At 42.9% G+C, this 123,893-nt stretch overlaps 7 protein-coding genes across 11 annotated transcripts; 6 read left to right on the top strand and 1 right to left on the bottom strand.

Moving 5' to 3' along the window:
- The first annotated feature begins 3,015 nt into the window (after positions 1–3,015).
- Positions 3,016–89,629, top strand: LOC308397153 (butyrophilin-like protein 2). Of its 2 annotated transcripts, none has more exons than XM_080882927.1 (6): positions 3,016–3,183; positions 85,354–85,698; positions 86,109–86,441; positions 86,546–86,662; positions 86,950–87,273; positions 87,680–89,629. In XM_080882927.1, the coding sequence occupies exons 1-6, from the start codon at positions 3,147–3,149 to the stop codon at positions 88,024–88,026; spliced, it is 1,503 nt and encodes a 500-aa protein (XP_080739053.1). In that variant the 5' UTR covers positions 3,016–3,146; the 3' UTR covers positions 88,027–89,629. The 2 variants fall into 2 exon arrangements, with proteins under 2 accessions (XP_080739053.1, XP_080739052.1); XM_080882926.1 differs by lacking the exon at positions 3,016–3,183 and adding an exon at positions 83,200–83,406.
- LOC308412654 (V-set domain-containing T-cell activation inhibitor 1-like) lies at positions 16,487–27,259 on the top strand. Its single transcript, XM_080907170.1, has 5 exons — positions 16,487–16,580; positions 24,156–24,323; positions 25,546–25,882; positions 26,037–26,135; positions 26,813–27,259. The coding sequence occupies exons 2-3, from the start codon at positions 24,284–24,286 to the stop codon at positions 25,851–25,853; spliced, it is 348 nt and encodes a 115-aa protein (XP_080763296.1). The 5' UTR covers positions 16,487–16,580; positions 24,156–24,283; the 3' UTR covers positions 25,854–25,882; positions 26,037–26,135; positions 26,813–27,259.
- LOC308398330 (uncharacterized protein) lies at positions 32,565–38,754 on the bottom strand. 4 transcript variants are annotated; one of them, XM_080884902.1, is made up of 6 exons: positions 38,655–38,754; positions 37,329–37,679; positions 34,897–35,223; positions 34,706–34,807; positions 33,545–33,858; positions 32,565–33,471 (listed from the first exon to the last, which is right to left on the bottom strand). In XM_080884902.1, the coding sequence occupies exons 1-6, from the start codon at positions 38,689–38,691 to the stop codon at positions 33,286–33,288; spliced, it is 1,317 nt and encodes a 438-aa protein (XP_080741028.1). In that variant the 5' UTR covers positions 38,692–38,754; the 3' UTR covers positions 32,565–33,285. The 4 variants fall into 4 exon arrangements, with proteins under 4 accessions (XP_080741028.1, XP_080741027.1, XP_080741030.1 ...); XM_080884901.1 differs by having other exon boundaries at positions 38,607–38,737; XM_080884904.1 differs by lacking the exon at positions 38,655–38,754 and adding an exon at positions 37,834–37,981.
- On the top strand, positions 56,164–58,216 carry LOC308405576 (butyrophilin-like protein 2). Its single transcript, XM_080896249.1, has 5 exons — positions 56,164–56,443; positions 56,546–56,872; positions 56,975–57,301; positions 57,404–57,667; positions 57,737–58,216. Exons 1-5 carry the CDS (start codon positions 56,302–56,304, stop codon positions 57,790–57,792), a joined length of 1,116 nt encoding a protein of 371 aa, XP_080752375.1. The 5' UTR covers positions 56,164–56,301; the 3' UTR covers positions 57,793–58,216.
- LOC308402567 (butyrophilin-like protein 2) lies at positions 60,642–67,241 on the top strand. Its single transcript, XM_080891508.1, has 6 exons — positions 60,642–60,765; positions 61,768–62,115; positions 63,755–64,087; positions 64,174–64,275; positions 65,916–66,248; positions 66,315–67,241. The coding sequence occupies exons 1-6, from the start codon at positions 60,735–60,737 to the stop codon at positions 66,359–66,361; spliced, it is 1,194 nt and encodes a 397-aa protein (XP_080747634.1). The 5' UTR covers positions 60,642–60,734; the 3' UTR covers positions 66,362–67,241.
- LOC308404052 (CD276 antigen-like) lies at positions 68,436–75,507 on the top strand. Its single transcript, XM_080893891.1, has 6 exons — positions 68,436–68,520; positions 72,010–72,357; positions 72,818–73,141; positions 73,228–73,329; positions 74,129–74,461; positions 74,528–75,507. Exons 1-6 carry the CDS (start codon positions 68,487–68,489, stop codon positions 74,572–74,574), a joined length of 1,188 nt encoding a protein of 395 aa, XP_080750017.1. The 5' UTR covers positions 68,436–68,486; the 3' UTR covers positions 74,575–75,507.
- A 271-nt stretch (positions 89,630–89,900) lies between the features above and the next one.
- On the top strand, positions 89,901–91,333 carry LOC308409927 (uncharacterized protein; the record flags this gene model as incomplete). Its single annotated transcript, XM_080902922.1, has 3 exons — positions 89,901–90,207; positions 90,849–91,172; positions 91,242–91,333. Exons 1-3 carry the CDS (start codon positions 89,973–89,975, stop codon positions 91,331–91,333), a joined length of 651 nt encoding a protein of 216 aa, XP_080759048.1. The 5' UTR covers positions 89,901–89,972.
- Between the last annotated feature and the right edge of the window lie 32,560 nt (positions 91,334–123,893).

Here is a 123,893-nt window from a genome sequence, read left to right as displayed (position 1 = left end):
AAAATAAAATAATAATAATAATAATAAAATATATAAAATATACAGAGTTGAATATGTGCAAAACAAGTGGCATTTATATACAGTGTGGAGTGCATAATGTTGAAAAAATCTCTTGTCCTTATAAATAAGTTACCTGCACTCCTGCAAACAACCTCAAAATATGAAGCTAATTTGTGTTTTTCTATGTGCTCACAGTTTCCCAGGCTGTGGTGGTGGAGGTGAATGAGGGGAAAATGTTTGTCCTATTACCCTGCCAGTACTCAAGAGTCATATTTAAGAACCCCACAGTGATGTGGACTCGCAATGATCTTAATCCCAAAACTGTCCACCGACAACGAGAAGGAGGAGATGATCTTAGAGAACAAAACCAGCGTTACAGCGAGCGCACATCGATGAGACCTGATGCTCTGGACTCTGGAGACTTCAGCCTCACTCTGAGAAAACCAGCAGAGTCTCACAGTGGAAAATACACCTGCTCCATCACTGATGGAGAAGAACTGATAGTGAGACACATATGGCTGCAAGTGAAAGGTAATAAATAAATGACAGCTGCTGTAACCACAGATCAAAGACTAATGCCAGACTCAGGCCCAGGTTAAAATATGTTGGATGATATTAATTTTCTGTTGTTTTTTCCCAGCAGGATCTGTGTTCGTGGAGAGGTTTATGACAACTTTATTCTGTGTTGTGGTCATCCTTGTTTGCATAGCGTATGTCTACGGTGCTCTCAGGAGTGAAGCATTACAGCACAGAGCAGAGAAGTAATGTGAGTCTGTGTCTTGCTGTGTTGTTCTTTTGTATGACTGCATTCATGTTTAGGGGTTTAGCCGAACAGACACATGTTCTGCTGCTTTCCTCTCCGTTCTTTAGGAAATGTAAGAGGAGAAGCTTGCTCTGCTCCACAGCTGACCTGCCTCAGGAAACTACAGTGGACTGGAGGTGCTCAAACTACAAACATGGCTGTCCACATCTGATGGTTTAACTGGCATGCTAAAAACAGCCAAAGTGAAAATGATTCAGATCTGTTAACCTAAATATATAACTGCTGTTTAGATTGAGGTCAGAGGTCCTTAATACTGGATATTACACTCTGGACAGGACACACACACCAAACTGTCTGTTTTCTGTGTTGTACTGATGTTAAGCTGTTTTCTAGCAGGGCAGTTTTTCCTTTTTGACTCTGCTGGTGACCATCGGGGGCACGCTTTAAAAACTCAAAATCTTACCAAGTATGTTTGTCTTATTTCTTGTGAAAAAAAAGTCATGACACTTAAAATAAGACAAAAGCAGCTAAAGAGTAATATTTCAGTAAGATATGTGAACTTATTAGCCAGTGAATCTTGAATTTCCACTTGTTCTATTGGCAGATTTTTCATTATTTCAAGTAAAAATATCTTGTATCAAGTGAGACAAAAAGTAAATCACTCACTCAGACAGTGTTTCTACATAAATGCTTTCTATCTAACATTCACATCAACAAGCTGCCCAAACAGATTTTATTTGCAAAGGGGAAGCAAACCATCAACCTTCTGATTTGTCGATGACCTGCTCATCCCCCTGAGTCACAGCAGCCTCGTGTGTTTTAGACGTCAGTGAAGCACATTTGTTCCATCAGTATGTTTTCAATCACACGTGAGAGTAACAGTCTAACTGGGGAGCATGAAAATGTTTCATTAATCCACTTGTGTGATCTTAAAGCTTTCCCACACCCCTGAACTGTTTCATAAACCTAAACGCAACAGAAAATAAAGTTTATTTAAACTTTATATTTTCTTCAAACAGTTTTAAAATAAACCCGAGACCAGTGAACATCATGAGTGTGGATGTGGAAGCTGCTGCTCTGTGAGCGTGGGAAAGTTTCAAATAAATACAGGGTCATGAGTGGCCACATGGGGGCGCTGCTGGGCGCTTTTTGATCTATTCAAAAATGCATTGATCCTTCAGTCTGCTGGGTCTGAGCAAACACCGTAAAATCACAGCATTGTAAATATAATGAATCTGAATATTGAAGAAAAAGAAGAAGCTTTATTTCCACAGATGAAGGAGAGATGTTATTACCTCCTGTTTTACAGTTTATTTACAGACACACTTAATTTACAATAAATCTGAATTTATGGTTGTTATTCATTCATATCAGCATGTGTGCTGTTAGAGCAGCTTCTTTCTGTCACACCCAGAAAAGACTGAAGTCCATTCTGAGCCTGTAAAACGTCTCTGTCGTTAACACGGTTTTTGAAACAAAGCCCAGAGTCCTTCTGTCCTGAACTGTAGAAGTTAATCATTGATTTTACCCTCTGCCAGGATCAGAGCTTTACTCCACCTGTCTGACTTCTTCATGTGTCTGTGTCACATTCACTGACTGCCTCTTCTTCTTTGTTTCTCTTTGAGAAGCTTTACATTTAAAACGAGGCATCGAAGCTTCAGTAAAGCCTTTATTTAGATCCTGTGTGCAGCTGCACGACCAACATGTGACTTTCAGCTTTGATTCAAAGTGTTACATTAACAGCATCACATTAACTGATCTGGAATGAAAGACATGTTTACACAGGGTGAGGCTGTTCACTTATTTAATGACACTAAATGAATGAAACACATCAAACCTGCAGCTGGTTTAAAGTGTTTTATGGTTTTTGACTGTAATTTTAAATAAATGTGCTGAAAAGCTGAAGTTAAACCATCAGAGAGTAAAAACTAAGATCTTACAGGAAGTCCTGACCTGCTCGGCTGCAGGTTCAGTTTAACAGAGTTTGAGTTTCTGTTCTTCTCTACATACAGACTGTAACACCGACCTGAAACTGTAAACTCGTCATTCAAGAACCAAATTTAAACATTAACAAGTTTGTTTTGTTTCTTTTCAAAGTTCACATCTTATTGCTGCTTTACTGAAGTTTGGTCGAGTCGGGCTGTAAATGATCTGTGACACAGACACACCTTAATGAGCCGTCTGCTCACACTTCTCCTCACAGACTTTGATTTAACTCTGTGGATCAGCTGTGACATGGTCACAGTGGGTACTGTAGCCGTCAGCCTCATGTCCCGTCTGAAGCAGTGTGAGAGTGTCAGTAGATGATCAGCAGAGGAAAGTGAAGCTGCTGTGAGCTGATGTCCTGAAGGGCTTTTAAAGAGTCTCTGAGTTTGACAGGAACATGAAGATGTTTGTGGTGTTTGTGATCCTCCTGCACGGTAAGTACACCTTCCTCTCTCTGCTCTCATCATCAGCTTTTCTTTCATCTCTCTCTCTTTAATGTGTTGAAGTGCAGCAGGAGGAGATTTCCATCAAACACTGGATTCTGATTCAGATCAAACTAACAATCCAAAGCAGCAACTTTCAAATCTCTGGATTCTTCTTGGTGGCTTTCAGATGAGCTCATGTTACAATCAGCTGCTGTGTGTGTTGTTGTGTAGCTGAAGCTCGGACTCACATTTCATATGTGACCAAAGGAAACTTGGTGCTGTGTGTGTGTGTGTGTACGCAGTGGCGGTCCTAGCCTGTTTGGCGCCTCGGGCGAACACTCCCTCTGGCGCGCCGCCCCCCAACCACCACACGCACATATGAAGAGAGAGAGAGTATGCATAGTATGCAAACGGCTACCAAACAGCCATCATAATTCGTCACACAATGAGAACAGGACAAATCAACAACTGACACTGACTAATTAATATTAAAATCTGTAACATAATGTATTGTTTGGAGTTTAGTCTGTTACTGTTGCTATTTTTACCATTTCTTCTTGGAGCAACTGTAACCCACATTATTACCTTAGCGATTAATAAAGTATTCTGATTCTGATTGGTTCAGGATGACCTGCCATGATCCAATCACACATCTGCTTACCTGCATCTGTTGCTCGTTTCTCCTCCTCTTCTTTTCTATTTTTTCTAAACTGAGGACCTGATGGCTTTGAACTTTTCTTGTCCATCTTGGTTTTAATTTTGCACTCCAGTATGAACACCCATCCCCCAACCCAAGGATCACCACAACATGATCTAACACACCTACACCTTAGTTCACAGATTCACTTTGTCGAGGGTGCATTTCTGAGATTTCACACAACCCAGGATTCAAATCATGAATAGATAATGGTCTTGGATTTACAACATGAATGAAATGTGCTCTATTTGGAAGCAGCTGGCCCCTCCCCTTTCGACGGGTTGTGTGTGAGACTTTAAATCATCAAACTGTAAATTTTAAATTGTTATTGAGCCCTTTACCCCGAGTCCTAAAGTGTATGTTTATTTTCTTACTCTTCTTATATTTATTGTTTGTTTACTTGCACTGCTGTAACTGGAGCCTCGTCGTCTCGTCTCTCTATATGCTGGACTGTAGCGGAGATGACAATAAAGTTTACTTTGACTTCAGCAGCGAGCAGGTGCACCGAGGGCTCTCGCGCTCACTTTATAGAATTTCGAAAAAACATCGGTGCAAATTATAAGTCTGTATCATGATGTCTGTTGTTTTCATGTTTGTTGGTTTGTTTTTATTTTGTTTTATTTTGCGAGTTGGTTATTAGATGCTGCTCCAGCCAGTCAGAGACTCCCCCACCGCCCCGCCCTCTCCTCCCTGTGCTGCAGGCGCACCTCGCAAACGAAGGGCGCCCTTACTCCCAGCAAAAGGGTGATAGAAAACCAATCGGTGCCTGTGCCATTCCCAATATGCGCTGGCTGATGTCGGGGCAGCATGAGTACGAGCAACTTTTATTTATTTTTTGCCGATGCCCGTGATGCCGCCCCAGGCAACCGCCCGTGTCGCCCGTATCTAAAACCGCTACTGTGTGTGTCTGTGTGTGTAAGTGAGGCTGGATGCTTGTTGATGGTTTTGAGTCTGCAGGACTGTCAGCAAAAACAATGTTGTGGTTTAGCAGAAGCTCTGCACTGTGTTTGCACGCAGCACTACAGGAAGCAGCACAGAAGCAGTCACTTCTACACCTCTCAAGTTTAATGTAACTTTCCCGGTGAAATGGTCAGACTGTAGCTGAACGGAGAAAACGCAGCGTCACACTGTGCGCCACGTTATTGTTTCACTGAAACGCATTTCTACAATACTGTTACTGTTACTTGTACTCTCTGCAGTGTTTAAATGCTTACATATACACACACAGTTACTGTCCCTCCACACATACGACTCGGTTCTGCTTCTATGCCCCAGCTTTGTTTACTTTTTCCCACCGAGGCTTCTAGACTTCTGATTGGCCAACATTTCTGCACGGTTAGGAATCTAGCTCCACCTGCTGCTTTGGCATGTTCATAGCAGCGTTTTCCTTCATTTCTGCCTTTATGTGTGGACGGGATTATTTTTTAAAACGAAAACAGAAAATCTCCATTTTCAAAAATACCCATGTACGTGTGGACGTAGCCTGAATGACATGGTACTCTCCACCTAAGAACTGAGGGTGGTGGGAAGAGAGAGGCCTGGGTCTGTCTGCCCCAGTGACTCATATCTGGATAAGCAGAAGATGGATGGATGAAACCTGCTGCCCAGCTGTCGTACAGTAGTGTTGGGTGCAGGCAGCGTGGAAAGCAGCCTGTATTGTGCCAGTGCCAAAAATAAGGTGTCCGGCTATATGTTTTTTTCTTTCATTTTTCTAATGTTTTCAATACATCCAACCCAACATACTCAAAGACAAGCTCACAGCAGACTGAAAATGCAACTGTGAGTCCTACCATAACCAGGAATACTTGGGTGATGGTGCCATCATGTTGTGTACAAGATTCAGCGACTGGACTGGATAAAATCTTCCTCACACTGAACACCTCAAAGACAAAGGAAATGATAGCAGATCTATGAAGATTCAGGCCTCCTCTCTAGCCTTTGAAAGCTCGTGTCACACAGAGGTGGTAACAAAGATAAATATCTACGTTTACGCCCTGATAACAAACTAGACTGTAACTTGAACACAGACGAACTATAAAAAAAGGGGCGAGAGCCTCGTTTTGTTAATAAAACTAAGATCTCTCTGCAGTTAAATACTGAAGGTGTTCAGTCTGTGGTGGAAAGTGTGCTGCTCTACGCTGCAGTCTGCTGGAGAGGCAGCATCAGGAACAGTGATGCAAGGAGACTGGACAAACTGGTGAGGAGAGCTGTCTCTGTGAGCCAGACTGGGCACAGTGGGGGGAGTGGTGGAAAGATGCACAACTCTGATCGACCACTTCATAACATCTTTATGGAAGCAGAAACCATCAGTACTGACTCATCAGGCTTTTAATTCTCATACAAATGGCTGATGAGTTATGTCAGACAGATGAATTTCCCTCTGAGATCAATAACATTTTTCTTGGCACCAATTAGACAGTTCATGTTTCAAGGATCTAGTTTTATAGAAAAAACCCAGAGATTATTTTTTAGCAAAATTTGAATCAGTGTTACACGATCTTCCCCTGCAATGCACTCAACTAAAGCAATGCAATTTTTTCATAATGCACATTTCAATGTGCCTACACAGCAGACAGAAACAAACATTTTTGATACAGTGGGGCAAAAAAGTATTTAGTCAGCCACCGATTGTGCAAGTTCCCCCACCTAAAATGATGACAGAGGTCAGTAATTTGCACCAGAGGTACACTTCAACTGTGAGAGACAGAATGTGAAAAAAAAATCCATGAATCCACATGGTAGGATTTGTAAAGAATTTATTGGTAAATCAGGGTGGAAAATAAGTATTTGGTCAATAACAAAAATACAACTCAATACTTTGTAACATAACCTTTGTTGGCAATAACAGAGGTCAAACGTTTACTATAGGTCTTTACCAGGTTTGCACACACAGTAGCTGGTATTTTGGCCCATTCCTCCATGCAGATCTTCTCGAGAGCAGTGATGTTTTGGGGCTGTCGCCGAGCAACACGGACTTTCAACTCCCGCCACAGATTTTCTATGGGGTTGAGGTCTGGAGACTGGCTAGGCCACTCCAGGACTTTCAAATGCTTCTTACGGAGCCACTCCTTTGTTGCCCGGGCGGTGTGTTTTGGATCATTGTCATGTTGGAAGACCCAGCCTCGTTTCATCTTCAAAGTTCTCACTGATGGAAGGAGGTTTTGGCTCAAAATCTCACGATACATGGCCCCATTCATTCTGTCCTTAACACGGATCAGTCGTCCTGTCCCCTTGGCAGAAAAACAGCCCCATAGCATGATGTTTCCACCCCCATGCTTCACAGTAGGTATGGTGTTCTTGGGATGCAACTCAGTATTCTTCTTCCTCCAAACACGACGAGTTGAGTTTATACCAAAAAGTTCTACTTTGGTTTCATCTGACCACATGACATTGTCCCAATCCTCTGCTGTATCATCCATGTGCTCTCTGGCAAACTTCAGACGGGCCTGGACATGCACTGGCTTCAGCAGCGGAACACGTCTGGCACTGCGGGATTTGATTCCCTGCCGTTGTAGTGTGTTACTGATGGTGACCTTTGTTACTTTGGTCCCAGCTCTCTGCAGGTCATTCACCAGGTCCCCCCGTGTGGTTCTGGGATCTTTGCTCACCGTTCTCATGATCATTTTGACCCCACGGGATGAGATCTTGCGTGGAGCCCCAGATCGAGGGAGCTTATCAGTGGTCTTGTATGTCTTCCATTTTCTGATGATTGCTCCCACAGTTTATTTTTTTCACACCAAGCTGCTTGCCTATTGTAGATTCACTCTTCCCAGTCTGGTGCAGGTCTACAATACTTTTCCTGGTGTCCTTCGAAAGCTCTTTGGTCTTGGCCATGGCGGAGTTTGGAGTCTGACTGTTTGAGGCTGTGGACAGGTGTCTTTTATACAGATGATGAGTTCAAACAGGTGCCATTCATACAGGTAACGAGTGGGGGACAGAAAAGCTTCTTACAGAAGACGTTACAGGTCTGTGAGAGCCAGAGATTTTCCTTGTTTGAGGTGACCAAATACTTATTTTCCACCCTAATTTACGAATAAATTCTTTACAAATCCTACCATGTGGATTCATGGATTTTTTTTTTCACATTCTGTCTCTCACAGTTGAAGTGTACCTCTGGTGCAAATTACTGACCTCTGTCATCATTTTAAGTGGGGGAACTTGCACAATCGGTGGCTGACTAAATACTTTTTTGCCCCACTGTATATTAACTTATTTAAGCAGACCATTTAGTATCAGCAACATTTATACTATAGTTTAGACCCCTAAGAAACTCCTGATGGTATTTTTAGTTGTAAAAATTGAAAACTGCTGATTGAAATTGAATTTTTACTCATTTGAAATGACGAGCGGCAGTCAGGTGCCTGACCTGTTAGACCTTTGTATTAGAATTTCATGGTCAACAGAGTCGAACGCAGCAGTGAGACTGAACAGAACAGAAACTGCAGTTTCATGGATATGTGCTCGACTAAAGAGGTGCAAGACTTTAACTTTGTCAACTACAGCTGAAAACCCTTGATGATTAAAATAAACTACAGTTAATGTGATTGGCTGACTACTCTGCTCCCTGCAGATAAATGTGGTCTCTGAGACAAACTCACAGCGTGCAGCTAATCTGCGTTTATGTGTCCTCAGTTTCCCAGCATGCCCTGGCTGTGCTGGTGCAGGTGTATGAGGAAGCAAAGGTTGCTCTGCTGCCCTGCCGGTTCTCAGGCTTCATTCCTGATCAACCCACAGTGATGTGGACTCGCAGTGATCTGGATCCCAAAACTGTCTACATGACACAAGAAGGAGGAGATGACCTTACAGGACAAAACCAGCATTACAGCGGGCGCACATCAATGATGGTCGATGCTCTGAACACTGGAGATTTCAGCCTCACTCTGAGAAAACCACAACGGACCGACGTCGGCAACTACACCTGCACCATGAGTGATGGGACAGGAGAATGGAGACTGACAGATTTACAGCTGCAGGTCAAAGGTCAGCAACAAACCCCAGATGAAAATACAGGTGAAAAAATCTGTCCTGTAGACAAAGGTCAGAGGTCAAATGGAGAGGTAGTATATCCTTAAAAAAACTGGAAGGAAGGACAAAAGAGGTTGAGGGAGATGAAAGCGGCAGGAACTGAACCATCTACAGCCACTTTTTATGCAAATCAGATGGATGAGCAGGAAATGCTCTAAAAATGTGCTGATGCGAGATGGAACGACTCCTCTGTAACTCTAAGATGAATGTGTCTGCTTTTGCCACTGCAAATGATGTTGTGAATCTGAGTTTTTAGCCATTGCATTATAAAGTATTTGCTTATAATACTTATACATAGGAGATTTTTCTTTGGTGGACTGGCTAAGCTGGAGACAGAACCTGTGAATGTTTAATGAAGGCACCCAGAATAAAGGGCACAGTCTCAGTTCAGGAGACAGAGAACCTCTCTGCTTTTAAGATCAGACATCAACCTTTCACCACCCTTGCTGCTGTACACTCAAAGTGCTGGGAGGACTTCCCATGATACACTGAGCACTTCTCGTCCACTCCCCTCTTTTCACCCCACTTTTCAGTGGTTTCCCTGTTGGTGAGTAATGCCCGGTAAACCAAATAATACCATCAGACATCTTCACCAGTAAAAAGCCAGAGTCAGAGCTCAGGAATGCAGATGTTCATCAGGTTTCAGTTACCACTAATGTTTTTCTGCTCCTGCTCTTGTGGTTGATAATGTTGCTCTTGTCCTCATAGATGACCCAATGAAGGTGACAGTGGGGGAAGGGTCAGAGTCTGTCCTCTTACCCTGCAAAACAAAACCTGGGCTGCCAAAGGACATCGCACTGGAGTGGACTTGTGCTGACATAGTGATCTATGTGTATCCACACAAAAGCGACCACCTTAAGAAACAGGATGGACTTTACAGAGACCGAACGAAGATGAATGAAGACCTGCTGAGAACTGGAGACCTCAGTCTGACCCTGAAATACCCCACAGAGAGAGACAGTGGAGGATACATCTGCACCATCTACAGGGACAAAGACATCCTGAGACAGAAAGTAGTGCTGCAGGTCAAAGGTAAGTGATGCTGACACAGGTCAGAGGTCAATGCTAACAATCAAAGTCACGATTCAGAGATCTTGCTTTTTTTGTGTGTTTCTCCACAGAACAATTTCCACCCTGGGCCACAGCTCTCCTGGTTCTCCTGGGTCTTCTTGTGGTTTCTGGAGGTCTTTTATTTCATTTCCGGCACTATTTCATGCCAGGTAAGTGTCTCCTACTACACTCCCACAATGCTGATGGTTAGCAGGTGTCCTCTGGTGGCTACGTTATAGTCAGTTTTCCTTCAGAAAGTTCATAATCACCATCCAGATGAACATTATCTCTGGCTGGGCCTTTATGTTTGGTTAAGCCATAAAGCAAGTATGGACATGTTGAAATTTCATCATATCCCTCAGCTAACAGGGTTAGAATGACGTTTGTGGTTAGAGTGACTTTTGTTGCCATGATGCCAGGTGTCTCTTGGAAATGAGATTTTTAATCTCAATGAGATTTTTTACCTGGATAAATAAAGGACTAATAAAAAAAATAGAATATTTCATACTGGAACCAGTCAAACATGTTTGAACTGCAAATATTTGACTTCATCCAGTCAAATAAACTGTGCTCATGTTGTGCTTTTTTGTCCTCTCAGACCCCAAGGTGGAGGTGGATTCAGAGGTGGAGTCTGTCCAGCTGCCCTTCAAAACCAAAGTTCACCTGCCTGAAGATGCTAAAGTCGTCTGGAGTAACTCTTACAACAAAAATGTCCACGTGTATGAGAACGGCTCTGACCAGCCTGGAGAACAGGAAGTGGTTTACAGGGATCGAACAAAGATGAATGAAGACCTGCTGAAAACTGGAGACCTCAGTCTGACCCTGAAACACCCCACAGATGGAAACACAGGAGCCTACACCTGCACCGTCTACAGCAGGGAGGGAAACATCTTGCTGAAGAGAAAGGTGGAGCTGAAAGTCAGAGGTTAGTGTTGTACATGCAGGTCAAAGGTCAGAGGTCAATGTTGTAACTAGATGACCCGTGCTTGTTCCTACCATTATTGGCTGACCAACAATCTTTTATCTTTTTCTGATGAAAGAAGCTTAACCCTTTAAGACTGGGTTAAGACACGCTCCATTTTGCGTCACTGTATTTAAATCCCTGTAGAACTGCAACCACATAAGCTAGCGTAATAATTGTTTTTGCATATGAAACCAGTTGCACTTACATCTTATTCCATCAGCTCATCCTAAGTCAGGGTTTCCTTCCACATGCAAAAATGCATGAAAAGCAGTTGCAGCAACAATAACATAATATTCCAGAAACACGCTTAAAAATTGGCGTATCCCATAAATTAAACTAAGAAGACACTCAAAATAAATCTCCTGAGGTGGGAAACTATTTTGTGCAACTTTTTTGTATTTACAGTTTTGAGGGATAAACCTCTTAAATTTCCCTAACTAGAAATATAAGTTAAAAAAACAAACAAACAAAAAACAACCCTAAGATGATTTCAATTTTTTTGCTTCATTGCACTTTTTTGCAATTTATGTAGTTACTGTGGACTTAATGCATACATATTATTAAAATCTGAGCTATAACAGTTGTATTGATGTATAGCAACTTGAAATGCTCTCTAGAATGGCACTACAGCATGTAAAAATATAAAGATAAGCTCTAGCGGACTTGGTTCTATGGTCGGTCCTAAAGGCAAAATAAAAACTACAATACTTCAGGACAAAATCTATATTGAAATGACTCTTTCATCAATTTATACAAACAAGATGAAAATATTTTGGAGACACAGGAGCCAATCAGATGTTGACTTGCTCTTAGGCTGCATTGCATTTGTCTGTTTCTGTGTCTGCATGCTGGTCATTAAGAGTCAGTTCTCCAATACTGAAGACAGAAACTTCAGTCATTCATTGTTTTATCTCCTTTGGGTGAAAGGAGAGGTGAAATTGCCATCCCATAGTGACAGATCATACAGTGGTTAGCACTGTTGTCAAGTGCAGGTTGCACAGTCTCCCTGTGACTGTGTGGGTTCTCTGCAGCTTCTCAGAAAAGGATCTAATTTGCATGAAAATGAGACATGATCAGGACTTGTGTGCTGATTGTTAGAAATAAGAACTGGTACTGGTGCATTTTGTTTTTGACGGCATGTTACAGAGAGAGGAAGTCCAGTTTTGGACAGTTGCAGCTAATGTCTATGATGTGTCTGCTCGTGAGTCTGTAAGTTCAGTCGGTGTGTTTTCTGTTTTACTTTGAAGGTCCGTGTCGGATGTCAGTGTTTCCTGTCCCATCCCTTGCCACGTTAGCCTGATTTTGTTCCAGCTGTGTCCTATCTCTCGTTTCCTGATAGCTCCCTCTGTGTATTTAAGCCCCATGTTTTCCTTGGTCTGTGTCGCTATATCCCTCACTTTAAGCTGTGTGTACGTTTGACTGCTTTGCGTGTCCCGTTAAGTTCAGACCAGAGTAAAAGAACCATTGGTGTGAAAATGCTCTTAGAGCCACAAACATGCTGCTGACGGCTGCATGTTTGATCTGATCTGCTTCCTTCAGCGTTCTCTACAACTCTGAACACCTGCTGCTGTCTGTACAGCTCATGTTGTGTCTGTTGTCCTCTCAGTCTGTCAGGTGGAGGTGGAGGAGGGGGCGGAGTCTGTCCAGCTGCCCTTCAAAACCACACAAAACCTGCCTGAAGACGCCACAGTAGAGTGGGAATACTGTGAACCTGAATGTAGGAAGGTCCATTTGTATCATAGTGGATCTGACCATCTTGAAGAACAGGACCAGGATTACAGAGGGCGAACCACGATGAATGAAGACCCTCTAAAAACTGGAGACCTCAGTCTGACGCTGAAACAGCCCACAGAGAGAGACAGTGGGAGATACAGATGTGAAGTCAAAACGGGTGTTGTACTCCTCAGAAGGAAAAGACTGCTTCTCAAAGGTTGGTTGGATGGTTGGTTGGTGGTTTTTGTGTGTGTGTCTGACTGTGTTGTGTCTCCTCTGCAGGGAGAGTTCAGGTCCAGGATCAAACAGGGGACATCAGGAACAGAAGCAGCTCCATTGATCCGACTCCTCTGATGGCTGATCAATCAGTTTGATCTGTGTGTTCTTTGATTATTGATCAGTGATGTCAGAGTGGAGTCAGTGTGTTGTTGTTGTTTGTGACTCAAATCTCCAGAAGCCGAACAAAAACAGACTCACAGGTCTCATGCAGAGAAAGAGACGGTCCTTTAAAGTGATACAGTACAAATGCTCAACCTGCCTCTATGAAATAAAACAATAAAAAAATCTCAGCTGTTTCAGAACTGCTTCTGGACAGAGCTCTCAGATGTTGGTCCTGGAATCTGCTGGAGCCACTCGCCTAGCACGGGAGTCACCACACCGAGTGCTCCCACTACCACTGAGACCACTGTTACCTTCACCCTCCACATCTACTCGAGCTCTTCACTGAGGCCTGGGTATTTCTCCAGCTTCTCATGTTCCTTTTTCCTGATGTTGCTGTCATTTGGTACATCTATCACTACGGCCGTCATTCTCTATTTGTCTGACACTCCTATGTCAGGTTGGTTATTCCAATCTGTAATACACAGATTAGAAGTTGTTGATCAAAGCAATTTCTTATAAAATTGCAAATCTGGTTTTCTTTATGAAAGTTATTCTAAAGAAAATGAAATTGGTCACAAACCTGATAGTTAACAAACACAGATGTACAAGATGTTTTAAGGAGATACCAAACCAGGAAGGAGATGCTGTGAACCAGCTGTGGTCAATAGTTTGCATGTCTTGATGATTTTGGAGTTTTTAAATATTTATTTCAATTTTTTTTCAGGTTCGATTAATTGTACAGGTTATCTCTTTATTGCCTTTAAAAAAATCTAAATCAAATATATGCATACTCAACCATCACCAGGGCTGGACTGGGACAAAAAATCGTCCCGGGCATTTTGACTAGAGACCGGCCCAGCAGGTATTATAGGAAAAACCATAAAGCCTTTGAATGAAAACAAACGCTGTTGTCACAGGTACAGTGTCTTGTTGGTACATATGTGTCAGTCTAATAAACTTAAACCTACACCATCCCTATTCTGGTATTCTAAACAGTACCTGACAGTAGACTGTTGGTCGAGTTAACCTCCTGAACTATCTACAACACATGGTGAAAACCTGAAATTAAGACAGAGAAGACTAGAGGTGAGACATGATCATTACTGATTACTGATGACAGATTTAGATATACTTTCATAAACCATTCATTTGCCACATCAATAAACAGCATGACAGGGCTGTTTTTTCTAACATGGCAACCTTTAAAAAGTGAAAGGAGACAGAAAGACAGGTGAGAAAGAATAAAACTTAATTGACTTTTTGATGGAATTTTACACACAGTAGTGGTACAGAATCTAGAAAATGTGGGAAAATGCTGGCATCATATACAGTACTTAGCTACTTCTGAAGAAATTATGATGGGGCCCTAAAAAAATTACTATGTACAATAATGGATTTCTATACATTTGACATCAGATGAAAACGTTTGTTGTAAGATTCAGAGCAATAAACAAACAAGAGAGAAAAGCCGATCAGCTGATCATTGAGTTTCATGATTGAAGTAGAAACAGGAGAGGGAGGGGGGAATGAGATAAGAGGCAGCTGTGCAGCAAAGACACAGAATAACTCCAGCTTTGTGTCTTTTTCATTGTAGCTGGAGTCCGGGACAAACTGCGTTCCTTCTCACCTCAATACGAAACGCGTAATAATTTCTCTGAATACCAGACGATTCCGTTTTTTACGGGACGGTTGGAAACTCTAATAACTAACCATATAAATAAGATAAAACAAGCTCAACATCAATCAGAATCAGAATCAGAATACTTTATTGATCCCTGGGGGAAATTATTTTTTTGTTACAGTGCTCCATTTTAAACCAACATTAAGACAAGACAGACAATACGCTAACTAAGAATAGTACAATATATATATATATATATATATATATATATATATATATATATATATATATATATATATATATATATATATATATATACATACATACATAAGTCACTTATAAATAAATAGTTGGAAAAGAAACATATAACAATAAAGAACCAATAACATCATAACACCTGCCCAGCAGTATAGAAACGAGTTATTGTAACTGACTGTAAAAAGTCAGCACAACAAAAACAAACTCCACCTAAACTTGGTTTATATCTGACCCAGATAGACTGCAGGTCATAACTTCTTACCTGAAGTTCAGTTCACCGCCTCGGGTCTCTGCTCCTCCTGCCTTTCCGTCATCCACCTGCCAGCGTGTTGCATCTGCTGGCCTCCACCACTTGCTAATGTTACTGAATCTGTAGAAGCTCTGCAATAGCCACCACTAAACAACTGCGTTATTTTTACACATCTCCCTTCATCTGGCCATCCACCACCTTTCAGTGTTTATACCGTTAGGGGGAAAAAACGAGAAAAAAACCCCCATCGGCCGGCATTTGCCTGGTGGGCCGATGGCCAGTCCAGCTATGACCATCACTAATATTCTGTTAAATCTTTGTTAATAATCACACAAATTATGGAAGAAATGGATGTATTCAATTTATAATTTTTATGAGTTTATGAAGGATTACAAAGATAACAACCTAAACTGTTTAAATTATGAAAAATTATTTCTATAAAAACATGAATATAGAAATACATCACAGGGTCACATGTGAAGCTCCACAAAGGAAACATGAGCTTCTTCATGTCAGAGCTCCGATACTCTGCACGCTGTTCTGTGACAGGTGGAAAAAAACACGCCTTTATTTATCAATTTAATATATTTACAGCAATTTAAAAAAAAAACCAATGTGCCCACAAACCACATTATAACGCTGTTGTTGTTTTTTAAGTCGGAAAATGCTGATTTTACCGCAAAAATAATTAAAATCTAGGAAAATAAAAACAGGTTTAGGCCGCAGGAAGAAAACAGGTTTAGGCCGCAGGAAGCCGCGATATAGGTGACCGCGCATTCGCCGCTGTTGCACCCTAACCTCTGGAATAACCTCCCTCTAGCTATTCGGGCGTCTGATTCAATTCAATCTTTTTAATCTCGATTAAAAACTCATCTGTTTAGCCTTGCTTTCCCCGCCTCCTAGAGCCCGCATTTTTGTTGTACTGTAAGTTATCTTTTTCGCTTTATTAATATTTATAATGTTTTAACCTTCAGCCTTTCGGGGTGTGCCTACTATGCTGTTTATTATTGCTTAGTTTTGTCACCCGCCTGTTAGTATATTTTATTTGTATTTTGTGTTTTGTATTTGTACCTATTATTGCTCTGACTCGTTCTGTGAAGCACTTTGGCATACCTGTGGTTTTTAAATGTGCTATATAAATAAAATTGTATTGTATATAAATTTACAGATAAACCCGCGAAGCGAGTCAGTGGGAGGTAGGAATACTGTGATAACATTAAAAACACAACGTGTGAACACTAACACGGTGTTAACGGTGTGAAACTTTGACGTTATGCTTCGTGTTTGTTGCCATGGAAACGACCGTGTCACAGCCCCACAGTGGCTTATTATGACATCCACGCATCATTACAGGCAGCCCACTAACACAGCTCAAGATGGTTCAAGGATGTGTGTGAAGAAAATAAATCTCAGGCTTTCAAAGACTCTAAACTCTGGAGAAATGAAGGTAAGAGCCCACGCGGGTCAGGAAAATCTTTTTAATATCAGCGAATAAACATGAATAATTATTATTTTTGTTGTTTGTTGGATATAAAGCGGCTCATTTTTAATATTTAATGTTTTATGCTTCGCTTACTTCGTGCGAAGGATAAAGTCAGGCCGACGCGTCCTTGGTGCCCGCTGATATCATCATCATCATCATTAGAAGTATTACTCCGAACAAGCAGACATTTTCTATGCACATCAAACTCTCGGGTGTTTAATGAACCTTCACATTGAAGTAAAGTCAGAGCGCTGCTGTGGCTTTATTACATGAATTTATACCGGACACCAGCTGGAGCTGGCTGCTCCGGTCTCTGCACATGTGTGTGTTTGAGCTCTGACTCCAGGATCCAAGTGATGCTGCTCCGTCTGCTTTCTGCTGGGCTGTTTCTCCTCCTCCAGCTTCTATCTTCTCCTATGTGCAGTCTGTGGCCTCTCACGGCAGATTACGGAGATCTAACCGGCGTGGCAGCACTACCAGAAGACAACACGCACATCCTGTCACAGCTCCAGCTGTAAATAAAACTGTACACTGATGCAGAGCCTGAACTACGCAGCAGGTTCGTCATATGCAGGATTTCTCCCTGGCTTCTAACACACATAGTCAGTGGTGGTTTTTGATATGGGCGACAAACACAAAAATAGCAGACACCATGATACAGGCTTCTAATTTGTACCGATTTTCTTTTTTCGAAATTCGCGAGAGCCCTCGGTGCGCCTGCTTGCTGCTGTGCTGAAGTCACTTTATTGTCGTCTCCGCTACAAACAGTCCAGCATATAGAGAGACGAGACGACGAGGCTCCAGTTACAGCAGTGCAAGCAAACAAACAATAAATATAAGAGTAAGAAAATAAATATACGCTTTAGGACTCGTGGTAAATGGATCAATAACTGTTTATAATTTGTAATTTACAGTTTGATGATTTCGTGTTAGTGTTACGGTTGAACTGTGTTCGTGGGCTGCACAACATTACTGGTGCAAGGACAAGAAAGACAAAACAAGACACCCCTGCCATAATCTTTTAGTTACAATATTATATTTTTTTATGTTCTGATTGTTCAAATATGTCATTTTCTTTGGTTGTTGTAAAATAATCAATCAGGGTAGTTATTGCTCCGTTGTACCACAAGAGGGAGTATCCCCTAAAACGAGCAGCTCTAGCTGAGTAAATCAGTCCAGCCACTAACCATAAAGCAGTGCGCCTAAAAGAGCTGTGAGATTGTACAAATGTGTAACGATGCACTGTGTCTATACATTTGCAGGTAAGCAGATACAATATAGGAAAATAACTTGAGATGTATCTAAAGATAAGTCCACAGGGTTGATGTGGATGTGGGAAACTTGGCCACTGATCCCCACTATGTGTCATTAGTATATAAGTTATTGGTAGAGATGTGAATTAGCCATGAAGCTAATGATTAGCATCTGGAGCTAATAATTAGTTTGTGTGGAAACCTCGTGGCGCTTAGGGTTGCCAACTCCCTGAAAAATAAATAAGGGACACCTCGTGGCCAGGGCCGGGCAACCTAGTTGTCTTCACCCTTCCCAGTGTGGTAGCTCTTTTTTTTGTGTGTGAAATTATTTTTTAACCATTTGACTTGAATTTGATTTAAGCAGATGGATATTCTTTGTGATATGACCATATGGGAAACAAATGATAATTTAGCCATTTATTTTTAGCTCAAAATGACAACATTAACACAGTAAAACAGGTCTCTTTCTTAAACAGAAGCCTGTCATGCTTAACTTTTGAGAATATAAGTAAATCTTTCTTTAAAAGAACTCTGTCCTGCTTAACTTAAAATTATATAAATTAATAGAAAGCAATAGAACGAAAAACATTCTTGTAACAGTGCACATATAGTGCATTTAGTACAGTTGGCTTCAGTTGAGGTATTATTTCAGCTTTTCTAATGCTAATCAGCTGCTCCTGTTTGTAAACCCGCTTGTTCCCATGATTACGCATCTTAACTCATCATCATTATTCATCTATGTATTACTTTTATGTATTAGTCATCTATTTGTTGTAATCATCTATCCTTGCAGTCGTTTATTACACAAAATAAGTTATATTATCACACTTCTGGCCACATAGCGCTGATATTCACTGCACATGCCCATATTAACCTTAACCAGAGGGTTTAAAAAAGCAAACCAATGTTTACATACCATATGTGCTTCTGCCGTGGCCTGGTGGACAAGAAATTGGTTAAGGGTTCCCCGAGCTTTCACGCCCCTCATGTTCTTCATGTGCCCACCACTAGAAGCATGCCTATGGAAAAAGTGCGCCGGTGTTGTGCCAAAAAGTGATTGTCTGCCAAAAACTGATTGCTCGTATTTAAACTGCTATAAGTAACTTGTTGGGCTATACTATGTGAAACATATGTCAAATGCATCCCTTATGGATGACATAAAGTCATCTTGAGCCACAAACAACATTAGTGTAACAAGGTAGAAGCCGCAATCAGTTTTTGGCAGTGACTTTTATATAACCTTTATTTATGCAGTTAAAAAAAATCTCATTAACATTAAAATGTCTTTTGTAAGAGTAAGTTGGCCACGAGGAAATGGCAGCAATCTTGATATGGTATCACTGTGGGGTTGTATACTGTTGATCTAAAGGGGAATTTGCCTGTGGAAACAGCAATTTTCATTTTTAGAGCATTGTCAAATATTTAAAAGAGTAGGTCGTATCTTGGCAATTTGACAAGTCTTTTATTTTGGAAGGCATAATCAGAATGACTTGATATTGACGTGGTATCACTGTGTGGTTGTATACTGTTGCTCTAAAGTGGAATTAGCCTTTGGAAACAGCAATTTCCGTTTTTAGAGCATTGTGAAATCTTTAAAAGAGTAGGTCGTATCTTGGCAATTTGAAAAGGCTTTTATTTTGGAAGGCATAATCAGAATAACTTGATATTGACGTGGTATCACTGTGGGGTTGTATACTGTTGCTCTAAAGTGGAATTAGCCTGTGGAAACAGCAATTTTCGTTTTTAGAGCATTGTGAAATCTTTAAAAGAGTAGGTCGTATCTTGGCAATTTGAAAAGTCTTTTATTTTGGAAGTCAAAGGAGCTTGCAAAGAAAAGCGTCTGAACTTCTTTAAGTTACTTGAAGACGTTTCACCTCTCATCCGAGAAGCTTCTTCAGTTCTAAGGTCAAATGGTGGAGAGTCCCAGATATAAACCTAGTGGGAGTTTCCCCCCACAGAGGGACAAAAGGACCCCCTGATGATCCTCTAATCACCTGAGCCAAGGTGTGAAATTGGGTGTGGGCCCCAATCAGCCAGAGTTTCGGGTGGGTTTATTGTGAAACCTGGCCCCACCTTATCATGCGAATTCCTGAGATCAGATGGCCCAGGATGTGAGTGGGCGTTAAGGCGTCTGGGAAGGGATCTCAAAACTGGATTATAGATGGCAGACAGTTGGTGTCGTAAACCCCGGCCTCTGTTCAAAGATGGTCGCTCACAGTGGACTTTATTTTGGAAGACATAATCAGAATGACTTGATATTGATGTGGTATCACTGTGTGGTTGTATACTGTTGATCTAAGGTGGAATTACCCTGTGGAAACACGAATTTTCCATTTTAGAGCATTTTGAAATCACTGAAAGTTAGGTCAATTATGGACAATTTGAAAAGGCTTTTATTTTTGAAAAGCAAAATCAGACTGACTTGATATTGATATGGTATCACTGTGGGTCTGTATACTGTTGATCTAAAGTGGAATTACCCTGTGGAAACAAGAATTTTTCATTTTAGAGCATTTTGAATCGTTAGAAGATTAAGTCAAATATCAGCAATTTCAAAGGGCCATTACTATGAAAGGCAAAGTCAGACTGACTTGATATTGATATGGTATCACTGTGAAAAAGACTGTGGTTGGAAAGTGTTGATATAAAGTTCGAATAGTATTTGGAAATACAACTTTTGCTTTTAAGAGCATTATGAAGTCATTGAAAGAGTAGTTCAAAAATGAAGATTCACAGGGCTTTTACTTTGAAATCCAAAATAAGATGGCCTTGATAGTGACAGGGCACAATTAGGGTACAAGGCTGTGTCATATAGATCTAACATTAGAGTTTGTAAAAAAAAAAAAAAAGCCTAAATTATATGTTATTATGTTCTTAACATATCTGTTAATTCACTCGAAGTTGGCTTTTATTTTGAAATCCGGTTTCCACATCCATTCCCGTAATACTTTGAATACACAGGGAACGTAAAACAAACTGGAGGCTGGCTTGACTGCAAGTCTCGAATTGGAGGCTGGCTTGACACAAGTCAATTAACGGAGGCACAGTGTGAGCTCTCAGGTCGCATCAGAGCATCGGGCCGTATAGTGTGAGACCCTGCATCGTGACCTATGAACTTCTAACCCCTGCGAGTCAATCGTGCAGTTTGAAAATCGCACAGTGTTTGCCCAGCTTTAGGTGTACTGTCATCCGAGACTTGCACCGCAGTGTCTGCGTTTGTTCCCCTGTTGGCCATGCTTGTTGTTGTGGTCATCTGTTGTCTTCCGGTATTTTCTCCGTAAGCGACCTTTCCTCGACCAATGAGATGAGCGGTAATCTGACTTGTCATACTCGAATTGTCATAAGTGTGCTGTCAGCTCATTGGTCACAAAGCAGGAGAGGGGCTGGGAGTTATGTTTTCAAACAAAGCGTTAATTCCATTAAAAGTTATAGACTACTTTTGATTCTCACTGTATTACGGGACAAAGTGCGTCCCTTATTAGCTCAATACGGGACGTGTACTTTTGTTTCGAAATACGGGACGATTCCGTTTTTTAAGGGACGGTTGGCAACCCTAGTGGCGCTGTTGTGGATCTATACCAGTACCAGCGAATGAAGACTGGTGAATCACACTATCCTTTGTTTATGTTTATTTCCTGTAAGGAGCATTAGCCTTTGAGTTTAAAAACTAAGTCACAAAGCTACACTGGTTTCAATTCATCTTAATCCAAGTGTGCAACACTGGCCTTGTGGATCAGTTTATTTAGTCTGTTGGCATCTGTGACCCCCAACCTGCTGCCCCACCATGCAACAGCATGGAGGATAGCACTGACCACAACAGAGGCCAGAGGGAGTGTTCGCCCAGGGCACCAAACAGGGTAGAACAGCCACCGGATGTCAGAATGGAGTCGGTGTGAGGTTGTTGTTTCTGACTCAAATCAAAGGAAGCCAGAGAAAAACAGACTCACAGATCTCATACAGAGAAGGAGACAGTCCTTTAAAGTGATGCAGTACAAATGCTCAACTTACCTTTATGAAATAAAACAATATAATGCCCCTCTCGTCCCACATCCTCTCCAGCTCTTCTCTGAGCCCTTGGTACTTCTCCAGCTTCTCATGTTCCTTCTTCCTGCTTTTGCTGTCATTCGGTACATCTATCACTACGGCCGTCATCCTCTGTTTGTCCGACACTATATCAGGTTGGCTAGCCATCACCATTTTGTCCGCCTGTATCCTGAATACTCAGAGCATATCCACCAAATACTCAGTCTGGAAGTTGTTGACCAGAGAGATTTCTTATGAAGTCACAGAGCTATTTTTCTTTATGCAACATATTCTAAAGAAAATGAAAATGTCACCTCCTATGCGCTCATAAACCACATTATAACTCTATTATTATTTTTTAGGTTGGAAAATTATGATTTTACCACTAAAATAATTAAAATTGAGGAAAATAAAAAAACCTTTAGGCCACAAAAATATGTGTATTTATGTGTAATATAAATTTACAGATAAACCTGAGATCTAGCGAGTCAGTGAAAGGTGCACCGCGACGTGTCCGTGGGAATACTGTGATTACATTAAAAACACAACGTGTGAACACGAACACGCTGTGAGGCGATAACAGGGAAGCTTTGACGTTTTTCTGTATTTGTTGCCATGGAAACGTGTGTGCCACAGTCCCACAGCCGCTTATTATCATTACAGACAGGATCCTGTCAAAGCCCACGAACACAGCTCCAGATTGTTCCAGGATGTGTGTGAAGAAAACAAATCCAAGATTAATCTCAGGTTTTCCACATCATGAAAGAATCTAAAAATAAAGTCAGAGCGCTGCTGTGGCTTTATTACATGAATTGGACACCTGCTGGAGCTGGCTGCTCCGGTCTCTGCACATGTCCGTGTCTGAGCTCTGACTCCAGCTCGGAGGATCCAACTGATGCTGCTCCGTCTGCACTCTGCTGGGCTGTTTCTCCTGCTGCAGCTCCCATCTTCTCCTATATGTGCAGTCTGTGTCCGCTCACGGCAGCTCGCTGTGACTCCACCTGCGTGACAGCAGCTACCAGCAGACAACACGCACATCCTCTCACATCTCCAGCAGAGCTGCATTAAAATGTTGCGCTCAGTGTGCATGTCAGTGACAGCTGCAATCAGCTGAGTTATGATCTGAGATTAAAAACACAACAACTCATATTATTATTGACATGTGTAATTATAATCTGCACCATTATGATAATAATGATTTCATAAATAAAGGTTTAACTGGGTCTCCTGTAGGCTACGCTGTCAGCTCCACACAGCACACGGTGGTCACATGACACCTCATCACTCAGCTGATAATAAATAAATAAAAACAAATAAGTAAATAAAACTGTAGCTGATCCAGAACCTGAACTATGGAGCAGGTTCATCATATCCAGGATTTCTCTCTGGTTTCTAACACACATCAAGGTTCAGCATGAATGTAGCGTCGGTGCATCGGTGGGTCCCGTTAACTGCTGTGGTTTTAGCTTTCAGGCTAAACACACAATTTGTGACCTTCATTCTCTAAAAGCTCTCTGGGCTCTGCAGGTCCTTTGACCTTCAGTCCACTGTGTGCTCTGTGGAAGAAATCCACAGCATGCTGCTGTTTGTGTGTCTTCACGGTTTCCCAGCATGCCCTGGTTGTGGTGGTGGAGGTGAGTGAAAGTTTAAAGTCTGTCACTGCACTGATGTGGACTCACAACGAGGCCGATCCCAAAACTGTCCACAGGATAAATTCAAAGTGCAACAGCAGCATCAGGCTGAGCTGCTACTTACTGCATAATGAACACAGACCTCGTTGATCCAGGAACTGAGGTCAGTTTGTACATTTTGTCTTCACTCCTCTCGAGGATCGCTGACCCGCATAGATGCAAGATTACATTCACCTCCAGTGTGAGTCACTGGTTTCAACTGTGTGCTGAAGATGCTTCACAGCGCTGATGTCTGAGTCACTCATGGACTCTATTTTTCTAAAATACAAATAGATGTAGCTCCTGCGGTGGAAAGACTCAGACTGAAGTTTAACAAACACAGTAAAATTTTACATCTGCATGAAGAGAACCTGTGTCAGACCAAAGCTTTGCTGCTGGGAGCTGAGATAAGCTGATGAAGTTAAAATGAAAATAAAAAATGAAACTTGAAGGCTAAAACATGTGCTGCATATAAATATGCATAAAGATGAAACGATTAAAACATAGATGAGAGTTCAGGAGAATCACCACAGCAGCTCAGACTGATGAAGAGCAGCGAACACTGAAACTGGTGCTTCTTTATCTCATATCAGCTCTCGGTGGTTTCCTGCCACAGACAGACAGCAGAGGCCGAGAGGAACGTTTGATTTGTGCGTCAGCAGCTGCAGAGGAGCGTCCGAGTGTTTAACGGCATCTGTGCTGGTGTCGACTTCACAGGAGGATGAAGATGCTGCTGCTGTTCCTGCTTCTCCTCATCGACGGTAAGAAACTCTCTGAAGTCTGAATGCAGGTTGTTTGCACTCACTGCAGGTTGATCATCGTCACAGACATGATCAGCACCTGAACAGAGGTTTAAAGAGCCATGAGTCAGCCTGAAGTCTGGTTAGAGCTCAATCTGAGCTCTGTTTGTTGCTCCAACCAGAAACTTTCATTGAAATCTGTCAAACATCAACGCAGCGACTGACTTGAGGCAACACAAGATTTCAGGCTAAATCAACTGTCTCCTGTTTTAAAGCTGTAATAGATTACTTTTTAACTTCATGAAAATTGTCATGTTTGCACTTTGCAACAGTGAAAGAAAAAACAGAATTTAGATGCAAATGAATCTGAAAGTGGTTAGCACGAGTCTTCATAGGTACTGGTGGATATGCTCTGTTAGCTGGCACGGTGGTTGCATGAACAGCATCAGACTGTATCAGGTCACAGTCAGTGGTGAGGTTGTTACTCCAAAAAGTAATCTATTACTTACATTACTTACATTATTCCTTAGTGTTCATAAAAGTGTTGCATTATGCTAATTACTGAAAGTAATTCATAATTACTATACTGAAAATATGTTCTGTTTCCTGGCGCTTGCTTGTCCTCCTGTTTCCGCGATCCTGCGTGAAACAACAAATGCAGCCGTAAGAAACCTCACACAAGCTGCAGACCACACACTTCACAACGGCTTTGTGTACTGATTGAGCCGACGGTTTGTCACGGAACGATGGGTGCTCAGCGACTCTCCTAATTAGCTCCCCCAGACGAGGCTGATCAGCAGCATGCGTGTGTCATCATCCATCACCCTCATTAGTGAGGGTGGCGGGACACCCTCACTAGGCCTGACGGTGCCTGTAAACCAGCCTACAAGATACCCCCCGCCCCGATTCCTTTGTTTAGCATTTTAGCATTTTCACTTTTAATCCTGTATCACTCTGCTTGTGCTTGTAAATGGTTTCCTTTTATCCTCTGGCCCTTTTACACTTTACTTCCTGTTTTACTTTGAAGATTTCTGTTCCTTTCCTGTGCTTTCCTGTTTGATGTGCTTTGTGTTTAGCATCTTTGGATGATGGGCTTCCTCTCCAGTTTAATTCATGTTGCATGAATGAAAATGAATTCAACATTTGTAATCATCATTCTGTCTGCTCTGACGTCTGTAAGCAGGTCTGACCGTGATTATTACCTCAAACATGACACACGGTGTCTCTCTATATGTCCTCACAGTTTCCCAGCATGCCTCTGGTGTGGAGCTGTATGAGGGGGACTCGTTCATCCTGCTCTGTCAGTTTGACACTTTCGATCTGACTGACCCCTCAGTGGTGTGGAGTCGCTCCGACCTCAGTCCTCCCACCGTCCACCAGCGTCAGCTTCAAGGAGACGAACTGAAAGATCAAAACCAGCGTTACAGCGGCCGAACATCCATGAAGACTGACGCTCTGGAAACTGGAGAGCTCAGCCTGAACCTGACCAACCTCCAACTGTCTGACAGCGCCACCTACACCTGCTCCATCAGAGATGATAGGACAAATTAGACTGACAGATGTGCAGCTGCAGGTCAAAGGTCAGCAAGAAGCTTCAGCGACTGCTGTTGATAAAGATTACATCACTGAAAGTAGTCTTTACTTTACAATCAAAGGACTTTGTTGGCTCAATACAGCTTAGATTACATGGACTCAGAGGTCAAAGGTCACACTGTTTGTTGTCTGTCTTTACAGAGCAGTGGTCATACTGGGAGCCTCTCGTGTTTCTCCTGGTTCTGGTCCTTATAGTTTCCGGGGTTCTTTTATTTCATTTCTGTCACTATTTCATGTCAGGTGAGTGTCTCCTACTATACTACCCATAATGCCGATGGTTAGCAGGTGTCCTTTGGTGGCTCCTTGACTGTGACTCACACAAATTTGTTCCAGAAGCTGAAAGAGTTGAGAGTTATGAAGTGAACAGGCAAATATCCCTGAGCTTTCTCCTGAGTGTCAGAATCCGATTTCCTCATTCCGACTACGAAGCGTCAGATTCAGGGTTTGACCTACGATAAGAGCGCTGCTGAAAGAGGCGTGGTCCAGATCTGCTTCTAAACAAACTCCAGATATAAAAAAACTTCCTTGATGGTGTGTAAGTGTGATCAGCTACCACATCTATGCTGTAAGTCTGAGGTAGCTAACAGCATAGACGTGCACAGTCAGTACCAGCTGCAAACTAAGCGCGACATTCATGTAAATCCTCTTTGTGGCGCTGAAGTTGGTCACATGGTTTGTAGTTCACTTGGAACAAACCAACCCATGAAAACACGTTTACAAAGCTGTCAGCTGATCCAGGGCAGAGTGAAGCAGCTACAGGTGTCCCACAGTGATCCAGAGGACACAGTCTGGTCCTCTCTGTCATCACTGAAGTCAGAGGACTCAGTGGAAACAGGAGTGAAGAGCTGCTCACACAGCAGAGTGGACTCACTGACATCTGTGTGTGTGACCTCTCTGTTTTCCTCTCACTTCTTCAGGCTGTGAACGTGAAGACGGGGATGCTGACGTCCTGTAAAGCACAGCTGACCTTCATCAGGACGTCACAGAGGAGACGCTCTACAAACACACAAGGATCCACACACAGACACACCTGCCTGACAAACTGCTCTTAGTGCATCATCACGCACACGGGATGTGATTTGCAGCGTCAAGAAGTCTTCAAGCGACCAATGAGAGCACAGGATACGACTGACTGACCTCTGGTAGGAACCACAGGCGTGGACACAGGTACACACCTCACAGCAGCTGAAGCTTTCTGCCTCTCTGTAGACGGAGTGTGTTTACTTTTGACAGCAACAATCAGATACTACAGCAGTCAGGTGAATTTAGAGGTTTTTCTGTGAGTAAACTGACTACAGCGGCTACAACGCCGTCCTTTGTTAACGTTGTTGGTCCAGAAACTTCCTGTTCACTCAGAACCTGAAATAAAGGCGTCCACATGAACATCAGAGCCTCTGGTTTTTATCCCCACTGACATCAAACAGACACAAACACTGAGTCACTAAGACGGAGCGTGTTCAGATCAGATGTGTAGGCAATGATATGATGGTCCCGTCTCCTCTCAGGTGGAGGTTGTTCCCACTGCTGTCCTCTCCTGCATTTCTACCTCTGTAAAGATTACGAGCTCTACGATAAACGTGCCCTCATGCTTCTCAGTTAACAATTAACTCAAATGCAGCATCAACCGTATTTTTTACCCTCGTAACAAAAAGGAATAAAGTGTTTTTTCTTTGCTTAATAATCACAGCTTTACTGTGTTATGATGTAAAATAAAACTAAAGTCTAAATACAAGAACGTCATTTTAGAATAACTCTCTCTTCATTGATGATGCTGAGCTTTTATACTCATTACCAAAAACCTCAGAGAAATAAAAACACATAAGCCTGGAGCTTCAGTGGTTAAACAACATTTAGTATGTGTGAGTCTGATGAGCAGCTCTGACATGAACCATCACTCCTCCACGTCCAGCACTGTGGTGAAAGCTGTGGACTGTGGACTTTCAGTCACGTATCAGCTTCCTGTCACACACGAGGACTTCCTGTTAAGGTCAAAAGTTCCTCTATCAGCAGTTTGTGCATCGCGAGCCTCCACCCGAGTGTTTCAGATGGTGATGCTTCTGGGTACCGAACATAACACAGGAGATTGAATAAAGACGCTGACGTCCCACCTGTGCAGGCGTCCTTTGACTTTTTTCATTTACACAATTTTAATCACTTTGTGACTGTTTGTCTTGAAATTTCTCTTATGAGGTGATCGAGCTTGATTACACTTAATAAGAACATGTGAAGAGTGAAAGGATGGAGGAACAGAGCCAAGTGTCGCAGTCTGTTTACATGTTTAGGGATAAAATTGTTCCAATGACAGAATATGTTTCTATACGTTTAATGGAAGAAATCACTTTATTAATAATAGATGACTGGAGATGGTGCACGCCTGTTATACTGTTACAATCCCTGTTTACATGGATGAATATGGATATATTAATAATGTTATTTTATAATAATAAAAAAAGAAATAAAAAATCATGGCACAGTCTTGTGCTTGCTGCAAAAGATAAAATAAAATAAAATTCTGCACAGATAAATTTGAATTAAACCTTTTTGTTTTTTACACTTGTTCTATTTTTCACAGCTGGTACAAATTAGAATTACAGGCGACCGCTTCTGGCCCCCAGGCCATATGTTTGACACCATCATTTATACACAGGTGATGTTTCTACTCTGATATAAATGCTGCGTCCTGTTATTTATTGCTCTTCCTGTTGGAGCCCAGTCACTCTGACATGTGTGACTGTACATGCTGGCTGTGTGTTGGCCAGCTGTCGCTGTCTCACAGCAGGACTCCAGCTCGGAGGATCCAAGTGATGCTGCTCCGCCTGCACTCTGCTGGTCTGTCTCTGCCCCTCCCCCTTCCATATGTCGCAGTGAAGCCTGTAGCTCCACCTACGTGACAGCAGCTACCAGCAGACCACACGTCACTCAGCTGAGTTACCTTCAATTTTTCAAACGGTTTCCTGCACGAATCGAAACCTGTTTGTATTTACTGATTAATGTATTAACTGAATTATTTATGTTTTTTCCCATAAGTAATAATTTCCCATAAATAATTCCCAGAGTGAGTCAGCGGTGTTTATCATATTTATTATCATCACTATGACTACGAGTCCTTACAAACGTTATTGGACAGCTGAAAGCAGCATGGCTGTAGTGCTCATTATTTTAATGATAACATAATTATAATAATTATTAATATTAAATATTAATAATCAGATGAACACTGACCCTGTTGGCATCCGTGTTGTCCAGAATAAATAGCACAGAGAGGACAGATGGCTGTGTCTCCTCTAATACCCGCACTGGTCACCGATGTTTCTGGCCTCATGCTTGTGTTTAACAGCCTCAGAGTTTGGACGTGTTTGTCTGATTTTGTATGGTTAAAATTTAGCACCTTTTTATTGGTTAATTCTGACCAATCCCGAGAGCTCATTTCATACATCTTTAAATCTTTTGTGAGATATTCACAACAGAAGCTTCGGTGGGAATAAAGAAAGAAAAGGCTCCTCTTTCATAAACGTTATTAATGAATAAATGTCTTTTTCTTGTTTTTCTTTTTCGGTATGAATATTTTCTTCATGTGAGTAACGGAGTGAGGATGACGTCACTTAGCGCTGTAAATGACATTTTCTGTTAAAAGTAGAAGAAAGTAGAGCCCGTGGGGGTCAGAGCTGAAGCCTCTTCCTGTTTTCTCTCCTCCCTGACAGCAGAGACGAGCTCGCTCTCTTTCTCTGCTGGTGGGCGTGAACGAGGCTCACCCACCAGTCTGCATGGAGTAATTCTTCCAGTAAGATGTTCATATATTATTTATAAATATACATAATGTTAATGTGATTAAAGTCTCCACGATCCACAGCAGGAATAATCACGAGAGGATGTTATTTTCTTTTACATAGGCGCGTGTAATGAAAAGAAGCGGTAACATCAAAAACAGCCACGCGGTGTTTTAAAGCAGTGTTTCCAAGGCCGTGACGTGAAATAATAATTCCACATAAACGAAATAAGTCCACAGTAACGAGCCTGTTGTAAGGAGCAGAAAGGTCGGGCCTGTGGGAGGCCGCTCGCATGCTGTCAGGCACAAGCCACGCCCCCACACCTTCCTAGCTGTTGAGTAATGAGGTGTCACGTGACAACAAGCTGCCACGGGTTATGTGGAACTCCCCCTTCTGTGTAGAGCTCACAGTACAGCCTACAGGCACACTGTGATTATTATTAATTAAAGTATTATTATTGCATCATGATTTAAATAATGAGGATGCCTCGTTCTGTTTCCTCTGAGGCTGCTGTGCCATGTGGAGCAAACATGAACATAAAGTTTACAGCATATCTTGTCACTGGAAATTGTTTGCACTGTTTATATATTTATATTATTTACTGTCGGTATTGGTGAGAAAAGCTTTATGTTGTGAAAAACTGAAATTAGAATAGTTGTGCCTTATTTTGTTGATGTTTTAACATGTATTCCTGTTGAAAATGGTAAAATTTGTATATTTATTTATTTTTGTTTGTCTGATAACATTTATTTAAAAAATAAATCGGACATTTCAAACAGTTACTCGCTACTTGAGTAGTCTTTTTGCCAAGTACTTTTTTACTCTTACTCGAGTAACTTTTCACTTTTACTCGAGTAATAATATTTCAAAGTAATGCTACTCTTACTTGAGTACAAGTACAAGGCCTCTGATTATATCATGATTTAAATAATGAGAACTACAGCCATGTTATTATCTGCTGTCTAACAACGAGTAACGACTCGTAGTCATGGTGACAATGTTACATACGATAAACAGGCTGTTAAATGAGCTGTTGACTCTGGAGGGCAAAATCAATCAGTACATGAATCAATAAATACGAAGATAAATTCGATTTGTTCAGGAAACAGTTTTAAGTATGAGCGGTGTTTTTTCATGTCTGATCATAGCTCAGCTGATCGCAGCTGTGACTGAGATGCGCACTGAGCGCAACATTTGATCGCAGCTCTGCTGTTTTAATGAGGTCTCTTCACGTGGACGTGGGCTCGTGTTCAGACATCCTGGAGATGTGACAGGAGGTGCATGTTGTCTGCTGGTAGCTGCTGTCAGGCAGGTGGAGCTACAGGCTTCACTGAACCATATGGAAGGAGGAGGAGGAGGAGAGACTGAAGGAGGAGGAGGAGACAGGCCAGCAGAATGCAGATGGAGCAGCATCGCTTGGATCCTCCGAGCTGGAGTGAGACGCGACAGCTGGCCAGCACACAGCCAAGATCTACAGTCACACATGTCAGAGTGACTGGACTCCAACAGCTAATATAAATGCTGTGTTCCAGGATTTATGCAGTATTCATATTTGTGATGTTTTTGTAACAAAACAAAGCCCCACAGAGGATTCACACAGTTTCTATTAGAACAGATTTCAGGCTCTACTTAATTTTATTTTTGTAGGAGATCAAACCGTCGACTGCCTCTCAGTGTTGTTTATTGACTTTCAAACATACGGCCTGGGGACCAGAAGCGGTCGCCTGTAAGTCTAATTTGTACCAGCTGTGATGACATGACAGAATAAAGTTACGTTGAAACCAAGCACACCCTTGTTTGTCTTGTGACATTTCAATAAGTCTGATGTGTCACATGGCCCTCTGCCTATTGAAAAAGCAAATGTTGTTTTCCAAGATGGCCGACTTCTAAATGGCCACCATGGTCACCACCCATCTTGAGGAGTTTGCCCCTCACATATACTAATGTGCCACAAACAGGACTTTCATATCACCAACCATTCCCATGTTATTACGCTGTATCCATATAAATGGCCCACCCTGTACTTATTGTGTCATCATGTGCTGTAAAAAACAAGAACAAGAGGATTTTAACAAGTTTTAGAGGGGAAAACCTCCCACTGTGCACCGGAAAAACAAGAACAGGTGAAAAGTGTTTTGAGAATACAGAAGTTGTGGTGGTGGGGGGCGGGCTCTACAGGAGGGACACAGTTGCCCCCCCTTGTCCCCATAGATCCACCCCTGTTTGAATAATCCAACAGTTGTTAAAAAAAAAGGTCAATTGACTTTTAATTATATGTTTTTTTGCAACAAACAGATATTTTTTAAAGAAAGGATAAAATAACTTTAAGAATATTTGCATAGTTATAGATATTCATACGTGTAAACAGTGATTGTAACAGTCAGTGAAACAGGCGTGCACCAGCTCCAATTCTTCTATTATTAATAAAGACATTTCTTCCATAATTAGAAACATATTCTGTCATTGGCACGATAGTTATCCCTAAATATTAGGGGTGCAACGATATTCGTATCGATATTGAACCGTTCGATACAGTGCTTTCGGTTCGGTACGCATATGTATCGAACAATACAACATTTGTAATTTATTTTATCAACTTTCCTTCTGACGATGCTGTCTGTGTTGAGCGCTCAGTGGATCTGCGCTCGACAGTGCAGCCTAGGCGGAGCAGTCGAACGCAGATTCACTGAGCGCAGGGCAAGCTAGCAGACAGAAGCTAAGCTCGACTTAGCTTAGCGAGACAGAAGTTAAGCTCTCCTTGCAACATGGCAAATTGAACCTCCCCCACCCTCATTCAGATCTGGCGTTTGGAACTATTTTGGTTTTATTTATTGGCTTTTATTTTGGAAAGAGCCATTTCTCTGTAATAAACTCTCTTTTCAAAAGATGAGTGATTCCTCAATCAGATATATTTATTTTCTTTATTACTTTGTTGTTTCAGCAACATTACATTTAAAAACTACTTTTGAGTTAAAATATATATTTATCATTTTAATAAATGACAAATTAAAAAAGCATGAACATTCTTTTGTATGGAAAAAATATCGAACCGAACCGAACCGTGAATTTTGTGTATCGTTGCAGCCCTACTGAATATGTAAACAGACTGCACTTCAGCAGTTCTGTTCCTCCATCCTTTCACTCTTCACATGATTTTATTAAATGTAATGAAGCTCGATCACTTTATAATGAATAGAAAGCCAACAAGCACTGATCAGCTGACCTCAGAGAGCCAGACGTTACGTATGGTTGCAGTAACTCACTGATATATGCAGGGCTCTGACTGTGAGCACCAACATGTTCAAATTACTGCAAAAGACTGATTCAAGTTTAAATAGAGAGCTCAGCGACAGGCTCTGCTAATAAAGCTCAAATGCAACTGCTGATTTGTGCATCTGATGAAGCCGCATCCTCTCTGGAAGTGCACACATGGAGCTTATTCTCATGCTGCTGCTCGTTCCTTCCTTTAAAGTACACACATGATGAATAACCAGCACCGCTGATACTGCAGTGGCGCTGCTGTCCATCATTGTGGGTCATATCTGGGATTTTATGCCCAAACACTGAGCTCTGAAAAGACCACCATCGAGAATCATCATCCTCTGAAACACTCGGGTGGAGTTTTACGATGCATAAGCTGCTGATAGATGAACTTTTGACCTTAACAGGAAGTCCTCGTGTGTGACAGGAAGCTGATACGTGACTGAAAGTTTACAATCCACAGCTTTCCCCACAGTGCTGGACGTGGAGGAGTGATGGTTCATGTCAGAGCTGCTCACCAGCAGTTTGATCCTGGACCTGAACTCTTCCTGCAGAGGAGACACAAGACAGTCAAAGACACACACACACACACACACACACACCTTTGACTCTGATCCTCACGGTTTTCTTTCTGATGAAGTCTCCCCTCCTCCACACCAAACACTTGTACTCCCCACCGTCTCCCTCCGTGGGCCGTTCCACAGTCAGGCTCAGGTCTCCAGTCCTCAGTGGGTCTCCCCTCATCCTCGTCCGGCCTCTGTAAACCTCGCTCTGTTCTTCAGGCAGGTCGGAGCCGTTGTGATACACGTGGGCCTTCATTCTGGGATCATAGCGTTCCCACAACACTTTAACATCTTCAGGCAGGTTTTTTGTGGTTTTGAAGGGCAGCTGGACAGACTCCGCCCCCTCCACCACCTCCACCTCCACCGGAATGACTGAGAAGACAATGAACACAACATGAGCTGTACAGACGGTAACAGCAGGTTTTTAGAGGTTAGTTCTAAACATAAAACAAATAAAAGCACAGGTACATGAATGAGTTCGTCCTGTAAAGAGGCTCATGCACCTCCCACATGGCTGAAGTCATGACAGAGCTTCTTCAGCAGGTTATCAGCAGCTGGGAACAAAGATAAGCGTGAGCCTCACTCCAGAGCACGTCCACTGCTGTCGTGAATTTATAAAATGACTCATCTGTAAAAGTTGGAAACTTTATTTTGGACGGGAAAATAAAATCGCTTTGATTTCATTTGAATCTTTATTGAACTTGTGGACAGAAAATATATTTAGTTTCCTATTTGCACATCATTTGTTGTTTAAAAAAGACTAATATTTAAAAAGAGCTAATACATTAGCTCTTTTTAAATATGTGTTTCATTTTAGATTTGATTATTTTCAATTTCTTGTGTTTCCTGGATCTTTAGTTTGCTGTGTGACGAGACAACAGGGTGATGCTCACAGGCTTGAGCAGGAGAGGTTCTAGGAAGCCGAGATAAGACTTCATGAAATAATCGGTGACTCCACAGTCGGCCATGTCTCACACACATCAGCACAGAAACCATGAAGATCTCGTGTGTCTGAACATCTGAAGCTCTCCACCACATGACTGAGCACAACTCAAGGAGGAACATTTACTGTCAGCATTTTTCCATGTCAGCTGCTGTTTACCACCACAGAAGAAGAACAGCTTGTCCACATGCAGCCTCTGTGTCAGATCAATGCAGCACACACTGTTTAGTAAAGTCATGCTGTGGCATTATGGGTAGTGTAGTAGGAGACACTCACATGACATGATGTGATGCCAGAAATTAAATAAAAGAACCGCAGAAACAACCAGAACAAGAAGCAGGAAAACCAGGAGAGCTGTGGCCCAGGATGGAAACGGTTCTGTGGAGAAACATTAAACAAACACATGACCTCTGAACTCTGACCTTAACCTCCTGCATTGACCTTTGGTCTTAATCTGCAGCTCTGACCTTTGACCTGCAGCACTACTTTCTGTCTCAGGATGTCTTTGTCCCTGTAGATGGTGCAGATGTATCCTCCACCGTCTCTCTCTGTGGGCTGTTTCAGGGTCAGGCTGAGGTCTCCAGTTCTCAGCAGGTCTTCGTTCATCTTTGTTCGGTCTCTGTAAAGTCCGTCCTGTTTCGTCAGGTCGTCACTTCTGTTTGAATACACATGGACCAGTTCTTGGTCAGAGCGAGTCCACTCCACTGTGGTGTCCTCAGGCAGGTCAGGTTTGATTTGGCACGGCAGGATGACGGAGTCTGAGCCTCCAACAACCTTCACCTCCACCTGCTGGTCTGAGAGGACGAGAAACCACAATATCAACTGTAGAAGAAGAATCAGCAGACACACTTTAAGTAATAGCATAGCCGTGACCTACTAGATCTGGGTATCAATGTTACTGAGTCACAAGTAACAAAGTACAAATACTTTGTTACGTAAGTAAATTTTTCAGGTATCAGAACTTTCTACTTCTTACATTTTCAAAACAGGCTGGTTACTTTAGGTTTAGTGTTTCTACTCAGGGATGAAGTGGGAGTGCACGTGTCCGTAAGTCATGTCTACAGAATCTAGCTTGCACTGGAGAAGTGAGCGGACACCGCGTGATGTTTAAGTGTCAGCTAATTTCAAATGCAGTGTTAACAAACATCAGCAAACACACAAACTGTTTGTGTGCAGTTTGTCTCACAGTGTGTCGCAGCTAAAGGTCCAGCTGCTGTAATTCAGACAGAGAGGAAAGAAGATGGACAAAGATAAGAAAGAGGACAGGAGAAGAAGAGACGTTAGACTTAATGCTTACATGTAATGTCATAGTTTTAATCACATATTAGTTTTGTATATGATGTGTTTGATAAATTACATATATTTATATTGTGAAACATCCTGCAAAAGAAACTAGGCTCTTAAAAACTGAGCTTTAAAATGAACAGTTGTAATGAAACCTGAGAGATGCCGACAGACTGACTTTAATGGGCTGGGACAAAAACATCGTCCCTGGCATTTCTGTTCTAGGTGGTCCACCACCATCGCTCAGTAGTCCTGACTATATATGATGCAAACACATACAGTGTGTATTAACATGGGTTTTAATCAGGCTGGAAGAGCTATTGTTGGATTATTCCTTACTTGCACTTAGGGCTGCACGATTAATCGTTAGAAAATCGCGATCTCGATTCATACTTATGTGCGATCTCATTTCCAAATGACAACGATTTAAAAAAAAAAAAAAAAAAGACGACGATTGTACCGCATTTTGATCCGGGACGTACTCTGCATGAAAACAAGCGCTCTCTCTTCCTGCTCAACAAATGACGAGGGCGGAGCCTTATACCACGTGATACAGAAGCTGTGCCGTGTGATGCTAACATTAGCAGGAAAAAACCACGGAGAGCACGTCAGGGATGACGAGAAAGTGACAGGAGAAAATCCGTCCCGGTCAACCACCCAAACATCAATAACGGGAACCTTATACAGCGCTTCCCTATACCCGTCGAACTCCCGCAGGCACAAAGAAATTACGGAGGCTATCACTTATCACCTGACCAAAGATATGGCTCCATCAACACTGTGCAAAACGAGGGATTTAGGAAAATGATCAACACCCTAGACAAACGCTACACAGTGCCGTCCCGCAACTATTTTTCTATTGTTGCACTACCTGCTCTGTACACGCAGCGTCGAGCAACGGTGGAGACGGAATTTCAAGCAGTACAACACTTTGTTGTTTTTATGTTTATTTATTGTTTTTATGTTCAGTCTCACCTGTTACGAAGTTGATGTGCAGTAAATAAGTGCAATAAATATTTATACTGGAAAAGAAAATCGTGAGAGAATCGTGACCTCAATTCTAAGCCAAAAAATCGTGATTCTCATTTTATGCAAAATCGTGCAGCCCTACTTGCACTGAAACATGTAAAAGCTACACTTTAGCTGTTAGCAATGACTGATAGTCACAGCAGCTTGTTGACCTGAATCCTTGAATCTCTCCCTTTCTAATTAGGTTCCTCCAACTATTTTCTTACCACGTTGATTTCACCTTCATCCATCTGTGAGAGCACTCGAGTTTGGAGTGTTTTACACAGAAAAGAATTCAAAGATCTATGAGCATGACTTGGTGATGGGGAAGAACGAGGAGAAAGAGGAGCTCAGACAGACCATAAACCAGGCAGCCTCAGCCTGTAGCAGCAGCACTAAGATCCAGATCACAGGGAGCTTTATCAAAATGAAAGTCTGATGTCTAATCTTAAAAGCAGAGATGTTTGGATCACACACTGGGATCTTCAGGTTCTTTTCCTGACTGACTTCATTAAAGCTTCTCTCAGCACCACCAGTCCACTAACAGACGTCTTACTTTAAGAGATCCCAAAACGTTCATTCTGTTCAGGTCAGGTTAATTACCGACCTTTGACCTGCAGCTGGATGTCTCTCAGTCTCTGATCTTCTGTCCCATCACTGATGGAGCAGGTGTAGATGCTGCTGTCAGTCTTTGTTGGGTTTCTCAGAGTGAGGCTGAAGTCTAGAGAGTCCAAAGCATCAGGCCTCATCGACGTGCGCCCGCTGTAACGCTGGTTTTGCCCTCTGAGATCATCTGCTTCTTCTCGTCTCACATGGACAGATTTAGGATTGAGATCACTACGAGTCCACAGCACTGTGGGGTCATCCTCAGGGATAAAACCTGAGTGCTTGCAGGGCAACAGGACAGACATTACGCCCTCATACACCTCCACCACTGCAGTCAGGGCATGCTGGGAAACTGGCAGGAGACACAAACAAGAACACAAACTGAGTGTTTCAGTTGGCTTCAGAAAGTTACAAACATACAACGTCCATCACAGCCACACAATGAGTAATTACACAAAACCAACGGATGTTTCAAAGGCATCAGAGGTTAGTGACGACTTCCTTACACTGAGGTGAAAAACATCTTCTGAGCTTGTTGAAAAGAGAAGGAAGAGATTTTTTGAGCTTTCAGCACTTTGCAAATTCCTGCTCGACGTCTTGACAGCCTCACATTTAAACCCTGACATTTAGACGCTGCTTAGACGTCTAATCAACACAACATTGTTGACTCAGCACACATGAAGCAGAAAACAGAAGAAAAGCTGCTTTTTACTTTTTATCCTCATCTTAAGTCAGATCTCTGTGGACACCTGCTGCTTTTACACAACAGCAGCTAACTGTGCAAAATATGTGCAGCCATCCACTGAAGCATGTGTGGACATGGATATACAAACAGTGCATGAGGTGACTGTCAACAATGGCTTCCACTATACTGCTTCATATTGTTTTGTGCTGCTTGTTTGTTTTAACAGTTGGTTGTTTTCAGTGTTGCTGGAAAAAGAGGATTTATAGAGAAGATGAACTGTATCCTATGTTTAAATGATCTACAGCTTCACTCGCTACCAGTTAAAAACACAACATGACACAAACTCTGCAGCAGCAACAGCCCAGCTAAGAGTCCAGCTCCGCATCATTACTGTCCGACAAACAGGGCGGTGCCCTCAGCCGGGTGACGTGAGGGTTAAATATTTGCTCCAGTGCGTCATGAAGAGCGGATACAGAGGAACAGCGCCCCCACCAGGCCGCAGACACACACGGTTCATCACATGGTGAAGTTCAGGACAGCGCGCGGATTCACAGTAAACTCACGTTACACTTCTTATTGTTGGAAGGCACACACCTGAGTGAGCGCGTGCGCCTTCAAACAGGGTCAGAGCGACTTTCCTACCGAGCACGAGGAGCAGTGACGTCAGCAACGTCTTCATTCTCCGGGAGAAAATTCCGTTATTGCTCGATGCCACCACAGCCTGCAGCTGCTGCTGCTTCTTCTATCCTTGTGTAGCGGTTGGCAAACAGCTTCAGGTGCATTACCGCCACCTTCTGGACATCGTTACACCTTTGTTTTCATATAAACAGCTGTTGCTCTTAAAAACACAAATATCGCTCTATAAACTCCATGACCGGCACTCATTTGAAATATTTATGTTACCCTTAATTGAACTCTATTTTTCTGTGATTCAGATTTCTGTATTTGCCTTTCCCACCTATATTTACCACATTCTAACATTACATGATCAAATGTCTCCTGTCTCGTGCTTATTCATCTTTTTAAGTGTGCTATTTAACCCTGTGTGACCAAATCTTACTCTCGAAATTATATCCTCGTTTTTTTTTTTTACTTCTCTGACTTCTTCTACTGTCCCACTATCTACCTTTACCTTCTCTGTCCCATCATGCCTGCCACTTTTCCATTAACTTCACCTTAATTATACTTTTAAGGTGGCGATCGTGGCTCAGGAGTTGGGAGTTCGCCTTGTAATCGGAAGGTTGCCGGTTTGAGCCCCGGCTCGGACAGTCTCAGTTGTTGTGTCCTTGGGCAAGACACTTCACCCGCTGCCTACTGGTGGCGCCAGTGTCCAGCAGCCTCACCTCTGTCTGTGGCTACAATGTAGCTGCCATCACCAGTGTGTGAATGGGTGGATGACTGGTTGTGTAAAGTGCTTAGGGACTATTATAAAGGACTATATAAATACAGGCCATTTTTAACCTCATCTTTACTGTGTTTATATTCATATCTACATGATTATTTCTTATTGCACCTTTAACAAACGTATCAGCCTGTTCATTTCCATCTACACAGATATGTGCAGGAATCCATAAGAATGTATTTCTATCCCTCGATGTTTGAGTCTATAGATTAAATGAATTATATCAAAAACAATATCTTGTCTAGAATCTGAAAACATATGACATGTACTCACTAGTGTGCTAGTAGAGTCAAACCAAAAACCTGTGGTATACTGGTGCCTTCTCCAGTTTAAAGCCATTAAAATTGGCTCAGTAAAAACTGTTAAATCATCAGTAATATAAAATGTTACCAGATTTGTGTGGGTGTGTCAGACTGCAGCCTCAGGTTTATATTGTTATGTGATAACTCTAAGACAACCAGGTTGTATTACACAGTAACGTAAATGTGATGTAACAAGTAGTGTAACAAAGTACTTTCTACACCGAGTTATTAAATTGGTGCATTGTTTTTAAGACAATCAGTAAAATTCTCCCTCTGTTAACATTCGTGTTGATCCCAATAAATCATTTTCTAAAGTCAAAGAGAGAACAGACTGCTGTGCTTCCTGTAATAATCACACAGGATTACAGCTGTTCTTGGCCTCAGTGCTTCGTGTTTTGCTCACAGCCTCAGAGTTTGGATGTGTTTGATTTTAAGAGTCTGTACCATCAGGTTTGCTGGACACACTCTCAAGCAAAGCCAGAAACTGGCACAGCGTTTGATTTTTAATTAATTACAAATATGTACATTTAAAAGATAAGACTGTGCTCATTTCCCTCCAGCCCAGGGTGGAAAATCATTATCTGACTAAACTTTCAGATGAGTCTCAAGTGTTTTTTACAGTAGGAGGAGATTTCCAGATCTGTATGTGAGGCTTCCTAACATCAGACTTCCTAACGGCTCCCCATCCACTCCCTCTTGGGAGTAAACAGCAATGGTTGCTGTTCTGCAGAGCTGCAGTTTCATGTTACATGTGTTAATAGAATAGAATAGAATAGAATAGAATTCAACTTTATTGTCATTGCACATGCACAGGTACAAGGCAACGAAATGCAGTTTGCATCCATCCAGAAGTGCTTTAGTGATATAGATATATTACAATATATATTAGCAATAATATAGATATGTGAGTATATTACAGAAATGGGTCTATTATGGTATGTTATAATGTACACGGTATGAAGTATGTTGTGAATATTCTATAACTAAGTATGTACAGGCTGTAGTGAGTACAGGCTATGTACAGGATATGAACAGGATATAAATATGAAAAACTATACAGAATATGAAATAAATAACTTTACAGAAATCTGAGATATACAGCTATACAGAAATGGGAACTATGCAAGTTGTAAACAGTTGTAGGATTAAAGATTATCGAATGTACAGAATGATTATTTACACAGAGCTATACAGTAGTGCAGTTAAGATAAGTGAGGGTGTAGATAGTTTCTACAGAGGCTATATAAAGTGCTAGTGGTTGTGAGTGGTGGTTCAGTCCATGTTATTATTGTGTTTGAGGGTACAGTTGTCCATTGTGGGTGTGTGTATGTTCAGTCCATGAGTTTAACGTGGGTCAGATGTCAGGAGGCAGAGTTCAGGAGTCTGACAGCTGTGGGGAAGAAGCTGTTCCGGTACCTGGTGGTCTTAGTCCGGAGGCTCCTGTGGCGCCTCCCAGAGGGCAGGAGGGTGAAGAGTCCATGTGATGGGTGACTGGGGTCTTTGATGATTTTCCCAGCCCTTTTCAGACACCGCTTCCTGTAGATGTCTTTTATGGCAGGAAGTGGTGCTCCGGCGATGCGCTGGGCAGTTTTCACGACCCTCTGCAACGCCTTCCGGTCCGAGGCAGAGCAGTTCCCGTACCAGACTGTTATACAGTTGGTCAGGATGCTCTCGATGGTGCAGCGATAGAAGTTCACCAGGATGTCTGAGGACAGGTGGTTCTTCCTCAGAGTCCTCAAGAAGAAGAGGCGCTGGTGAGCCTTCTTGACCAGCTTGGAGCAGTTGGTCGTCCAGGTGAGATCCTCGGAGATGTGGACTCCCAGGAACTTGAAGCTGCTCACACGCTCCACAGCCGTCCCCTTAATGTGGATGGGTGGATGTGGGTCAGCATTCCTCCTGTAGTCCACGGTGAGCTCCTTGGTCTTCTCGGTGTTAAGCAGCAGGTTGTTTGTGTCGCACCACTCAGCCAGACGATCCACCTCCTCCCTGTAGGCGGCCTCATCGTTGTCACTGATGAGGCCAATCACCGTGGTGTCATCTGCAAACTTAATGATGGTGTTGGAACCATCAGCAGGTCTGCAGTCGTGGGTGAAGAGGGAGTAGAGGAAAGGGCTCATCACACAGCCTTGTGGTACACCGGTGTTCATTGTGATGGTAGATGAGCAGCGGTTATCCAGCCGGACATGTTGGGGGCGGTTGGTGTTAATATCATGTTTTACATATTCATTTCAGAACCTTTAAAGATTGTTGATAAAAACTATTGTAGAGTTTTCCACTTTCCCACAAATTTTAGGCAAAAAGACTTCCAAACAGCCTGTGTGTTGTTACAAATACATGACACGCAGATCTGGATGATCTCTGAGCTGCTGTGTTTTGAAGGAAGGAAGCAATGACAGCGCTGAGTGTAAGATAAAGTGATATAAAGCAAAGCTTTACTGATCTTAACCTCCTAGGACCTGCCGTCCACATATGTGGACATCACATTTTGGGTTATTTAGACTAAAATACATTATACTGCTACTGAAATTTTAAATGAATATCCTCATGTTTATGTTGATGAGAGTGTGGGGAGTGAGTTGGAGGGTGGGGTGGGCTGCTTTTAACCATGTAAAGCACTTTGTGCTACATCTTTGTATGAAAAGTGCTTTATAAATAAAGATTGATTGATATTTGGCTCTCATTTTTTTAGAAAGAAAAATCAGGTAAAACAAATTTGGTAATTCTTTGTTTTTATATTCATTGGGTCCCAATCAGCCCAAATATCAAAGAGAAATTAAAAATATATGCTGTGGAAGAGTTCAGGTCTTAGGAGGTTAAAGTTCCAGTAAAATAAAGTGATAATTGTATTCTAATTTTTGCTGTATTCTAATTTTTGCCTCATAACTTTTGCACTGTCCACTTCCTGCTGTGACAAAACAAATTTCCCACGTGTGGGACTAATAAAGGTTATCTTATCTTATCTTATCTTAATAAATCATGTAAATGACCCTCATAAAGCTTCAGCTTTGGCTTCCTGTAAACCATCTGATTTCTTGCTTTTAAGGCTCTGATGTCTATTCTGTGTGACTTAAAGCAGTTATGACATGGTCTGATTTTCTCACCCAATAAAGGAATATTTTGTTTATCAGTCTACTCTTCATTCTATCAGAAACAGTTATCACAGCTTGTACATTTTCTTTTTATAAATATATGTACGCAATGAGCCAAATTTAGTAATGCCAACATACTGAAGGAACAACATTTGTCTCTTATATATGATACACCTATATATACACTGTCAAAGATACTTGTCTTTGAGTGAAGATTTAAGGTGATAAGACATATAAATAACTGCAACTTGAATCTTTACTGAAGCTCAGTGTTTGACACAGAGTTCATGTTCACTGCTGCAATAACTAATAATGACTATTATAATAACTATAATATTGGCCATATTATATTTTCATTACCAAAGTGAGATGACTTTGAACTCATGAACAACATTAGCTAATTGTTATTTACTAACTGATCTTAAAATGCCTGTTCAGCACAGAAATGAAGCCCAACAATCATGTTTTAGAATCAGAATCAGAATCAGAATCAGTTTATTGCCAAATGTTGAGCAGGTTTACAACATTAGGAAATTGCTGCGGTGCTTCAGTGCAAACATAGTGTCATAAATAGCACTTAAATAGACATGAAAAAAAAATAAAAGTAAGAATAAGAATTAAAAGTGCTACGTGGAAAGATATGTGCATGAGATATACATGAGATATATACATGAGAATAAGAATTAAAAGTGCTGCGTAGAAAGATATATACATGAGTGCAGGTGGTGATCAGTGCCAAACATGGAATGATGCAGTGACACAGCGTAGGGTCATGTGTTAGTGGTGGGAACAGTCATACGGTTATTGTTCATGTGTCCAACAGCAGAGGGGAAGAAACTGTTCTTATGGCGAGAGGTTCTGGTGCGAATGGACCGGAGCCTCCTGCCTGAGGGGAGCAGGTCAAACAGACTGTGTCCAGGGTGAGAAGGGTCAGCTGAGATCCGAGCTGCACGCCCCAGTGTCCTGGAGGTGTGCAGGTCCTGCAGAGATGGGAGTCTGCAGCCAATCACCTTCTCAGCAGAGCGCACAACACGCTGCAGTCTCTGTTTGTCCCTGATAGAGGCTCCAGCGTACCACACGGTGATGGAGGAGGTGAGGATGGACTCGATGATTGCAGTGTAGAACTGCATCATCGTCCGTGTTGGCAGGTTGAATTTCTTCAGCTGCCTCAGGAAGTACATCCTCTGCTGGGCTTTCTTGATGACGGAGGTGATGGTGGGCTCCCACTTCAGGTCCTGGGTGATGGTGGTACCCAGGAAGCGGAATGAGTCCACAGAGGTGATGGGGGTGTCAGTCAGGATGATGGGGGGGAGTGGAGCTGTGTGCTTCCTGAAGTCCACAATAATCTCCACTGTCTTCTGGGCATTCAGCACCAGGTTGTTGTGGCTGCACCAGGACACCAGACGTTCAACCTCCCTCCTGTAGGCAGACTCGTCCCCGTCCGAGATGAGCCCAATAATGGTGGTGTCATCTGCAAACTTGATTAGCTTGACAGACTGGTGGGTGGAGGTGCAGCAGTTGGTGTACAGGGAGAAGAGCAGAGGAGAAAGAACACAGCCCTGAGGGGAGCCGGTGCTGATGGTCCGGGAGTCCGAGACATTCTTTCCCAGCCTCACATGCTGCTTCCTGTCCGTCAGGAAGTCAGTGATCCACCGGCAGATGGGATCAGGCACATTCATCCCATTCATCCCATTACAGTCCTGTGGTCTCAGCCTCAGATACTCAGCTAATCACACAAAGCTCATGTTGAAACAAACAAATGAACAAGATATGTTCTCCTTCATTTCTGTCAAACAAAGCTGTATGAAACGTTTCCAGCTGTTAGTATAATGGTTGCTAGGCAACCTGGGCAGCGCGATGGAGGCTAGACCGTCCCATTTCACAAGCCTCTCACTCCCAGCCTTAGGGGTCTTTGAGTACACAGCCCTTGTGGACCGTTAAAGCTGCGTACTTTAACCCTTTAAGTATGGGCTCAAAATGTGGTCATAAATATTTTCTACACTAAATCAGGATGTATGTGTAAAAAAGATTTGTGTGTGGACTTAGCCAAAAAAAAAAAAAAAAAACCCTGCAAGTTACAAGTACGAATTTTGACCCTATTTTTCTTCCTTTCATCTGATGTCATGTCAATCACAAATGTAATAATCCAATCGAGAACAGATGTGTTTGGCCGTTGGAGGGGCGCTTGTGAGGATTGTTTGAGGATTGTGAGTGATTGCTGAAAATGTTGAAATGTACTCACTCACTTTTTATTATTATTTGTAAATATGTGTACAAATGGTTGGTTTTTTGTACTGTTTTTATCAATAAATGTCAGCAACAAAGGACATACACCCATGTGTGTTGATTTCTCCCTAAGATGGCAAACTGAAACACTCCAAGTTGGTGACTTTTGGAGATTTATTTCCCTGGATGATTGAGAATGCATCAAGACGAACACAAAAGGAAGTTCACAGCTTTTAGCAGCTCCCCCACCCCCTCATTCACACCCCCCACTCCCCTCCCTCCAGAATTCCCAGGTAACAACCTAATTTACATATGAATGACTAGCCAATTTAGCTTCCACTTGGCTGAAGCTAAAGCCTAGCTAAAAGCCATTTGGCTGGTAGGAGGGTTTTAATGGTAGAAAAGCCAACTGGCTGCTCTCCGGGGCTCTAAGTGTTATGAGAGGTGAAAACAACAAAAGCGAGGGTGTCGAGTACAGAACTAAAACATAACCTAAACTGGGAAAACTAGAGAACAAACCTGAAACCATAATATCCCAGGACGAACATGGGATGGAGAATAGAGAAGGCAGAGTTACACAGACAACGCGACAAGGAACATAGGCAGGCACGCTATAAATACACATGAGATAACGAGGGAATGACACACCAGAGGGAAACACAGCTGAACCTAATTAGGCAAGACAAGGAAGTAAAACAGAATACGCTAACATGACACGGGACCTTCAAAGGAAAATAGGAAATTCACAAACACAAACTCAGGGACACGAAGAGAGCACAAGGGGAGGACACAGGAAACCAAAACCAGAATTAAGTAGGACATGAGATAATAATATTAAACACAAAATGCTGGGTCAAACGACCCAGGACCATGACACATTTAGCCTGGAGAAAAAGTTTGTTGTTGTATAAGAAAGCCCTCTGCAAAGCCAGAACATCCCACTATTCATCATTGATTGAAGAAAATAAGAACCATCCTAGATTTCTCTTCAGCACTGTAGCCAGGCTGACAAAAAGTCAGAGCTCTTTTGTGAGAAATCTCACAGATGTAATATTATCTCCAATTTCCCACAAAACTGCTCAAAGAAGTCCTGCCATTAATTAATTCTTCGATCTTAAATATGATCAACCTATCTCTAATGATCGGCTATGTACCACAGGCCTTCAAGCTAGCTGTAGTTAAACCTTTACTCAAAAAGCCATCTCTAGACCCAGCAGTCTTAGCTAATTATAGGCCAATCTCCAACCTTCCTTTCATATCAAACATCCTTGAAAGAGTAGTTGTCAAACAGCTAACAGATCATCTGCAGAGGAATGGTTTATTTGAAGAGTTTCAGTCAGGTTTCAGAGCTCATCACAGCACAGAAACAGCCTGCTAGACCTTAGTGCTGCATTTGATACTGTTGACCATAATATCCTATTAGAGTGATTAAAACATGCTGTAGGTATTACAGGTACTGCACTGCAGTGGTCAATTAGTTCCACAGTGTTCAGTGCTAGGACCAATTCTGTTTACATTATACATGCTTCCCTTAGGCAGCATCAGAAGACAAAAGCATACATTTTCACAGCTATGCAGATGACACCCAGCTCTATCTGTCCATGAAGCCAGATGACACACACTAATTAGTTAAACTGCAGGAATGTCTTAAAGACATAAAGACCTGGATGGCCGCTAACTTTCTGCTTCTTAATTCAGATAAAATTGAGGTCATTTTACTCGGCCCTGAAAATCTTAGAAATATTGTATCTAACCAGATTCTTACTCTGGATGGCATTACCTTGGCCTCCGGTAACACTGTGAGGAACCTTGGAGTCATTTTTGACCAGGACATGTCCTTCAATGCACATATTAAACAAATATGTAAGACTGCGTTCTTCCATTTGCGCAACATCTCTAAAATTAGAAATATCCTGTCTCAGAGTGATGCTGAAAAACTAGTTCATGCATTTATTACTTCCAGGCTGGACGACTGTAATTCATTATTATCAGGAAGTCCTAAAAATTCCCTGAAAAGAATAGAATAGAATAGAAAAATCCTTTAATTGTCTCACAGGGGGAAATTTGGGTGTAACAGCAGCAAGAAAAACACATATACAAACAAACAGTACACAAGACACAGAACAGAAACATACACAATTTTTTACATATTTACATGAAGGAAAGTCTTCAGTTAATCCAAAATGCTGCAGCAAGAGTACTGACAGGCCCTCATTGGCTTCCCGTTAAATCCAGAATTGAATTCAAAATCCTGCTCATCACATACAAGGTCGTAAATAATCAGGCCCCATCTTATCTTAATGACCATATCACCCCATTAGAGCACAGGATGATCCACGGCTTCCACCTCAGCTCTTTTTCCAAAAAGAAGAGTGCTGTCTGCTGCCGCTCATACAAGTCGACGTCAACTAGGTCCAGTTCGTGTCTTTGCAGCAGGTGTTGTTCTTCTGTCAGTGTACTGTGTGGAAACTGGAGAAAGAGGAACCAAATGCAGGACTTGCAGGCTGGTTAAGAATGAGCACGGTGCTTATAATAAAGACTGGATAAACTTAACTACAAGTCTAAGCTTTGTTTTATATTTTAATACTGTCATTTGTTTTACTTTGGTTGTTGTAAAGTTTTTCCCACATCATAACTGGAAAACTGTTCAATCGTACAGTCTGTTCCTGAAAACCTGGGCCTTCTTTGAAAGGCTGTTCCGTTTGAGCTCCATAACCAGTTTCTATAATACCTCGAAAGTATACTTTTCCAGTGGGTAGGTGAGGTTCAAAGTGTACATTAATCCAAACAGCATTGCAGCTGCTAGGGTATAGTTATCCAAATCCTGCAAGACTCTCTGGCCTTCAAGGACTATCCCAATGTCCTCAGGGCTGCCGCTGGCATCTCTTGATTTTATGATGTAAATTCCCATGGTTGTTTCCTTATTAGATCATTGGATAATGGCTTCATCTGTGGCCTAGAAAATGCAGAATTCCAAAATTTAATTCAACAGAACACTGGTCAAAGAACATTATACCAAATTTTATTTTAATCTGTGGGGAAGGAGCCTGAGTTGGTGCGTGAGGTTGAGAAGTACCGGCTAGATATAGTCAGGCTCACCTCTACACATGGCTTGGGCTCTGGAACCAGTCTCCTGGAGAGGGGCTGGACTCTGTCTCAGTCTGGAGTTGCCCCTGGTGAGAGGCGGCGGGCTGGAGTGGGTATTCTAATATCCCCTCGGCTTGCTGCCGGTACGTTGGGGTTTTTCCCGGTGGATGAGAGGGTTTGTTCCCTGCGCCTTAGGGTCGGGGAACGGGTCCTGACTGTCATCTGCGCTTATGCGCCGAGTGGTAGTTCAGAGTACCCAGCCTTCTTAGAGCCCCTGGTGTTGATGAGGTCCGCTCCGAGTTCCTGAAGGATCTGGACGTTGTAGGGCTGTCCTGGTTGACACGCCTCTACAATGTTGCGTGGAGATCAGGGCAGTACCCCTGGACTAGCAGACCGGAGGGTGTGTTCCAACTACAGGGGGATCACACTCCTCAGCCTCCCTGGGAAAGTCTATGCCAGGGTGCTGGAAAGGAGAGTTTGTCTGCTAGTCGAACCTCGGATACAGGAGGAACAATGCGGTTTTCGTCCCGGTCGCGGAACACTGGACCAGCTCTTTATCCTCTCGAGGATACTTGAGGGTGCATGGGAGTTTGCCCAACCAGTCTACATGTGTTTTGTGGACTTGGAGAAGGCATTTGACCGTGTCCCTCGGGGTGTCCTGTGGGAGGTGCTGCGGGAGTATGGGGTGTCTGGCCCATTGCTACAGACCATTTGATCCCTATACAACCGTTGTAAGAGCTTGGTTCGCATTGCTGGGAATAAATCGGACTCGTTCCTGGTGGGTGATGGGCTCCGCCAGGGCTGCCCTTTGTCACCGATTCTGTTGATAATTTTTATGGACAGGATTTCTAGGCGCAACCAAGTGGTGAAGGGTTTTCGCTTTGGTGACCTCAGAATCTCATCTCTGCTTTTCGCGGATGATGTGGTTCTGTTGGCTTCATCGGGTGAGGGCCTCCAGCTCGCACTGGAACGGTTCGTAGCCGAGTGTGAAGCAGCGGGAATGAGGATCAGCACCTCCAAATCTGAGGCCATGGTTCTCAGCCGGAAAAGGGTGGAGTGCCTACTCCGGGTCGGGGATGAGTTCCTGCCCCAAGTGGAGGAGTTCAAGTATCTCGGGGTCTTGTTCGCGAGTGATGGGAGAAGGGAGCCGGAGATTGACAGACGGATTGGTGCGGCGGCGGGAGTGATGCGGACGCTGCACCGGTCTGTCGTGGTGAAAAGGGAGCTGAGTGTAAAAGCGACGATTTCAATTTACCGGTCGATCTATGTCCCTACCCTCACCTATGGCCACGAGCTGTGGGTAGTGACCGAAAGAACGAGATCGCGGATACAAGCGGCAGAAATGAGCTTCCTCAGAAGGGTGGCTGGCCTCTCCCTTAGAGATAGGGTGAGAAGTTCGGCCATCCGGGAGGGGCTCAGAGTAGAGCAGCTGCTGCTCCACATTGAAAGGAGCCAGCTGAGGTGGTTCGGGCATCTGACAAGGATGCCTCCTGGGCGCCTCCTGGGGTTGGTGTTCCGGGCATATTCCACCTGGAGGAGGCCCCTGGGCAGACCCAGGACACCCTAGAGAGATTACATCTCTCGGCTGGCCTGGGAACGCCTTTGTATTCCCCGGATAAGCTGGAGGAGGTGGCTGTGGGAGAGGGAGGTCTGGGCTTCTCTGCTTAGGCTGCTGCCCCCGCGACCTGGCCCCGGATAAAGCGGATGAAGATGGATGGATGGATGGATCTTTTATAAACATTTTAAGCTTCTTCAGTTTTCTGTCTTAAGACATTTCTGTTTGGTGCATTTTGCTTTTTACATGCATTTATTATGTATGGACACTCTATATATTTATGTTTTCTAATATATTGCTTTATTGGGCAGTTTGTGTTATATCATAATGTAAATATTCTAAGGAATTCATCATACACACTGACATCTTGTTTCTGATATATTTCACCCAGTTTTGATTTATTTAATCATTTTAAAAGCATTTATTGTTTCCTCTGTCCTTACTCGTCTGTGATCTTTATTTCTGTCCAAAATATTAATCTTGTAATTACCTTCACAGACTTTAAAAACTGGAAGATGGTCACTGATGTCACTACTGAGAAGTCCACTTAGTGCCTCATTTATAAACGTGTCTATGAGAGCTGCAGGATGTGATGTGGCTCTGCTACTTTTAGAGATCAGGTTCACACAGTATGTTGCTTTAATACCTGAAGATTAGGTTTCAACTGTTATACATTCAACACGTCATCAATCACTGTTTAGTTTAATTCATATTTTACAGTTGGTCATCCAAGTACTTCAAATTTTTCCCAGTTTCTAATGGTACAGTACTTTTTTTTGGCTATCAGTTGTTTAAAAGTCTTTAGACATGAGATTTTTTTTAGTTTTTAAGAATAAGGGCGATCGTGGCTCAAGATTTGGCAGTTCGTCTTGTAATCGGAAGGTTGCCGGTTCGAGCCCCAGCTTGGACAGTTTCGGTCGTTGTGTCCTTGGGCAAGACACTTCACCTACCGCCTACTGGTGTTGGCCAGAGGGGCCGATGGCACGATATGGCAGCCTCGTTTCTGTCAGTCTGCCCCAGGGCAGCTGTGGCTACAACTGTAGCTGCCTCCACCAGTGTGTGAATGTGAGAGTGAATGAATAGTGGAATTGTACAGCGCTTTGAGGTTCTCGAAAAGTGCTATATGCAATCCATTATTATTATTAATAAATTTAGCAGCAATCCAAAATACATACATGTATTTATTAGAATTAAATATAAAGATTGTCGTTATTCACTTTTCTTTTTCCTTTTTCTTTCTTTTTTTTGTTTACTTTTACAAAAGTAAAGAAGTAACAAACAAAGTTATGTCTTTGGAATATGACAAGTGAGTCAAACAGTGCTGCACATCCTCGCTGCAGGTGTGAAGAAGGAAACCTCAAAAAACGATGTAAATGTATGAAAATGTTTTGACAAAGCTTAAAATCCTACTGTCGGTTTTGTAAAATTTTAAGTTTAATTTCTACATTTAAATTCTAAATGACAGCAGAAAATTAATTCCTCAGGGCAGCAAACACATGTTACTAGAAGGAGTAACGCTTCTAATAACATGTTGTTTCTCCTCTGAGTTTAATTGTGAAAGTAAAAAAAAAGAACAAAAAAGAGTTTTATTTTGAAGAATCTGCAGGAAATTATCAGTGTTCCTCTGTTTAACTTAAGAGGATCAAACTTTTAGTGCAGCAGCAGCTGCGTGTTGTTGTTATCAGGACTTTAACTGGAGATGAAGATGTTGCTGCCACTCCTGCTCCTCGTACTCGGTAAGAGCGCTCTTTGAACGCAAACACAACGACACAACTGTTTGTGCTTTTAGACAACATAAAGTCTAACATGAATTTACTGAATGTAAACTGACTCTACTTGACTTTATTCCTTATAACCCCCTCTGGGACTTCATGCAGGGCGCTCACAGGGTTACAGCTGACTTCATATCTGTTTAAGACGAACTGTCTGTGTGTTCCAGACGTCTGTTTCTTACTGATAGAACCACAAACCTGCCAGAGTGTAGTGACGTTTGACAAGATTAACGACTGTGGCAAAAAAAAAGAAGAAAAAAAACTGTCCAATGATACAGATGAAAATTGGTTGTGTCACCAGTTGTGTGTAACATTGTCAGTGGTGACACTTTCATGTGTTGTAACACTGAGATGTCTATTTGCTAATAAACTGTTTTGTGTGTGTGTGTGTGTGTGTGTGTGTGTGTGTGTGTGTGTGTGTGTGTGAGTGACTGTGTTTCTGCCTCATTTGATGTTGTTGCATGGTGAGGTTATTTGTTAAAAATGAATGGACTGCGGTGTCGTTCTTAGCCCTGCAGGGCTAAGATCTTCTTGTATCTGTGTTCATTTTCAACCAAATGTAGATATAAATAAGAGATGGTTTCCTCCTTTAACCTCAGTGTTGTTCAGTCATCCATCAGTTTTCTTTAACATCTTTGATGTCCTTTCAGTCAGTGTTTGTTGGATAGGAAGAATCCATGTTTGAATACTTTTCATAAAACAAGGCTGAGAGTGACGTTACATATTCTGCAACTTTCTGAAACCACTTTATATTCGACTTTATAACAACCCAAGGAAAAAATCCACTGCATACACATAAGAAGTGTTTTTGTTGTGTGTGCTTGTGTCTCCTTCCAGTTTCCCAGCATGCCCTTGCTCCGGTAGTGGAGGTGTATGAGGGGGAAAAATCTGTCCTGTTGCCTTGCAAGTACTCAGGTTTTATACCTGAGGAAAATCCCACAGTGCTGTGGACTCGCAATGATCTCAACCCCAAATCTGTCCACCTACGACGAGAGGAAACAGATGATCTGAAAGGGCAAAACCAGCGTTACAGCGGGCGCACATCAATGAGGCCTGATGCTCTGGACACTTTAGACTTCAGCCTCACGCTGAGAAAACCCCAAATGACTGATAGTGGCAACTACACCTGCTCCATCGGAAATGAAAGGGCAGAACTGAAACTGACCGACGTACAGCTGCATGTCAAAGGTAAGAAACCCAAACAAACAAAAGAAAAACCACACCTTCTTTAATCACAAGTCAAAGATCACATGTCAAACTAAAGGTTGATAGAAAAGGAATTTCTTTTGTTGAAAACTGGAAAATGGCATTAACATTTTCCAGATGTAACCAGTCTGCAAACATCAAAATCTCACAGGTAGATTTTTTGGTGTTTCTACTAAATCTGGATGATTTGATTCAGGTTTTACATCCTGTATACGCAGGAAAACCTGCAGCTCACAGGCCTAATAGAGACCGATGTACAACATGTAACAGAGGATGTCATTTTAAGAAGATAAACTTGACCTCTGGAACTATGAATGACAGGATGATAAAGTGCTGCCAGCTGTTCTTTATTCCAGAAGAATCCACTTCCAATCAAGTAGCTTTCATTGATTCATTTATTGAACAGGAAGCAGGGTTATGCATTCATAATGTGAGTGTGGAGGTAGTGTGGTAAGGGGGTGTTATACAAGGGCCAACATGAGAAATTAGTGACGCTCCCTTAATGGCCTCAAGCTGCCACTTGTGGCACGTCTGGAGGAAAGGCAGATCATTTTGAATGTTGTGGATCCAAAACTTGGCACCGCCTCCATCTATGATGGCCCAGGAGCTCCGTTTCTGGGTAGATGACCTGAACGTACCTGCATCAGGCCGCTGCATCAACAACATGTTGGGAGGGACTGAATCAAAATCAGCTACGTTTGAGGGGACATAAACATAACCAGGGAATTGGAGTTGACGATGCCCTCTACTTTTCTGAGTATGGTCCTAAAGACTTCTTCAGTGACATGCTCCGAGATGGTGTAGAGCTGACTTGATGGAACAAATCGAACCACCGTGTGGAGCGTATGGAGGGTTGAAATGGAGATGCTGGCTGGCCAACTGTTTTCAGAGCAGGGCCGAGATGCGATCCTCGACATGACGATGAACACCAGGTGCTGCCATCTGTACTGTGTATGTACCACATGTAGTGAAATGTATATAAAATTTGAATAGACACTGAGGAGTGGAGGCCTAGTGTAGGAGAGCTTTGGCTGGACCCTGCAGAATCCAAGTCGGTACAGTACAGCTGGTGCTCTTCATGGATCCAGATGTGCAGGCTCCACTGGAGTCAGGAAATATGACCAATCATGATCGTGTATGTCTCTATCTTTATTTACACACGTTCTGTTGCTTGTCAAGACTATTTGTATGGATTTTATAGTGTCCAGTTTAGTTACCATTTTAAACAAAAAGAGAGAGAATCATGATATTTATATATTATTAATATGTATTTTTACTGGTAGCAGAGATCAGAGCACATCAATTCTCTCTTTACCATGAGTATAACTGCTGCTGCTTCTGATATTATGGTTCATTTTCCTCGTAGATCAGCAGGTGGAGGTGAAGGTGGAGGAAGGATCAGACTCTGTCATCCTGCCCTGCAAAACAAAACAAAACATACCCGAGGCCACCAGAGTGGAGTGGACTCGCTCTGACCTCGGTCTCATGGTGGTCCGTGAGTATTCAAACCAAAGTGGCCAACTTATGACTCAGGATGAAGTTTATAGGGACCAAACAAAGATGAATGAAGACCTGCTGAGAACTGGAGACCTCAGTCTGACCCTGAAAAACCCCACAGAGAGAGACAGTGGAGGATACATCTGCACCATCTACAGGGACAAAGACATCCTGAGACACAAAGTAGTGCTGCAGGTCAAAGGTAAGTGCTGTACTTACAGGTCAGAGGTCAATGTTGTGGACACAGGTCAGAAAACTTTTCGTTTTCTTTTCATCACAGAACCATTTCCATCCTGGGCCAAAGCTCTCCTGGTTCTCCTGGTTCTTCTTCTAGTAGTATCTGTGGGTCTTATATTTCATTTCCGGCACTATTTCATGTCAGGTGAGTGTCTCCTCCTACACTACCCATAATGCCGATGGTCAGCAGGTGTCCTCTGGTGGCTCCTTGACTGCGGCTCACACAAACTTGTTCCAGAAGCTGAAAGAGTTGAGAGTTACAAACAGCTGATACAGAGAGCTGAAGAGAAACTTCCAGGTTTGTTCCAGAAGTCAGAAAACCTCCTTCAGACTCAGTCATTGATCAGTGAAACAGCTCCACAACATGACTTTACTAAACAGTGTGTGTGCTTCACTGCATTGATCTGACACAGAGGCTGCATGTGGACAAGCTGTTCTTCTTCTGTGGTGGTAAACAGCAGCTGACATGGAAACATGTGCTGACAGTAAATGTTGCAGCAGCTTCAGTAAATGTTCCTCCTTGAGTTGTGCTCAGTCATGTGGTGGAGAGCTTCAGATGTTCAGACACATGAGATCTTCATGGTTTCTGTGCTGATGTGTGTGAGACATGGCCGACTGTGGAGGCTCAGTCTGTCTGTTCTTCTTCATCCAACATGTCTGCAGCATTAGTAAGGTAGTGAGTGCTTAATTAATCATTTATAAAGTAATACTCATCCTTAGTGTTTAGTTTATAAATAGATAGATATAAATTGATATCAATATAAATATAGAATCTTGATTAATAAGTCTGTTTTATACGTCTGATGAAAAAAGTATTTAAAAGCACATTTGTTTGCTTTAATACATGTTTTGTTAATACTTATTTCATATTTCATATCATGGTTATTTCAGACAGTTAATAGTTAATGTCTTTTGTTCTAGATGATCTAAAGTGAGAACTACTTTGGCTTTATAAAGAATTGCTTAATGAAAATGAAAGTGTTTCAAGACTCCAACAAGTCTTTACAACAGAAAAGCACAAAGACAAACAGAACATCCAAATATTAACTGCCAGGTGCAAACATCACCCACCTGAGGTTCACAGAATATTCAGCTTGTGCGAGTGGATTAAACTAAGAAGATCAGCTGAGCAGTTGGAGCCTCAGGACAGCTTAACTTAAATATACTGAAGCCTCTTCATTTAAAATAAACACAGTTTTCACAAATCCATAGTGTTTATTTGACATAACTTCACAAACACCACCAACAGATACCATGTATCCATCGTGTTAAACTCATAATGCAGGGAAATGTCTCTGGGAGGTTTCAGAGTTTGGGATTTCTTTAGTTTAGTCCTGAGGTTCAGCTGTCCTCTGGTTTGTGCTCTGTTAGCTTTAGTCAGACATGTCAACATCCAGCCTGCTTCAGTTCCAAAGCGCTGCTGAATTAAAAGAAATCGTGCTTTCACACAGGGGAACTCAGCTGAAATGAAGGAAGTAGTACATAGTGTCCTCTTCATACACGATGACAACTCTGAGCAGCTTCTTGGGGTCGAGGTGATCAAGAGGAGAGATGGTTCTCCATCATCAAGGAGAATCCCAAATCAATGTGCATTTCCATGATATCTTAAAACCCCATCCTGTAAACAGGGATGTTACTGTTCCTCCTGCTCTGATGTGCTTCTGTCCTTCAGCTTTATCTAAACCTCTGAAAACCTGCTGCTGTCTGTATTTGTTGTTCTTTCAGTTATTCCAGTGAAGGTGAAGGTGGAGGAGGGGGTGGAGTCTGTCCAGCTGCCCTTTAAAACAACAAAAAACCTGTCGGGGGAAATTCAAGTGATATGGGAACGCTACGAGCCGTTCCAGAAGGCTCACGTGTTTACAAACGGCCCAAACCAATTTGAAGAACAGCACGAGGTTTACAAAGACCGAACTGTGATGAACAAAGACCTGCTGGAAACTGGAGACCTCAGTCTGACCCTGAAACAGCCCACAGAGAGAGACAGTGGAGAGTACAAGTGTTTGGTGTGGAGGAAGGGAACCTTCATCAGAAAGAAAACTGTGCTGCTCAAAGTCAAAGGTTGGTTTGTCTGTAGAAGTAGAAGAAGCTCTGATTTTGGTGCCAAAATAAATCTATGAAGTTATGAATTCACAGCTCATGTTGTGTTTGTTGTCTTCTTAGTCTGTCAGGTGCAGTTTAAGGTGGGGGCGGAGTCTGTCCGGCTGCCCTTCATAACCACAGAAAACCTGCCTGAAGATACTAAAGTGGAGTGGGAACGCTATGAACCATACAGGAAGGTCCACGTGTATGAGAACGGCTCTGACCAGCATGAAGAACAGCACGAGGTTTACAAAGGCCGAACTGTGATGAATAAAGAACCGCTGGAAACTGGAGACCTCAGTCTGACCCTGAAATACCCCACAGATGCTGACAGTGGAGAGTACAAGTGTTTGGTCTGGAGGCAGGGAACCTTCATCAGAAAGAAAACTGTGCTGCTCAAAGTCAAAGGTTGGTTTGTCTGTAGAAGTAGAAGAAGCTCTGATTTTGGTGCCAAAATAAATCTATGAAGTTATGAATTCACAGCTCATGTTGTGTTTGTTGTCTTCTTAGTCTGTCAGGTGCAGTTTAAGGTGGGGGCGGAGTCTGTCCGGCTGCCCTTCATAACCACAGAAAACCTGCCTGAAGATACTAAAGTGGAGTGGGAACGCTATGAACCATACAGGAAGGTCCACGTGTATGAGAACGGCTCTGACCAGCATGAAGAACAGCACGAGGTTTACAAAGGCCGAACTGTGATGAATAAAGAACCGCTGGAAACTGGAGACCTCAGTCTGACCCTGAAATACCCCACAGATGCTGACAGTGGAGAGTACAAGTGTTTGGTCTGGAGGCAGGGAACCTTCATCAGAAAGAAAACTGTGCTGCTCAAAGTCAAAGGTTGGTTTGTCTGTAGAAGTAGAAGAAGCTCTGATTTTGGTGCCAAAATAAATCTATGAAGTTATGAATTCACAGCTCATGTTGTGTTTGTTGTCTTCTTAGTCTGTCAGGTGCAGTTCTTGATGCGGGTGGAGTCTGTCCATGTCCAGCTGCCCTTCATAACCACACAAAACCTGCCTGAAGATGCTGAGGTGAGGTGGATACGTGAAGAATCAGGTCCATCAGTGATGGTCCACGTGTATAAGAAACCCTCAGACCAGCCTGAAGAAGAGGACCAGGTTTACAAAGACCAAACAGAGATGAAAGAAGACCCTCTGAAAACTGGAGAGACAGTGGGAGGAAGGGAAACTTCATCAGACAAAAATGGTAGGTTTGTTTATTTGTTGTTTATTGGCTTGTGCTATTGTGTCTGACTGTCTTGTGTCTCCTCTGCAGGGAGAGTTCAGGTCCAGGATCAAACGGGACATCAGGAACAGAAGCAGCTCCATTGATCCGACTCCTCTGATGGCTGATCAATCAGTTTGATCTGTGTGTGACCAGTGCTGTGAGTCAAACAGCATGATCACAGGACCATAGTAATGCTTTTTGTTCTCATTTAATTTGCCTTTTTTTAAATTGTAAATTTGGTTTTAATGTAAAATATTATAATAATTATTATTCTATGAGTTCAACCTCCGTCACTCTGACCTTTGAACTTTTACTGCATTTTGTGGTTTGGCTGTTTCAGCGTTGTAACACAGAAACGCAGATTCTATTTTAAGTCCAGTTTCCTGTTGTTGGTGTTCAGATGTGGTGCAGCCCCCTCCACCCATCCTGTTTCCTTATCAGGACCCCCCTCCCCCCTTCACTTTAGTGCTCCAGTCAAAACTGATCGGTCAGTTTTAACAGCTCTTAAATTAGCATAACAAACATTTTTCACCACCAAATACAGTTCAGTGGGTCGTCAGTGGGTCGTTCAGGCAATGGGGGGGGGGGGGGGGGGGGCATTTCCTATGGTTTGACCAGGAACACCGCAGATGTAACATGGTTGATTAAAACACTCAAAATTCAGTGAAATAGGTGCTCATCACTTTTATATGTTCAAGTGCATAGTGGGGAGGATGTCATAAGGCCTCGAGCCAATCGGATGGAAAACACAATATTTATGAGTGTTTTAAGTTGTAAATTGGATTCGACCTGAACATGACAGGAAGGTTACTCATCTTTCTTCTCTGGACTGTTGGATAGAGTCATGTGACCTGCACAGGGACTACACATGGAAATGAGCAGCAGAGCTCAAATCTGTCAGCTTTCCATCTGCTTTTTTAGATCGGTTATTATCTGTTAACACACAAAATAAAAACAGCTGGCTGACCTTTAATCTAATCCTTGTTGTTCTTCTTCTGTGGTGTTTGTGATGGAGCAGGTGGTCCTGATGTGTTAGATGAAGCCAGGGTTCCTGCTGCTTCAGCAAAGTTTCAGTTTTGTAACAATTTAACAACAGCAAAATACACAGGATTCAAAACTGGTGATGCAAAGAGCTGAATTTCTTTTATTTAACATGTAAAATTTTAGAAAGCTGAATTTAAGCTTGCTTACTTAGGAAGAAATAAACTGAAATAGTCCACAAATTAGTCTCTACTGTTTATGATAATTATATTTTAATGAGAGATACAGAACATCACATAAAACTATAAGTTGGTTTTTGTAAAGGAAGATTTTGTGTGTGTGTGTGTGTGTGTGTGTGTGTGTGTGTGTGTGTGTGTGTGTGTGTGTGTGTTAGTTATTGTCATTTAAAGTGTTTATGTGCTCAGTTGTGACACTGAACAGTCAACAACTAGCTGAACTTACTTTGACCTCGACATTTGAAGAAAACAACTGCTTTTTCTACGTTATGAGTTTCTTAAAGTCATTTGAAACGGCGACATCTGTTTTGAACATGCTGGGGTGAAGACCGCAGAGCCTGAGAAGAGGAAGTAAGTAGCTGATGTTATGGGAGGATAAGTAGGTGCCGCCACGCCTCGAGAGCTCAGAGCTCGCATGAGTGTGTTAACCGTCTGTTTCCTCTCCCATGCACATGGTCATATAGGCGTTTGTTACAGCTAACCGTGTCTGCAGACTTTGTTAACCTAAATTTCACCACAGTTTGTGTGTCAGTTCTTCTCAGAGAGTCTGCAGGACAGTTTGGTCTGGAAGCTCCTCCTGTGTCCTCGAGGATCAGAGTGTAAAATGACAAGTTTTGTGCCAGTGAACAAACACCTGCTGAACTTTGATAAAAACCTGATAACGTTCCCCCTCTGAGATCTCCATCATCAGCAGGCAAACAGTGAGATCGGCTCTGAGCTGCTCTGTGAACACAGACCACACTTTGTGCTTTAGACTGTTTGAAACTCCAGCATTCAAACAGTGGCGGATCTCGAAAATGTTACATGCGAGGGCCAGAAGAGGGGGATCAGGTCTATGCAGGATGGCACATTCCTCTCCACTGAAGTATGTGGAAACCCCCTATACACAAATGGAGTACATTTGTGCACAGTAACTGAAAACTCTTCAATATGAGAAGAAGGGAAAGCAACACCAGAAACAGCACACAGTAGACATAACTACCAAAATAAAATGTTACAACAGCAGAGAATACCTGACATGAAATTAGGGCGCACAGGAGGGCAGGAAAACCGGAAGCCCAGGGAATCAAAATGAAAGTAAAACTAAGAAACTCTGACAATAAAACTAAAACAGGAGATAAATCAAATACCAAACTCACAATGACACAAACTATGAACACTGTGCAAAAATACAGCAATCAAAGGCTTGTTTATTCACTTAATTAACCATTAAGTAAACCGTCTTCGGTATAACCTGCATGTATACCAACCAACTACATTTAATTTGACCAGATTATGATAAATGTAACATTTTACAGTGTACTTATGTAACAAAATACATGGAAAATTTACCTGTAATTAATTTAGTTAAAGTCAGAATTTTAGGCATGACCTTTTTGGGGGTCCAAACTCAAACTATGAAATAACAGTGAGGACAGTTCATCATATTATTATATTAATACTTTTTCTTTTTATTTAATTATTTATTCATTTTTATTATTTTACACACACACACAGCCATCATTTATACAGCTTCTAAACTTACTGTCAGTTTTGCAAAACTAAAACTGTAATTAGGTCAGGTTACATTAATATAAACCCACGTGCATCAACCACGTGTTTCTGAAAGCAGCTCGCTGTCTGCAGTCTCTGTGCGCCCTGCTGCTTCTCTTCACTTTCATGTTTGGAGTTCTGCAGAAGGATTTTATTTTGAAGGCTCTGACAGGAAGTTGTGAGGTGTCTCTGTGTAACTTCAGAGGAGGAAACTTTGTTCAGTGCGTCAGCGGTGCTGTGATCGAGCTGTGTGCGCCTGTTTCTCAGAGTTAACGGGACTTTCAGCGGAGAGGAAGATGCTGCTGTGGCTCGTGCTGCAGGTCCTCGGTAAGAAAGCACACACGCAGACTGACACACACACAGTGTGTAACACGAGCTGACTGCATTAGGCCCCTCTGTGTAGTTACTGTGGTCCCTACATGCGATATTCATGCGGGGCGGGTCTCACCGTGACAGCTGAGCTCATCATCCTGATATCTGCGCGTGTCTGTTTAAGAAGTGCGTCAGCGCTCGTGTGCGTGTGATTCACGGCAGGAATAAAAGTACTTTGTATAAAAACTGAAAGCTTGTCTCACATTATTAAAAGCCCCGTTTACCATAGAAAGCACTTTAATGTGTCAAAAATGGTTTTTGTTCACAATAACGCCACGTGCACAATCATCTATGTTCAAGTTCACTGATTAATAAAGTTATAACAATCCTAAAACAACAAATAGACATTTTTCTTTTTTTTAATTCAACACCAGATGTTACTCTGTGTTTATACATTTTTAATGCTTAGCCTCAGAATAACTTGTGTCCTGAATTGCCCCCTTATAGAAATCCCCCTGAACAGGTCCCCTCCCTGGTCCTCTGGTCACATGACTTACAGTAAAGTCCACAGTAGAGATCGTCTTTTTTGTTTTTCATACATTAGAATGTCTCACTGTGACTGTTACTGTACAAACTGATAGCTTTGTATGTTTGGTGTTCATTTCATGTCAGGAGATGTACGCACGTATTCACAGTTGTGATGTCACCCCTGCTTGTTTATTAACACGTTCTTCGTTTGCAGATTACAGTCAGGGATTAAAAGCACTTCATTCGTAACAGAGACGAGTCTCAGAAAATTTCACCTCCGTGTTTTTCAGACGTGCATCAAAGTTTTCTTTGATGTTTTTAAAGCATCCTTCGAGTTACTTTTTGTTGGATGGGAAGAATCCATGTTTGAGTACTTAGCAGAAAATGTGGCTTCTGAAACCACTTTTCCCACGATGTGAACCACTAGAAAAATCCACAGCATACAGGTGATTAGTGTTTTTTGTTGTGTGTGCTTGTGTCTCCTTCCAGTTTCCCAGCATGCCCTGGCTGTGGTGGTGGAGGTGTATGAGGGGGCAAAGTCTGTCCAGCTGCCCTGTCAGTACACAGGTCTTATACTTACGAACCCCACAGTGCTGTGGACTCGCAATGATCTCGACCCCAAATCTGTCCACGTGAGACGAGAGGAAACAAATGATGTAACAGGACAAAATCAGCGTTACAGCGGGCGCACATCAGTGAGGCCTGATGCTCTGGACACTTTAGACTTCAGCCTCACTCTGAGAAACCCCCAAATGACTGATAGTGGCAACTACACCTGCTCCATCAGAAATGAATGGGCAGAACTGAAACTGACCGACGTACATCTGCATGTCAAAGGTAAGAAACACAAACAAACAAAAAGAAAAATGTCAAACTAAGGTTGATAGAAAAGGAATTTCTTTTGTTGAAAACTGGAAAATGGCATTAACATTTTCCAGATGTAATCAGTCTGCAAACATCAAAATCTCACAGGTAGAGTTTTTGGTGGTTCTACTAAATCTGGATGATTTGATTCAGAAGGTTTTACATCCTGTATACGCAGGAAAACCTGCAGCTCACAGGCCTAATAGAGACCGATGTACAACATGTAACAGAGGATGTCATTTTAAGAAGATAAACTTGACCTCTGGAACTATGAATGACAGGATGATAAAGTGCTGCCAGCTGTTCTTTATTCCAGAAGAATCCACTTCCAATCAAGTAGCTTTCATTTATTCATTTATTGAACAGGAAGCAGGGTTATGCATTCATAATGTGAGTGTGAAGGTAGTGTGGTAAGGGGGTGTTATACAAGGGCCAACATGAGAAATTAGTGACGCTCCCTTAATGGCCTCAAGCTGCCACTTGTGGCACGTCTGGAGGAAAGGCAGATCATTTTGAATGTTGTGGATCCAAAACTTGGCACCGCCTCCATCTATGATGGCCCAGGAGCTCCGTTTCTGGGTAGATGACCTGAACATACCAGCATCAGGCCGCCGCATCAACAACATGTTGGGAGGGATTGAATCAAAATTAGCTACATTTAGCTACTGACTTGATGGAACAAATCTCCCGTTCCCACGAACCACCGTGTGGAGCGTATGGAGGGTTGAAATGGAGATGCTGGCTGGCCAACTGTTTTCAGAGCAGGGCCGAGATGCGATCCTTGACATGACATGAACACCAGGTGCTGCCATCTGTACTGTGTATGTACCACATGTAGTGAAATGTATATAAAATTTGAATAGACACTGAGGAGTGGAGGCCTAGTGTAGGAGAGCTTTGGCTGGACCCTGCAGAATCCAAGTCGGTACAGTACAGCTGGTCCTCTTCATGGATCCAGATGTGCAGGCTCCACTGGAGTCAGGAAATGTGGGTAATCAGAGCCAATCAGCAACAGTGGTTGAGCTTGATGGAACAGCCGATATGACCAATCATGATCGTGTATGGTAAATGGCCTGCATTTGTATAGCACTTTAATTAGTCCCTAAGGACCCCAAAGCGCTTTACACTACATTCAGTCATCCACCCATTCACACACACATTCACACACTGGTGATGACAGCTACCTTGTAGCCACAGCTACCCTGAGGCACTGACAGAGGCGAGGACACTGGTGCCACTGACCACCACCAGTAGGCAAACATGGGGTTAGTATCTTGCCCAACGGGGCAGCCTGGGTTCGAACCACTGACCTTCTGATTAGTGGCTGACCTGCTCTGCCACCTGAGCTACAGTGTATGTCTCTATCTTTATTTACACACATGTTCTGTTGCTTGTTAGTTGTTACCTAAAGGTAGCACTGTGAAGACTATTTGTATGGATTTTATAGTGTCCAGTTTAGTTACCATTTTAAACAAAAAGAGAGAGAATCATGATATTTATATATTATTAACATGTATTTTTACTGGTAGCAGAGATCAGAGCACATCAATTCTCTCTTTACCATGAGCATGGCTGCTGCTGCTTCTGATATTATGGTTCATTTTCCTCGTAGATCAGCAGGTGGAGGTGAAGGTGGAGGAAGGGTCAGACTCTGCCACCCTGCCCTGCAAAACAAAACCTGATCTGCCTGAAAAGGCCACAGTGGAGTGGACTCGCCCCGACCGAGAACTCACTATGGTCCATTTGTATGTAAACAGAAGTGACCATCCTAAAAATGTAGACAACCTTTACTGTGGCCGCGCAAAGATGAACAAAGACCTGCTGAGAACTGGAGACCTCAGTCTGACCCTGGAATACCCCACAGAGAGAGACAGTGGAGGATACATCTGCACCATCTACAGGGACAAAGACATCCTGAGACAGAAAGTAGTGCTGCAGGTCAAAGGTCAGAGATGTGGAAAAACATCAGGGGTCAGTGCAGGAGATTGAGGTTCAACAGTCATGTTGATATTGTTTCATGTTTCTCCACAGAACCATTTCCATCCTGGACCACAGCTCTCCTGGTTCTCCTGGGTCTTCTTCTAGTAGTTTCTGCGGGTCTTATATTTCAATTCCGTCATTATTTGGTGTCAGGTGAGTGTCTCCTCCTACACTACCCATAATGCCGATGGTTAGCAGACCTGAAGAGAAACTTCCAAGTTTTTTCCTGAAGTCAGAAAACCTCCTTCAGACTCCGTCATTGATCAGTGAACTCAATCAAAACCCTCTGTTCACTTGGAAAAATGATGGAGAAACAGTCTAACACTTGTGTCTCCATCATGCTCCAAAACGTTGTTGCTTTGACTCTCATCTGTGGGTTTTTATCAAGATGAAGGAATCCAGAAGAAGTGTAATAATAACAATATTCAAGAACATCAGTGAGGTGCAGATTGTTTGCAATATTTGGTTAAAGGTGCCTTAGTGAGTTGCACTTCAATGAAAAGTACTCATATGAATGGGGATTTAAATATTTACTCAACAAGACAAAGATGATGTTTTCTATAAGGAAAAGGTAGAAAATGAGGTCAGGCACAAGTTACAAGATCAAGTTAAATGTTATGCGATTAAACAATTCAAGTTTAGTATACATACGTCACAGTGCTGTTAGCTGCTCAGTGCGTAGAAAATATGAGACCGTTAATTGATTGATAATACTTTATTCATCCCGAGGGAAATCGGGTTAAGGCTGCCAGCCGTGCCAGCGCCATCTTGCCCTTCCGACCATACATACATTACACAAACATCACATGGGGAAGACAGGTCAGAGAGGTATAACAATGGAAAATGTACAACATGAGGAAAGACGAGGAGAAAAAATAACTCCCCCAGACTGAGCTTCAACTGGGAGATCAGGGGGGTGAGTGCAGGTCAGCGTGATGCGTATGTGTTCTGTGTTCAACCAAGAGAAAGTGTCCCTTCACTCGGTTAAGCTAAAGTCAACAATCTTCTATCAATGCGGGTGGCCTTGAATGAGGGGAATTAGAGTCACAACAAAAAGTCTTATTATCTAAAGGAGAGTTTTGTTATTTCCGTCAGCTTTTGCCTTGAGCATCCAGCTGGTGCCAGAGGATGAGATGAAGATGGTAGTTGTTTTGATTAGGGCGAAAAAACTGCATCCAGTTTTACAGCTGGTGTAATGTCCGTCACTGGTCACCAGGTCTCTTAATTCCCGTTGTTCTTCTTCAAGATCTTATCCATAATGTGTTCCAAAAACACAGTGTGAGTACTCACAACCCATCGTCTATCATGTAGGCCAGCCTTGTGAGATTTTGAACAGCTGTAGCCGCTTCTTGTTCTTCGATAAGCCTGGTCTGAGCCAGCTCCAATCAGCCAGAACTCTGTTACCATAGTTCTGAATTGGTAGACGTCGTTCAGTGTCCTCCATCAAGAGTGTCGCCAGACACACGACGCAACCGACCATCGAGTATCTGGCAGCAAACGTCTCCGCAGGACAATCGGGCTCTCTCAATTCCCGGAGAGTGTCAGTTTCGTTAAGGGACCAGTTGATCAAATCCATAATTCTTCTTTAGGTTTTTAGAGAACAAGTCTGGGAGACTCTCTTAGGGTTAGAGAATAATCGAGACTATACAAAAGACATGAGAAGCCAAGCAGTTTTAAATTTCTCTCAGTGTCAGGATCTCTATCCTGTTCCTCCTGCTCAGATCTGCTTCCGTCCTTCAGTTTTCTCTACACCTCTGAATACCTGCTGCTGTTTATGTTTGCTGTTCTTTCAGTGATTCCGGTGAAGGTGGAGGTGGAGGAGGGGGCGGAGTCTGTCCAGCTGCCCTTTAAAACAACAAAAAACCTGTCGGGGGAAATTCAAGTGATATGGGAACGTTATGAGCCGTTCCAGAAGGCTCACGTGTTTACAAACGGCCCAAAACAATATGAAGAACAGCACGAAGTTTATAAAGGCCGAACTGTGATGAACAAAGACCTGCTGGAAACTGGAGACCTCAGTCTGACCCTGAAACAGCCCACAGAGAGAGACAGTGGAGAGTACAAGTGTTTGGTCTGGAGGAAGGGAACCTTCATCAGAAAGAAAACCGTGAAGCTCAAAGTCAAAGGTTGGTTTGTCTGTTTGTTTGCTGGCTTGTGTGATTGTGTCTGACTGTCTTGTGTCTCCTCTGCAGGTCCAGGATCAAACAGGGGACATCAGGACCAGAAGCTGCTTCATTGATCCGACTCTGAGTTTTACCCTCACCACTCTGCCTTTTTGTTCATTTAGAGAGTTTTAATGTCACAGCGTGATAATACAGGAACACACATTTCACTTTTAAGTCCAGTCACATCCTCACTCTGTCTCTGCTGTGTGCACAGTCCTTCACTGTGTGTGATCAGCTATTGTGTGACGTTCCATATTCCTCATCTGTTTCTCACCATCTTTACAGTCTGTGCTGTTTAACCTTTTTAAGCCATTTTTGGGCTTTTTCTAAACACTTTCAAATAAAGGTTTTACTTCACTTTATTTCACTTATCATTTGGTTTTCTTGTGTCTTTTTTATGCATTATGTTGCACACATAGATTAGTGTTACCTTTGTGTTTATTTTGGGGTTTTGTTTGTTGTCTTTTTAAGCTTTGTGTGTATTTGACTTTTGCAAATTAAAATGAAGAAAATATTTTGGTAATTGTTGCGATGCCAACAGAAGGTTGTTATTTTTACATTGTGATGGAAATGGAGAGCGGAACCAACTAAGTGGAACCAGTGGGCTGTGAGGTGTTGCACCTGGTGAAGGCGAGGGACCCGTGCTCTCCTCAGAGGAAGACAAATGAGAGGCCTGTGTGTTTGTTCCTCTGACAGCTTCAGCTGTTTTTCACCTGCTTGTCTTGAGGCAACTGTTATCATGATTTATAAATAAAACTGAGTTGAACTGTTTGGGTTCACAGTGCACTGAATGCATCATTTGCTACTGTGGTGCAACCAGTGTTGGGACCATGTGACCTGTCCAGAGTGTACAGCTGGAAATAAGCAGCTTAACTACAATCTGACTGGTTTCCATCACTATGTTTCGGATTCATTTACATTAACTCACACTGTCCCTGTTCAATAAAAACAACAGGCTAACCGTTAATCTGATCCAGTGTTGTTCTTCTTCTGTGGTGTTTGTGATGGAGCAGCTGCTCCTGATGTGTTTGATGAAATCAGGGTTTCCCACAGCTTCAGGAAGCTTACCCACTGTGCAAACTTGATATCATGAATTGAGCCTTTTATGAGCCATTTCTGGACGTCCAGTGTTGGGTCTTTTTTTCTGAACATTTACTGACTGTTACCTTCATGCACGGGCTGTTTATAGTCCACATGTGTGTTTAACCTCAAACGTAAACTCATTTTAGATCGTTTTCACACTCCGTCTATCGGCTCTGTAGGCCCATGTTTCCAGAGTGTGGACGACATGTTTTCTGTCTGTTCTCAACTTTCTATGAGCCTCCAGTCATCCTCTGCGACAGAGGAGACAATTAAATGAAGTTAGTGGAAAATATTTTGTAACAGAAACATGTCCTCTGTAAAAATGTGTGCAGAGTGATCAGCGGACATCTCCAACATGGCACAAGTTCATTACCTTTTAAAAATTATTACAAACATTTTCTTAATACTTATAATACTTAATTCTTTAATCATTATTAATTTGTGTGTTTTTTTTAACACATAAGAACTGCTGCAGGAGTGAAAGAGGAAAACTCAAAAAAATAAAGTCATGAGCTTGAAGAGTTGAATTTTATTTTTAAAGCTATAAAAACATTTTTCATAGGTTCAAAACTTATTGTCAGTTTTGCAGAACTTCAACATAGAGAGACTAAAACTGACGTCCTTCCTTTCAAACCTTCTTTTCAGCTTCAGGTTCCAGCAGAATATAAATCCACATGTTGCTAAAAGTTGTCAGTAGTCTGTGTGAGACATGCTGTAAAGCAGGGGTGCCCAATCCCGGTCCTCGAGAGCTACCGTCCTGCAGCTTTTAGATGCATCCCTACTCCAACACAGCTGAATCAAATGGTTTGATCTCTTCAGCATGCCATCATGTTTGGCAAAGGCCTGATAACAAGCCATTCATTTGATTCAGGTGTGTGGGAACAAGGATGCATCTAAAAGCTGCAGGACGGTAGCTCTCGAGGACCGGGATTGGGCACCCCTGCTGTAATGCTTCTCCTCCGAGTTTAATGTTGAAAGTCCTTTTCTGTAAAGGATTTTATTTTGAAGGAACTCAGGAGGGTCTTCTTATCAGGAAACTTTTTGTCGTGCACCAATGCTTGCAGTGCAGCGAACACCACTGTGATTTCTAACTAAAGGTTTTTCCCAGAGAAGGAGATGCTGCTGCTGTTGTTCGTGCTGCTGGTACTCGGTGAGAGCGCTCTTTGAATGCACACACACACACGCACGGTTGTTTAAAATAATTTGAAGTGTGTAACATGTATAACTACTCACCTCAGTTACTTTACTCCTGCTGAAATCTGCAGGCTTCATGCTCATGATCCTGGTATCTGCTCATCTGTTTAAGAAATTTTCCTTTCCTGTCTCACTAATATTACCAGAATACTGCCTGTAGTGAAGTCTGGCCACATTAAAGGTTATAAAAGAAGCCTGGTGCCAGATCTATTGTAGATTCAGCTAAATAAATGGGAACAGTGTGCTTTTGCAGCAGGTCAGTTGTAACAAAGTGCTGTGTAGTCCCCACACTGGTTCATCCTGGTGTCTTTTTAAGCTTCACTGATTCACAGGTCATTGTTAAACTTAACAAACAACATTTAGTTTTTTTTTTATTTGTAACAGTTTGTTCCAAACGCACAAATGTGCTCTGGTCTTTTTAAATTGATGACTTTTGGCTGTGCAGTGTTCCAGGTGTGTCAAAGCACCAGATGTCTGATATGGAAGACCAAGAGATTCACACACATTGACATAAAGCTTTTTTGATTTGGTAAATACATGTTGGAATTAATTTTAAAATTTACTTTGGAGACTGACCTGGATTTTTTTCTAAGCTCCTGTTTGAACCATTAGCTCTGCTTTAGCATTACTAACAGGTGTGTGTGCTCGTTTAAAGGACTTTTCGCTCCAGCATTCACACTCAGTGCAACATTGAACCTCTTAAGCTAATGTGCTAAAAAAGCTAATGCTAGCACCAGTGCATGTTTGTGTTACTCTAACCAATCAGAGAGCTCCTTTCATCACACTGCATGGCTGATTTGTTAACTGATTTCATAGTTATTTTCAAAAACATCTTTAAAACCTGAAAATTGAAAAAGTACTTTCAGGGCTCTAGAGTGCGACCAATTTGGTCGCAAATACGACCAAATTTTTCAGTGGTGCGACTAAAAAATATTTGGTTGCATCTGTGCGACCAAATGTTCGGGTAGCAAAAAAAAAAAAAATCTGCAACCTTCCCTGTGGTCAACAACAGACACACATTATGCCCCTATCGTGGACTAAACCAATCAGAGATAGTCAGGGGCGGGACCTCTCTGATTGGCCGTGGTCCAGTTGAAAGTGCAGGTGGAAGTGGGAGGTGAGTAGCTTGAATAAAGCGATATCAATTCATTAAATCCTGAATCGACTTTTAAATATAACTGTTTTGCCAGAAACGCCAGATTCTCAGATTAAAGCTCACAAAACGATTTCAACAACAACCAAACAGCAGATGAGAGCAGGTACACGGACTCCACACAAAGACGTAAACACAGAGCCGACGCATCAGAATCAACTTTGTCTTTCTCGGCTTTCTCACCCGACGGCCCGCAGACGGACACGCTGTCGAAGCTTAGCGATTCTGATGCGTCCGGTCCGCTGTGATTACGTCTTTTTGCGCTGATTCTGAGCTGCAGGTTTTGTCTCTCCAACCAAAATTCACCGAGCCAGCAGCAAAAGAAGCAGCAAACTGCGCTTCACATTCGATCAATGTCGTCATGAATTTTGCTGTTTTGCTTCCACGACTATTAAAATCACACTTCATGCACAGCTAGCTCTCTCTCTGTACTCCAAGAACAGTTTCCGTCTCCAATCTCTGTTTTCTGTATTATTCATTCGCTTATTACCCACCAGTCTACCGTTGTTTACAGCGCTGTGGCTGCTGTCTTTTTCTTTTTCACTTAAATGACCTCGGACAAGAAAGCCTATTTTTCTGTTGTTCAAAACTGAAGAAATTTAAACTTTATATGCAGAACATTGTAGAATATTTTTAAGGTTATCTGCTATAAAAAGCCAGACCAGGAAAATCTCCTTCATGTTTTTCTGTGTTTTATTCTCAGTTACTTTCACACAAAGGCATCTGCTGTGATGTTCACAATTCTGATGAAGTCAGTACTGATAAATGATCAGAATTATAATATTTCTGACTGTCTGAGGCTAAGTTGAATCGAATCGGGACTTTGAAAACCGGAATCGAATGGATTATAGAAATCAGTGATGATACCCAGCCCTATGAGCAGCCTAGGCACGACAGAAGTGGATGTAGCTGTAATAGGAAAAGAACTATTGCTAACTTTTCTGTTAAGTTAAGGCCTGATCCTTCTGAAATTCATAGCCAGTGCTCTGACACGGTGTCATCAATCTTTGAATGCTGAAAAAGCACAGTTTATCCAGAAAAACACATTATATTATATCAATTATTATAAAATGTGTGTGCGCCTAACTTGAAGACATACACGCTCTCGCTCGCTCTCACACACACACACACACACACACACACACACACACACCATGATAAGATTTAAGTGGATTTATGTAGCTGTGAATTTTTAGATGTTTATTTTCCAGATGTTGTACATTTGTTGTTCTTTCTCTTACCAATAGAGCAGTTGGCGATATGCTGTTCATTTCTATTTGTGCTCTAGTCATTTATTACATCTTCCTAAAGTCTCCTCCACCCATGTTTTCCTCCTGCCTGTCCTGCCTTAGACATCATCATACTGTACACCAGATACGTTTTTAATAACTGAAACAACACAAATAGAAATTAAGAAACAAAAAGATAAAAGAAACACATGAACCAGAGGAGACGGAGCTGATCTTGGCAACAGAGCATTCGCATCATAATTCTGATGCTGCCTCAGAGGGCAGGATTTAAGAAGGAGAGAAGAAAATTCACGAGTCGATGAGTTTACTGATGCACTGTAAGAACGTCCTGAGTTCACTGCAGCATCTGGCCTTTCTGTGTGGAGTTTGCATGTTCTCCTCGTGTATGAGTGGGTTCTCTCAGGATTTCCTCCCACAGTCCAAAGACATGCAGTCAGTGGGGTTGAGGTTAATCTGTGATTCTAATTTGCCCGTAGGTGTGAATAGTTGTCTGTCTCTGTGTCAGACTAATGGGTCTAATTGCATAATTAGATATCCACTATCTGTGGCTATCCATTAGATAGCTTGAATTCATCTCGTGCAGTCTTTCAACAGTTCATGGGAAACCCAGACAGCAATTTTCTGTTATCTGAAACGAAGCTCCTGCAGTGCAGCTACACTTTCTACATACACCTGTGTATGTAGGTCAGGGGTCACTGAGCTTACCGAGCCAATAATTAGTTCTAAAGGTTTTAGAATCAATAAAATGACAACAGTGCCCAAATTTATGCACCCGCCTGATTTTTTTTTTATCGTAACAACCAACGATTGTTGGGCAGGAAAATAATGACTATTAACAAGGTTGCCCAAACTTTTGCATCCCACTGTATGGAAAAGCTCTTTTTTAGAGCTTTATTATTTCACACATAAATGATATTAAACCTTTCCACACTTGCTCAGATGTAGGGAGAGAAAAGTCAGGGGGATTTCAGTCTCTTTCTATCCTCATTATATGGGCTAATTATAGTTAATTAGTGTTTCTGTTTTTTGTGTCTCCTTCCAGTTTCGCATCATGTCCTGGCTGTGATGGTGGAGGTGTATGAGGGGGCAAAGTCTGTCCTGCTGCCCTGTCAGTACACAGGTTTTGTAGTTGAGGACCCCACAATGATATGGACTCGCACTGATCTCAACCCCAAATCTGTCCATCTGAGACAAGAAGAAACTGATGATCTGAGCGGACAAAACCAGCGTTACAGCGGGCGCACATCAATGAGGCCTGATGCTCTGGACACTGGAGACTTCAGCCTCACTCTGAGAAACCCCCGACTGACTGATAGTGGCGACTACACCTGCTCCATCCGCACTGAAAGGGAGGAACTGAAACTGACAGACGTACAGCTGCATGTCAAAGGTCAAAAACCCCAATAACCTTTGTAATTACAAGTCAAACATGAGTACAGTGCTGACACAGGTCAGAGGTCACAGTAAAAGGTAGTAGAAAGGGTCTTTCTAGTAATCTAAACCTAAAAAATGGCAGAAACATTTTATAAACGCAACCAGTCTGGAAACATCAAAACAAAACTGGGGAGACAAAGAGACCATGACTGAGGAAATCTGAGTTAAACTAGCATGAGCACACTGAGGACAGGACACAGAGACAAACTGGTCTGACTAAAAAAAGTCAGATGGACTAAAAGAATACAAAAGCCATATAAAATAGAATGTAAATATAATAGAAAACTCAAATATGAACATTTTATAATTGCAGCTCAAAGACTGGGTCAAAGACACAGGACCATCTCAAACACAGATGCTTTGATTATCATCAGTGTGACTGCTGCTGCTGATATTATGGTTTCTTGTTCTCTCAGACCAGCAGGTGGAGGTGAAGGTGGAGGAAGGCTCAGACTCCGTCATCCTGCCCTGCAACACAACACCTGACCTGCCTGAGGACACCACAGTGAAGTGGACTCACTCTGACCGAGAACTCATGATGGTCCACGGGTGTTCAAATGGAAGCGACCACCAGGACGACCTTTACTGTGGTCGCACAAAGATGAACAAAGACCTGCTGAGAACTGGAGACCTCAGTCTGACCCTGAAATACCCCACAGAGAGAGACGGTGGAGGATACATCTGCACCATCTACAGGGACAGAGACATCCTGAGACAGAAAGTAGTGCTGCAGGTCAAAGGTCAGAGATGTAGCTACAGGTCAGAGGTCAGTGCAGATTGAGTACAGCGTTCAGCAGTCATGTGATATTGTTTTGTTTGTCCACAGAACCGTTTCCATCCTGGGCCACAGTTCTCCTGGTTTTCCTGCTTCTTCTTGTAGTTGTTTCTGCGAGTCTTTTGTTTCATTTCCGTCATGCCTTGGTGTCAGGTGAGTCTCTCATACTACACTACCCATAATGCATATAGTTAGCAGGTGTCCTCTGGGGTTTCTTGACTTGTTCCGCTAATTTATTCATTAATATGTAAATATTTAATTTGGATATTAATGATCAAAGAACTGCCGTCACAGCCCATTGTTCATCTTACTGCTATCTTGCTCCGTACAGTTTTCTATTAATATTTCTGTACATTGTTACCTGCATATACAAACTTCAGTTGCTTATGTAGATAGGACCACTTTGTGTATTTTTATATATAAAACTTTTATATTTTATATCCCCTTGCTATAAGAGTTGTGTAACACCCACATTTCTCATTCGTGGGATCATAGTTTTTTGTATTCTTTTCAAATTCCACCAGTAAGATTGGGGAGACCTTTTTCCATTACATTAGCCTGTCCCCGCTGGTGGTGTCATTCAAACAGAAAACAAGTCTTTGTTAGTCTGTAGATGTCGGAGGAGCTCCTCAGTGGGCAGTTCCTCTCAGAGAGTCTGCAGGACAGTTTGGTCTGAAAGCTCCTCCTGTGTCCTCGAGGATCAGAGTGTAAAAGGAGAAGTGAACAAACACCTGCTGAACTTTGACCTCCAGGAGAAAACCTGATAACGTTCCCCCTGTGAGAACAGCGAGATCTGCTCTGAGCTGCTCCGTAAACACAAATCAGACTTTGTGCTTTAGACTCTTCGAACCTCCAGCATTCAGTGAAGCTACAGATGGATGATTCAAACAGGACATGGTATTTCTCTACACCTCTGAAAACCTGCTGCTGTCTGTGTTTGCTGTTCTTTCAGTGATTCCAGTGAAGGTGGAGGTGGAGGAGGGGGTGGAGTCTGTCCAGCTGCCCTTTAAAACAACAAAAAACCTGTCGGGGGAAATTCAAGTGATATGGGAACGCTACGAGCCGTTCCAGAAGGCTCACGTGTTTACAAACGGCCCAAACCAATTTGAAGAACAGCACGAGGTTTACAGAGGCCGAACTGTGATGAACAAAGACCTGCTGGAAACTGGAGACCTCAGTCTGACCCTGAAACAGCCCACAGAGAGAGACAGTGGAGAGTACAAGTGTTTGGTGTGGAGGAAGGGAACCTTCATCAGAAAGAAAACTGTGCTGCTCAAAGTCAAAGGTTGGTTTGTCTGTTTGTTTGCTGGCTTGTGTGATTGTGTCTGACTGTCTTGTGTCTCCTCTGCAGGTCCAGGATCAAACAGGGGACATCAGGACCAGAAGCAGCTCCATTGATCCGACTCTTCTGACAGCTGATCAATCAGTGTTATGACTGCTGTCGTAATGTTGTCTCTCATATGCACCCGGAGACGGTGCCTGCAGATTGGCTAACTACATGGAGACAACATATTTACACAGCAGCATGTAGGGGTGGACTGCCTTTGTATTTGATCACTGTTTTCTCCTGTTTTTGTTAGTTTTGGAGGTACGCTGCTGTCATTTGGTTTAATTTCTTTGAGTATGTTGTTTGTATCATTGTCTCAGGGACCAAGCAGTAAAGCATAAAGGACACAGATGTTTAATTTAAAAAATTGGGTTTTATTGACCCAAAAGTATAAAAAGATATTTAACAAAGCCAAAACTTAAACAGGCAGACCAGCAAAACAGGTCAACTCAATAGACTAAGCTCAAGGTAACAATTAACGAAACCTCAAGCAAACATAAGACAAACTGACCTCCTGAAATAACACACGGGGGAACGTTAATACTGGTTTAGCTATAACACATGACACACACAGAGGAAAACAAAATGGCTGCCATATAACCAACTAATACAAAACAATTAAACAAACTTGAAACACCCTCCAGGCAATGAGGCATGACGGTTGACAGTGGTACTTCAGCTCTCCCAGCCCTTTGCCAGACCGGAGAGGAACCAAACCCCAGGTGACTCACACACAGGAAGATGTATTAATATAAAACAGAACTTTGGCCTTGCAGTGTTCACATGTGTGTGTCAGGCGTTGTGTGGAGGCGAGGAAGAAGGAACCCAAACGCAGGACTGGCAGGTAGGTGAGGTTTATTATAAGCAGTGGGTGAACGGACACTGACTGGCTGGACAACTGAATGGCGGACTGAACTGAGGGAACACACGGGAAGGACAACATCAATGACACGACAGTGAACGAGTAGAAACAGAGGGCTTAAATACACAGACTGATGAGGATGATAATGAGTACACCGGTCTCTCATTTGGTGCCGGGCTGCGAGAGTGAGACTCGGGTGTGAAATGTCTGGTTTTCAGGGTTTTTATCGGTTTTCAGCGTTATTTTGTTTTCGTTTTTTCGTTAACTCGGTTTTCCTGGGTCTTTTCACGTGTGTTATGAATAAATCTTATTTTTTTCGGTACCGGTACTGGTTTTATTTTGTTGTATTTATCCGCGACACCTTAAAGGCCGGTCCGTGAAAATATTGTCGGGCACAAACTGGTCCGTGGCGCAAAAAAGGTTGGGGACCGCTGGTCTAGACGGGCCGTAACAATCAGTTTGATCTGTGTGACTGATCAGTGATGTCAAACAGCATGATCACAGGTCCATAGTAACGCTTTTTGTTCTCACTCGCCTTTTTTAACTTGTCAATTTGGTTTTGATCTAAAATATTATAATAATTATTGTTCTATGAATTTAACCTCGGTCATAACAATTTAATCTGATCCAGTGTTGTTGTTCTGCTGTCGTGTTTGTAATGGAGCGGCTGCTCCTGACTACAGATGGATGATTCAAACAGGACATGGCACACAGAGAAGGAGGAGTAGAAGAAGAAAGCTGAATGCCTGTAATGATGATCTGCATGGATCAGAGGAACAGTGAGAAAACTTGGAGGAACCTTTAAGGAACAATGTAAAGACAGAAAAACAGGAAACACACTGCTGAGCTTCAGATTCAGAGTCTGAAACAGCAACAAAACACTGCCAGTAAACACCATCCAACTATTTAGTGTGTAGTGTATATGTTGAGCTCGGAATGTGTGTAAGAGTCCAGCAGACAGTCTGAGTCTGTTTGGCTCTACTGAAGTCTGGATGCAGATCATGGAGGAATTTCTCACTTCAGGCTCTGATCCTGTTCTTACACACTGAGGTTTTGTCTCGTTTTCTTCATCCTGCTAAGCTGTTCAACACTACAGAGGGAACAAATCCACTCAGTGGTTTAGTTTGGTTGGAGGAAGCAGCTCATCTGAGGTCATTTGATCATCAGGTTGATTTGGATTCATTGAACATGATGGTATTGCTTTTTGAAGTATGATCGTATTGATGGTAAGTCATAACACAGACAGCTGCTCTGACTTTCTAGATTTCTTTCTTTCTCTTTATGTACCCCCAAATTACAACAACAGTCGTCTCAAGATGCTTTAAACTCTAAGCCTGTGTAGTGTCTCAGTCATCCAGGTCATGGTCATCTAAGCAGTTTGGAAAAAAAGTGAACAAACATAGAGTATGCTGTGCAGAGCAGCGAGCAGTTCTCAGACCTACACTGGAGACACCAAGCAGCCACTTCATGCTCTCTCTTTCTAGTCCCTGTCAGGACTCTTGCTGCAGCATTTTGCATTAGCTGAAGGCTTTTCAGTGAGTTTTTAGGACATCCTGATAATAATGAATTGCAGTCGTCCAGCCTGGAAGTAATAAACGCATTAACTAGTTTTTTAGCGTCACTCTGAGACAGGATATTTCTAACTTTAGAGATGTTGCACAAATGGAAGAACGCAGTCTTACATATTTGCAAGTGTTATCTGGCTTCATGGTTAAAGCTGGGTGTCATCTGCATAGCAGTGAACACCTGTTCAACCACTCACACTGTGATGTGCATGAAAATGAAGCTCCACAGGCTGTTGGACAATAAGCGTTATAGTTTCAGTTGGTCCAGTTTAATGTGCAGCCATCACCTGAGAAATAATCAGCAGCACTGAGAGCGCGCTCAGCAACAAAACCATCGACTGGAATCAAAACCTTTATTTCACTGCTCTGTGCTTTAAATCAGCAGGTTAATGATTTGCTGCAGCATTCGTTTTCACAATAGTGTTCTTTTATAGATTCTTAATCCCTATATGATAATAAGTCTCTCGTAGGTGGAGCTCGTAGGGATCATTTTTTGTGGAGTCATGTGATCCATCAAACACCCCCTTTGATTGGTTACATGCTGCCAGCACCGCCTCTTTCATGTGAACGTATGAGCAAACTCTGGGTTAACTTAGTGAGTTGGTAACCAGCCTCATGTGACTGCTTATCCTGCTCGTCACACATGTTGGTTTGTACAACCTGACTGTAACAATGAAAGCAGTCTGTTCTTCACTGGGATTCCCTTTTGTCCAGTTTGGGTTTCACACAATTTTATTATTGTGTGACATTTAGAGGAGGACGGTAAACCTGTCCTGGTCGAGGAGGAGAGATTGCTGTTGTTCTCTGCAGTGGTCGCAGTGGTTTAAGCATTCAAACGACAAACTCTGTAACATGAGTTTACTAAATGAAGCCCCTCACTGTAGTTTACTTTATTTCTGTAAAGTCGTACTATGATCGTCCTAAAAACTTGATTCTGTTCATCCGGATGTAGATCCAAGTGACAGACTCACCTCCGTCCCCTCAAACAGATCACTCAGTGATGGACGTGTTCGTACAGCAGCTACTTTCAGCTGCTCCCTCATCACAAGACACAGCACACAGCTCTGCATGTTTTACACCAAATGCAACACAAAGGCAATTATTGTCACCACTGAACATGTTAACCTCTACACTATGGAGCCATAAACCTCTGTTCTTACAGTATAGTATGCTTTCATTAGATGAAAGCACAAACTACCAATATGCTCATATCTGGTTTCTTCACTTGGTCCCGATGCTAATAAACATTATACAAGTCCTGAGGGGAGCATGAATATCTGACCCACAATCATCATAATGCATCCTGTAACAAACATGTCTGTGTCGGCTCACAGAACAGAAAACACAAAGCATCTTTGCTGTGTCGGCTTCTATTTAAAGAAACAGAAACAACAAAAACCTAAAACCAGCAGCAGCAGGGGAATTACACGTCTCCTGTATCATGAGCTGCACAGCCTTCGGATAAAAAATGTCTTGGAGAACGGCCATGGTAGGAGAGGGCTGGGACAGGACAACACTTTCATTTTACCAAGTTTCCCGCAGCCACAGGAACACCCCGCTTATAAAGAATAAATATCAGATTTATTAAAGCTTCTTAAAATGTTGTTTAATGGTCTGAGAGCAAGAATAAACACAAACACAGGGTTCAAGTGTAGGCTTGACATACTACTTGGAATGGACGGTCTGAATATATATGAAAGCCTATATAGGAACAGATTTGTTGTGACACTGTTAAAGTCTAAAAATCTTTATTACTGAAGCTCATCAGGGAAACAAAGACTTCAGAGCCTCCCACTGTCTGCACAGAGATCTGCCAGAGACAGTGGTGCTATTCCACAGAACTGAGTGGTCAGTAGGTGGTGAGTTCATACCTGCTGATCTCTAATCAGTAATATCCAGAACACAAAGAGTGCTGAGGTCTGACCCAGTGAACTCTGGGTCACATTTGACTGAATGTTTAGAGATTTTCATTGTTTTTCAAAGGTCTCACAGAGGACACAGACTGGGCTGGTGTTTAATTTTCCTCAAAGCTGTTTTATTCATTTCTTTTCTTCCCTTGTGTTTCCTTACTTTGATTTACCAGAGAGGAGGATAAAGTTTGTAAGGGGGTAGAAGCTCGAGCAGCATTTATAATACAAAGACTGAAACATTTCACAAAGAGGTCAGAGTGACTTCAGAGTTATTTCTAAAGACGTCAGCAGATGCAGAGCTGTGTGTAGCTGGTCTGTGTCCAGAGGAATGTGTTTGTAATAACGAACAAACACGACTGCAAGTACTCAGCTTCATACTTTAGAAGGCCACAGTGATGTGGACTCTTCAGCTGATGCCAAATCTGTGCACGAGGAGGAGGAGATGATCTTAGAGGAGAAACACAGCGCTACGATGGTCACACATCACACAGATTCAGCCTCACTCTGAGAAAACCAACAGACTGACAGCAGCAACTACACCTGCTCCATCAGTGATGGGAGAGCAAAGACTGACAAGCGTTCATTTACAGGTCAAAGGTCAGCAACAAACCCCAGCACCTGCTGTAGATACTGATGTCAGTACTGTAGGCAAAGGTCAGAGGTCAAACTGAAGGGCAGATTTCCTAAATAGACTCACCAGTAACATGTAGCTGAGAGCTAAACTCAGTGGAAACAGGATGTCTCTGCTTCAACAGCTGCAGTCTTTACTGCAGGTGGAGGGTTACACTCACAACATTTACACACTGTGCACAGTGGAGAACAGGTGGACGCACACAGATGTGCAGCAGAAAGAGTTTCATAGTGTTGTCACAGTGTGTGTTCCTGCTGGCAGACAGCTGTAAACAACAACATGAATTTGTCTGTGAGAGTCCAGTCTGGTCACAGGCTCGGCTTCAGTGTGAGATTCTCTCCTTCCTCCTGCGTGATAAGAAGACTGTTTCATCTGGGAACGACCTCGGGCAGCACTGCTGCATTATCTTGTTTAGATGTTGGGAAGGCCTCCAAACATGATCCACCCACGAGGCCAAAGAGCACGAAGGGAAAGGAAATGTTTATCAAAGCAGAAAAACAAAACACCATCCTGAGAGTGCAGCCATACTTCTCTCTGTGTGAGACACCTCCCGCTCAGCTGTTGCTTAGCAGCCGTGTTTACTCTGGCATGGAAACCAGAAACTGGGTTGTGAGCTGGACTCTGACAAACAGCAGCAGCATCGAGCAGCGTCACCATCAGGTTTCCATAACGCAGCAGAAGCACAACACCTAAAGTCTACCTGCAGGTGGTGCAGATTGTTTCTGTTGAGAGCGTCCAGCTCAGCAGCAGCAGTGTTGAATAATGAGAAGGCAGCGTGGCAGCAGTGGCGTCTGCTGCTCCCCGTCTCCAGCAGGCAGCAGTGTGGCAGGATTTCAAACATGGTAACCTAATCAGGTTTGGGGCTCTGCACCTTTAATCAGGCCTACATCGTGTTTACTCTGAGCCCACAGAGTCTTAGGGACTTCCTGTTGTAGCTGCAGCGTCTTCCTCTGATGTTGTGTAAAGTGCTGTTTGTGTGTGTGCACAGCAACAGAGAAGCTTTTGTAAAAAGTCATTTGTGAGCACCTGAGTGTGGTTTCATCTGTAGTTTGTCAGGCAGTGATAAGGCCTTCTTTCCCACTGTGACAGTTACACACGAGGAGCTGAGTTTGACACGTCAAACATGTCACAGTGTGCAGCTGTTGTTGTGTTTAGAACAAACATTCATGCCTGTGCCGCTGTGTGTCAAAGGCATCATCTCCTTCTGTAGATATGTGAGGTAGAGTGTGTGTGTGTGTGTGTGTGTGTGTGTGTGTGTGTGTGTGTGTGTGTGTGTGTGTTTCCAGCTGGAAACATACATGTGTGGCTGATTAGAGCCACACACGTGAGTGTCAGGATCACTCTCTTCACTTTTAACCACTTCTAGGCTGAAAGTTATTGGGTAACATGTAAAAAGATGTGAAATGGTTTATTTCACAAGTGTGTGTACAGGGTGTGTGCGATCACGTGAGCTGGAAGTGTGGTAACTTTAACCTCAAGCATCAGCTGAGTGAGAGCAGCTGTGCGTCTCTCCTGCACCTCCTCCATCAGAAAACAGAATGCAGACATCTGTCTTCCTGTCCTTCAGCCAACTGTCCTCCTGCTTGTTTGGCGTCCTATACTATATGTGCTGAACTGTTTTATCTCTTTAAGGAAGGATGAAAGAAATAAAAAGAAATGGGGGGATCTCCAACTTTTTCTCATGATGGGTTAGCTGTGGAAATATCCAACAGTTACACACCAGTGGATGCTCAGAAAACAGCTGCGGGTTATTATCCACCAGCCTTCTTCTAGTAGCTGACCTGCTGCTAAAATCTTGAAAATCTCATTTGCACAAAATTGTCTGTCATTTATGATCCAATCAGCTTCAGTTTCTTGTCTGTCTTGTGACATCATCGAACCTGACAAATCTCAAAAGCTGATGACAAAAAATATACATGAAACTGATCAAGAATTAGTGTGAAATATTTAGAAACTTTGTGACAGGACATGACAGGGAAACTATTTTACGCTGATTATTCTTGCAGAAGTTTCCTTCACTGAGTATCCAAGCAGTCACAATAAGTTGGATATGTGTCCATGTTTATGACCTCGCTTTGCGCCTCCGCACAGATAAAGACCTGATTCTAGTTTCCAGTCTGCTGGGCTCCAGGTGACATAGGCTTCATTAACAGAGTGAGAGAGAGGGTCTCTGCAGACACCCACAGGCTCAGCGTCACGACCACACTCGCCCATAATGCTGCTCACATGTGCAGAAGCTGTTTCTTTATCCTCCAGCTCCAAAGAGCTTTGCACAGAGCACCCGAAACCAGCAGCAGGAAGTTATTCAGTCTTATATTGAAATCATCACCTGGTGTTTCATTTTTCTCTGATTTCTTTTTTATTATTATGGTTAAATAATAAAATTCTTCTTTGATTATTACATTTGTACACATCTGTGGAAATGTCTCTGGACTCTCCTCAGCAGTAGATTTACAGCTTTAAACAGAGAAACGTTTATTTCCCCAGAGATTGTTAAAATAAAAATCCTTATTCTAAACATTAAGATTTAAGATCTATGGTTCCCATGGTGACAGCCTTCACCTCTAAGGGTTGAATAAATGTCTTGGATTGCTCTCAGGATCTGATGAGCTTCAGTCTCCACCAAAAATCTACGGAGCAGAAACTACAAATAGAATTTATCTGATGTCAGTATCAGGATGAAACTGAGGCCAACCTGGAAATTCTTATTTTCATGTCTTTTCATTTAGTTGAACAATATACAGAATCATTTCTAATGATTTAAATGTTGAAATGAATGTAACAGAGAAATAAAGGGATGACTAATGAAAGTGTCCTGTGAACTGAAGCTGTGCTGACACACTGAGGACAGACAGGACTCTGCATGCTGCGTTTACTGTCTGCTCAGGAAAGCAGAGCACCGCTGCACACAGAAGGGTTACTGTCTGCTGTATTCATCACAGAACACTTCTATCAAAATAATGTCATTGTTCAGAGTTTATTTCAAATTTTTGTATATTATCATTTCACAATAACCATTTACTGGCTCTTAAAAATTAAGAAATATAGCTGCAGTTTGAAATGAGGTCATACTTATTTCATCAGACATTTGAATATATTTCTCATGTTTTAAATTATAAATAACACTTCTTTAAAAAGGTCCCAGTCAGCTTTCAGAGAGCTCACGCTGGGTCTGTGCAGCTGCACATGGCAGACTGCCACAGATCACCTCTGAGGAAAGAGGAGGTCGTTGAGCTTCCTCATAGGTTCACATCTGTTGATGAACTTTGTGTCGGTCAAAGTTCATCAACAGGTGTGAACGTATTAATTTCTGCTCTTCAATAGAGAAGAGATTTAAACTTTCACAAATTATGCCAATTGCAAAGCACTGAGTAAAATGTTGGGACACACCTTCTCATTTAATGTTTTTCTAGGCTTTTTACCTCCTCCTCCTCTATGCTTCATGGTTTGAAAGGTTTTGCTCTTCAGTTTTTTTAATCTCGGTTTTGTTTTTACATTTCAGATTTAGTGTGTGGAGCCAAACCTCATGGCAGACTGTCAAAGATAACACCTAAGAAAGGGGAGACTGTTGAGTTTCCTCATAGTTTCACACCTGTTGATCAACTTTCTGTCAATCTTCAAATCCCTGCAGCTGTGTCAGCTGATCATATCCTGTCCTGTGATTGGCTGAGCTTCAGGCCTTCTCTCAGTCAAACTGGAAACAGGGATTGAGACAGTGTGAGGGTTTGTGGAGTGCCACAGTGCTGTAATGAATACTGTAGTGGAAGAAGTTCTTTCACACTCTTCATCCTGCTTTATGTCCATGATCTTCATGGAAACACATCTATGGAGAGGAAATCCAGCTGCTGAGGGTCACATCTGCATCATTGTGTGTGAGATCTTTGATCTGTGATCAAACATGAAGATGTTTGTGGTGTTTGTGATGCTCCTGCACGGTAAGTACACCTTCCTCTCTCTGCTCTCATCATCAGCTTTTCTTTCATCTCTCTCTCTTTAATGTGTTGAAGTGCAGCAGGAGGAGATTTCATCAAACACTGGATTCTGATTCAGATCAAACTAACAATCCAAAGCAGCAACTTTCAAATCTCTGGATTCTTCTTGGTGGCTTTCAGATGAGCTCATGTTACAATCAGCTGCTGTGTGTGTTGTGCAGATCTCTCACCCTGCAGGCAGTCTTTGTCCTTTAAGCCTGGATCCTCTACCAGAGGCCTGGGAGCTTGAGGGTCCTGCGCAGTATCTTAGCTGTTCCTAGGACTGCGCTCTTCTGGACAGAGATGTCCGATGTTGTTCCTGGGATCTGCTTGGGGCCACACACCTAGCTTGGGAGTCACCAGATCTACTCCTTCTATTACCACTGGGACCACTGTTACCTTCACCCTCCACATCTTCTCAAGCTCTTCTCTGAGCCCTTGGTACTTCTCAGGCTTTTCGTGTTCCTTCTTCCTGATGTTGCTGTCATTTGCTATCACTACATCTATCACTATGGCTGTTTTCTTCTGTTTGTCTACCACTACTATGTCTGGTTGGTTAGCCACCGCGATTTTGTCCGTCTGTACCTGGAAGTCCCAGAGGATCTTAGCTTGGTCATTCGCCACCACCCTTGGGGTCATCTCCCATTTTGACCTCGGGATTTCCAGGCCGTACTCATCACAGATATTTCATCCGCTTGATGTCATCCATGTAAAGGAGGTGGCTGATGATTGCTCCACTCTGTAGTCGGTATCCACAGCCCGTCTTGTGTCTTGTCACTGATCTCACTGAGGGAGTTTTGGTCTTTGCAGAACACCAGTGGACAGAGCATCTCCTTGGTAGATCCCACACTTGATGGTAACTTGTATTATTTCCTTGAAGTTGGCCTCTCGTATTGTTTGCCACATTCCCACTGAATTCCTCATAGACTCTTAGGGTCCTGTTAATCTTGTGCAGTTGTAGACATTCCTGGATCAAAGTGTGGGGCACTGAGTCATAGGCTTTCTTGTAGTCAATCCAGGTTTTGCACAGGTTTGTCATTCTGGTGTTACAGTCTCGAATGACTGCTCTATCTTCCAGCTGCTGGTGTTTTAGTCCTCTGGTATTCTTGCCAGTCCCTTTCTGTGGCCCGCTCATGTACTGAGCCATGTGCCTGTTCATCTTAGCCGCTATGATGCCTGACAGGAGCTTCCATGTAGTACTGAGGCAGGTTATTGGCTGGTAGTTGGATGGGACCAGTCCCTTCTGGTGATCCTTGGGGACTGTCTGGCCTTCAGTTAGCCAGCCACTCAGGGAGTGCAGCTTCTTTAGCAAGTCTGCATGAATCATGACAAGGCTTGATGCTGTCTGATTCTTCATGTTGGATAGCCTTTCCTGGTTGCCTGCCACAGTGATGGTTACTTGTCACAGGTATGGGCAGCTTGCTGTATTTCTAAGCCATCCCTTTTTTCATCATGCCCTTCTGCCGCTCAGATAGTTGGCTAACTAGCGTCTGATAAATATTCAAAATCAGTAGTTTATATATCAGCCCTTCTTCACAATTGGCAATACCATACATAGTCAGAGAATAGCATTAGGTTGCAATTGTGCATTAACTGATGTTTGTATAATTAACTGCTTGCTCAGTAAAAAGTAAGTCATTAATTTTAAGAAGAGATTAATGTTTAGCTTAAAGGCAATGAAGTGAAGATGCTGCTGAGTTTACAGAATAATGTAGGCAGACCAGGAACCGAGACCTCTGCCATTTTCTGCAGATAACCCGCAGAAAATGGTTGGATGGATACCTGGTCATTTCTTTATGTTTAGGTTGTATTTGAGTGCAACACTTGTCTCTCTGGTGTCTGCAGTTGTGTGTTGGAGACCAGCTTTTGCATGCTGGGGCAAACTTTCTTTTTCCTTGTGTGTCCTTCCAGCTTTCCAGCATGTTTTTGCTGTGGTCGTGGAGGTGAATGAAGGTGCACTTTCCGTCTTGCTGCCTTGCCAGTACACAGGTGTCATGCCTGAGGACCCTATGTTGATGTGGACTCGCAATGATATTGATCCAAAATTTGTCCATGTGCAAGAAGAAGAAGGTCCAAATCTTGAAGAGCGAAACCAGCGTTACAGTGGACGTACATCAGTGAGGCCTGATGGTCTGGAAATGAAAGACTTCAGCCTCACTTTGACAAAACCCAAACTGACTGATAGTGGCAACACCTGCTCCATCAGTAATGGAAGGAATGAACGAAAACTGACAGACGTACAGCTGCATGTCAAAGGTCAGCAGTCCAGTCTAACATCTTAAATAATAAAGCTGAATTATTTCTTCAGAATCTGAGAAGTAGAAGCAGAAATATGCAAAAAACTAAGAAACCAGGAAGGGGAGGGGGAAGTGTTTGGAGATGCCTAACGGCTTTATACTTCATACTTTTTACACTTATGTTATTCTTTCCAGTTATTTTTTAAGCCTCTTAAATGTTTGAGTATGTATAAAAATGACTTATTTATAAACAGTTAATGAAAATGTTGTTAAATTCCTGTAAAGGTTGTACACTCCAATTACTCCATCATACTTATTACAAAGATTTAAAATATGATTTTTGTCCAACAGATGATGGAACTCACTCAATGCTAACAGTATCACTGCTGCTGCTTCTCTAGTTTATATTGTTATCTACTGTCCTTTCAGACCAGCAGGTGGAGGTGAAGGTGGAGGAAAGGTCAGAGTCTGTTCTCCTGCCCTGCAAAACAACACCTGACCTGCCTGAGAATGCAGCAGTGGAGTGGACTCGCTCTGACCGTGAACTCATGATGGTCCATGTATATGTAAACAGAAGTGACCATCTTACAAAACAGGACAACCTTTACTGTGGTCGCACAAAGATGAACGAAGACCTGCTGAGAACTGGAGACCTCAGCCTGACCCTGGAATACCCCACAGAGAGAGACAGTGGAGGATACATCTGCACCATCTACAGGGACAAAGACATCCTGAGACAGAAAGTAGTGCTGCAGGTCAAAGGTCAGTGTTATAGATAAACAACAGAGGTCTGTGGTAAAAATTATAATTCAAAAGTCATATCTTTCTTTTCTTTTTTTTCTTTACCTTTGTTTATTTCTCCACAGAACAATTTCCAGCTTGGGCAGCAGCTGTCGTGGTCCTCCTGGTTCTCCTTCTTCTCCTGATTCTTGTTGTTGTTTCTGGAGGTCTTTTATTTCATTTTCGGCACTATTTCATGCCAGGTGAGCTTCAGATGTTCAGGCACATGAGATCTTCATGGTTTCTGTGCTGATGTGTGTGAGACATGGCCGACTGTGGAGGCTCAGTCTGTCTGTTCTTCTTCATCCAACATGTCTGCAGCGCTTTACAGGACACTGCAGACTAGTTACCAAAGAACGAGTCAGGAACACATCAGGAACAAACTGAGACACAATCTGACTGAGACTAGAAGAGAAGGAGGGACAGGGAGGTCATGTGACCATCACAGCTGCTGCTGATGTCATCATGTTGTGCTTTGTTGTCCTCTAAGGTTACAAGGTGGAGGTGGATTCAGGGGTGGAGTCTGTCCAGCTGCCCTGCAAAACCACAGTTCGCCTGACTGAAGATACCAAAGTTGAGTGGACAAATATTAGTGGGAAGGTCCACGTGTATGAGAACGGCTCTGACCGGCCTGAAGAACAGAACAGTTGTTATCGAGACCGCACGAAAATGAAGAAAAATCTGCTGAAAACTGGAGACCTCACTCTGACCCTGAAACACCCCACAGACAAAGACTCAAACACCTACACCTGCACCGTCTACAGCAGGGAGGGAAACATCCTGATGAGGAAACAAGTGGAGCTCCATGTCAGAGGTCAGCCTCATCACGATGATGGGTTCATTAGCAGTGAGGCAGCTATGTCAGTCCCCATAGATGGAGAGTAGTAGTACTACTACTACTACTACTACTACTACTACTACTAGTAGTAGTAGTAGTAGTATTTAAAAGTAAAATAGGAAACAACCAGCCTCTACTTTCAAGATTAGGCTTAAACCTTTCCTTTCTGATAACGCTGGATCAGGTGACCCTGAATCCCTCCTTCGTCCTGGTTTGTGGGGGATTTCATCTGATGTGCTTAGAACTTTTCCACTTGTTTCACTCCCACTGGAATCAGTCAAATATGTTTTCACCATAAGTATTTCACTTCATCTGATTAAAGACGATGTGCTCAGTGCTGCTGCTGTCTGTTCGGCTCATGCTGTGTTTGTTGTTCTCTCAGTCCTGCAGGTGGAGGTTGAATCAGGGGTGGAGTCTGTCCAGCTGCCCTGCAAATCTACAGCTCATCTGCCTGAAAATTGTAAAGTGGAGTGGATGGATGGTGATGAAGATGAGGTCCACGTGTATCAGAACGGCTCTGACCAGCCTGAAGAACAGGACCAGGTTTACAGAGACCGAACGAAGATGAATGAAGACCTGCTGAAAACTGGAGACCTCAGTCTGACCCTGAAACACCCCACAGATGATGACAGAGGCATCTACACCTGCACCGTCTACAGGGAGGGAAACATCTTGCTGAAGAAACAAGTGGAGCTGAAAGTCAGAGGTCAGTGCTGTAGATACAGTTAGCAAACTAGCTAACCGTCTGATGACAGGGAAGGAGGGTGGGTGACCTTTCTCTCCTGCCACTCATCCAGGGGTACACTGAAGTACTCCCAAGCAAGCTCTTCCCAATAGGACTCATGCACAATTCCTGACTTTGGCACTACCATCACAGCCAAATCAACAGCTTTGCTTTCACACTCAGCTCTCTCTTTGTCACAACTGCCTGATACAGTGTCCACATCACTCCAGATGTGGCACCAGTCAGTCTGTTCCTATTTCTCTCGTGAACAGAACCCACAAATACAATTCATCCCTGACCCACAGTGGGTACTCCACCATTATCCAGGTGCGAATCGTCTCAGCTTGTACACAGTGTTAACAGAGCCCCACTGTGCCCTCTGGGGTCACCTAATGATTTGCATAATGAGTCCCACTGTGGTAAGGACCCGCCACTGGATTTCATGAACTATAGGTTATTTTTATTTTTCGTTTTCGCAACTGTGGTTTAAAGTTCCAACACCAGTCACGTAGGAACAGCTGCTTGGAATGAGTTTCTGTATTTACCCGAGAAATCTGCCAACTTATCTAACTTTACCAAGCAGTAGTAGTGGAGAAGGGGGCATGCTGCAGCTCAGAATGATGCCCCCACACTGATGAGTCTATCCCAGTTACCATAGCCTGAAATGCAGGCTACACCCTCTAGATATCTTTAATAAATATATATTTTTTGTTTATGTAAACTTTTTGTGTGGACTCAGCACATTGTGCCAGTTCGTGACATGCCAGGGAATTGAAGGCTGTCAGCATCAGTCGAACAATGACAACTCGGTGAATGGCTGGACAAGCCCCGTGGGTCAAGGCCTGAGCAGGTTAAGTGTTCTCAGAGGAGCAGTGGTGTGCCTCATTCAGTCCAGGTTTCTGGACTTCTGCTATCATCAATATGCATATAGTAGAGATCACGGAAATATTTTACTGCTACTATTCATAACCATCATCATTACCATTACATTAATTATCATTTCATCAAAGCATTTATTCAATAGATTACACATGTTCTTAGTTAAGATTATTACACCTATCACAGAGAGCTTCTGTCTGGTAAAAGGCCAGAAGCGTCAACGGGCGGGTTGAGGCCGAGTGCATTTTGAGGTCGAGACACACACACAAACAGTAGTTAGACTCATGATTAGGTAAGACTTCAAATAATAGTTGCAAAAGCTGGTGATTGCGAAATTGTGTCTGCCTAAGGGACAGTTTGTTCCAGAAGATAAACAGAGTTAGAAGATTACCGGGAAGCGCCTGGCCTGCAGACGGAGAAGATGTCCTTTTAAATGTGTCAAAAGTCGTCAACAGAATGTGTGTGTTTTTCAAACTCGTGTATGTATTGTATCTTCTTGACGCATGACGGGGCGTCATTAAAATGCCCTGATGTTATAAAACAGTTTATTGTGCAGTTTTGAGGTGAGATTGATGCTGATGGTGGAGTGTTCATCTCCCCACGTGTGTGTTCATTAAAATCATTGTTTGACTGAAGCTCTTCTGGACCATTATTGTTTTTGTGCTCACCCTCAATATTTGAACCCGTTTTTAACAATAACTTATAAACTGCTCTTAGTCTGGCCCCTCACCCAGGACCCGTCTCTCTTAGTTTCCCTGAACCACCTTCCTTGGTTCAAGAAAACATTACATTACATTACATTTAACATTTCCTGCAATGGACACCTTGACTCCCCTTCAAAGAAAGCTTTGACTCTGACCAGTTGACTTTAAGAAGCAGCCAGATCTGCTCAGGATTAAACAAACAGAAAATGACAATTCTGTCTCCATCATCATCTGTTACTGTCTGTGCAGCTCATGTTGTGTTTATTGTCCTCTTAGTCTGTCAGGTGGAGGTGGAATCAGGGGTGGAGTCTGTCCAGTTACTTTGCAAAACCACAGGAAACCTCCCTGAAGATGCTAAGGCGGAGTGGATGGACAGTGATACCGATAAGGTCCACGTGTATGAGAACGGCTCTGACCAGCCTGAAGAACAGAACCAGGATTACAGAGGCCGAACGAAGATGAATGAAGACCTGCTGAAAACTGGAGACCTCAGTCTGACCCTGAAACAGCCCACAGGCTGTGACACAAACACCTACACCTGCACCGTCTACAGCAGGGAGGGAAACATCCTGCTGAAGAAACAAGTGGAGCTGAAATTTAGAGGTCAGTGCTGTAGATACAGGTCAAAGGTCAGATGTTGTAATCTTCTTATCTGTTTCCTGTCAGTTAAATAGTTGTGATCAGTACTGATGAGAAGTTAAAGGTCACATGGTAAAAGGAAGTCCATCACAGACAGTGGGTAACATCTCTGTTATAGACAAAGAGTCATCAGTCATCATCCTGTCCGTACAGCTGACAACATGAAGCTGTTTGTAGAGCTCTCACACCAGTTAAAGAGCCAGTCCAGCTGTGACAGCCAGATGTTACTGCAGCAAAATACACATACATGAAAGGATCAGGTGCAAATATGTGGAGGGAAATTCACACTTTATCTCCACATGTTATCACAAGATTAGTTTAAAAAACATTTTTATAAAGAAGTGACCAAATTGAAAATGCAACAGGAGAACTGAGACACTGTAACTGCTTCTCAAAACAAAGGACAAATAAATCTAATCAATGTTTCTTGATCTTAATGTGATGTTCTATGAAAAATGAAATAAGCAACAAGTCTTCTCAGTGATGACTCCTCAAAGATCTCCTGTTACCTTCTGATCAGATCTGCTTCTTTCCTTTAGCTTTCTCTACAACTGTGACACCTGCTGCTCTCTGTACAGCTCATGTTATGTTTGTTGTCCTCTCAGTCTGTCAGGTGGAGGTGGAGGAGGGGGCGGAGTCTGTCCAGCTGCCCTTTAAAACCACACAAAACCTGCCTGAAGATGCTGAGGTGGAGTGGAAGAACGGGTTTTACAGGAAGGTCCACATATATCGGAACGGCTCTGACCAGCCTGAAGAACAGAACCAGGTTTACAGAGACCGAACGAAGATGAATGAAGACCTGCTGAAAACTGGAGACCTCAGTCTGACCCTGAAACAGCCCACAGAGAGAGACAGTGGGAGATACAACTGTGTGGTTAGAAGGAAGGGAAACATCCACAGAGGCAAAACTGTGCTGCTGAAAATCAAAGGTTTGTTGGTTTGTTTGTTTTTTGTTTATTTATTTTTCCCTGTCTGACTGTCTTGTGTCTCCTCTGCAGGCAGAGTTCAGGTCCAGGATCAAACAGGGGACATCAGGAACAGAAGCAGCTCCATTGATCCGACTCCTCTGATGGCTGATCAATCAGTTTGATCTGTGTGTTCTTTGATTATTGATCAGTGATGTCAGAGTGGAGTCAGTGTGATGTTGTTGTTGTGTGTTTGAGACTTTTAGTGTCCATGAAGGTCTCTGCTGCCGTAGATCCTCTGAACTGTGACAGAGGTCTCACTCTGGAGGAAACTCTCAGCACTTTCCAGCAGCTCCTCCATCATGGAGGACGTTCCCTCACTGTAACAGGTGGAGGAGAGAGGAGAGGAAGCACAGGTGGATCCTCTGAGGAAGAGGAGCGTCCTACAAACCACATGATCACATGACCAGAGGCATGTGCAGAAACACATTAAAGTCAGCCTGTAAACACGTTTGTGAATGCCACTGTAGATACCGGCACGGACTCATCTGTGGTGCAGCTGAAGACATTTGAGTCATGTTGTGTTTGCAGAACATGAACATATCAGGAAAGACTTCTTTGTCTCTGCTGCCTTGAGAAAACCTGGAGGAAACAGTTGGTTATCAACCGTCTCTGTTAAACTTCTTGTCTTGTTACTTTTTTCAGCTCTAAATCTTTGTGAAATCCACATACTGCAGTCAGAGATGTTATCAGATGATAATGATGGTCACACTCAGAGTTCAGAGTTTAATTTTTGTAACCTGTCCCATTAAAAATTATGATGCTCGAACGTTCGTCTTCTCTGGCTTCTAACTGGATTTCTGGAAGTTATTTTAAAATCATCAGTGATAACTGTTTCCTCCTGAACAGAGTTCATCCTGAACATAATCTGATCACACAGGAAGCAGAACTGAGCTTCTGTGTGAGGGACGTTTGCTCGGAGTCATCGTGGTGATTCGAGCTGCCACAGGAAGTGCAGCTCTGCAGTTTCCTTTAATGACTGATTGTTGTGTCAGAGGTGAAACTGACACAGCTCAGCCTCACTGTGACTGTTTAACACTGTGTTTAGTATTTGTGGTGAACATGTTTGTCCTTTTAGCTTTGGACTACATGTTTTTATGTGATGTGTCACTTTTTCGTTTCTGTGTTTGGTTACTGAAGGACGAGCCAGCAGCGGTGTGGCCTCCCTGCTGGTGGTTTCCTCCCTCCATGTTTCCTTTACTCCACATCACTCTGAAAGGTTTCCTTTACTGTGCAGCTCCGAGTGTGAAGCTGAAGTGTTTTGTGTTCCTGCTGAGTTACTGCTCCATCCAGCCTCTTTACTTTCTCTGATTTAATGCTGATTTGTGGCCAACATGGTGCTGCAGTCTTTTTGTGTGTTGTGTTTGTTTTATTGCACTGCATATCTTTTAGATAAAGTATTTATATTATTGAAACCGTCTCTTTTGTCTGTGTGGATTTTGCAAACTTGTGTAATTTATATTTATATTTATATTTAATTTATATTATTGAAATATTAAATCTTTCCTTAGATGACATCTAAACACCCGTGACCCCTCTGACCACACCAGGGTCGCAGCTTTCACCTCATCCTGTCTCTCTGCAGCTCTGTGTTCATGTTCGTGTTCTAATCAGTGATTATACCCAAAGCACTTTAAACAACTTCACTCATTAATCCAAGCACTTTTCCCTCACCCTCTAACATCCACACTGTGATGCATCACGGAGCAACTTGGAGTTGCTGAAAGATATTTGGGATGCACACTGCAGGGGGTGAACCACCAGCCTTCCGAATAGCAGAGGACCTGCTCCACCACCTGAGCTACACCCCAACAGTGAGTCACATTCAGTGTGAGCAGCCAAACATGATGGCAGACTGCCACAGATCACTGCTGAGGAAAGAGGAGGCGTTCAGCTTCCTCATAGTTTCACACCTGCATGAAGCAGCCTCACCCTGACAGCTTCAAATCACTGTGTCAGCTGATCACTTCCTGTCCTGTGATTGGCTGAGCTTCAGGCCTTCTCTCAGTAAACTGGAAACAGGGATTGAGACAGTGTGAGGTTTGTGGAGTGCCACAGTGCTGTAATGAATACTGTAGTGGAAGAAGTTCTTTCACACTCTTCATCCTGGAGCTGCTTTATGTCCATGATCTGCATGGAAACACATCTATGGAGAGGAAATCCAGCTGCTGAGGGTCACATCTGCATCATTGTAGCCACAGTGGATGTTTCATGGTCAGGACTGGAGGCGGAGCTTTGTGCGTGTCAGGGTGAGGCCGCAGCAGCCGCCTCCACCCGGAGCGCTCGGGCGTGAAACTAGGAGGAAAGCTGACGTCCTCCTCTTTCCTCAGAAGTGATCTGTGGCCGGCCGGACTTCATTCCACAGATGTGCTTTAACAAAGTGTGAAGCTGAACTCTGAGCTGTGACAGTGAAGCAGTGTGAGAGTGTCAGTAGATGATCAGCAGAGGAAAGTGAAGCTGCTGTGAGCTGATGTCCTGAAGGGCTTTTAAAGAGTCTCTGAGTTTGACGGGAACATGAAGATGTTTGTGGTGTTTGTGATCCTCCTGCACGGTAAGTACACCTTCCTCTCTCTGCTCTCATCATCAGCTTTTCTTTCATCTCTCTCTCTTTAATGTGTTGAAGTGCAGCAGGAGAGATCGTGCAGGTTTGTGCTTCCCGTCCTCTTTGAACTGAGCAGAAATTTTCCCGTGAATGCATCACAACATTCATTAACATTTCCCTTATAACTATGAGCATGTGTAACTACACTAACAGCAGAATACATCTACATTAAACATGTTCAGATTAAGCTGTGATTTCTTGCTGTAATCCACAGGTCACAGATAATTTGTTTGTCTGTTTATATGTCCTCAGTTTCCCAGCATGCCCTGGCTGTGTTGGTGGAGGTGAATGAGGGGGAAAGATCTGTCCTGCTGCCCTGTCAGTACTCAGGTTTACCACCTGTGGACCCCACAGTAACATGGACTCGCAACGATCTCAATCCCCAATCTGTCCACGTGAGACAAGAAGAAACCGATGATCTCAGAGGACAAAACCAGCGTTACAGCGCGCGCACATCGATGAGGCCTGATGCTCTGGACTCTGGAGACTTCAGCCTCACTCTGAAAAACCTCCAGCTGACTGACAGCGGAAAATACACCTGCACACTCAGCAATGAAAGAAATAAAGTTAGAGTGGGAGATGTACAGCTGCAGGTCAAAGGTCAGCAGTACAGTGAAACTCTGCCTGTAAGAAGCTGAAACAGCAGAAATCAAACAAATCAATGTTCATCCAAAGTGTCCTGATAGTCGTAACAGTCTAACAGTCACGGTCATGTCGAGTTAAAGCACTGTAACATGCTGGGGCTTGACACATTAATGATATCTCTTTACTGTTGTGAATTATAATTTTTTACCTTTTCTGGACAAACGTTAGTTCTAAAGATTGGTCCATTTTGAGTTCGGATCATTGAGTTCAGAAAATGTGGTTTTCATCTGAGGCCCTGTTCACCAAAAAGAGAAGGAAACTCTCAGGAATATTGGATTCAAATTCCCATAAAAAGATGATTTGTATTTGTTTGTTCGTGTGCAGAGCCTGCACTGATGACGTTTTCAGTAGGAAAAAGTAAAGCAAAGAAACAGAATTTAAGTTTTATGGGTGGTCACATAAAATATAAATATTTAAGCTTTTTTCCTGTTAAAAGGAACTTTTCCTTCTCACTGTCACCAAGTGCTTGCTTAGATAGCATTGTTGCAGAGTGACCTCAGGTCAAGGTTGTTGTAATTTCAGGCTCTTTGACATCAGTGCTTCAAATCTTTACGTTCACTGAAAAAGAGCAATAAAGTAAATGTAGCTTTGAAACAGGAAGCAGTTATTATTTAACTTTTATTGTTGAAAAGTATGGTTCTTGTATACAATCACAATTGGCAAAACATACCCAGATTAGATCAGTGCTACGACTCCTATTGTCTGCTTCTGCAGCTGATGTTGTGGTTTATTGTCCTCACAGACCAGCAAGTGGTGGTTAAAGTGGAGGAAGGCTCAGACTCCGTCATCCTGCCCTGCAAAACAACACCTGACCTGCCTGAGGACACCACAGTGGAGTGGACTCGCTCTGACCGAGAACTCATGATGATCCATGTGTATCCAAACAGAAGTGACCACCTTAAGAACCAGGACGACCTTTACTGTGGTCGCACAAAGATGAACAAAGACCTGCTGAGAACTGGAGACCTCAGTCTGACCCTGAAATACCCCACAGAGAGAGACGGTGGAGGATACATCTGCACCATCTACAGGGACAAAGACATCCTGAGACAGAAAGTAGTGCTGAAGGTCAAAGGTCAGTGATGATGCCACAGGTCAAAGGTCAGAGATGTAGATACAGGTCAGAGGTCATATTTTTATGTTTCTGTACAGAACCATTTCCATCCTGGGCGAAAGCTGTTCTTGTGCTCCTGTTTCTCCTGGTTCTTCTTGTGGTTTCTGGAGGTCTCATATATTATTTCCGACAGTATTTCATGTCAGGTGAGTGTCTCCTACTACACTACCCATAATGCCGATGGTTAGCAGGTGTCCTCTGGTGGCTCCTTGACTGTGGCTCACACAAACTTGTTCACAGCTGCTGCTGACGTCATCATGTTGTCCTTTGTTGTCCTCAAAGGTTACAAGGTGGAGGTGGATTCAGAGGTGGAGTCTGTCCAGCTGCCCTGCAAAACCACAGTTTGCCTGTCTAAAGACGCTAAAGTGGAGTGGAAGGACATGAAAGACAGGAAGGTCCACGTGTATGAGAACGGCTCTGACCAGAATGAAGAACAGCACCAGGTTTACAGAGGCCGAACGGAGATGAAGAGGAAATGGCTGAAAGCTAGAGACCTCAGTCTGACCCTGAAAACCCCCAAAGAGAGTGACACCTACACCTGCACCGTCTACAGCCGGAGGCAAAAGATTCTGATGAAGAAGGAAGTGCTGCTCACTGTCAGAGGTCAGTTCTGTAGATACAGGTCAAAGGTCAGATTGTAATAGTGTGCCAAGTATCAGTTGGCTCAAAGCTCCTCCGTTCCTTCAATACACAGACTTTTTCATGTCCCATCTATAGTTGGTCATTTCTGAGACTGGAACCAGTCAGAACTGATTTTACTGGAAATATTTTAACTTATCCAGTCAACAAAAATCATTTTAGTGCTCATGCTGTCCTCACTAAAGTTTGTTTAGAGACAACATAATTTTAGCTATTGTTCCCAGCACCTTATCGTCAAAGAAACAGGCTGCTTGTTGTGATTCAACGATGGAAATAAATTCGCTCTCTCTTTTTGTACAACTGTACAAAGAAAAGGAATACAAAATACATAATAAAGAGAATAACATTGCTCTAGTAAAAGATACTTTGTTGTCATCTCAGGTGATAAGGTGGAGGTGGATTCAGGGGTGGAGTCTGTCCAGCTGATCTGCAAAACCACAGTTTTCCTGCCTAAAGACGCTAAAGTGGAGTGGAAGGACATGAAAAACAGGAAGGTCCACGTGTATGAGAACGGCTCTGACCAGCCTGAAGAACAGCACCAGGATTACAGAGACCGAACGAAGATGAATGAAGACCTGCTGAAAACTGGAGACCTCAGTCTGACCCTGAAACACCCCACAGATGGAGACACAAACACCTACACTTGTACCCTCTACAATCAGCAGGGAAACATCCTGATGAAGAAGGAAGTGCTGCTCACTGTCAGAGGTCAGTTCTGTAGATATAGGTCAAAGGTCAGTGTTTATTTAAAATGATCTGATTAGTTAAATGTCAAAGAATCTAACAGATATAACCAGTTTGAACAGGTGACTGTTGTCATTTTTATATTATTAGCTTTAACAGTGTAGTCCCATCCCATCAGGTGTCAATTACCCACAAATAAAAATAAGAGCGTTTTCTTCTCTCTGCCTGCTTCTGCTCATCGTCATCAAATGTGTCCAGTCAGAATGGATTTTACTGGAAAAGTTATCCAGTCAAATAAAACATTCTCAATGCTGCTGCTCATGTCATCGTGTTGTGCTTTGTTTCTCTCAGTTCACAAGGTGGAGGTGGATTCAGGGAGGGAGTCTGTCCAGCTGCCCTGCAAAACCTTAGTTCAAGTGTCTAAAGACATCAAGGTGGTGTGGAAGGACAAATATGGAAAGGTCCACGTGTATGAGAACGGCTCTGACCGGCCTGAAGAACAGGAACAGGATTACAGAGGCCGAACGAAGATGAATGAAGACCTGCTGAAAACTGGAGACCTCAGTCTGACCCTGAAATACCCCACAGAGAGAGACAACTCCACCTACACCTGCACCGTCTACAGCAGGGAGGGAAACATCCTGATGAAGAAAGAAGTGGAGCTGAAAGTCAGAGGTCAGTGGTGTAGTTACAGGTCTGAGGTTTGAATTTTGCTTTCTAAGTAGTTGTGATGAGTAGAAATAAAAAGCTAACTGAAGGCAAAACTGGTTCCCAGTGAAGGAGCCAAAGTGAACTGACTGATTATGGAATTTTAAAGTGGCCCTAAATTAATATGAAGATAAGAAGATAACTCTTTATTGTCATTGCACAGTCGCACAACACAACACGATACGACACATCACAACGCAACACAACACAGTATAATAACTTAGTAATAAAAAAGAAGAATACATGTATTTGTATTGCACTGTATATGCTGTGTGGGAGGAAAATAAATGATTATTTAAAGAAGAGCAAAGTGACTTGAGCCCCCTTCACAGTTGCCTGCCAACCTTCACATTTGGCAAAAAGTTCTTCAGTGACAAGAGCCCTCAATTTCCTGTCCCCAACAGAGAACTTATCCCCACCCCAGATTACTCTGAAAATAAGGCTAAACAATTTTATTCTCTTTTGTACAGCATTTTATTTTATTTTATTCTATTCTACTGTTTTTCGTAATTTTTGCTGCCCTTAACTTTGTATTGTCCGCTTTGTGCCGTGACCATACTGGGACTGATAAAGGTTTATCTTATCTTATCTATGCAAATAGTGCTTGAAGTAAGAACTTAAACTCAGACAGACACTCACCTAACTTAACTGGGAAGTTGTATTTTCCAAGGTAACATTATTCTAGACACCTACAAGTGAAATATTCAAAAATGAAATATTGCCAATTCCAAGCTTCCATTTTCTGAGATCACAGAAAGGCCACACTTGTTTTGTTTCCCTAAAAGTGCCACTGCACACTCACACCAGCTACAAAACCAATTAAAGCTGCAAGCAGCGTTATGAGGGCCCTCGCACCCCCGGCACGTCGAGCCACTGCCAACACCTCAAACCGGCACGTCCGATGTGATGTCACATTGATGGATTTCATGCTTTTAATCACCAGCTAACATTTCATCTTATTCAACCAGGATTATAGTCATGCCACTAGGTGGCGCTCTAACCATTATTGACAAATAGCATAACAAACATTCCCAAGCTCGAGTCTCATCACACCTGCGACCTTTGGGAGAGATTGGACATTGTGTTTTTTAGTGACAGCAGATTACTGCTTTTTGCGAGTGATTGAAACTCTACGTGCCGCCATGACCACCCCGTTTCCCTGAACGGAAAAAGCTTCGCAATTTAACATCACAAAGGTCTTTAGATTCTACACACTGAAGAATGCTTCAATATGATGAAATCCCTTGGAGGAGTTCGTCAAAGTATGAGGCCTGAAAAGGGGGGAAAATGTCATCAAAATTACACATTAATTTTAAAATGGCTGACTTCCTGTTGGATTTGGGATATTGCTCCAAGAGACTTTTTTGTACATCTTGATATCTTACACAAGCTTACCAAGTGTCAGACTCATAGATGAAACACAGAGCAGGGGCTGATGTTTTGAAATATTGTAGGGGGCGCTGTGGAGCCATTTTGCGCTATTCAAGGAAAATGATCACATGACAACAAAGCCTTCGTCCATTTGGAGGGGTGTGCTAAATTTAAAGCCTCTATAAACTTTCCAAGCCCCTCAAAGCCACTTCATCTTTCATGATGAACCGCGTTGCCACCAGGGTGCGCCGTTCAGTTTAAAGTCACAATTTTTGCACTGAAGCATCACGAGGGACTGATGGTGATATTCACCGCTTTTGAGGTGGCCACGATCAACCTGTGAAAATCAGTACAACAAAGTTAAAGCCATGACATTTCCTGTTGCCACTAGGTGGCGCTGTCCGTATTTCCGACAATGGGCACATCAATCTGTTCAGGGCGGGTCTGACATCATGCCTGTAAAGTCTGGTACTGATCAGACTGGATTTCATGGAGTTATACTAATTTGTTTCTTCATGGCGTGACATCAAAGTTCGCCATGCTGCTGGGGTCACACCCTTTCGCGAAAACTCACAGTTTTCACTGAAACCCAAGACCAACTCCTTAAGGCTTTCCTGGAGAAATTTGAGGCTGCAGATGTCACCCATCACTATACTGTACCCCAAAGTGTAAAACATAACATTTCCTGTTCCCACTAGGTGGCGCTGTCCTTGAGGTCAAATATGGCAGTTGAAATATGTTCAGGGGTGGAGCCTTATCATATGTGTTCACTTTGGTCAAGGTCAGAAAATGTATGACAAAATGAGAGGCAATAAGATTTTCATGGCGAGTCATCGAAATTCGCCATGGCGCCACGGCCTCATAGTATTGTGAAAACTCAAAAGCTCCGCAATTTAACATGGCACAAGGGTGTAGTTGACACTGTCCAAATTTGAAGTTTATAGGACCAAATCCCAAGGAGGAGTTCGTTAAAGTTCGAGGCATGGAAATGGCAAAATTAGAGCCAAAATGTCACCTTCTCTTCCAAATGGCGGACTTCCTGTTGGGTTTGCGTCAATGGGCCCACAGACTTTTTTGTTCGTCTTGGCATGATACACATGTGTGCCAAATTTCATACATGTAGCTCAAACGATGTGGTCGTAGGGCTGCATTTAACAAGGCATAGGTGGCGCTGTAGAGCCATTTCCCAGTGCTCATATGTAAAACCATTAAAATACAAAATTTTTCACCAATCCTGGCATGTGTGCAAAATTTCATGAGTTTTTGAGCATGTTTAGGCCCTCAAAAAGGCCCTTGTTTGGGGTGAATAATAATAATAATAATAATTAAAGCTGCAAGCAGCGTTACGAGGGCCCTCGCACCCCCGGCGCGTCGAGCCAAGCCCAACACCTAAAACCAGCACCTCCGATCTGATGTCACATTGATGGAATTCATGCATTTAACCACCAGCTAACATTTCAAGTCATTCAATCATGATTATAGTCGTCCCACTAGGTGGCGCTCTAACCATTACTGACAAATGGCATAACAAACATTTCCGAGCTCGAGTCTCATCACGCCTGCGACCTTTGGGACATATTGGACATTTTGATTTTGAGTGACAGCAGATTACTGCTTTTTGGCGAGTGACTGAAACTCCACATGCCGCCATGACCACCCCGTTTCCTGAACGTAAAAAGCTTCGCAATTTAACATCACAAAGGTCTTTAGATTCCTCACACTGGAGATTGGTTCAATATGATGAAATCCCTTGGAGGAGTTCGTCAAAGAACGGTGCCTGGAAAGAGGGGAAAATGTCACAAAAATTACACATTAATTTTAAAATGGCTGACTTCCTGTTAGATTTGGGATATTGCTCCAAGAGACTTTTTTGTACATCTTGATATCTCCTATAAGCTTACCAGGTTTCAGACTCATACATAAAACACAGAGCTGGGGCTGATGTTTTGAAATTTTGTAGGGGGCGCTGTGGAGCCATTTTGCGCTATTCAATGAAAATGATCACATAACAACAAAGCCTTAAGCACAATGGAGGTGTGCGCCAAATTTCAAGCCTCTATAAACTTTCCAAGACCCTCAAAAGCCACTTCATTTTTCATGGTGAACAGCGTTGCCACCAGGGTGCGCCGTTCAGTTTAAAGTCACAATTTTTGCACTAAAGCATCATCAAGGACTGATGGTGATATTCACCGCTTTTGAGGTGGCCACTATGAACCTGTGAAAATCAGTACAACAAAGTGTAAGACATGACATTTCCTGTTCCCACTAGGTGGCGCTCTTCATATTCCTGACAATGGGCACATCAATCTGTTCAGGGCGGGTGTGACATCATGCCTGTAAAGTCTGGTACTAATCAGACTGGATTTCATGGAGTTATACTAATTTGTTTCTTCATGGCGAGATATCAAAGTTCGCCATGCTGCTGAGGTCACACCCTTTCGTGAAAAGCTACAGTTTTCACTGTACCCCAAGACCAACTCCTTACGCCTTTCCTGGAGAAATTTGAGGCTGCAGATGTCACCCATCACTATACTGTACCCCAAAGTGTAAAACATGACATTTCCTGTTCCCACTAGGTGGCGCTGTCCTTGATGTCAAATATGGCAGTTGAAATATGTTCAGGGCTGGAGCCTTATCATATGTCTTCACTTTGGTCAAGGTCAGAAAATGTATGACAGAATGAGAGGCAATAAGATTTTCATGGCGAGTCATCGAAATTCGCCGTGGCGCCACGGCCTCATGGTATTGTGAAAACTCAAAAGCTCCGCAATTTAACATGGCACAAGGGTGTAGTTGGCACTGACCAAATATGAAGGTTATGAAATCAAACCCCAAGGAGGAGTTCGTTAAAGTTCGAGGCATGGAAACGGTAAAATCAGAGCCAAAATGTCACCTTCAATCCAAAATGGCGGACTTCCTGTTGGGTTTAGGACATTGCCATAATAGACTTTTTTGTTCGACTCTGAACGTTATATAGGTGTACCGACTTTCAAACATGTAGGTCATACCCATATCGGGGGCTCGCGATTTTCATTTTTCTAGGTGGCGCTACTGAGCTAATTTTCCCTGGCCATGTCTGAGAACATTAAAATACGTAAATTTTCACCAGACCTGACGCGTGTGCAAAATTTCATGAGTTTTCGAGCATGTTTAGGCCCTCAAACGGCCAATTCATTTGCCGAAATAATAATAATAATAATAATAATTAAAGCTGCAAGCAGCGTTATGAGGGCCCTCGCACCCCCGGCGCGTCGAGCCACGCCCAACACCTAAAACCAGCACCTCCGATCTCATGTCACATTGATGGAATTCATGCATTTAACCACCAGCTAACATTTCAACTCATTCATTCATGATTTGTTAGTCGTTCCACTAGGTGGCGCTCTAACCCTTATGCACAAATGGCATAACAAACATTTCCGAGCTCGAGTCTCATCACGCCTATGAGCTTTGGGAGAGATTGGACATTGTGTTTTTGAGTGACAGCAGATTACTGCTTTTTGGCGAGTGATTCAAACTCTAAGTGCCACCATAACCACCCCGTTTCACTGAACGTAAAAAGCTTCGCAATTTAACATCACAAAGGTCTTTAGATTCCACACACTGGAGATTGGTTCAATATGATGAAATCCCTTGGAGGAGTTCGTCAAAGAACGGTGCCTGGAAAGAGGGGAAAATGTTGCCAAAATTACACATTAATTTTAAAATGGCTGACTTCCTGTTGGATTTTGGATATTGCTCCAAGAGACTTTTTTGTACATCTTGATATCTCCTATAAGCTTACCAGGTTTCAGACTCATACATAAAACACAGAGCTGGGGCTGTGGTTTTGAAATTTTGTAGGGGGCGCTGTGGAGCCATTTCGCGCTATTCAATATAAATGATCACATGACAACAAAGCCTTCATCCATTTGGAGGGGTGTGCTAAATTTAAAGCCTCTATATACTATCCAAGCCCCTCAAAAGCCACTTCATCTTTCATGGTGGACCGCGTTGCCACCAGGGTGCGCCGTTCAGTTTAAAGTCACAATTTTTGCACTGAAGCATCATGAGGGACTGATGGTGATATTCACCGCTTTTGAGGTGGCCACGATGAACCTGTGAAAATCAGTACAACAAAATTAAAGCCATGACATTTCCTGTTGCCACTAGGTGGCGCTGTACGTATTCCCGACAATGGGCACATCAATCTGTTCAGGGCGGGTCTGACATCATGCCTGTAAAGTCTGGTACTGATCAGACTGGATTTCATTGAGTTATACTAATTTGTTTCTTCATGGCGTGACATCAAAGTTCGCCATGCTGCTGGGGTCACACCCTTTTGCGAAAACTCACAGTTTTCACTGTAACCCAAGACCAACTCCTTAAGGCTTTCCTGGAGAAATTTGAGGCTGCAGGTGTCACCCATCACTATACTGTACCCCAAAGTGTAAAACATGACATTTCCTGTTCCCACTAGGTGGCGCTGTCCCTGGTGTCAAATATGGCAGTTGAAATATGTTCAGGGGTGGAGCCTTATCATATGTGTTCACTTTGGTCAAGGTCAGAAAATGTATGACAAAATGAGAGGCAATAAGATTTTCATGGCGAGTCATCGAAATTCGCCATGGCGCCACGGCCTCATAGTATTGTGAAAACTCAAAAGCTCCGCAATTTAACATGGCACAAGGGTGTAGTTGACACTGTCCAAAGATGAAGCTTATACAACCAAATCCCAAGGAGGAGTTCGCAAAAGTTCGAGGCATGGAAATGGCAAAATTAGAGCCAAAATGTCACCTTCTCTTCCAAATGGCGGACTTCCTGTTGGGTTTGCATCAATGGGCCCACAGACTTTTTTGTTCGACTCGGCATGATACACATGTGTGCCAAATTTCATACATGTAGCTGAAACGATATGGTCGTAGGGCTGCATTTAACAAGGCATAGGTGGCGCTGTAGAGCCATTTCCCAGTGCTCATATGTAAAACCATTAAAATACAAAATTTTTCACCAGACCTGGCATGTGTGCAAAATTTCATGAGTTTTTGAGCATGTTTAGGCCCTCAAAAAGGCCCTTGTTTCGCCTGAATAATAATAATAATAATAATAATAATAATAAGAAACGGAGCAGATACAATAGGGCCTTCGCACTCTCGGTGCTCGGGCCCTAATAATAATAAACAGAGCAATTACAATAGGGCCTTCGCACTATCAGTGCTCGGGCCCTAATAATAATTAAAGCTGCAAGCAGCGTTATGAGGGCCCTCGCACCCCCGGCACGTCGAGCCACTGCCAACACCTCAAACCGGCACGTCCGATGTGATGTCACATTGATGGATTTCATGCTTTTAATCACCAGCTAACATTTCATCTTATTCAATCAGGATTATAGTCATGCCACTAGGTGGCGCTCTAACCATTATTGACAAATAGCATAACAAACATTTCCAAGCTCGAGTCTCATCCCACCTGCGACCTTTGGGAGAGATTGGACATTGTGTTTTTTAGTGACAGCAGATTACTGCTTTTTGCGAGTGATTGAAACTCTACGTGCCGCCATGACCACCCCGTTTCCCTGAACGGAAAAAGCTTCGCAATTTAACATCACAAAGGTCTTTAGATTCTACACACTGAAGAATGCTTCAATATGATGAAATCCCTTGGAGGAGTTCGTCAAAGTATGAGGCCTGAAAAGGGGGGAAAATGTCATCAAAATTACACATTAATTTTAAAATGGCTGACTTCCTGTTGGATTTGGGATATTGCTCCAAGAGACTTTTTTGTACATCTTGATATCTTACACAAGCTTACCAAGTGTCAGACTCATAGATGAAACACAGAGCAGGGGCTGATGTTTTGAAATATTGTAGGGGGCGCTGTGGAGCCATTTTGCGCTATTCAAGGAAAATGGTTACATAACAACAATGCCTTCATCCATTTGGAGGTGTGTGCCAAATTTCAAGCCTCTATAAACTTTCCAAGCCCCTCAAAAGCCACTTCATCTTTCATGGTGAACCGCGTTGCCACCAGGGTGCGCCGTTCAGTTTAAAGTCACAATTTTTGCACTGAAGCATCACGAGGGACTGATGGTGATATTCACCGCTTTTGAGGTGGCCACGATCAACCTGTGAAAATCAGTACAACAAAGTTAAAGCCATGACATTTCCTGTTGCCACTAGGTGGCGCTGTCCGTATTTCCGACAATGGGCATATCAATCTGTTCAGGGCGGGTGTGACATCGTGCCTGTAAAGTCTGGTACTGATCAGACTGGATTTCATGGAGTTATACTAATTTGTTTCTTCATGGCGTGACATCAAAGTTCGCCATGCTGCTGGGGTCACACCCTTTTGCGAAAAGTCACAGTTTTCACTGTAACCCAAGACCAACTCCTTAAGGGTTTTCTGGAGAAATTTGAGGCTGCAGATGTCACCCATCACTATACTGTACCCCAAAGTGTAAAACATGACATTTCCTGTTCCCACTAGGTGGCGCTGTCCTTCATGTCAAATATGGCAGTTGAAATATGTTTAGGGGTGGAGCCTTATCATATGTGTTCACTTTGGTCAAGGTCAGAAAATGTATGACAAAATGAGAGGCAATAAGATTTTCATGGCGAGTCATCGAAATTCGCCATGGCGCCACGGCCTCATAGTATTGTGAAAACTCAAAAGCTCCGCAATTTAACATGGCACAAGGGTGTAGTTGACACTGTCCAAATTTGAAGGTTATGAAATGAAACCCCAAGGAGGAGTTCGCAAAAGTTCGAGGCATGGAAATGGCAAAATTAGAGCCAAAATGTCACCTTCTCTTCCAAATGGCGGACTTCCTGTTGGGTTTGCGTCAATGGGCCCACAGACTTTTTTGTTCGTCTTGGCATGATACACATGTGTGCCAAATTTCATACATGTAGCTCAAACCATGTGGTCGTAGGGCTGCATTTAACAAGGCATAGGTGGCGCTCTAGAGCCATTTCCCAGTGCTCATATGTAAAACCATTAAAATACAAAATTTTTCACCAGACCTGGCATGTGTGCAAAATTTCATGAGTTTTTGAGCATGTTTAGGCCCTCAAAAAGGCCCTTGTTTGGGGTGAATAATAATAATAATAATAATAATAATAATAATTAAAGCTGCAAGCAGCGTTATGAGGGCCCTCGCACCCCCGGCGCGTCGAGCCACGCCCAACACCTAAAACCAGCACGTCCGATCTGATGTCACATTGATGGAATTCATGCATTTAACCACCAGCTAACATTTCAACTCATTCATTCATGATTAGTTAGTCGTTCCACTAGGTGGCGCTCTAACCATTATGTACAAATGGCATAACAAACACTTCCAAGCTCGAGTCTCATCACACCTGAGACGTTTGGGAGAGATTGGACATTGTGTTTTTGAGTGACAGCAGATTACTGCTTTTTGGCGAGTGATTCAAACTCTAAGTGCCGCCATAACCACCCCGTTTCCCTGGACGTAAAAAGCTTCGCAATTTAACATCACAAAGGTCTTTAGATTCCACACACTGGAGATTGGTTCAATATGATGAAATCCCTTGGAGGAGTTCGTCAAAGTATGAAGCCTGAAAAGAGGGGAAAATGTCGCCAAAATTGCACATTAATTTTAAAATGGCTGACTTCCTGTTGGATTTGGGATATTGCTCCAAGAGACTTTTTTGTACATCTTAAGATCTTCCATAAGCTTACCAAGTTTCAGACTCATAGATAAAACACAGAGCAGGGGCTGATATTTTGGAATTTTGTAGGGGGCGCTGTGGAGCCATTTTGCGCTATTCAAGGAAAATGGTTACATAACAACAAAGCCTTCATCACATTGGAGGCATGGGCCAAGTTTAAAGCCTCTATAAACTTTCCAAGCCCCTCAAAAGTAACTTCATCTTTCATGTTGAACAGCGTTGCCACCAGGGTGCGCCGTTCAGTTTAAAGTCACATTTTTTGCACTGAAGCATCACGAGGGACTGATGGTGATATTCACCGCTTTTGAGGTGGCCACGATGAACCTGTGAAAATCAGTACAACAAAATTAAAGCCATGACATTTCCTGTTGCCACTAGGTGGCGCTGTCCGTATTTCCGACAATGGGCACATCAATCTGTTCAGGGCGGGTCTGACATCATGCCTGTAAAGTCTGGTACTGATCAGACTGGATTTCATTGAGTTATACTAATTTGTTTCTTCATGGCGTGACATCAAAGTTCGCCATGCTGCTGGGGTCACACCCTTTTGCGAAAAGTCACAGTTTTCACTGTAACCCAAGACCAACTCCTTAAGGCTTTCCTGGAGAAATTTGAGGCTGCAGATGTCACCCATCACTACACTGTACCCCAAAGTGTAAAACATGACATTTCCTGTTCCCACTAGGTGGCGCTGTCCTTGATGTCAAATATGGCAGTTGAAATATGTTCAGGGGTGGAGCCTTATCATATGTGTGCTCTTTGGTCAAGGTCAGAAAATGTATGACAAAATGAGAGGCAATAAGATTTTCATGGCGAGTCATCGAAATTCGCCATGGCGCCACGGCCTCATAGTATTGTGAAAACTCAAAAGCTCCGCAATTTAACATGGCACAAGGGTGTAGTTGACACTGTCCAAATTTGAAGCTTATACGACCAAATCCCAAGGAGGAGTTCGAAAAAGTTCGAGGCATGGAAATGGCAAAATTAGAGCCAAAATGTCACCTTCTCTTCCAAATGGCGGACTTCCTGTTGGGTTTGCGTCAACGGGCCCACTGACTTTTTTGTTCGTCTTGGCATGATACACATGTGTGCCAAATTTCATACATGTAGCCCAAACGATGTGGTCGTAGGGCTGCATTTTACAAGGCATAGGTGGCGCTGTAGAGCCATTTCCCAGTGCTCATATGTAAAACCATTAAAATACAAAATTTTTCACCAGACCTGGCATGTGTGCAAAATTTCATGAGTTTTTGAGCATGTTTAGGCCCTCAAAAAGGCCCTTGTTTGGGGTGAATAATAATAATAATAATAATAATAATAATTAAAGCTGCAAGCAGCGTTATGAGGGCCCTCGCACCCCCGGCGCGTCGAGCCACGCCCAACACCTAAAACCAGCACCTCCGATCTCATGTCACATTGATGGAATTCATGCATTTAACCACCAGCTAACATTTCAACTCATTCATTCATGATTAGTTAGTCGTTCCACTAGGTGGCGCTCTAACCATTATGTACAAATGGCATAACAAACACTTCCGAGCTCGAGTCTAATCACACCTGAGACGTTTGGGAGAGATTGGACATTGTGTTTTTGAGTGACAGCAGATTACTGCTTTTTGGCGAGTGATTCAAACTCTAAGTGCCGCCATAACCACCCCGTTTCCCTGGACGTAAAAAGCTTCGCAATTTAACATCACAAAGGTCTTTAGATTCCACAAACTGCAGATCGGTCCAATCTGATGAAATCCCTTGGAGGAGTTCGTCAAAGAACGATGCCTGAAAAGAGGGGAAAATGTTGCCAAAATTGCACATTAATTTTAAAATGGCTGACTTCCTGTTGGATTTGGGATATTGCTCCAAGAGACTTTTTTGTACATCTTGATATCTCCTATAAGCCTACCAGGTTTCAGACTCATACATAAAACACAGAGCTGGGGCTGTGGTTTTGAAATTTTGTAGGGGGCGCTGTGGAGCCATTTTGGGATATTCAATGAAAATGATCACATGACAACAAAGCCATCGTCACATTGGAGGTGTGTGCCAAATTTCAAGCCTCTATAAACTTGCCAAGACCCTCAAAAGCCACTTCATCTTTCATGGTGAACAGCGTTGCCACCAGGGTGCGCCGTTCAGTTTAAAGTCACAATTTTTGCACTAAAGCATCATCAAGGACTGATGGTGATATTCACCGCTTTTGAGGTGGCCACTATGAACCTGTGAAAATCAGTACAACAAAGTGTAAGACATGACATTTCCTCTTCCCACTAGGTGGCGCTCTTCATATTCCTGACAATGGGCACATCAATCTGTTCAGGGCGGGTGTGACATCATGCCTGTAAAGTCTGGTACTAATCAGACTGGATTTCATTGAGTTATACTAATTTGTTTCTTCATGGTGTGACATCAAAGTTCGCCATGCTGCTGGGGTCACACCCTTTCGCGAAAAGTCACAGTTTTCACTGTAACCCAAGACCAACTCCTTAAGGCTTTCCTGGAGAAATTTGAGGCTGCAGATGTCACCCATCACAATACTGTACCCCAAAGTGTAAAACATGACATTTCCTGTTCCCACTAGGTGGCGCTGTCCTTGATGTCAAATATGGCAGTTGAAATATGTTCAGGGGTGGAGCCTTATCATATGTGTTCACTTTGGTCAAGGTCAGAAAATGTATGACAAAATGAGAGGCAATAAGATTTTCATGGCGAGTCATCGAAATTCGCCATGGCGCCACGGCCTCATAGTATTGTGAAAACTCAAAAGCTCCGCAATTTAACATGGCACAAGGGTGTAGTTGACACTGTCCAAATTTGAAGCTTATAGGACCAAATGCCAAGGAGGAGTTCGTTAAAGTTCGAGGCATCGAAACGGTAAAATCAGAGCCAAAATGTCACATTCAATCAAAAATGGCGGACTTCCTGTTGGGTTTGCGTCAATGGGCCCACTGACTTTTTTGTTCGTGTTGGCATGATACACATGTGTGCCAAATTTCATACATGTAGCTCAAACGATGTGGTCGTAGGGCTGCATTTAACAAGGCATAGGTGGCGCTGTAGAGCCATTTCCCAGTGCTCATATGTAAAACCATTAAAATACAAAATTTTTCACCAGACCTGGCATGTGTGCAAAATTTCATGAGTTTTTGAGCATGTTTAGGCCCTCAAAAAGGCCCTTGTTTTGCCTGAATAATAATAATAATAATAATAATAATAATAAGAAACGGAGCAGATACAATAGGGCCTTCGCACAGTCAGTGCTCGGGCCCTAATAATAATTAAAGCTGCAAGCAGCGTTATGAGGGCCCTCGCACCCCCGGCGCGTCGAGCCACGCCCAACATCTAAAACCAGCACGTCCGATCTGATGTCACATTGATGGAATTCATGCATTTAACCACCAGCTAACATTTCAACTCATTCATTCATGATTAGTTAGTCGTTCCACTAGGTGGCGCTCTAACCATTATGTACAAATGGCATAACAAACACTTCCAAGCTCGAGTCTCATCACACCTGAGACGTTTGGGAGAGATTGGACATGGTGTTTTTGAGTGACAGCAGATTACTGCTTTTTGGCGAGTGATTCAAACTCTAAGTGCCGCCATAACCACCCCGTTTCCCTGGACGTAAAAAGCTTCGCAATTTAACATCACAAAGGTCTTTAGATTCCACAAACTGCAGATCGGTCCAATCTGATGAAATCCCTTGGAGGAGTTCGTCAAAGTACGGTGCCTGAAAAGATGGGAAAATGTCGCCAAAATTACACATTAACTTTAAAATGGCTGACTTCCTGTTGGATTTGGGATATTGCTCCAAGAGACTTTTTTGTACATCTTGATATTTTCCATAAGCTTACCAGGTTTCAGACTCATAGATGAAACACAGAGCAGGGGCTGTTGTTTTGAAATTTTGTAGGGGGCGCTGTGGAGCAATTTCGCGCTATTCAATGAAAATGATCACATGACAACAAAGCCTACATCCATTTGGAGGTGTGTGCCAAATTTCAAGCCTCTATAAACTTGCCAAGCCCCTCAAAAGCCACTTCATCTTTCATGGTGAACCGCGTTGCCACCAGGGTGCGCTGTTCAGTTTAAAGTCACAATTTTTGCACTGAAGCATCACGAGGGACTGATGGTGATATTCACCGCTTTTGAGGTGGCCACGATGAACCTGTGAAAATCAGTACAACAAAATTAAAGCCATGACATTTCCTGTTGCCACTAGGTGGCGCTGTCCGTATTTCCGACAATGGGCACATCAATCTGTTCAGGGCGGGTCTGACATCATGCCTGTAAAGTCTGGTACTGATCAGACTGGATTTCATTGAGTTATACTAATTTGTTTCTTCATGGCGTGACATCAAAGTTCGCCATGCTGCTGGGGTCACACCCTTTCGCGAAAACTCACAGTTTTCACTGTAACCCAAGACCAACTCCTTAAGGCTTTCCTGGAGAAATTTGAGGCTGCAGATGTCACCCATCACTATACTGTACCCCAAAGTGTAAAACATGACATTTCCTGTTCCCACTAGGTGGCGCTGTCCTTGATGTCAAATATGGCAGTTGAAATATGTTCAGGGGTGGAGCCTTATCATATGTGTTCACTTTGGTCAAGGTCAGAAAATGTATGACAAAATGAGAGGCAATAAGATTTTCATGGCGAGTCATCGAAATTCGCCATGGCGCCACGGCCTCATAGTATTGTGAAAACTCAAAAGCTCCGCAATTTAACATGGCACAAGGGTGTAGTTGACACTGTCCAAATTTGAAGTTTATAGGACCAAATCCCAAGGAGGAGTTCGTTAAAGTACAAGGCATGGAAACGGTAAAATCAGAGCCAAAATGTCACCTTCAATCCAAAATGGCGGACTTCCTGTTGGGTTTAGGACATTGCCATAATAGACTTTTTTGTTCGACTCTGAACGTTTTATAGGTGTACCGACTTTCAAACTTATAGGTCATACCCATACCGGGGGCTCGCGTTTTTCATTTTTCTAGGTGGCGCTACTGAGCTAATTTTCCCTGGCCATGTCTGAGAACATTAAAATACGTAAATTTTCACCAGACCTGACGCGTGTGCAAAATTTCATGAGTTTTCGAGCATGTTTAGGCCCTCAAACGGCCAATTCATTTGCCGAAATAATAATAATAATAATAATAATTAAAGCTGCAAGCAGCGTTATGAGGGCCCTCGCACCCCCGGCACGTCGAGCCACTGCCAACACCTCAAACCGGCACGTCCGATGTGATGTCACATTGATGGATTTCATGCTTTTAATCACCAGCTAACATTTCATCTTATTCAACCAGGATTATAGTCATGCCACTAGGTGGCGCTCTAACCATTATTGACAAATAGCATAACAAACATTTCCAAGCTCGAGTCTCATCACACCTGCGACCTTTGGGAGAGATTGGACATTGTGTTTTTTAGTGACAGCAGATTACTGCTTTTTGCGAGTGATTGAAACTCTACGTGCCGCCATGACCACCCCGTTTCCCTTAACGGAAAAAGCTTCGCAATTTAACATCACAAAGGTCTTTAGATTCTACACACTGAAGAATGGTTCAATATGATGAAATCCCTTGGAGGAGTTCGTCAAAGTATGAGGCCTGAAAAGGGGGGAAAATGTCATCAAAATTACACATTAATTTTAAAATGGCTGACTTCCTGTTGGATTTGGGATATTGCTCCAAGAGACTTTTTTGTACATCTTGATATCTTACACAAGCTTACCAAGTGTCAGACTCATAGATGAAACACAGAGCAGGGGCTGATGTTTTGAAATATTGTAGGGGGCGCTGTGGAGCCATTTTGCGCTATTCAAGGAAAATGGTTACATAACAACAATGCCTTCATCCATTTGGAGGTGTGTGCCAAATTTCAAGCCTCTATAAACTTTCCAAGCCCCTCAAAAGCCACTTCATCTTTCATGGTGAACCGCGTTGCCACCAGGGTGCGCCGTTCAGTTTAAAGTCACAATTTTTGCACTGAAGCATCACGAGGGACTGATGTTGATATTCACCGCTTTTGAGGTGGCCACGATGAACCTGTGAAAATCAGTACAACAAAATTAAAGCCATGACATTTCCTGTTGCCATTAGGTGGCGCTGTCCGTATTTCCGACAATGGGCACATCAATCTGTTCAGGGCGGGTCTGCCATCATGCCTGTAAAGTCTGGTACTGATCAGACTGGATTTCATTGAGTTATACTAATTTGTTTATTCATGGCGTGACATCAAAGTTCGCCATGCTGCTGGGGTCACACCCTTTTGCGAAAAGTCACAGTTTTCACTGTAACCCAAGACCAACTCCTTAAGGCTTTCCTGGAGAAATTTGAGGCTGCAGATGTCACCCATCACTATACTGTACCCCAAAGTGTAAAACATGACATTTCCTGTTCCCACTAGGTGGCGCTGTCCTTGATGTCAAATATGGCAGTTGAAATATGTTCAGGGGTGGAGCCTTATCATATGTGTGCTGTTTGGTCCAGATAGGAACATGTATGACAAAATGAGAGGCAATAAGATTTTCATGGCGAGTCATCGAAATTCGCCATGGCGCCACGGCCTCATAGTATTGTGAAAACTCAAAAGCTCCGCAATTTAACATGGCACAAGGGTGTAGTTGGCACTGACCAAATATGAAGGTTATGAAATCAAACCCCAAGGAGGAGTTCGTCAAAGTTCGAGGCATGGAAATGGTAAAATCAGAGACAAAATGTCACCTTCAATCCAAAATGGCGGACTTCCTGTTGGGTTTAGGACATTGCCATAATAGACTTTTTTGTTCGACTCTGAACATTATATAGGTGTACCGACTTTCAAACATGTAGGTCATACCCATACCGGGGGCTCGCGTTTTTCATTTTTCTAGGTGGCGCTACTGAGCTAATTTTCCCTGGCCATGTCTGAGAACATTAAAATACGTAAATTTTCACCAGACCTGACGCGTGTGCAAAATTTCATGAGTTTTCGAGCATGTTTAGGCCCTCAAACGGCCAATTCATTTGCCGAAATAATAATAATAATAATAATAATAATAATAATAATAATAATAATAAACAGAGCAATTACAATAGGGCCTTCGCACTATCAGTGCTCGGGCCCTAATAATAATAATAAACAGAGCAATTACAATAGGGCCTTCGCACTGTCAGTGCTCGGGCCCTAATAAGAAACGGAGCAGATACAATAGGGCCTTCGCACTCTCGGTGCTCGGGCCCTAATAATAATTAAAGCTGCAAGCAGCGTTATGAGGGCCCTCGCACCCCCGGCGCGTCGAGCCACGCCCAACACCTAAAACCAGCACGTCCGATCTGATGTCACATTGATGGAATTCATGCATTTAACCACCAGCTAACATTTCAACTCATTCATTCATGATTAGTTAGTCGTTCCACTAGGTGGCGCTCTAACCATTATGTACAAATGGCATAACAAACACTTCCAAGCTCGAGTCTCATCACACCTGAGACGTTTGGGAGAGATTGGACATTGTGTTTTTGAGTGACAGCAGATTACTGCTTTTTGGCGAGTGATTCAAACTCTAAGTGCCGCCATAACCACCCCGTTTCCCTGGACGTAAAAAGCTTCGCAATTTAACATCACAAAGGTCTTTGGATTCCACAAACTGCAGATCGGTCCAATCTGATGAAATCTCTTGGAGGAGTTCGTCAAAGTATGAAGCCTGAAAAGAGGGGAAAATGTCGCCAAAATTACACATTAACTTTAAAATGGCTGAGTTCCTGTTGGATTTGGGATATTGCTCCAAGAGACTTTTTTGTACATCTTAAGATCTTCCATAAGCTTACCAAGTTTCAGACTCATAGATAAAACACAGAGCAGGGGCTGATATTTTGGAATTTTGTAGGGGGCGCTGTGGAGCCATTTTGCGCTATTCAAGGAAAATGGTTACATAACAACAAAGCCTTCATCACATTGGAGGCTTGGGCCAAGTTTAAAGCCTCTATAAACTTGCCAAGCCCCTCAAAAGTAACTTCATCTTTCATGTTGAACAGCGTTGCCACCAGGGTGCGCCGTTCAGTTTAAAGTCACATTTTTTGCACTGAAGCATCACAAGGGACTGATGGTGATATTCACCGCTTTTGAGGTGGCCACGATGAACCTGTGAAAATCAGTACAACAAAATTAAAGCCATGACATTTCCTGTTGCCACTAGGTGGCGCTGTCCGTATTTCCGACAATGGGCACATCAATCTGTTCAGGGCGGGTCTGACATCATGCCTGTAAAGTCTGGTACTGATCAGACTGGATTTCATTGAGTTATACTAATTTGTTTCTTCATGGCGTGACATCAAAGTTCGCCATGCTGCTGGGGTCACACCCTTTCGCGAAAACTCACAGTTTTCACTGTAACCCAAGACCAACTCCTTAAGGCTTTCCTGGAGAAATTTGAGGCTGCAGATGTCACCCATCACTATACTGTACCCCAAAGTGTAAAACATGACATTTCCTGTTCCCACTAGGTGGCGCTGTCCTTGATGTCAAATATGGCAGTTGAAATATGTTCAGGGGTGGAGCCTTATCATATGTGTTCACTTTGGTCAAGGTCAGAAAATGTATGACAAAATGAGAGGCAATAAGATTTTCATGGCGAGTCATCGAAATTCGCCATGGCGCCACGGCCTCGTGGTATTGTGAAAACTCAAAAGCTCCGCAATTTAACATGGCACAAGGGTGTAGTTGACACTGACCAAATATGAAGGTTATGAAATCAAACCCCAAGGAGGAGTTCGCAAAAGTTCGAGGCATGGAAATGGCAAAATTAGAGCCAAAATGTCACCTTCTCTTCCAAATGGCGGACTTCCTGTTGGGTTTGCGTCAATGGGCCCACAGACTTTTTTGTTCGTCTTGGCATGATACACATGTGTGCCAAATTTCATACATGTAGCTCAAACGATGTGGTCGTAGGGCTGCATTTAACAAGGCATAGGTGGCGCTGTAGAGCCATTTCCCAGTGCTCATATGTAAAACCATTAAAATACAAAATTTTTCACCAGACCTGGCATGTGTGCAAAATTTCATGAGTTTTTGAGCATGTTTAGGCCCTCAAAAAGGCCCTTGTTTCGCCTGAATAATAATAATAATAATAATAATTAAAGCTGCAAGCAGCGTTACGAGGGCCCTCGCACCCCCAGCGCGTCGAGCCAAGCCCAACACCTAAAACCAGCACCTCCGATCTGATGTCACATTGATGGAATTCATGCATTTAACCACCAGCTAACATTTCAAGTCATTCATTCATGATTAGTTAGTCGTTCCACTAGGTGGCGCTCTAACCATTATGTACAAATGGCATAACAATCACTTCCGAGCTCGAGTCTCATCACACCTGAGACGTTTGGGAGAGATTGGACATTGTGTTTTTGAGTGACAGCAGATTACTGCTTTTTGGCGAGTGATTCAAACTCTAAGTGCCACCATAACCACCCCGTTTCACTTAACGTAAAAAGCTTCGCAATTTAACATCACAAAGGTCTTTAGATTCCACACACTGGAGATTGGTTCAATATGATGAAATCCCTTGGAGGAGTTCGTCAAAGAACGGTGCCTGAAAAGAGGGGAAAATGTTGCCAAAATTGCACATTAATTTTAAAATGGCTGACTTCCTGTTGGATTTGGGATATTGCACCAAGAGACTTTTTTGTACATCTTGATATCTCCTATAAGCTTACCAGGTTTCAGAATCATACATAGAACACAGAGCAGGGGCTGTGGTTTTGAAATTTTGTAGGGGGCGCTGTGGAGCCACTTCGCGCTATTCAATGAAAATGATCACATGCCAACAAAGCGTTCATCCATTTGGAGGTGTGTGCCAAATTTCAAGCCTCTATAAACTTGCAAAGACCCTCAAAAGCCACTTCATCTTTCATGTTGAACAGCGTTGCCACCAGGGTGCGCCGTTCAGTTTAAAGTCACAATTTTTGCACTGAAGCATCACGAGGGACTGATGGTGATATTCACCGCTTTTGAGGTGGCCAAGATGAACCTGTGAAAATCAGTACAACAAAATTAAAGCCATGACATTTCCTGTTGCCACTAGGTGGCGCTGTCCGTATTTCCGACAATGGGCACATCAATCTGTTCAGGGCGGGTCTGACATCATGCCTGTAAAGTCTGGTACTGATCAGACTGGATTTCATTGAGTTATACTAATTTGTTTCTTCATGGCGTGACATCAAAGTTCGCCATGCTGCTGGGGTCACACCCTTTTGCGAAAAGTCACAGTTTTCACTGTAACCCAAGACCAACTCCTTACGGCTTTCCTGGAGAAATTTGAGGCTGCAGATGTCACCCATCACAATACTGTACCCCAAAGTGTAAAACATGACATTTCCTGTTCCCACTAGGTGGCGCTGTCCTTGATGTCAAATATGGCAGTTGAAATAGGTTCAGGGGTGGAGCCTTATCATATGTGTGCTCTTTGGTCCAGATCGGAACATGTATGACAGAATGAGAGGCAATAAGATTTTCATGGCGAGTCATCGAAATTCGCCATGGCGCCACGGCCTCATAGTATTGTGAAAACTCAAAAGCTCCGCAATTTAACATGGCACAAGGGTGTAGTTGACACTGTCCAAATTTGAAGCTTATACGCCGAAATCCCAAGGAGGAGTTCGTTAAAGTACAAGGCATGGAAACGGTAAAATCAGACCCAAAATGTCACCTTCAATCCAAAATGGCGGACTTCCTGTTGGGTTTAGGACATTGCCATAATAGACTTTTTTGTTCGACTCTGAACGTTATATAGGTGTACCGACTTTCAAACTTGTAGGCAATACCCATACCGGGGGCTCGCGTTTTTCATTTTTCTAGGTGGCGCTACTGAGCTAATTTTCCCTGGCCATGTCTGAGAACATTAAAATACGTAAATTTTCACCAGACCTGACGCGTGTGCAAAATTTCATGAGTTTTCGAGCATGTTTAGGCCCTCAAACGGCCAATTCATTTGCCGAAATAATAATAATAATAATAATTAAAGCTGCAAGCAGCGTTATGAGGGCCCTCGCACCCCCGGCGTGTCGAGCCACGCCCAACACCTAAAACCAGCACGTCCGATCTGATGTCACATTGATGGAATTCATGCATTTAACCACCAGCTAACATTTCAACTCATTCATTCATGATTAGTTAGTCGTTCCACTAGGTGGCGCTCTAACCATTATGTACAAATGGCATAACAAACACTTCCAAGCTCGAGTCTCATCACACCTGAGACGTTTGGGAGAGATTGGACATTGTGTTTTTGAGTGACAGCAGATTACTGCTTTTTGGCGAGTGATTCAAACTCTAAGTGCCGCCATAACCACCCCGTTTCCCTGGACGTAAAAAGCTTCGCAATTTAACATCACAAAGGTCTTTAGATTCCACAAACTGCAGATCGGTCCAATATGATGAAATCCCTTGGAGGAGTTCGTCAAAGAACGATGCCTGAAAAGAGGGGAAAATGTTGCCAAAATTGCACATTAATTTTAAAATGGCTGACTTCCTGTTGGATTTGGGATATTGCTCCAAGAGACTTTTTTGTACATCTTGATATCTCCTATAAGCTTACCAGGTTTCAGACTCATACATAAAACACAGAGCAGGGGCTGTGATTTTGAAATTTTGTAGGGGGCGCTGTGGAGCCATTTTGGGATATTCAATGAAAATGATCACATAACAACAAAGCCTTAAACACATTGGAGGTGTGCGCCAAATTTCAAGACTTTTTAAACTTTCCAAGCCCCTCAAAAGCCACTTCATCTTTCATGGTGAACCGCGTTGCCACCAGGGTGCGGCGTTCAGTTTAAAGTCACAATTTTTGCACTGAAGCATCACAAGGGACTGATGGTGATATTCACCGCTTTTGAGGTGGCCACGATGAACCTGTGAAAATCAGTACAACAAAATTAAAGCCATGACATTTCCTGTTCCCACTAGGTGGCGCTGTCCGTATTCCCGACAATGGGCACATCAATCTGTTCAGGGCGGGTCTGACATCATGCCTGTAAAGTCTGGTACTGATCAGACTGGATTTCATTGAGTTATACTAATTTGTTTCTTCATGGCGAGACATCAAAGTTCGCCATGCTGCTGGGGTCACACCCTTTTGCGAAAAGTCACAGTTTTCACTGTAACCCAAGACCAACTCCTTAAGGCTTTTCTGGAGAAATTTGAGGCTGCAGATGGCACCCATCACTATACTGTACCCCAAAGTGTAAAACATGACATTTCCTGTTCCCACTAGGTGGCGCTGTCCTTGATGTCAAATATGGCAGTTGAAATATGTTTAGGGGTGGAGCCTTATCATATGTGTTCACTTTGGTCAAGGTCAGAAAATGTATGACAAAATGAGAGGCAATAAGATTTTCATGGCGAGTCATCGAAATTCGCCATGGCGCCACGGCCACATAGTATTGTGAAAACTCAAAAGCTCCGCAATTTAACATGGCACAAGGGTGTAGTTGACACTGTCCAAATATGAAGGTTATGAAATCAAACCCCAAGGAGGAGTTCGCAAAAGTTCGAGGCATGGAAATGGCAAAATTAGAGCCAAAATGTCACCTTCTCTTCCAAATGGCGGACTTCCTGTTGGGTTTGCATCAATGGGCCCACAGACTTTTTTGTTCGTCTTGGCATGATACACATGTGTGCCAAATTTCATACATGTAGCTCAAACGATGTGGTCGTAGGGCTGCATTTAACAAGGCATAGGTGGCGCTCTAGAGCCATTTCCCAGTGCTCATATGTAAAACCATTAAAATACAAAATTTTTCACCAGACCTGGCATGTGTGCAAAATTTCATGAGTTTTTGAGCATGTTTAGGCCCTCAAAAAGGCCCTTGTTTCGCCTGAATAATAATAATAATAATAATTAAAGCTGCAAGCAGCGTTATGAGGGCCCTCGCACCCCCGGCGCGTCGAGCCACGCCCAACACCTAAAACCAGCACGTCCGATCTGATGTCACATTGATGGAATTCATGCATTTAACCACCAGCTAAGATTTCAACTCATTCATTCATGATTTGTTAGTCGTTCCACTAGGTGGCGCTCTAACCCTTATGCACAAATGGCATAACAAACATTTCCGAGCTCGAGTCTCATCACGCCTATGAGCTTTGGGAGAGATTGGACATTGTGTTTTTGAGTGACAGCAGATTACTGCTTTTTGGCGAGTGATTGAAACTCCACGTGCCGCCATGACCACCCCGTTTCCCTGAATGTAAAAAGCTTCGCAATTTAACATCACAAAGGTCTTTAGATTCCACACACAGGAGATCGCATCAATCTGATGAAATCCCTTGGAGGAGTTCGTCAAAGAACGGTGCCTGGAAAGAGGGGAAAATGTTGCCAAAATTGCACATTAATTTTAAAATGGCTGACTTCCTGTTGGATTTTGGATATTGCTCCAAGAGACTTTTTTGTACATCTTGATATCTCCTATAAGCTTACCAGGTTTCAGACTCATACATAAAACACAGAGCTGGGGCTGTGGTTTTGAAATTTTGTAGGGGGCGCTGTGGAGCCATTTCGCGCTATTCAATAAAAATGATCACATGACAACAAAGCCTTCATGCATTTGGAGGGGTGTGCTAAATTTAAAGCCTCTATATACTTTCCAAGCCCCTCAAAAGCCACTTCATCTTTCATGGTGGACTGCGTTGCCACCAGGGTGCGCCGTTCAGTTTAAAGTCACAATTTTTGCACTGAAGCATCACGAGGGACTGATGTTGATATTCACCGCTTTTGAGGTGGCCACGATGAACCTGTGAAAATCAGTACAACAAAATTAAAGCCATGACATTTACTGTTGCCACTAGGTGGCGCTGTACGTATTCCCGACAATGGGCACATCAATCTGTTCAGGGCGGGTCTGACATCATGCCTGTAAAGTCTGGTACTGAACAGACTGGATTTCATTGAGTTATACTAATTTGTTTCTTCATGGCGTGACATCAAAGTTCGCCATGCTGCTGGGGTCACACCCTTTTGCGAAAACTCACAGTTTTCACTGTAACCCAAGACCAACTCCTTAAGGCTTTCCTGGAGAAATTTGAGGCTGCAGGTGTCACCCATCACTATACTGTACCCCAAAGTGTAAAACATGACATTTCCTGTTCCCACTAGGTGGCGCTGTCCCTGGTGTCAAATATGGCAGTTGAAATATGTTCAGGGGTGGAGCCTTATCATATGTGTTCACTTTGGTCAAGGTCAGAAAATGTATGACAAAATGAGAGGCAATAAGATTTTCATGGCGAGTCATCGAAATTCGCCATGGCGCCACGGCCTCATAGTATTGTGAAAACTCAAAAGCTCCGCAATTTAACATGGCCCAGGTGTGTAGTTGACACTGACCAAAGATGAAGCTTATACAACCAAATCCCAAGGAGGAGTTCGCAAAAGTTCGAGGCATGGAAATGGCAAAATTAGAGCCAAAATGTCACCTTCTCTTCCAAATGGCGGACTTCCTGTTGGGTTTAGGACATTGCCATAATAGACTTTTTTGTTCGACTCTGAACGTTATATAGGTGTACCGACTTTCAAACTTGTAGGCCATACCCATACCGGGGGCTCGCGTTTTTCATTTTTCTAGGTGGCGCTACTGAGCTAACTTTCCCTGGCCATGTCTGACAACATTAAAATACGTAAATTTTCACCAGACCTGACGCGTGTGCAAAATTTCATGAGTTTTCGAGCATGTTTAGGCCCTCAAAAGGCCGATTCATTTGCCGAAATAATAATAATAATAATAATAATAATAATAATTAAAGCTGCAAGCAGCGTTATGAGGGCCCTCGCACCCCCGGCGCGTCGAGCCACGCCCAACACCTAAAACCAGCACGTCCGATCTCATGTCACATTAATGGAATTCATGCATTTAACCACCAGCTAACATTTCAACTCATTCATTCATGATTTGTTAGTCGTTCCACTAGGTGGCGCTCTAACCCTTATGCACAAATGGCATAACAAACATTTCCGAGCTCGAGTCTCATCACGCCTATGAGCTTTGGGAGAGATTGGACATTGTGTTTTTGAGTGACAGCAGATTACTGCTTTTTGGCGAGTGATTGAAACTCCACGTGCCGCCATGACCACCCCGTTTCCCTGAATGTAAAAAGCTTCGCAATTTAACATCACAAAGGTCTTTAGATTCCACACACAGGAGATCGCATCAATCTGATGAAATCCCTTGCAGGAGTACGTCAAAGAACGATGCCTGGAAAGAGGGGAAAATGTTGCCAAAATTAAACATTAATTTTAAAATGGCTGACTTCCTGTTGGATTTTGGATATTGCTCCAAGAGACTTTTTTGTACATCTTGATATCTCCTATAAGCTTACCAGGTTTCAGACTCATACATAAAACACAGAGCTGGGGCTGTGGTTTTGAAATTTTGTAGGGGGCGCTGTGGAGCCATTTCGCGCTATTCAATAAAAATGATCACATGACAACAAAGCCTTCATCCATTTGGAGGGGTGTGCTAAATTTAAAGCCTCTATATACTTTCCAAGCCCCTCAAAAGCCACTTCATCTTTCCTGGTGGACCGCGTTGCCACCAGGGTGCGCCGTTCAGTTTAAAGTCACAATTTTTGCACTGAAGCATCACGAGGGACTGATGTTGATATTCACTGCTTTTGAGGTGGCCACGATGAACCTGTGAAAATCAGTACAACAAAATTAAAGCCATGACATTTCCTGTTGCCACTAGGTGGCGCTGTACGTATTCCCGACAATGGGCACATCAATCTGTTCAGGGCGGGTCTGACATCATGCCTGTAAAGTCTGGTACTGAACAGACTGGATTTCATTGAGTTATACTAATTTGTTTCTTCATGGCGTGACATCAAAGTTCGCCATGCTGCTGGGGTCACACCCTTTTGCGAAAAGTCACAGTTTTCACTGTAACCCAAGACCAACTCCTTAAGGCTTTCCTGGAGAAATTTGAGGCTGCAGGTGTCACCCATCACTATACTGTACCCCAAAGTGTAAAACATGACATTTCCTGTTCCCACTAGGTGGCGCTGTCCCTGGTGTCAAATATGGCAGTTGAAATATGTTCAGGGGTGGAGCCTTGTCATATGTGTTCACTTTGGTCAAGGTCAGAAAATGTATGACAAAATGAGAGGCAATAAGATTTTCATGGCGAGTCATCGAAATTCGCCATGGCGCCACGGCCTCATAGTATTGTGAAAACTCAAAAGCTCCGCAATTTAACATGGCACAAGGGTGTAGTTGACACTGTCCAAATTTGAAGGTTATGAAATGAAACCCCAAGGAGGAGTTCGCAAAAGTTCGAGGCATGGAAATGGCAAAATTAGAGCCAAAATGTCACCTTCTCTTCCAAATGGCGGACTTCCTGTTGGGTTTGCGTCAATGGGCCCACAGACTTTTTTGTTCGTCTTGGCATGATACACATGTGTGCCAAATTTCATACATGTAGCTCAAACGATGTGGTCGTAGGGCTGCATTTAACAAGGCATAGGTGGCGCTGTAGAGCCATTTCCCAGTGCTCATATGTAAAACCATTAAAATACAAAATTTTTCACCAGACCTGGCATGTGTGCAAAATTTCATGAGTTTTTGAGCATGTTTAGGCCCTCAAAAAGGCCCTTGTTTGGGGTGAATAATAATAATAATAATAATAATAATAATAAGAAACGGAGCAGATACAATAGGGCCTTCGCACTCTCGGTGCTCGGGCCCTAATAATAATAAACAGAGCAATTACAATAGGGCCTTCGCACTGTCAGTGCTCGGGCCCTAATTAAAGCTGCAAGCAGCGTTATGAGGGCCCTCGCACCCCGGCAGGTCGAGCCACACCCAACACCTAAAACCAGCACGTCCGATCTGATGTCACATTGATGGAATTCATGCATTTAACCAACAGCTAACCTTTCATCTCATTCAATCATGATTATAGTCGTCCCACTAGGTGGCGCTCTAACCATTAATGACAAATGGCATAACAAACATTTCCGAGCTTGAGTCTCATCATGCCTGCGACCTTTGGGAGAGATTGGATATTGTGTTTTTGAGTGACAGCAGATTACTGCGTTTTGGCGAGTGATTCAAACTCCACGTGGCGCCATGACCATCCCGTTTCCCTGAACGTAAAAAGCTTCGCAATTTAACATCACAAAGGTCTTTAGATTCCACACACTGGAGAATGGTTCAATATAATGAAATCCCTTGGAGGAGTTCGTCAAAGTATGAAGCCTGAAAAGAGGGGAAAATGTCGGCAAA

This window comes from Rhamphochromis sp. 'chilingali', assembly GCF_963969265.1.
Source record: "Rhamphochromis sp. 'chilingali' genome assembly, chromosome: 1".
Taxonomy (NCBI): Eukaryota; Metazoa; Chordata; class Actinopteri; order Cichliformes; family Cichlidae; genus Rhamphochromis; species Rhamphochromis sp. 'chilingali'.
Note: the sequence above shows the minus strand (reverse complement) of the source record. Positions and strands in the feature narration are given on the sequence as shown.

Bases quoted from the DNA above. Each gene is read 5' to 3' on its own strand.
- LOC308397153 (XM_080882927.1), top strand. From the start codon at position 3,147: ATGAAGATGTTTGTGGTGTTTGTGATCCTCCTGCACG. The intron at 85,699-86,108 runs GTCAGCAGTCCA...CTGTCCTTTCAG, and splicing joins CGTACAGCTGCATGTCAAAG to ACCAGCAGGTGGAGGTGAAG. The intron at 87,274-87,679 runs GTCAGCCTCATC...TTGTTCTCTCAG, and splicing joins AGTGGAGCTCCATGTCAGAG to TCCTGCAGGTGGAGGTTGAA.
- LOC308404052 (XM_080893891.1), top strand. From the start codon at position 68,487: ATGCTGCTGCTGTTGTTCGTGCTGCTGGTACTCG. The intron at 68,521-72,009 runs GTGAGAGCGCTC...GTCTCCTTCCAG, and splicing joins GTTCGTGCTGCTGGTACTCG to TTTCGCATCATGTCCTGGCT. The intron at 72,358-72,817 runs GTCAAAAACCCC...TTGTTCTCTCAG, and splicing joins CGTACAGCTGCATGTCAAAG to ACCAGCAGGTGGAGGTGAAG.
- LOC308402567 (XM_080891508.1), top strand. From the start codon at position 60,735: ATGCTGCTGTGGCTCGTGCTGCAGGTCCTCG. The intron at 62,116-63,754 runs GTAAGAAACACA...TTTTCCTCGTAG, and splicing joins CGTACATCTGCATGTCAAAG to ATCAGCAGGTGGAGGTGAAG. The intron at 64,276-65,915 runs GTGAGTGTCTCC...CTGTTCTTTCAG, and splicing joins CCGTCATTATTTGGTGTCAG to TGATTCCGGTGAAGGTGGAG.
- LOC308412654 (XM_080907170.1), top strand. From the start codon at position 24,284: ATGAAGATGCTGCTGCTGTTCCTGCTTCTCCTCATCGACG. The intron at 24,324-25,545 runs GTAAGAAACTCT...ATGTCCTCACAG, and splicing joins CCTGCTTCTCCTCATCGACG to TTTCCCAGCATGCCTCTGGT.
- LOC308398330 (XM_080884901.1), bottom strand. From the start codon at position 38,691: ATGAAGACGTTGCTGACGTCACTGCTCCTCGTGCTCGGTAGGAAAGTC. The intron at 35,224-37,328 runs GTCGGTAATTAA...TCGTCCTCTCAG, and splicing joins CATCCAGCTGCAGGTCAAAG to ACCAGCAGGTGGAGGTGAAG. The intron at 33,472-33,544 runs GTGAGGATCAGA...TCTCCTCTGCAG, and splicing joins ACTTCATCAGAAAGAAAACC to GAAGAGTTCAGGTCCAGGAT.
- LOC308405576 (XM_080896249.1), top strand. From the start codon at position 56,302: ATGAACAAAGACCTGCTGGAAACTGGAGACCTCAGTCTGACCCTGAAA. The intron at 56,873-56,974 runs GTTGGTTTGTCT...TTGTCTTCTTAG, and splicing joins TGTGCTGCTCAAAGTCAAAG to TCTGTCAGGTGCAGTTTAAG. The intron at 57,668-57,736 runs GTAGGTTTGTTT...TCTCCTCTGCAG, and splicing joins AACTTCATCAGACAAAAATG to GGAGAGTTCAGGTCCAGGAT.